The sequence below is a fragment of the Trematomus bernacchii genome, unplaced genomic scaffold (assembly GCF_902827165.1).
Source record: "Trematomus bernacchii unplaced genomic scaffold, fTreBer1.1, whole genome shotgun sequence".
In the NCBI taxonomy this organism is placed as follows: Eukaryota; Metazoa; Chordata; class Actinopteri; order Perciformes; family Nototheniidae; genus Trematomus; species Trematomus bernacchii.
The window spans coordinates 2,501-112,500 of NW_022987633.1; the positions used below are offsets into that span (position 1 = coordinate 2,501).

The 110,000-nt window shown below is 41.6% G+C and overlaps 6 protein-coding genes across 8 annotated transcripts in view; 1 reads left to right on the forward strand and 5 right to left on the reverse strand.

Moving 5' to 3' along the window:
* Positions 1-22, reverse strand: part of LOC117484662 (WD repeat-containing protein 34-like) — a gene marked incomplete at its 3' end in the record, with an annotated part of 1,982 nt that extends 1,960 nt beyond the window's left edge. Inside the window, 1 exon segment of the mRNA XM_034133060.1 lies at positions 1-22. This exon segment is cut by the window's left edge and continues 246 nt beyond it.
* A 1,862-nt stretch (positions 23-1,884) lies between these two features.
* Positions 1,885-7,745, reverse strand: LOC117484661 (protein SET-like). Its single transcript, XM_034133059.1, has 8 exons — positions 7,460-7,745; positions 5,758-5,815; positions 5,528-5,670; positions 5,249-5,352; positions 5,051-5,164; positions 4,622-4,792; positions 3,021-3,137; positions 1,885-2,908 (listed from the first exon to the last, which is right to left on the reverse strand). The coding sequence occupies exons 1-8, from the start codon at positions 7,527-7,529 to the stop codon at positions 2,894-2,896; spliced, it is 792 nt and encodes a 263-aa protein (XP_033988950.1). The 5' UTR covers positions 7,530-7,745; the 3' UTR covers positions 1,885-2,893.
* Positions 7,746-26,803: 19,058 nt separating this feature from the next.
* pkn3 (protein kinase N3) lies at positions 26,804-58,972 on the forward strand. Its single transcript, XM_034133055.1, has 22 exons — positions 26,804-27,082; positions 31,203-31,479; positions 33,178-33,347; positions 34,498-34,618; positions 34,855-35,006; positions 38,579-38,795; positions 40,316-40,498; positions 41,279-41,388; positions 42,590-42,733; positions 43,577-43,652; positions 43,893-44,052; positions 48,356-48,446; positions 48,615-48,676; positions 52,564-52,633; positions 52,872-52,963; positions 55,331-55,507; positions 55,584-55,646; positions 55,740-55,816; positions 56,041-56,183; positions 57,037-57,144; positions 57,233-57,313; positions 58,030-58,972. The coding sequence occupies exons 1-22, from the start codon at positions 27,062-27,064 to the stop codon at positions 58,228-58,230; spliced, it is 2,796 nt and encodes a 931-aa protein (XP_033988946.1). The 5' UTR covers positions 26,804-27,061; the 3' UTR covers positions 58,231-58,972.
* zdhhc12b (zinc finger DHHC-type palmitoyltransferase 12b) lies at positions 58,950-67,692 on the reverse strand. The gene is made up of 5 exons (XM_034133057.1): positions 66,960-67,692; positions 66,642-66,781; positions 66,173-66,265; positions 62,789-62,955; positions 58,950-60,876 (listed from the first exon to the last, which is right to left on the reverse strand). Exons 1-5 carry the CDS (start codon positions 67,054-67,056, stop codon positions 60,561-60,563), a joined length of 813 nt encoding a protein of 270 aa, XP_033988948.1. The 5' UTR covers positions 67,057-67,692; the 3' UTR covers positions 58,950-60,560.
* A 256-nt stretch (positions 67,693-67,948) lies between these two features.
* On the reverse strand, positions 67,949-87,182 carry uap1l1 (UDP-N-acetylglucosamine pyrophosphorylase 1, like 1). The gene is made up of 9 exons (XM_034133056.1): positions 86,685-87,182; positions 85,733-85,937; positions 83,953-84,128; positions 83,681-83,853; positions 82,637-82,830; positions 69,316-69,456; positions 68,999-69,181; positions 68,555-68,621; positions 67,949-68,337 (listed from the first exon to the last, which is right to left on the reverse strand). Exons 1-9 carry the CDS (start codon positions 86,962-86,964, stop codon positions 68,236-68,238), a joined length of 1,521 nt encoding a protein of 506 aa, XP_033988947.1. The 5' UTR covers positions 86,965-87,182; the 3' UTR covers positions 67,949-68,235.
* A 14,238-nt stretch (positions 87,183-101,420) lies between these two features.
* slc25a25b (solute carrier family 25 member 25b) overlaps positions 101,421-110,000 on the reverse strand; it is a 20,013-nt gene continuing 11,433 nt past the window's right edge. The window contains exons 1-9 of one of the 3 annotated variants that reach the window (XM_034133067.1): positions 107,630-107,665; positions 107,446-107,533; positions 106,689-106,800; positions 105,772-105,930; positions 105,519-105,671; positions 105,321-105,428; positions 104,736-104,903; positions 104,398-104,548; positions 101,421-103,164 (exon numbers count right to left, since the gene is read on the reverse strand). In XM_034133067.1, the coding sequence (XP_033988958.1) occupies positions 102,980-103,164; positions 104,398-104,548; positions 104,736-104,903; positions 105,321-105,428; positions 105,519-105,671; positions 105,772-105,930; positions 106,689-106,800; positions 107,446-107,510 (1,101 nt within the window). In that variant the 5' untranslated portion in view covers positions 107,511-107,533; positions 107,630-107,665 and the 3' untranslated portion in view covers positions 101,421-102,979. Of the gene's footprint in view, positions 103,165-104,397; positions 104,549-104,735; positions 104,904-105,320; positions 105,429-105,518; positions 105,672-105,771; positions 105,931-106,688; positions 106,801-107,445; positions 107,553-107,629; positions 107,666-110,000 lie in introns of those variants that run through there. The other 2 variants (XM_034133065.1, XM_034133066.1) reach the window with 2 other exon arrangements.

A 110,000-nucleotide genomic window follows, 5' to 3' on the forward strand; every position in this document is an offset into this window, starting at 1 on the left:
AAAACCCGGAAGTAAACTTCTTCCGGTTCCTTCGTCAAAAACCAATGGAATTTCTCCATAGGATTTTGGAAAATAGCTCGAGATAAGGTCTGTGATTGACACACATTTAAAGGTGGGGTGGGTAATTTTGGAGAAACCAGCTCGAGTGCGCTAGAATTTGAAAATACACAACCGGAAAAAATCTGCCACTTCCTTACAGAGCCCCTCCTCCTCCAACACACACGAACGCGCACATGACCAATGAGGGCACGAGATAAGTTTGTGCACAGATGGAAGGCTGACAGGCAGGTAGGCCATCCAGTGACTTTAGCCGGGCCGGCTAAAATGATTGGTCGTGCTTTTTACAGTACTACGGCTTCCACAGATTACATTTTTTTATGGATTTGTTGTCAAAGCACTTAAGATATTCATTGCTATCGGGATGTTAAGAGCATTCCATGGAATATAACAAAAAGTGTATCTCAAGCCGGTTTCTCAAACTTACCTACCCCACCTTTAAGAGACAGATCACGTTTAGTTCAGCCGGATAATATCCACGTCTACCCTACTTTTATAATTTTTGAATCATAAATCTATCGATTAGATTTATGATTAGAAAATTATAAAAGTAATGTAAATGCTAACTTACTTCCGGGTTTTAGGACGCGTCACTGTGGCACTCGAAGCGAAGTCCCGCCCATCTACTTCCGACCCATGGGACCTTATTTCGGAAAAATTATGAATTGAAGTCAATGGGGAGAGAAAGATTATCTTTCAATCCCGTTTGAATTGTGCCACGAATTACACAGATGTTTGTCAATTTTAACAAATAATTTCCATGTCAAAAAAGTCAGTTTGTCGTACAAATATAAGACTATGAAAAATACGCAACTAGAAAGACTACAAATCCCAGAATCCCGGTCCTGCATGCTGGCTCTTACGGAACCGACTACTCCCCTTTTGTGTACAGCTCTCAACATGCCCAGACTTGTAGTGATTTTCACCTCTTTTAATACTTTTCGCCTCATTCTGAAAGAAAGAGGTGAAATGTGCCAACGTGACGGCCGTCTTGGTGTGTGGTGCGAGACGGGAGATATAGTTCATTGAGCGGTTTCACACAAAAAAGTGTTACTTCAGTTTTACGACACATTTTTATTTTTTGACTCGCAAAATTATCTTTTAAATTGACAAACATCTATGTGTAATTCGTGGCACAATTCAAACGGGATCGAAAGATAATCTTTCTCTCTCCATTGACTTTAATACATATTTTTTCCGAAATAAGGTCCCATGGAGCTCCCCCGGAAAGGGAGGGACTTCGCCTCTCCGGTAAAGTCCCGCCTGATTAGACGTTCTTATTATATACATCCATGGATTAGACTGGTCTTCCTGAATATCAACTTGAACATGTGAACGCCGAGTTCAGTTACGGATCTGTGGAAGGCTGTCTTTCTAATTATCAAATATTACCAACCTAGTTTAAATAAAAGTACTACATTTGCATATTTACTGTCCGCAAAGTAAAACTTTAGTAAACTAAGTATAGTAACATAACATGTTCCCTGGCTTACACACTCATGTAAATGTGATGAGAATTATGACATGTTTTTCAAGAATATGATAAATATATAGGCTATAGTAATTATCTGATGAACATACAAGGTGATTTTAGGTAAATACTCATGAAAGTCTTATTGCTTTTTTTGATGCAACATAACGCCTGATGTCAATATAAATTAAGCAGTTAAATGGAATACCGAGATTATTTCAGAGCAACACTAAACATTTTCCATAAATGTTTAACGGTTATAGCACTGCCTTGTGCTGTTAATATGTCTCCTTTATTTAAATGTTTAGGCCAAACTACTGCCACATATTTAGAACAAAGGTCACAATACTTGCCAGAAGCATCCGTTCATTTTTATTCACAAAATCTTAATACAGTCAAAGATTATCATCATCTGCTGGACCCACTGCAGACTGCGGGGGCAAGAAACGGTTTAGTTTGCCAAAAGGTCATATACAACAAAAGATACAAAATAAAGACAAATCCAATCATGTATAATTATTTATTGTAACAAAGCAACTAAACTTAATCTAATGTGAACAAAAGAAACACTTTAGGCTCCCTAGAGGATTCCAGAGAACGCGCTCCCTCTCCCAACACAAAATGTCAGGTCAAGCTAAAACTCAGATATTTAGGTTGTTTCTATAAAAAAAGAAAAAAGTATATTTCAAACCATCTGCGGTTGTCTGAAACAAGATAATTGTATTTAACAGAAGTCCAGGTTTGTTGTCAAAACCTCGCTGCCGCCTCCCCCCACACACACACATCCCCATTAAACTGAACAATGAACAAGTGTCTTGCCAAGATACACAGATATCTCAGAACAGCTGTTAAGGAACGAGCTGGTGCTTTCAGTCAGTTCCATTAGAACAATAAGTCACAAATGAAATGCAACTTCCAATAAGCCTTGGTATCCCCACCACTGGATATACTGTAATATACATTGATATGTAGAAGTGGCAAAGGATGCTATCAAGTTATCACAGCTCCATGGCTTATTTTTATTGAACCCACAACAGAAACTGATTTTCATATTTTACATAGAAATTGCTATGGTACGTATTTGAAATCTACGTAGGATGACGTGCAGAATGTTACAAAAAAGTTTGAACCTTTCGCATGTCTTTGGGTGATGTAGAGAAACAATCAAAGGGGAGACTGGAGGAGTGAATGCCCCCCCCCCCCCACTGGTGTATGCATTATGGACAGACTGAGGCTGCAGAGGAAGAGAGGCTGACAACACGCAGGGAAAAACGATTTTTGTGTTGTATTTTTACAAACCCCCCCTATATTACTCCTGTGGGTTGTAGGATGATCACAGAGGGAGGAAAGAGTCCGCTGAACTGTTTAATCATCCTCATCCTGAAAGAAAAGAAAATTCAGATCTCCGTTTTTAACAGTCGGGGACAGGAAGTGTCAGCCATTACAGTAACAGATCACACTAAGATTTGTCTATAATCTATAGTATCCTTACCTCGCCATCTTCTCCATCCTCATCCTCATCCTCTTCACCTTCCTCTTCTTCCCCCTCGTCAATATCTTCTAGACCCTCCTCGTCGTCATCACCTTCCTCATCCTCCATGTCAGGGACCTTGGGAACAATGATCCATTAAACCTGGATTCCTCAGTATTAATGAGTGTAGTTTGGAGCCTGGCCCTCACTGACTCTGCAGACCAGTACAAACACCCTTAGGTGTCGAATTATCAGTCCAGATTTTCTTTTACACAACGCTCTAATTGTTACCTAACGTTTTACCAGCAGTATTTAAAATGTGAAGCAGGACATTTCACAGTCGGAACATGTCAGTGCTCTCTGGTGGAAAACTATGGAAATGGAGAATTTCATTGCAGTGATAGAAATATATCTGTGAGCCGGTAATATCATGTTAATCAGGCGCTCAAATAAATAAATAAAAAATAACCAACACTAGTATTTTAAGATACTCAACTTAAATGTACTGTAGATAGAACATGAGTTCTGATCTTTGAACAGGCTAATTTGAAGTCTCTTATTAAAACCACAATGCTAATATTGATCTCAAATGAAGCCAATCAAAGTACATCATACAGCACAGTTCAATATTGCACAGAACCAGTGGCGTAACTATCGACGGTGCAGCGCACCAGGGCCCCGAGCTGGCAAGGGGCCCATGCAAACATTTTTTTAAAAGGATATATTATATAATATATTTTTTTGGGGCCTCAATGGCATTGACCGGTTCACGCAGTCTTCAAAGTAACCAAGCAACCTAAATTAATTTGTAATTTGTCTGTCCAATGACCTTGCTCCCTTTCATGTCATGTGATACCTTGCGTGACGAGCGAACCGTTTAATCAACCTGTACTGTAGCTAGCAGCAGCAAGTTCGGCAGCATTATAAAAAATGTAATAGCTTGCATTTATAATGTACAGCAAACCAAAGCACAAGAGCAGCGCTCAAAAGAGAAAGGACAAGAGAGAACAAGGAGATGTAACAGCTAAACTGACAAAATTAGACCGTTTTTTTTGTCATACATCGTCCTCAAAATCGAGCGCTAACGTTAGCAATGTTGACGTGCAGCGGCAGCCGGAGGCTAACGATAGCTCACCACCATCATTGCCATCTAGCTCCACAAGTGAAGCTGTATCCGTGGCCGTGGCTGTGCAACCTTCTTCTCCAGCCAGCCAGGAGGAGAGGCTGGATTTGGCTGTGCCCGGCGGTGGTCCAACAGTTCCCCCAAGGGCCCCAACCGATAGGGGACTCTATGGTGCTATTGAGACCCCCGTCGCCAAGATCAAAAGCTATATTATAGCAACCGGAAACAATATTTGCACCGGGGCCAATCATAACCTTGTTACGACACTGCACAGAACCAATGGTATATATTCTGATAAATATTGCATTTCTACTTTTTATCTCATTCATAGCAAAAAGAGATAAAATAGTTTTGACCAACTCAGATTAAATAAACACTGTGCAGCCTTTTGGCGTCTGATGTGCGTTCACATTTATAGATCTGGACCCCGATCTTCTTCTACCACAGGGCTGTTTCCCGTCTACAGTTTCTCAGGAGCAGCAGCTGGGAGTGAGCCTACCAGGTAGTACTGCAGCGGGTTGGGCCAGATGTCGTCTTTGATCACCTCTCCCAGCTCGTCGGCGCCAGCGTCAGAGTGGTCTGTGAACCAGGTGAAGAAGCTCTCAGGCTCCTCGTGCTGCCGCTTCTTCCCCGCTTTGTTCGGCGTCTGCCCGCTTCGCTTCGTCAGGTCCTGAGGAGAAAGCGTGTTTGGACAAGAGGGTTACATGAAAGAAGAATAATAATAATAATAATAATAATAATAATTGCAGCCATTGTTACACGTGAAAGACCCAAAAACATTAAGCAAGCCCAATATTGGGAGGACTAGATAAAGGTGAATAGTAAAGTGTAGCACTAATTAACTAAAAGTTGCACCCTCTTGGTTAGTGATATTAGTGTTGTAATAGATGACATCACACATACAATCTCAAGAAAAATGCAAACCCACCTTTCCAGCTTTCCACTTGATTTCTGATGATTTGGAAACAGGATCCCCGCTCTCGTTGACATTAAACTCTTTGGAGAGGGCTTTGTTCTCAAAGTATGGGTTTTCATCAAAATACTGCAGGAAAGAAAACATTACCATCAGCATATGAGATGCATGACAATTAAAATGCACTAACAAGAAGTTGAAGTGAAAACTTACAAAATCTATTCTATATCCAGACTTGATATCCTCGAACTCAGTGACCTCCACCCTCGACAAGTAATGAAGCGCTTCCTCGTCCTCCTCCCCCAGAAGAGCTGAAACTACAGATCAGACACTGTGAGCTGCTGACCACAACACTTTGTGTGCTAATCACAAACACATTTAACAGCATAGAGCAATCGTGGCCACTTGATAAACTGATGATGAGCTCTTAAGGTTAGAGACACCATGTACATGCATACAGAATAATATGTACGACAAATAGAAATGGTTTACCTTGTGGATGGTTGACGAATGTTGTGACCCAGAAGTTGGGGATTTTGGCTATGAGTTCTGATCGCTTCTGAAAGAACGGCTGGCGTAATTTGTTGTACTTCTGCTCGACTTTTAAAATTTCTTCGCTTGCCTGTTCATTCAGTCTGAGGAGAAAAAGACAGAAAACTGTAAGAAATCCTTCTCCATGCAACAATATTTCTTTACTCTAAATAAACTAAAGTATAACTCACCTGTCAATTTCATTCTGTACTTCGTCAATGTGTTCAATTGCTTCCTGTTGCTCTTTTTCTGAAAAGAAAAGAAAAACTATTTGAAACTTCAAGTGTGAGGAATGTCTTCTAAAATTAGCACAATTTACCCACCAAATATACAGATGGCACAACTGCAAAAAGAAAAACCAATGGTAATAAAAGGCTGGTCGAATTAGAACTTGACTTTGATGGGCCAGTTTGACGAAAAAGTTCATTTTAAGCATCTGAGCACTGTGAAAAGCTATATATACATTTAGAATGTTATTATGAATTTGCACCTTGGTTAAGTAAATCATTAAGCGCATTGTGGTAGAACATTGTATAAAAGTAATGTTTTACATTTTAATATATCCTGCTCAGCAAATATCTTGGTCACAAACTTAGGTTAAGTTGAACATGGAACAATATCAGATTTTACAACCGTCAAATATCTCGGTCTGGATATGCGCTTTTCTGGCAAACAAAGGGACACAAAAATTGTCCCTATTTGGGATAAATAAAAAACTAGTCTGTTCAATAAAAATGGTTTAGATACTTCACAATCTTTCCCACAGAGCACAAATCATAAGCTATTTAATCTGGTCAATTGAAATCACGACTTTATAATAGCCTAATTTTACAGAAAATGTTGCCCAGAACTGACGACAATATTCAAATGTTTATTGTCATAACATATACACAACTACATCCAATTCCTGCTAAAAACCGTTACCTAAGCCATTGATCAGAATGTTGGAAATTATAGTTTCATTTTTCTCAACGTTAAGCTTAACTTGTTATTTCACCGGTGTCACGTAGAATACATCTGAATATCATTTCGAAGTATATTTCGTTCATTTTAGTAACGCAATGAGCCCGATTTACGCCAGGCGTGTTGTGTGTGTGTGTGTAGCTTCCTGTTGCTTCTAAAGGCGGCCCGGTTTGAATGAGCGGCTTAGCGACGTCTCGATGCAAAATGCTATCTTCATGTCTCCGATGTTATCATTCTGCAGTGTCCACTAAGCTTCTTTACTACAGTTCTCCACGTGTTAGCATGGGTCTCGACCACAGAGAGAGGTTTGAGCTTTGTGAAGGAAAACGTCTCACTTGTTTACATTTTGCACAGCTACTCGTGCACACAAAGCCAGACTCACAAGCATGGTCTGTTAACTGAACAGCTCATAACGCCGGCAGTGTCCGGCCTTTCTTGACCAGTGGAAACGTGATAACAGAACGGTATGGAGATTGTTGAAGTTGCTAATAGTGTGGGGAAACACTCGTGCATCACAACTTTAACGTTAAGAGGAGCCGCGCAGATGCACACGATTACATCAGTTACGTCATCTCCTTACAACAGACCTGCACAGTCTATATTAACAATTACTGCACATTACGCTTAAAGCTATGCAAATACGGACCATCTTCGTGTGAACAAGTAGCCCATGTAAGCTAATGGCTAGCTAACCTCTCATGCTGGCTAAATAGTTAGCGTGTGCTATCATGCTACATTACTGCACAGAGCTGCACGCCACTATTTAGCCCCCAAGGAGTAAGGTTAAATGCAACAGAATGTACGTTAAGCTCTTCCTCTGTAAACAAGCATTATTCGAAACAACATAACACATTACACAGAAAATAACAAAATGACGATAAACAAATGAAAATGGCGTTGAACAGGATAACCGCCATTCCTTAACGTTACCAGAGGTCTCCTCCGCTCCGTCGTGATTTGAATTCTCCTTTCTGTTGACTTTCGCCGTTGAGGCCGACATGGTTATCGTTTGCCTTGAGACTTTTAACCAGATATATATTCCGGGTTGTTTATAACTCTTCTCTGAAGGATAAAAGTTACTTCCACCTTACACACAGTGCGTGTCTTGACGCCTACGATAAGGAGGAATGAGCTCAGCTCCGCACGCTTGTTTCCCTCTGCGCTGCTCGGTCTGTGAACTCATGTGTGGTGCTCTACTGCTCCCGGCTGGCTGGAGTGCGACAATGCAACTTCTTCTTCTTTTTGTTTAATGGCGGGTGGCACCTAATGATTAAGGTGCATTACCGCCACCTATTATGCTGGAGTGTGGCCCACAAATCATGGGAAACCAGCGAGCTCCAAGGAAGAAGGGGGGGGGGGGGGGGGGGATTTTTGTATACATTAAATAAACAAAAAGCAATCAAAATTAAATAAAAATTATCTTCACCAATCCAGTATTTTTTAGGAACTCAAATAAAGCTTTAATGTGCCGCGGCGCCAGGATTTCAATTGTGGGTGGGCCAATATAATTTCGGCTGGGCCTGTTCAAATGTTTCTCGTTAACAAAAATAAAATTAAAATAAATGCCTGCATATCATTGTAGGCAACTGTGTAATGCATATTTCCTATAGTAAATACACTTTTTCTAAACCCTTCTCTCTTAAACATGTTCACGTATTAGAAGCTTAAATATTATTTAAATGATTAAGCGGCAGGCCGCAATGAGTGAAATTAAATGTTATACTACTGCATGTTATTTTGTTTTGGTTCACTATACATTGATACATTTAGAAACAAAAAGCATACAACGGCAGAATATGGAATAATGAGCAAGCACCTGATGTGTGTCTGTGTGGTTAGACCGCAGCCTGCTGTCCTTTTTAGCGGATCTAGCGAAGTGAGCGGCCGTGCGTAAATGGAACTGGTTCTCTGACGCAGCACTTTTCAGAGGCTGAAGATTTATCATTAGCTACTTCCTTCTGATACTGCAGAGATTTCATGAGCTGAAAGTACGTTTCATACTAAGGCTGCCTTTACACGGGAACGTTTGAGTTTATGCACAGTATGCGTTTTTTTTAAAGTCTTCCGTTCACACGCATTCGTTTAATTTAACGTGTCTGTTCACACGAGACCGCTGGAAACGCTGTAGTACATATGCCGGGACTGTAAGTGGCGCTGTACTTCCACACGAGACCGCTCGAAAGCGCTGGACACGCTGTAGTACATATGCCGGGCCTGTAACTGGCGCTGTAACTTCCGCCACAAAATACACCAAAAGCAGCGAAGAAGACCCCGGAGCATGGTTGCCATGGTTGCCATGGTTGCCCTTCTGTTTATGCCCCGCGGTGGATTTAGCAACATGTAGTTCATGTAATTCTCCATGTCCACTTGTTGCTGATGCTGTGGTAGAGGAGCTGTATATTTTGCACTAACATCTGTAGCATGGTCGAGCTGTAGATGTTGTACTAACATCTGTAGCATGGTCAGTAGCAGTAGCACTAGCAGCAGCTACTGACAGTAGCTACTAACCATGCTACAGCAGTGAGCAGCAGAGGTGGGGAGAGGCGGGGCTATGGCTTCATCTATCGGGAAATTATCGTATAGAGGCGATTACACAGAGCCGTTTGACCCCCCAGAGCGTTTCGTTTGCAAATGTATCCACCTTGGGACCCGTTATCGTTTGTGGGGTCCGTTTCTATCGTTTTGTTACGGCCTTGTGTAAATAAAAGGGCTATACGCAAGAGAAACTATGCGGATACAACCCGTTTAGTTCTCGTGTAAAGGGGGTCTAAGCAGCTGGGCAGCAGAAGATACTGTTGCTTCACACTCAGAAGCTTTGCTGATTTGGGCTGGAGAATGCCTGCCGCGTCAGGGTGCGCTCCGGTAGTTGCAAATGGCACGACATTTTAGCTCTACGTTTCTTAATCATTTTTCTAGATATTTAGTCTCAATATGAAATGTATTTGTGCAGCAGATCTAACATTAGAAAACTGCAGCCTGGTAAAACGAGGGAGAAAAAACAATCCTTTTCATCTTTCACCTGCGTGCTCATACATACAACATGGCCATTGGTAACTATAATATATTATAAAAACGTTGACGATTAAATAGGAGAACGTCTTTTCAGTTTTACGAAAACAAATGTTAAGGCCATCTTACCTCTAGCCCGTGGATACAGTGGGCTAGAGGTAAGATGCTGAAATCCATACTGCTCCGCAAACCGTCTGAATTCCTCACTGCTGTATTGTGGACCATTAGCCGCGTTCACACCAAGTACTTTCCTGTACTTAGTTCCGGCACTCAGAGCCCCGGCGCTTTTTACCCCAGGGCACTTAGTACAGATCGCGTTCACACCGGAGTACTTTTCCCTGAGGGAAGATTACGCAAATGAGCCGCTGACGTCACTTCTTCTTCTTCTGCTTTGGCTTTACTGGCAGGCCACAAACCACTTCACGGCGAGTACAGTAGGCGGCGGTATGCACCTTAAAGTTGTTTGCAATCCGCTACAAAACAAGAGAAGAAGAAGAAGAAAAACTTCCTGCGTATACTGCGACGCCCACCCACTCGCTATACATTAGGCGTCTGTTGTTTACCTTCCGACCTCAGACATGATGGAGATGGAGTCGACTGAAGTTGTGCTGTTTGTGCTCATGTTATACAGCTTTGTAAATGAGTTAATGCAGCCTGAGCAACTTGCGTACAATAACAAAACAAGCCGAGCACGAGTGGTGGTGGAGAACGCTTTTGGCAGACTGCGGGGCAGGTGGCGGTGCATGATGAAAATAAACGACTGCAAGATGGACAAGATCAAAATCCAGGTGGCAGCATGTTGCATATTACATAACCTTTGTGAAAGTAATGAGTACAGGGACGAATGGAATGCCTTACCGGCGACCCAGCTTGATGAGGCATCTGAACAGCGTGTAAATTGTACATTGTAAACATTTTGACAATAAAGCTGATCTTTTGTACAGTGCTTTTGTTTCTCTCTTTTATTTTCCAGTCAAGACAGGCAACATTACAATAGTGTACAGTGTGGCAATATAATAACAATAAACTGTGCCAGGTGTGTTGTATGCACAGTAAATAGGCTCAGCAGCAAACCCACCGTTATTATTTATCTTCCTGAGACCCACTGCATCCGTCTGCCATAAACACTATGGAAACCTACATGTTAGTTTTGGCCCATAGTGGACTCCATTTTGTGTTGTGTAAAATGGGGGGGGGAATTAAAAGTTTGCAAATCCCCATGTCCTCCTCAGAGGATAATCATAAAAACATTTAGTTTTAGGTCAAATAATATTTAAAATGATATAAATTATCATATTTGGGTTTTCTTTATTGCACTCTCAAGACATAACAGTAAATAGAAGTTCACATTTTTAATGTAATTAAAATAGAAGTTGTACATGTAAATTAACATTATCAATATAACATAAAGTGTCAGTTGTATCAAGACTATATAATAACAGTAATAACAATAATATAAAATGAACTGGTGAGCATCTTGTCCTCCGTTTCCTGGGCCTTGGTGAACAGCACCATCTGATCCCCGTGCATCGACTCTTTCACCACGGCACGCCGGTCCTCCAACGCCTGGACGGTGTCAAAGAAATTCGCATCCCGTGTCCGCTTTCCTAAGAGGGGAAAATAAGCAAGATACAAGATCTGTTTAGTCGCCATGTAGTTTTACAACATACTAGGAATGTGTTTATTAGTCAACATTGGACAGGGTGCAGGCCGGGACAAGACAGTGTACACAATGGAGGTGTATAGTAGAAGATAATATAGGAGCAAATAGCATAAAATATATATATATATATATATACACACACACACACTGAGTGTGTGTGTGTGTGTGTGTGTGTGTGTGTGTGTGTGTGTGTGTGTGTGTGTGTGTGTGTGTGTGTGTGTGTGTGTGTGTGTGTAGCTGCCGCTCAAAGTGCCCTTCTTTATTGTTTTGTATTTTTGAAGAGTGCTTCATGTATGCTTGAACTTTGTTTAATGTTGTTGAGGCAAGTTTTCTTACCGGAAGTCATGTGACCTCTAGCCCGGATGTTTACAATGTTTGTGAGAGAGTAAAAAGGCGCGAACATTTGTAAATGCCGGTCTAGGCGAATACGTTTTCACGCTGTTTCATAATTGTACCAAGAAGGAAATAAACATGATTGTGAACATCAGTTCGATGCGTAACGTTCTTTCAAGACAAAGTTACAGTGTGTGTACCTTTGCTTTTGGTTGCTGGTAAGGGGGACGACCAAGCACTGTGATCTAGAAGGCAAAGCTCGCTTGTTTCCAATCCCGAGAGTTGTCCATCCTCGCCTGAAACACACGATTAGTGCCATGAGTTAGTGAAGCAAATTACAGAAACACTGCACAGTTATTCACAAGTCAAAACGTTTTCATAGCGGCCGAGAATATCTAGCTAGCTAGATGTTATTAGCTAGCTCGGGGCCGGTGTTAGCCAGTTCAGCCTAGCATGGCTAGCTTGATCTACTGAGCAAATAAAAGTACATCTGAGACCATTATTGTGCAGATTAAAACCCCAGTGCATGTAGTTGATTTTACCTTCGTCGTGGTCGTCATCGTTGGCCACTGAATCCGCCGTTTGAGCGGCCTCCCACACCATCGGTCGATGCTGTCCGGGAGAAAAGGTCTGTGGCCTAGCAGAGCATCCAAGCGCTCGTACCATTTACTGGTCTTCCGGTCGTTACCACTCTTGTTATAATAGTCTTTAATTTGTTTGTAGTCCTGCCTGAGTTTCTTTATTTTTAGCCGGTATGCCGTGGCGCTGTGCACGATTCCCAGGTCGAGTGAAAGCTACTGAACTGGCTTCAGTAGCATTCCCTGGGTCGCGTCCTCGGCGTAGATCTCCAGAAGCGCCGACACCTCCTCATCACTCCACCGCTCTGATGATTTCTTGATGCTTGCCATAACTGCTTTCAAAAACAAACTACTCTCCGTCGGTGCGCTGGGTTTTTGTAGCGAGGAAAAACAATGGCGGCTCTACACAACATTTCACAGTTGTACGGGGCGTGGTTTGCAATTCGCCCAGCCAATCAGCACTGGGGCACTTTTTTCCCACAGGAAAGTATGATCTCTCAGCGGGCACTAAAAATGGGGGTAAAAGTTCCCGAGATTAAGTACTCTTTTTGGCGACATAAGGGGTACTAACGGAACTAAACGCGAAAAGTACGGTGAAAAGTACTCCGGTGTGAACGCGGCTATTGTCACTGACAACACATTGTGGGATGCCATGTCTGGCGAAGAAGCCCTTCATATGTGTGATGACAGAAAGTACTGATGTACTGGAGAGCTGTGCTACCTCAGGGTAGTTTGAATAATAGTCTATCAACAAAAGATAGTCCTTGCCATTCAGATGGAATAGATCAGTGCCCACCTTTTGCCATGGTGCAGCTGGTAGGTCTGCAGTCAGCATTGGCTCCTTTGTTTGTTTGTAGTGGTGTCTGAGACATGTGTCACATTTTCCTATCATGCTCTCAATGTCCATGTTGATGCCTGACCAATAAACTGCTTCTCTGGCCCTCCTTTTACATTTTTCCATGCCAAGATGTCCCTCGTGGATACGATGTAGCATGTCCTGACGCATGGATTGAGGGATGACAATCCTGTTCTGTCGCAGCACAAGGCCATTTGCCACACTCAGGTCTGCCGTACAGGATAGAACTGTGGACAACTTCCTTTTGTCCAACCATTGAAAGTATGGTAGGCCACTTTCTGTAGTGTAGGGTCTTTTTCTGTATCCTGCACAATTTTCAGCAATATCAATCAATCAATCAATCAATCAATCAATCAATCAATCAATCAATGTTTATTTATATAGCCCAATATCACAAATGTTACATTTGTCTCAGTGGACTTCACAGTTTGTACAGAATATCAGTATGACAATATGACACCCTCTGTCCTTAGACCCTCACATCGTACAAGGAAGAACTTCCAAAAAAAGGAAAAACCCACAGTTTAAAGGGGAAACTGGGAGAAACCTCAGGGAGAACAACAGAGGAGGAATCCCTCTCCCAGGACGGACAGACGTGTAATAGATGCCGTGTGTAGATCGAAAAGATAATACATTTACAGCGTAGGTAGACAAAATGTTTGGAAATGCATGTGTCTATAATTAGAAGATGAATCCACGAAGATGTAAACAATCCTGTGGGAGCCATCAGGGAAGTAGTATGATGAGAGTCAGGCAGGACCACAGTGACAGGTTCAGCCACGACTCGAAATCCAGGACTCAGATCAGGACTCAGGACTCAGGATCAGCCACGACTCAGGATCCCGGCGTAGATAGACACCAAAAAGAAATTTGGGGAAGCTGGGTTATTGGGAACATGAGAGTACACAGGTACAGACAAAGAGAAGGAAGAAGTAAGGTGTCCCCCGACAGTCTAAGCCTATAGCAGCAAAACTAGGGGCTGAATCTAATCAGCCCTAACTATAAGCTTTATCAAAAAGGAAGGTCTTAAGCGCACTCTTAAAAACGGATAGGGTGTCTGCCGCCCGAACACAAACACACTTTTGTGGAAGCTGATTCCACAAAAGTGGAGCTTGATAAGAAAAGGCTCTGGCTCCCATTGTACTTTTAGAGACTCTAGGAACAACCAACAACCCTGCATTCTTGGAACGCAATGCCCTAGTAGGACAGTAGGGTATAATGAGTTCTTTAAGGTAAGATGTCGCCTGCCCATTAAGGGCTTTGTATGCGAGAAGAAGAATTTTAAATTCTATCCTGTGTTCTATAGGGAGCCAGTGTAAGGCAGCCAGAACAGGAGTAATGTGGTCCATTTTCCTAACTCTGGTTAGTACACGAGCTGCAGCATTTTGAATCAGCTGAAGCGACTTAACTGACTTCTTGGTACACCCTGATAATAAAGAGTTACAATAATCCAGCCTTGAAGTAACAAATGCATGGACTAGTTTCTCTGCATCGTTTTGAGGCAAGATATGCCTGATTTTTGCTATGTTATGTAGATGAAAAAAGGCGGTCCTTGAGATTGATTTTATGTGGGCGTTAAAGGATATCCGCATAACAATGGAAATGTACAGAATGACTCCTTATAATATTGCCTAACGGAAGCATATATAATGTGAACAAAATAGGTCCAAGCACTGAGCCCTGTGGCACCACATGGCTCACTTTGGTCTGCATGGAAGATTCATCGTTGACACACTCAAACTGAGAGCGTTCAGATAGATAGGACCTAAACCAGCCTAAAGCAGTTCCTTGTATGCCAACTAAGAGCTCTAGTCTTTGCAATAGGAAAGTCCTTTGTCTGAGGCTATTAGAAGGTCATTTGTGACTTTAACCAGAGCTGTCTCTGTGCTATGATGTGTTCTAAAGCCAGACTGAAAATCTTCAAATAAATCATTGTTTTTTAAGTAATCACACAACTGTTTTGCGACTGCTTTCTCAAGAATCTTTGAGAGGAACGGAAGATTAGAAATAGGTCTATAGTTGGCTAAAACCTCTGGATCGAGGTTGTGCTTTTTAAGAAGCGGTTTTATCACTGCTACTTTGAATGATTGTGGAACATAGCCTGATAATAAAGACATATTCATAATATTTAATAAAGAAGTGCTAACTAATGGAAAAACTTCCTTTAACAGCTTAGTTGGAATCGGGTCTAAGATACACGTTGATGGTTTAGAAGAAAGAATCATTGAATTCAATTGTTCAAGGTTTATGGTTGAAAAGCATTCTAATTTACTATCTAATGTAATATTAGAACGTATGTTTCCGGGAGCTGTTGATAACACTATACTGGTCAAAGGCAAGAGGTCATTAATTTAGTTTATAAGAGTAACAATTTTATCGTTAAAAAAGCACATCAAATCATTACTACTGAGTGCTATGGGAATAGAAGGCTCAGTAGAGCTGTGGCTCTCTGTCAGCCTGGCTACAGTGCTGAAAAGAAATCTTGCATTATTCTTATTCTCATCTATTAATGAAGAGTAGTAAGCTGCTCTCGCTTTACGCAGTGCTTTCTTATATTCATTGAGAGTAATATGCCAAATGAAACGAGATTCTTCAAGTTTAGTGGAACGCCATATCCTTTCAAGTTGTCTCGACTTTTGCTTTATTTTGCGGGGTTTGGGCATTATGCCATGGAGCTAATCTATGTTGTTTTATTTTCTTCTTTTTCAAAGGAGCAACAGAGTCTACATTTGTTCGCAGCGCATCTGTAGCACTACCAACAACATGATCAATTTGGGGTGGTGTACATTTTGTATAAGTTTCCTCCCTTACATGCAGACATGCTATCGAGTTAAGTATTGATGGAATCTCTTCCTTAAATTTGGCTATAGCACTAACAGATAGGTTTCTGCTGCAGGAGCTTTTGACTAATGGTTTGTAATCTATTAACAGTACTTAAAAAGTTACTAAAAAATGGTCGGATAAAGCAGGATTATGCGGTTCGACTAATAGTTGCTCAATTTCAATACAAAGCAGAAAAAACATGCATTATTTTACTCTTGTACTACTAGCGTCAGTGCCGCTTCTCGGCGATTACCGTAAAGGCCCGATTAATTGCGCACTCAAAAATGAAGAGCTGCTGATTTGACCAAGCAAACGCGAGAGACGGCTGAGTTGACCGCAGTACCGGTGTTGTGTCAAATTATGCACCCCGTCGTAAATGCACCCCCTGGCCTGCCGTAAAAAGCACCCCCCCAAAAAAGATGCTTATATTAATCCCACCCTCAAGCACTTTGGAGGGTATAGTTGCAGGACTAGTATCAATAAATGGAGCAAGTTTCATGTATGTGACACGTTTATTGTCAGAGATAGCAAGGGGTGCATATCGTGGTAACCAGGCTGTTCATAAAAAGCACCCCCCAAAATAAAAATGTTTCTATTAATCCCACCCTCAAGCACTTGATGTAAAAATAAACAATACATTGTAAAGCACAAGTACAAGCACAAGTATACAGACAGGACATCACAATTAAATAAAAACATATATTAAATAAAAAATTAACTGAAAAATAAGTGACGAATGAATGCAAAATCCAGGATTCGACAACCCAACCATCAAAAAGGCAACATAGAATAGCGGACTATACGTTCAAATGCGCGTTCCCGTGTCAAGGGGTGCATTTCACGACGGGGGTGCATAATTTGACACAACACCGGAACGGACGACAGTATCTTAATATCTTCTGAAAACAAATGCCAGTGTCACACACACACACACACCCTGGTGACCAGACATCTCCTTCATAAATAGAATATAAGGCGTAATAATCGGGCAGTTCGATGTGTGTAGAGGTGTGTGTGTGTGTAGAGGTGTGTGTGTGTGTGTAGGTGTGTGTGTGTGTAGAGGTGTGTGTGGCTATAACGAAGCAGCCTGCAGTCGCTCTTTAGCTGTCTAAAGGCTGTGTGTAAAAGGCACAGCTCCATTTCCTACTTGGCGAACCTGTAACTTTCTCGTGCGCACGAGAACGTATATCATGATGAGCAAAACCATGTCACTTGGCCCAGGTGGTTTCCACAGAATGGACAAAACATGTTTAATGACCATAAACACACTCGTACCGTCCATAGGTACCGGTGGTCTATCCGACAAAACAAACTTAAGTTTGTGTCAATCACTTGCACGTCACTTCTGGTATGATGGGCATTCCCTTTCCGGTTTGATTCTCTAGTTTGTTAAAGTGTTTCGGCAAATGTTAAAGTGTTTCGGGAAATGTTAAAGTGTTTCGGGAAATGTTAAAGTGTTTTTTCTTTGGTAAAAGTGTTTTGCTAATGTAATTTTGTTTTAGAAAATGTAAATTTGTTTTAGAAAATGTACATTTGTTTTAGAAAATGTAAATTTGTCTCAAGCTTTGTTAAAGTGTTTCACACTTTGTAATTGCACCTCTCAGCCACCGTAAACTACAGAGCAAACAATTATTATAAGACTCTGTAGTTGTCTTTCCTCCCACTTTTCCCTGTATTTTATAAAACAGTCGTCCTTTTTTCTTCTTCATCCCACTGCTTCTGCCATTCCTCCATGATGTTTTTTTCATATTATTGCTTAAGCTTTATTTCTACTAAAATATATTTATATAATTCTCTCCTGCTGTATGGCTTAATTTGTGCTTTCCTAATTTCTGTCTCTAGGCTAATGATTGGATCCAGTGTTCCCCTCCCTTTTCTAAAACCACTCTGGTAGGGTGAAAACAATCCTCTTTTCCAACATGTGAAGTAAGGGCAATTGGCCTGTAACTTGTTGGACTAGTCGGATCCTTTCCTGGCTTGATTATGGGTATAATGACTGCCTCTTTCCAACTGGTAGGTCGTTTTATTTCTTCCCATATACTATTCCTAAAAGTTTGCTTTCTGTCTGCACTCCTAAATGTTTTAACGTTATATAACAAATGTGATCTTTACATGGAGATGTTTTGATTTTGCTATAGCTCTCCTAATTTCTTGTATTGTAAAGGGTAAATCCATTACACTATTGTACACTCTCGTCTCTGTAAATCCCTGGATTCTCTTCCCTCGTTTCCCATCCTCTGTTAGATTATCACAGCCATGGATTTGAGTGAATGTTTTAGCTATAGGTTCTGCTTTATCTACATTTGACTTTGCTATCCCCTCTCCATCTTTAAATACTGGGTACTGCCATTCCCTTCGGACTTACCTCATCTTTCGAATCATTCCCCATACCTCACCTATAGGAGTTGATACCTATTTTCTCACAGAACTCCTTCACACTAGTTTTCTTTGCCTTTCTTACAACCGTCCTTACCTTTGCCTGTATCCTTTAATAAGCAATTCAGTTTGGAGAATGATGGGTTCTCTTTTTCCTTTCTTTAATGGCTTTCCTGCATTCATCTGTCCACCATGGAACTGCTTTCGTATTCCTTTTCCCTTTGCTTCTTGATAGATTTGCAACTTTGATTATAACTTCTGTAAATGTGTTATCGACTATGTCTACGTCTTGTTTCAGGTCTAATTTCCCATCTCACATAAATACTCAAAATGATCCCATTCTGCTTTATTGGAAATCTACTTTGCTTTACGTTCCTCTACTCTTATAATGCTATGTCTATGTATTTTGATAAATATTGGGTACTGATCACTACCTGGATTCTTCCCATATTTCCCATTCACAAATCCCTGCCACTTCTCTTGACACCAGTCACATATCTATTGCTGAGCATTTGCCTGTATCTACATCTCTCCGTGTCCCTCTCCCATCATTAAGACATACCAAGTGATTTTCCTCCATTGGCTGTTCTATTACATCCCCATTGTGTCTGTCTTATTTACAGTTTGCTATATGAATTAAAATCCCCACACCAAACATTTGTTTTTTATGTTGTCCCTGAATCTGCTATCAATATCTATCTTTTTGCATGGGTTATAATAGTTTATGATTGTGAATTTGTTCATAATTGATCCATATTTCTACTGCTTATTTCTTCCTTCCCAATTCCTTTGCTAATACACCTGAATGGCAGGTACTCTCTCATAAATGTAGCGGATCCTCCACCTACCCCTTCCTCCCTGTCACATCTAACAACAGAATAATTGGAAATTATGAAATCCAAGTTTGGTTTTAGCCATGATTCTTGTACACAAACTACTTCCGGTGGGTAACCGATGTATGAATGTTTTAAGCTCCTGTCCGTTTGCCATTAAACTTCTTGCATTCCATTGTAGAAAATGAACCATATACTAACCTAACACTGAGCACTGAGATCATTTCTAACCTCCTCTCCTGCTAGTTAATTTATGTTCAGATGATTCGCTGCTGCTTTAATTATTATTTTTATTATTTCAGTCTTTGATTTTGTTTCCATTGTGGCATTTATCACTCCCGCTATGAAAGTGACTCATCTCTTCACGTCAATCAACACTTCACCTTCATTAGTTTTCCCTTGCTGTTTGTTGTTGCCTTTCATCTGTGTCTCCTGTATCTCTCTCTCTCTCCTCTGACTCACCATATTGGCAGCTTCTGCATATGTTATCATATTTTGCACTCTGACCTGTTGGACCTGCACCTCTCTTTTCATTATTTTGCATCCTCCATATGCCACACTGTGGTTTCCTCCACAATTACAACACTTAAGTTGGACCCCTTTCCCACATTGTTCATATTCATGATCCTCCCCACATCTAGCGCCCCTTTTTCCCTTTGCATGTCATAGTAGTATGACCACATCTTTGACATTTAGAGCAGCTTAATGGTTTTTGGACTACCACTGTAGGTAGGTCATGTAACCAAGTGTAACTTTATTTGGGAGGAGTTCTTCCTCAAATTCCAGTAGTACACTTTCACTGACTGTTTTCACACCCCCTGTGAAGGCATGTAATCTTCCTCTGGTTCCTTTAGCTTTCCTCCCTTAAAGTGGACCTATCATGCTATATTTGAATAATATAGTGTAGGACCATACCTATATAAGGCATATTTATACTTTTTTTTCCTTCAAAATACCAAACAGATCATGCATTTTAGCCATGCCTCATTTTGCTCAATTTGAAATGTTTTAGCTCTGTTTTTGCAAGGGCAGATTCAGTGAGAACAGCACCATCTAGAGGCCTGGCATATGTACTACAGCGTCTCCAGCGCTTTCGAACGGCAATGGCCGTGGCTGTCTCCTCCTGATTGGTGGAGTTGGCCCAATAGCCGTAGCGCCACTGTCCTGTAGGGCTGTGCATCTTCACTGGTCTCACGATTCGATTCGATTACAATTATCCTGTCAACGATTCGATTCAATTCGATATCCCGATGCATCCCGATGCATCCCGATGCATCACGATGCATCCCGATGCATCACGATTCATACCAATGCGTTGCATCCTCAATTTTCTATATTACTGCACATGGCTTCTTTTTCATCAATGCATACATGCAGTAAATACATATGAACTCTCTTTTTATTATTTAGAAAGTGCTTCAGAAATCAATAACATAAATGTCTTGACATTAATTTATAAACCAAAATAAATTAATTGTATAGGTCTAGCCTCCCTATATCTGTGTGTGAAGTTGTTCCATCCTCAAAAACAAAAAACTAATGCTTCTGCAGTCTAGCTGCAGCTTCTAGCAACGGTCTTCTGTTAAAAAAAGGACACTGAATGTCCTGAATGTGGCATCACACACAGGACTTGAGTCTGAACACAGCAGACAACAGGAGTATTTACAACAGCATATAAAAACAAAAATAGTGCATGTGGGTGCACACTTACATTCTCTGTCTTACTGTTACATAAATCCCATGAATGTATGAGATTAAGTTAGCTTCATTATATCTCAATCAGTGATTAAGTGAATAATAAAGTTTCTATCGGGTCACTATCAGCCTGTCACTCATTATTTTCAGGGAGGGGGCGGGGTTTGGAGGAACGGAGAGGAGACGGTGATCGCGGAAGCTTTTTTCCTCCTGCCTTCACAAACTTTACACACGTATATATCGTCTGAAAATTGCTAGAGGACATTCATACTCTGCAATCCAAGACTTAATTAAATCCACCAAAAACCTGACATGATTGTAACGCGATTATTTTTGAAAAACATAAATCCTTGTGTCTCTGAGCCGCAGCGACACGGAGTGATTCAGAGCGGGTCCTTCTGCTGTTGGTTCTGGACTGGTGTTCTTGTGTTGGTGGATAAAGCAGACTGCTCCGTGTTTGGTGTTGCTGTGCCGCTGTCACGTCTGTTCCCTGATCTCTGCGTCACCGACCGATTTGATATTAAATTGACAGAAAAAAAAAAGGTTTTAGTAAAGCCGCGGCCGGAAAATCAGGAAGCAACGTTACTATGCTATAATCGATTATCTTCCGTCACTGCATCGATACCGAATCGTCCACGTCCGCATCGCAATGCATCGTAGAAACGATTATTTTCAACACCCCTACTGTCCTGACGTCAGGACAGTGTTCAAATCTGGATCAGTTTTTATCAGATCCGTTGCAGCCCCTTTTTTAGAGATTTGGGTATGGAGGAAAATAGAGAGGGTTGTGTTTTCTGACACTTGGTGAGTTCCCTGGAACACCGGGGACACATATTCATGTAGAAAAGACGTACAAAAGTGCATTTTGCATGATAGGTCCCCTTTAAGGTTTGCCTTTATTTCCTCGATGGTAACTTCAACCGGTATACCCCAAATGACTCCCTTGTTGCATTTACTTCCCTTCTCCACACAGCTTGCTCTGATCACTTTATATATTTTCCGATTTCCTTTACCTTATTTTCCTTCTCTCTATGAACCACATTTTTTACAGATTATCATCAGATTTCTTTCTCTCGAGTCTTTCCCTGTCCTCCTGACTAACCTCCATACTATATTCGGTGTCATTGTCATCTGTATATCCCCACTGTAGTCCATCACAGCATAGTTGTGCCTGTTGGGTTTCTCCATGCCATCCAGATATTTCTTTTGCTTCAGATTTCCTGATGTCAACCAGGACCTTTCGGGCTCTTCAGCCGACTCTTTGCCTAATTTGACTTTCAAACTTTTTACCATATGCTAAACTTGCAATACAAAAAAACAGAAACCACAACTATTGTCTGAAGCACCAAATAAAAGGTAGCAAAACTAATTAGCGACAATGCAACTTGAATCTATAGAGCCACTTATTCTGCTCTCCGTCCAAGTCAACTTTTTTTATTGTAAAAACCATTAGCAATGTTCTATTGTATAGGTGCTAGTACAAAAAAAAAAAACCTTCAATTAGGTATGATATTTACAAAAAGGATGAAAATGTTTCGACTGGCTTAATTCACTTGATTAAACGCTTAATGTTGATGTATAGGACTTTGCTATATGCTCAATTCGTTTCAGAAAACTGTAAAAGCTGTATATACATAAACTGACCAACTACAATATCCATATACAGTGCAAGTCAAATGTACAATTTAAGCTCCAAATTAAAATGTACAACCTCTGGCCAAAGATAAGCAGATCAAATACACAGTGTTCACATGTCCTGACATGTCGCTGTTGTTTAAAGTGCCTGTAACGATTTCCAGGATGTGCATTCAAACATCCAGTATATAAATACAAACCCTCAATATTAATATAGCCAATATAGCCATTACTGTTGGTTAGTGCTCTATATGACAATAGTTAACATTCTGCTCTCTCACACAGAGATAGGTGCGGGCCTTTTGGCAAAAATAAATGATTTTGGCAAAATAAAAGATTTTCAAAATGTCACAACTTTTAATTATTATGCAATTGCTAAGAAATATAAAAACTGAACCAGCTTTCTTGTCATAATAACTACATTCTCTTATGCAGCTTCATATTCTGTTGATTTTAAAGGCATTTCATTTGAAGAGAAACTGATGTGAAGAGTGGAGACTGGTACAGCCTGTGTTAATCTTAATGCACAGCTGAATCTGTCCCCTTCCATTGCTGAGGGGCGAATAGTTCAATTCAATACCATTTCCAAAGCCATTCGAAGTCATGTTTACCTCAAGAGCAGACATGAATTCACTTCATGGAGCAAAAGACCAAAATGCCATACCTGTAGTTATCCAAAAACTAGACACAATTTCCAAAACCGCCCACTTCTGGCTGAGTGAGTAGCAGCAGGACACTGAACAAGTGTTCCTCAACAAGTTTCCCTTGATGACCCTCTGTGAGCATTATGCATGTTTTCCATGTCTCAGTTTGACACAGGCGACAGTAATGCGTTATGTAAATAAACTGTTTTAATGGCTTTCAGAGAGGTTTTATCCATTTATATATGTAAAGTTAATTGATGTAGCTTTAGTTGAAATCAGTTTAGTGGCTCCTTTAGTGAAAGAGTACAAATGGTATTTGTTCTTATGATTTATTGAAGCGACTCAGCTGTATAAACGGAAAAGAGATATGTTATCTATCAAAACCCAGCTAGATTAACATTCATTGGATTGCACACTTTGTTCGTTTGTGTGGATATGTAGCAAATTAACATTTTAAATAGTACTTAATGACTGACTGAATGGAAATGACAATAAATGAAAATGTAAAACGAAAAATGAAACATGAAAATGTTTCCAATAAATGAATAAAATGATTTTTGACCACTTTGTTGTTCAGATATATCACATATTTGTAACTAAATGATACATTAATTGAAACAAAACACTGTATAAACTGAGGAGTGAGTCCCGTGAGTTTCATGTGTTTTCTTCACTCCGCTGGGAAACTGCTCTCATGTCAAGAAGCATCAGATCAGTGCATGCGCTGCATCGTCCAATCAGTGAGCGATACACAGTAAGGGGGCGGAGCGAGTATCTGAGGATTTCACCGGAGGATGGTCTGGTAGTTCCTCGATTATCGCTCCTCCGTTATCGCTCCTCGCAGCGCAGAGTCTACACATGTGCAGCCTCGAAATTTCTCGCTACGATGTACGCCGGCCTCGGTAGAATTCCAAGTATGCTGGACATTGGAACAGTCTTCGGCGGCACTCGATGACGTAGTATGCTTGAAATAGTGGCTCTGGAGCAGCCTTCCTCGACATTGAGAAACACCCAGAAGGCTTCTCAATTCTCTAATTTCCCCTCCTCGACTCCTCGACTCCTCGGTCCTCCGGTAGTGACCCGGAAATGGATTTCAGCGCGCCATGTTGAAGGACATCTCATTTCTCTAAATGCACATCGAGGACCGAGCATCGAGCATCGAGGATACACTGATGGTTCCTCCACGGCTCCTCCGCGGATGTATTTCCGGCAGCAACAGTGATGTTTCAAAGAGTCGTGACGCACGGCCAGACTTATCTCAGCCAATGACAGCTCTGCATGCATCCCCTGGATATTATTTTATTAACTGCTTTCATCGCGATGCGATGTTTACAGTGAAAACAGCTGTGAGGTCCGTGCAGAAAGCAGAGCAGTGTGTATAATATATATCACTCACAGTGGCGAGCCGTGACGTTTATACCTAGGCCCTCTGACCCCCAACCCTTCCCTCGAAAAAAAAAAAAAAAAGAGTTATTACCAATGTAAATAACCCAATGTGTGTTCTTTGAAATTGAAAAGGATATTGCATTGTGTTTGTTACTTTCGTTGCAGTTGTATGTCTTAAGTGTAATTTGGCATGCTTTTATTTTGAAGGTGAGTTTATGCTGTTGACAGGAAGTTGTTATGGAAACAAGAAAAAACTTCACAGCGGGCGGAACTTGTCATAAAGTCCGCGATAATAAAACCCACCCATTTAGAGGGAAGATATGATTGGTCAATTGTACTGTAATTTGACATTACTCTCTCGTTCAGTTACTATGGCTGCGTCTCAGGTCGGTTATTTTCATTTCCTCGCTCCTCGGTCCTCGGTATCACCGGAAGTTGATTTGTCTGCGCCATCTTGAGTAGCGTCCCATGGCTCTTATTTCTGCCGGAGGATCGAGGATCGAGGATCGAGGATCGAGGATCGAGGAGCGATAATGGAGGAGCGATAACCGAAGAACCACCAGACCATCCTCTGCTGAAATCCTCAGCCACTCGCTCCGCCCCCTTACTTTGTATCGCTCACTGATTGGACGATGCAGCGCATGCACTGATCTGTTGCTTCTTGACATGAGAGCAGTTTCCCAGCGGAGTGAAGAAAACACATGAAACTCACGAGAGTCACTCCTCAGTTTATACTGTGTTTTGTTTAAATTAATGTATCATTTAGTTACAAATAATATGTGATATATCTGAACAACAAAGTGGTCAAAAATTATTTTATTCATTATGCTTTTTTAGTTTATACATTTTAAGAATAGCGTTTATCTTTTTTGAGAATGAGTTCTTATTGTATTTTATTTATTTGGGTCTACAACAGATGATACACATGTATATGTCAGTAAATGTGTACTAACAGAGGCGGGGGTGTTTGTGAAAACAACGGGGTCAGAGCTGGCTGCTGTCAGACGACCAGCTGTGCGGCGTCATCACAAACGGACATCGCTTTGTGTGACGCTCCGGAGGAAAGGACGTCCCATTGCTCTTAAAACTCATTTCCCTGCTTCTCGTGGTTTCCTTGCGTCTCTCCATGCTTCCCTGGTGGGAGGGACTAAACGCAGGGAAACGACGCAAGTGAGGGACGCAAGGATTCCATTTAACCGACCTGAGACGCAGCCTATAGCGGGCCCTCTGTGAATTTACAGCAGGACCACCAATCAGCTCCTGTCTTCACAATAACTCGCAGACGGCTAAAGGAGCTTCTTTCATTTAACCCTTCACATTCAAACAGAAACTGAATAGGCAGATTCGAAGGATTTATTTCTTTGGAAATGTTATTTTAAATACAATTAAATCAAGTTATTTTGGTAAAACTAATACAAATATATATAAAAAATATATATTAAACAATTTTTTTTTAATGTTTTTAAATATTATTTTGTAGAATATCTTAGGCCCTCAGAGAGGTCCTAGAAGGCCCTGACGGCTCGCCACTGATCACTCAGTATAACAGGCCTACATTACTCTCTTTATTTGTATGCTTTAGTTTAGTAGATATCTACAAACAAAGAGTCAATATTTTTCCAAAACCATTTAGTGCTTCACATAATAAAATACACAACAGCTGTATCCTGATATATATTAGGAGCTGTAGGTGCGTGTTGTACAGTGTGTAGGTGTGTGTTGTACAGTGTGTAGGTGTGTGTTGTACAGTGTGTAGGTGTGTGTTGTACAGTGTGTAGGTGCGGCAGACAGACAGGTCTAAGTTGGTTTGGTGTCCTATGCTTACTTTTAATAAGTTTGTAAATAAAACTTTTGGCCCGTAATTTCAATTCCCCATTTCAGAAACCAGAGAGGGGAGGGGGGGGGGGGATATGTCCAGTCTCTGATTGTGTTACGTTATTATGAGAGTGCTCTCATACTTGTTTGATTCTGAAATTGTATATATTTATATAAATATATGTGTGTGTATATGTCCGCATCTGTAGCCTGTTATTGTCTCATTATACCGCACTGTCAATGAATTACAAGTTAATATATAAGTCGTCATGAACACATGTCCATCAGACAGAGTGCTGTGCCTCCTGTCATCATTAACGGACGTCTCTTTAAAATGACCGCTCAGAGGAGAGGATTTCTCTAAACGCCTGCTGCTTCCCCTCCTCTCTCCTCGACTCCCCTCCTCGACTCCTCCGCTCGCATCTCCTGTGGGCGGGACTAAGACACGAGGATAGGAGTCGAGGAGGGGAGTCGAGGAGGGGAAATTAGAGAATTGAGAAGCCTTCCCAGTGTCTCCGTGAATGCATATGCTTACCTCGGCAGGTGCATTGAATAATCAAATGTGATTGGTTCTTGGAGCGTCTCTGTCGTTATCGACAGCCAACCAATCTAGCCGCCGTCTGCTGACGTCAGTGTTGCGTCGAACCCCATCTTAACTCAGTTCAAACTTTTCCTCAGATTTGTTTCCATAATGAACAGAAGTACACTGCCACGCAGCGCCTGTGACCAGCCTTAGCAGACGTTGAATTTCGCATGTCGCTGTTAGTGTAGCTCAGCAGCTCGTGTCGGTCCTTTCGGAGCTCTTTCACCGAGCGCCCGGCCCGAAGCAGCGGCAGCAGCCCGGCGGCAACAGCCCGGCGGCGGGCAGAGACACCTGACAGCCACCATGTCAGGTCTAACAGTACAGGTACATTGACACTGCTTGTTTAAATTGTCAAATTAAGTGGAGTTTTCATGGAGACATTCGGTGCCAACATTACACGAATTATTATTAACCAAGGACGGTTGACTGTTAAATTACCATAGCTAGTTTGGTAGATTTGCCGCTCTTGATTTTCCTGTTTGTCTGGTTTGCCTCTCCTCATAGTTCCTCTGTCTTTGTATGATGTTGATGATGGGATGTAGTTTGTCAGAAAACACTTCTAACTCCTGTTTAACTGTAGCTTACTATTTGAAAGTCTCAGTTTTATTAAAAGAAAACATGGTAAGCATTAGTAGCCCCTCGACATGTCTTCCCCTCCCTCCAGAGGTTTGATATCTGACACCTAACCTGCTTATCTCCAGGCTGGTACACTCTCTGCTTTACAAGCCTTTTCTGCTTTGTTTATGTTGAACAAATATGAATTGCTGAATAGAATTTTAACTTATAATTTGACACATTATTCAAATAAGTATTATCGGTGATTTTGTATTGGCCTATTTAAAAATAATAATACATAAAGTGTTATTTCCCATAGGGACAGTTACATACACATAAATACACTTTGAACCATCCATTGGTCACTGTGATGTAAAAATGGTTTATTGGCTTTTATTGGGATATTGACACCACTTCCTAGGACAGAAAAGGTGAAGTGACTTTGATTGACAGGAGGCGTGTCCTCAGAACATAATAGCTAAAGGCATGAACAGATGATACTAATACCAACAAAGAGCCAGCCTACCTCAACATCTGACTCTTAGCTTGACCAGTCAGTAACACATGAGTGTTATCTTATAGTTAGTGTTAGTTAATTGTTTGTAAAAGTAATTGGGCTTTGTATCAAGTGATATCAAACACTACTGAACTCACTGCACCATAGTTTCAGTTTCTCCCTCTGTTATAGAGGGAGAAACTGAAACTATTTGAACAATTTGCACAACAGCTACCTTGCACATCTGTAATTGATGTACTGTTCTGTGTATATATGTTTCTGCTCCAGTAGTATAAGTCTATATTTCTTATATATTTTAGATATATGTTTATATTTGCTGTTTATTGTTTTTGTTGTATTATGTTTAACCCTTTATTCCACCTTTTAACATATTTTAATCCTTCAACACTGCTGCTGTAAAAAAAGAAAATCCCAATTTGAGATCAATAAAGTGTCTGTCTAGCCCCTTTGATGTAACCTTATTCTGTTACTATGATGTTGCAAGTCTTATGAATTCGATTTGGACCAGTTAGATCATTTATTGTTCCTTTGATTATTTTCTTGAAAAGTTCATATGAAAACATAAACCACTAAAACAAAAGAGCGAAACCTGATTAATAAACAGCCTATTGTAAATATATCTTATTAAGGCGTTTGGGTTAAATGTGTTTTTTTACATAATCATGTTCTACTGTATAATTTATTTTAGAGGAACATACAGAGTCAGTGCTCATTTATTCTTATTTGAACTTTAGCCATCTAAATATGAGGTTCCAGAATCAATCAAAACTTGATCTGTGAATATTCTTCAGTCACTATCTATTTACACTAGCTCTATCTAGAGTGAAGATAAGTTCAAATAAGTTCAGTTTAAATATTGTTTGAGCAGCTGAAGACCCCATGTCCAATGCATATTGGGATATTTGGCAACTCCAAAATAATTTCAATACAAAAACAAGTAGTTCTCATTTAATATTTACAAAGCTGTGCAAATCGGCATTCTATGATTCTGATATTTAGGCTTGATCCACAACGCAATGCAGGTGGATGGACTTTTGTTTGTAGGGCTACATTATTGAAAGATTACATTTGAAGAAAGATGGCGTGTGTCACTCCAGGTCTCTTGTGTTTGACAGTAATTTAACACAAGATTAATGAAATCAAAGTCTGTATTCTGACTAAATATGAAAAAAAAAAACATTTGAAAATGCAATCTGCAACATTTGTTGTGATTAGTTAACCATTTTAGTTTCGGAATGAAGCTAAAATGACAAATATGCTCTGGTTTGAGCTTTTTAAATAAGAAGATGCATTACTTTGTGTGTTTTACATAATTTTACATGAAATCTCTTTGGGTTTGCATTGTTGGTCGAGCTAATCAAAACATTTGAATATGTTTCTTTGGACTCAGAGCTGGTGATATTTCATGTTAAGCTACATGACAATAGACTTCATGATTTATCAAAACCAGATTTTCAGGTTAATGAATTATGAGAATGATAAATAGTTTCAGCCCTAATCTTTTCTCAGCAGCTGATTTCACAATGCTAGCTTGTTGTTGTAAGTTACAAAGATATGTATCCACAAGGGGGGGGGGGGGGGCATTGTGCCATTTATTGTTGCTGATCCATTGACAGCACTACTTAGAGGACTTTCCGCTTCATGAATCGTCTCTCTAGTTTTTCTTGGTTGCATCACCCAGGGGACACAGCCTGTGTTTAGTTTACACTTTAAACACTTTCTTTATTAGAATCAATGTTCTGTTCACCTGAGACGTCTGTGATAGTTGTCCTTTGTACATTTTCATATTTAACATGTTTGACCAAAGCTATTAAATACATGTAGTGGTGTAAAAGTACACCATTTACCTCTTGTGGAGTAGAAGTCAAAGTAGCAAAAAAGGAAATACTCAAATTAAAGTACAATTATCTCCAAATTTTACTTGAGTAAATAATAATAATAAAGCTTTATTTTGATAGCAGTTTTCATACAGCACGTGCAGCTCAAAGTGCTTTACAAAATGGCACACATCACAATAAACAACAACATATAATATTTTAACAGGTTAAGAGACACAAGGAGGTCAAAGGTAAAACGATTCAAATATTAAAAGACCAACGTAAAAGGAAATGTTGCTATTAAAACAGTTAAATCAATAATATAAGATAAAACCCTTTAAGACCTATATAACAATATAAAAGTAGGTAAATAATAAAGACTAAAAGACCATTTAAAGGGGCGGGGGGGAAGTGCTAATAAAAAGCTAATCCAAAAAGATGTGTCTTTAGCTGGTGTTTAAAAATGTCCACTGAGTTGGCCTCTGATATTTCCTGGTAGGGTGTTCCACAGTTTGAGAGCGTAGTGGATAAAAGCGGCCTCACCCATTTTATTTTGGGGGACTTTAGGGATATTTAAAAAGCTGAAGAGGACCTCAGGGCTTGTCCAGGGAGACTCTGTGAGATACGTGGGAGCCAAACCATTAATTAAGAGCTTTAAAAACCAGTAAAATCATTTTAAAATCAATTCTAAGAGACACTGGCAGCCAATGTAGTTCAGATAAAACAGGAATCATTTGCTCTATTTTTCCGTTTTTTGTTAAAAGCCTGGCGGCGAAGTTTTGGATAAGTTGCAGCTTTTCTATTGATTTCTTTGGAAGTCCAGCGAAGAGTGCATTACAGTAGTCCAACCTACTTGATATGAATGCATGTATAAGCTTTTCAGCGTCTGGCAATATGTACTTAGTAACTACACACCCCTGTGAATTACACATCTGTAAGGTTTGTGACAGTATCTTGTAGGGCTGTGTAATTAATCGTATTTGAATCGCAATTACGATTTTGGCCTGCCACAATTACGAAAACAACATAATCGAAAAAAACATATTTGATCTAATTAATTTTGGTCTCATTTATTTTTATTTATCATATTTATATATGTTTAGTAGCTTGTTGAAGTGCGCTCCAAAATATTTGTTGATCTTGTTTATTGGTATTTATTATTTTGATATTATTTATTTAAATGTATCATTTATTTTATTTATTTTTGTATTGGTTTTTCAGTTGAATTATACGTTCAGGGTAATCAACAGTTAAAAAGATACTGTTCAAATTATTATTTGTATTTGTTTTAAAGTACAATAAATGGATGTTTTCAAAGTCAATGAATAATCGTATTTAATAATCGTGATATCAATTATTGACCAAAATAATCGTAATTATGATTTTTGCCATAATCGCACAGCCCTAGTATCTTGCACAGTTGTCAATGTATGTATCCATGTTGCTTATTATAAGCAAAGAGGATACATAATGATACACACAATAAAAACAATATAATGGCTGGTCAAATCCACAGCGGGCAGACATTGTGAAGCAGTTGTGCTGTGTGTTTCAGAGTGGCACCCTGCAGAGCCTGGAGGAGGCGGACATTCTGGACCCAGAGTTCCAGCAGCGCTTGGAAGACGCTCGTACCTTGCTCAGGCAGGAGATCCAGCGGGAGTTGAAGATCAAGGAGGCTGCTGAGAGACTGCGGCGGGCCGTCACCAACCGCAAGAGCGCCGCCGATGTGGAGGGCCAACTGAAGGGCTCCAACCGCAAGCTGGAGAGGCTACACCTGGAGCTGCAGGACCTCAACGCCAGGTCCATGGCCACAGAGAAGGACAGCCCCACAGGTAAGTAAACACATCATGGTGGAGAGTGTAGATGTCACATGATATCCCTGCTTATTTTAGTTATCTAAGTGTGGGGGGGGGGGGGTGGCATTGGGATATATATTTTTTAAATCCTCTGGAGCAGAGAGAGGAGCTGTGGATTATTGTTATTGATTAATGCATCAGTGTTTCTTAGGGTCAAAAACACTAAACTCACAACTTAAAATGAAAGCGTTTAGTTTATTTAATATAAAAGCACATGTTCAATGTGAAAAGTGACAGTAGATATAGATTAGTTGCAATTTGGTGCTATATATATATAAAAAATTATAATTCTTTTTTTAAACACCTTGAATTTCAGGGGAGGCGTGGGGCTCCGTTGGCGGGGCTCCGTTGGCGGGGCTCCGTTGGCGGGGCTCCGTTGGCGGGGCTCCGTTGGCGGGGCTCCGTTGGCGGGGCGCAGCGCCCCTCCAAGACAATGGTAGGGGAAACACTGCAATGTGTGTCTCACTCCCTAAGAATAGTGTGCATGTTCACAGCATTAGGACAGATAGATAGATAGAAGATAGAAATATACTTTATTGGGAAATTATTTTGTTACAGCAGCAATGTGTTATCAAAATTAAATATTTAAAAGCCTTTCACCTAAGTATTGAAATGTGTTGTACTTCTACTCCACTACCATTCAAAGTTAAATTGTGTACTTTTACTTCACTATATTTATTTAATACCTTTAGTTACTTTACAGATGTGGATGAATGATGTGAAATATAATCAAGTGTTAAATCAGACTTTAGTTCCACCTGGAGTAAATCCACAAGCTACCCTGCAGTATACAAAGTCATTCAAACTAGCTGCACCTTTACCAGCTTTGAGAACACTTTCATGATCAATCATTATAAAACATATCATATATATTATTCTGAAATGATAGGTTTACTGCTTTGGGGGGGGGTGCTGTCTGAGCGGGGAGGGTGGGGGGTGGCATTGGGATATATATTTTTTAAATCCTCTGGAGCAGAGAGAGGAGCTGTGGATTATTGTTATTGATTAGTGCATCAGTGTTTGTTAGGGTCAAAAACACTAAACTCACAACTTAAAATGAAAGTGTTTAGTTTATTTAATAAAAAAGCACATGTTCAATGTGAAAAGTGACAGTAGATATAGATTAGTTGCAATTTGGTGCTATATATATATATATATATATATATATATATATATATATATATATATATATATATATACAAAAAAAAAATACAAAAAAAATAACTATAATTCTTTTTTTTCTTTTTAAATACCTTGAATTCCAGGGGCTCCAAGAAAATGGTAGGGGAAACACTGATTATGCCAATAATTGTGTACTTTTACTTGAGTAGAATTTGCAATGCAGAACCTTTACTTGTAACAGAGTATTCCTACACTCTGGTACTTCTATTTACTTTTTCACCCCTGCCTATTTCTCACCTTGCACTGTATTTGATCCAGGATGGATACATGTGTAATTAAAGGTTTGGTTAGTTTAGGGCACTTTGAATTTTCTAAATGTTGGACTTGGCTAGGTCGATTAGCAGGTGGTAGCTGTGCTGACAGAAAAGCCCCGTGCCATGTCAGGAATGTGTGAGTGTACCATTACTGCACCCTCTGAGTAACTTAAAGATGGTACAATCACAAAAAGTCATTTAACCTTCGCGTAAGATTAGTATTATTATTTTCATGCAGGTTGTTTGGAGGAGGAATACAACCCATCAGCAGACTCCTGTCAGTGGGAGGACGTCAGCTCCCCTGCGGCCAGTCGAGTCAGAACCCTGAAGAAACAGCTCACCATGGAGACCAAAGTCAAACAGGGCGCTGAGAACATGATCCACACTTACACCAACAGCTCCGTCAAGGTAGAGGACAATATTTGTCCAATTTTTTTATGGTTTTATGGTGGGGCAGGTCCGACTCACTGTTGCTCTGAAGATGTCGGGCGGGGCTAAAGTCCTCCCAAAGTCTGCTGCGCCTAATCCAATCACCACCTCTCCTTCTACCATGTTAATGTGAATCTCTGTCATATGCCTTACAGTAAAAAGAAACAGACTGAAAGAGACATAAGGCAGGTTTATTTATATAGCGCCTTTTAACACAAGTCAATTCAAAGTGCTTCACAAAAATGAAAAACATTAAGAACATTAAGAAATAGTGCAGCGGAAACATATTATAAAATGGCATTTAAAAACAATAAATAATAATAAACATAAAACAAGCTAATATATAAAATACATGAATAAAAGTTACAGTGTAGTGAGCATAATAACTGAACTTCTCCAGGTTTAGTTCTGACTCTGGGGACAGAAAGCTGACCAGTCCCAGAAGACCTGAGAGTTCTGGATGGTTCATAATTTAGCAGTAGGTCAGAAATGTATTTTGGGCCTAAACCATTCAAAGCTTTATAAACCAGCAGCAGTATTTTGAAATCTATTCTTTGACACACAGGAAGCCAGTGTAAAGACTTCAGAACAGGAGTGATGTGATCCACTTTCTTAGTGTTAGTGAGGACTCGAGCAGCGGCGTTCTGAATCAGCTGCAGCTTTCTAATAGATCTTAGTGAGACCTGTAAAGACACCATTACAGTAGTCGAGTCTACTGAAGATAAAAGCATGGAAAAGTTTTTCCAAATCCTGCTGTGACATTAGTCTTTTAATCCTCAATATATTCTTTAGGTGATAGTAGGCTGATTTAGTAACTGTTTTAATGTGACTGTCAGAGTCCATGACTACACCTAGATTTCTGGCGAGGACTAACACTAAATATAGCCAAGTTCATGGAGCTACCAGCCACTGCATCCCATGCCATCTCCGTCATGTATTGGCCTTCAAGCATGGCTGCTACTATACTTCAAGTACTTTGCTAATTTGTTACAATGTGTGACCACTGCAAAAAATGGCTAATCCACAATTCAAACATTTTAGAAAATGGTCCCACCTCCTCTGGTCTCTCTCACTGTGTCACGATGTCTCTGTGTTGGACAACATGCATTAAGCTGCTGTTATTCTCCAGGACAGGAAGATGGTGAGTACAGCGCAGCAGATGTTACAGGACAGCCGCACTAAGATCGAGCTGCTGCGCATGCAGATTGTCAAAGTCAGCCAAGCCAGAGACGGGGTGGACGGCGCCCTCGGTAAATCTGACCACACACACTACACTTCCTGTTTTGGCCTCTACCAGCACTCAAGGAAAAATACCCGATACTAAAGTTAACAAAAAATACTCATCATTGGTTGTACATTGAATGTACTGAATGATGCCACTGTATTACCCTAATACTGACGGATTGAGTCACCATCAGTATGTTTTAACTGGTATAACAAGACAGATTTGAACTATATGTTATGTTGATGCTCCGCCCTGCCCCAGGTCAGCCTGAGGAGATGGTTGGTGCTCTGGAGCTGCGGCTGGCTGAACTCCTGCACCACATGAAGATTGAATCGGCCGTAGCAGAAGGAGCCAAGAACGTGGTGAAGCAGCTGAGCCGGCGCAAGGTCCAGGACCGCCGCGTGCTGGCAGAGGTCCGTGACAGCTGGATCCTTCATGTTCTGCTTGTTGCTTAAACCTTTTTTTTTACACACTATAATACAAAGGATAATAATGAAAATGTTACTAGAGTATGTGGTGTTTTAATACTGCTACCTTTTGATTTCAGGGCCAAGTTTAGCAGCAAGATTAAGATTTAGATTAAACGTTATTGTCATTGCACAGAGTACAAGTACTAAGACAACAACATCCAACCAGAAGTGCAAAACAGTAGTAAAGTTGTAGTAGCAACTTAAAGTCAGCTCCTGTCTAGAGAAAATGATGAGTTAGGCAAATGTGCAAAGAAACACAATATCGATATAAAGTCTTTTAAGATCTTTGTTTAAGGCTTGCAAGCATGACGACTCCTTCTGAGTGCGTCCTGTTCTGTGTGTGACAGACTCTCTTATAGGGAAACATCAAAGATCATTTACATGAAAACACAACAACATTTGGGCCCAGGTGGTCGCCCTATCACAAGAAGCAAAACTCAAACCCTACAAAGAACAATTGGGTGTCACAGATTTTTGGCCTAGGACAAATGTCTTCCTTTCCCCCTGTCTTTCCTGTATTGTCATAAAACCCTTCATCTTACTCTCGTGAACACAGACCAAATGTTCTTCTAAAACATAAGGATTTAAAACACTTGAAAGGATACCACTTTGTTAAAAGTTACATTTCATTAGGATTACATTTTATTAAGCTTTAATACCATAATTGCCATGACAAAGTGCATAGTGATCTTAAGTATAGTATAAATATTTATATCTGACAATTTTTTACATGACTTACAGCAGGGGTACTCAAACTTTTTTATTAAAGGTCCAGTTGTGAACTTTATACAAGGTCACTGGTCCGGATCAATGCCAGTAAAGTCCGTCCCCCCCCCCCCCCTAGCGGAGAAACGAAACTGAAATTAAGAAGCAGTTTCTTGGCGCTATGCAAGGGTGTTTCATGTTATCGTTGCTGTGGACCTTCTTAATCTACCTTCTTTGGGGGACCCCTTCTGGTCCAAGCACTTGCCTGCCTTGCCTGTCGGCAAACGGCGCCCCTGTAATATACACACACACATTCAATACATACATACAGTATGGTGGCTTGAACTAGTGGGAGAAATGGCACTGTTTGTCTGTAGTCAATGCTTTGAACCTCTGCAAAAAAGGCATTAGAAGCATTAGAAAGTCAAGGTAAACTTGTGGTTAACTTGCGGTCTGCTATGCGTGTCACGCTCGCACACACAAGTAAATATATATGCACGTTCATTCTCACAACGCGTCAGACACAAGACGCGCGTACATGATGATGTACATTAATTTATCAGAATCAGAATTTTTTTTTTTTTTTTTTTTTTTTTTTAATAATTTTTTTTTATTTTTTATAATGGGACACAGGGTTCGGTCCGGATTGATTTGCAGTTCGGTCCGGATCCGGACCTTGGTCCGGAGTTTGAGAAGCCCTGACTTACAGTATAAGTCAAATCAAATCAAGTTTTATTTATAAAGCACATTTAAAAGCGATTTTTGGTCGAGCCAAAGTGCTGTACATGTAATAAAAACACATTACTACAATCACAATAAAAGACAATAAATTACAACAGATATATATAAAAAACACAGGGAAAAGTCAGGAGTCGTGCTCCGCTCTAACTAGAAGGCCAGAGAGAAGAAGTATGTTTTAAGTGTAGATTTAAAAACCCCTAGGGTCTGGGCCGACCTCACATGGAGGGGCAAAGTGTTCCAGAGCCTAGGGCCAGCTGCTGCGAAGGCTCGGTGCCCTCGGGTTTTGAGCCTGGTCTTGGGCACTACCAGCAGCAGCTGGTCAGCAGACCTTAAAGCTCTGGCTGGGGTGTAGCGCTGGAGGAGTTCAGCTATATAGGCCGGAGCCAGCCCATTTAGTGCTTTAAAAACAAATAAAAGGATTTTAAAATCAATTCTGAACCGAACTGGAAGCCAGTGCAGTGAGGCCAGAATTGGGGTGATTGACTTTTTGTGGCCAGTCAGCAAACGTGCAGCTGCGTTTTGGACTAGCTGCAGGCGTCTAATTGAGGCCTGGTCCATACCCACATACAGAGCGTTGCAGTAATCCAGTCTTGAGGTAACAAAGGCGTTAATAACACTTTCTAAGTCATTAAAAGATAAAAACGACTTGGTTTTGGCCAATAGTCTTATTTAAAAAAAGCAGGATTTGACTACGGTGCTGACCTGCTTGTCGAATTTAAAAGTGCTAGTGAAGGTCACTCCAAGGTTCATGACAGAGGGGAGGATGTTTTTATTAAGAGAGCCCAGAATATCAACCGGAGAGGCTGGAGGTTGGGGTCCAAAAAAGATGACCTCAGTCTTGTTGAGGTTGAGAACGTTTTTGCTCAGCCAGGATTTTATCTCTGTTAAGCAGTCCATCAACTGCTGTAGTGAGTGTTTGACATTTGCTTTGAGAGGCAGATATATCTGTACATCGTCGGCGTAGCAGTGGAAGGGAATATTGTGTTTTGTGAGAATTGAACCTAGGGGCAGTATGTACAGTAAAAAGAGGATGGGGCCCAGAATAGAGCCTTGGGGAACCCCACAGGTAAGAGGGGCTTCAGCAGAGGAGAAGGCACCTAGCTGTACTGAGAAGCTACGGTCAGTCAGGTAGGACCTGGACCATGCAAGGGCAGAGCCTGTAATGCCAGCGGACTGTTCAAGCCGTGACAACAGGCAGTATAAACATTACAAACAGCAGTTTAGAAAATGAATCCACTATTTCTTCTGAGTTCAGCCAGGTGATAGCTGAGGAGAAGAAGCTCTGAGTTCAGCCAGGTGATAGCTGAGGGGAAGAAGCTCTGAGTTCAGCCAGGTGATAGCTGAGGGGAAGAAGCTCTGAGTTCAGCCAGGTGATAGCTGAGGGGAAGAAGCTCTGAGTTCAGCCAGGTGATAGCTGAGGAGAAGAAGCTCTGAGTTCAGCCAGGTGATAGCTGAGGGGAAGAAGCTCTGAGTTCAGCCAGGTGATAGCTGAGGGGAAGAAGCTCTGAGTTCAGCCAGGTGATAGCTGAGGGGAAGAAGCTCTGAGTTCAGCCAGGTGATAGCTGAGGGGAAGAAGCTCTGAGTTCAGCCAGGTTCCTGAACCTGGTTGCTGTAGCGCCTCCCAGAGGGCAGCAGAGCACACTAAACTTAAAAAGATCAAAGGCAGAGAAAATAACTGAGTAAAATGGCATTCTGAGGGGGGTTTCATCAAGGTTTATTTTTGAAAAGTGTTAAATGAGCCTAACATTGAAACACATACTGCATCATGTACGAAATTGAAAAGACAAAACTGTGATGTTGGTGACTAAAGAGCAGCACATAATAAATATATGGCACTGCTGGAAACAAAGCAAAAGAAAGATTTGGCAGCATGTAGTGAAGCAGCACTGTGCTCAGGGTTTGACACGGTATTATGAGGGATGCTGCTGAACTCTCTATTGCGCAGTTTGTAATCAAATGATCATCTGTTTGCTCATTGTGAGTCATTTAAATTCTCTTTATATCATGACTGCAGAAAATGTATGCACAAGATGCTACATGGCAATAAGAAACTGTTGTGTGTCCCTCAGGCCTCGGCACGGATGCAGGAGTCCTCTCAGAAGGTGGATCTGTTGACTCTGTCTCTGGAGAGGCGTCTGAGTGAGCTTCCTGAGGATCATCCCAGGCGCACAGCCATCAGAGAGGAGCTGGAGTCCAGAACCTCGCCTTCCTACGAAACACAGAAGAAACTCTCCAAAGCTCCGTCCTCCTCCTCTTCATCCTTCTTCAAACCAGCCAGTCTTACAGGTGGCTACTAATATATTCCAATGTATATTAGTAATATTGTACATTTACTCCACTTCATTTATTTAAGAAGTTATGTTTCACATAGATTTGACATAAAAACATAATAAGCTTATGAAATACAATCCATTGTTTATGATTAAAGCAGTAGTCCCTATCAGTTTGGCCTGAGGTCCCGAACACAAAGGCAGGGGCTGGGTTCGGCCCCAGCATCACAGAGACTAAACTAAAATCATTTAAATTCAATAATTGTTTGAAGCCAAAAAGGGTGAAATTAGCCAGAATTTTACCCCAAAAATCGGTGAGGAGACAACTGTTGGTGCCATTATTCAGAAATGGAAGAAAGACAAAATGAGCATCAGTCGCCCTCGGTCTGGGGCTCCACACAAGCTCTGGCCCCGTGGGGTATTGATGATCATGAGAAAGGTGAGGGATCAGCCCAGAACTACACAGGAGGATCAAATCCTGCAGCGCCTGAAGGTCCTCTGCTCAAGAGAAACATGAAAGGCCGTCTGAAGTTTGACAACGAACCTCTGAATGATTCAGAGAAGGCTTGGGAGAAGAGGATGTGGTCAGATTGGCATCAACTGGACACGCCGTGTTTGGAGGAAGAGAGATGCTGACTATAACCCCAGAACACCATCCCCCCCCCCGTCAGGCATGGAGGTGGAAACATTCTGCTTTGGGGGTGTTTCTCTGCTAAGGGGACAGGACCACTTCCCTGCATCGAGGAGAGGGTGTACGGGGACATGTACCGTAACATCTTGGCCGATAGCCTCCTTCCCTCAGCCAGGACACTGAACATGGGTCATGGAGGGGTCTTCCAGCAGGACAATGACCCTGAACATACGGCCAAGGCAACACAGGAGTGGCTAAAGAAGAAGCACATTCAGGTGATGGAGGGGCCTAGCCAGTCTCCAGACCTTAATCCCATAGAACATCTGTGGAGGGAGCTGAAGCTTCCAGAGGCCAAGCATCAGCCTCAAAACCTGAAGGATTTGGAGAGGGTCTTCAGAGAGGAGTGGACCAACATCCTTCCTGAGATGTGCACAAACCTGGAGACCAGCTACAAGAAGCGTCTGACCTCTGTGTGTCCAACTAGGGTTTCTCCACCAAGAACTAACACATGTTCTGCAAGGGGATCAAATACTTATTTCCCTCAGTTAAATGCATATCCATTTTTTATCTTTTATATCATGTCAATTTCTGGATTTTCTTTTTGATATTCTTACTCTCACTGTTCAAATAAACCTACCATTACAATTATAGACTGTTCATTTATTTTTAAGTGGGCAAACTTACAAAATCTGCAAGGGATGAAATAATTATTTCCTTCACTATATATAGTATATAGTATATGTGTATTTGTTTTTCTTCTTTCCCAGCCATCATCTTACTTATTTCAACCAACACAGCAACACCTATGCATTGATGGATAATGGTACTTTTACTTTGTTCCACCACTGAAGAAATTCCCAGCAATTATTTTTAAATGATTTGATAATTGTGTCTCTTTCCCACAGGGCGTTTGGAGGTGTGTTTGATGGGCTGCCAGGACCTGTTGGAGTGTGTTCCGGGCCGGGACCGCGGGACCAGCACCTCCTCCTCCTCTGGGAGTCTCTCGGAGGGGAAGTCTGTGAAGGTGAAGGCTGGCCTGTCCGGACGAAGCGCCAACGGCAAGACAACCAAGACTGAGGAGCTGTCCTGTAAGTCAAACTGCAACCAACACTTTTAAGGTCATTTGACCTCCCTTTATGAAAGTCAAGCAGCTATGTTTACATTTCTTTTGGTCTCCTAGTATTTATGGTTTGTATGAGTTCCTGTAGGTGGAATCTGGATCTGTGTGGGTCCACACACACACACTCACTCACTCACTCACTCACTCACTCACTCACTCACACTCACTCACTCTCACACTATACATATATATGTGTATAACAAATATGTATAAAAGAAACGGTACTTGCATACATTCATAATAACCTAGCAAATCCATTATAATAATAATACATTTGATTTATGAAGCACTTTATCAGGTGCTCAAAGACGCTTTACAGAGGTAAAAATTAAGATAAAAAGTCAAATGAATATCGATCAATAAAACCACATTTGTCCCAATGACACGGCATCAATCACACATTAAAAGCTTGTCTGAAAAGGTGAGTTTTGGTCATTTCATTCAAATTAAACTATCCATTTCATTCAAATGAAATGGATCTTAGTGCCTTACGAATTAGTGTCTTACGAATATTTTGACATGTGGCCTAAACTAGTCAATGCAGTAAAACTGAAATGATATAAATGTAACTGATAGAGATATACCTAACTACAAACGACAGATATAGATATTGAGGGTCGGGGGCTTTAAAAGCAAAAAATGATGCTGCTCACCAAGCTTAATTATGGAAGAATATGGCTGTCACCATGACAACAAACAATGCTGCTCCCTTTCTTATCATACAATATATTTATTCTGTGTCTGTCAGCGGAGATCAGTGCTGTGCTGAAGGTGGACAACAGGATCGTGGGGCGTTCCCAGTGGAGGCCTCTGGGTAAAGAGGCGTGGGGCCAGAGCTTCAACATCGAACTGGAGCGGGTCAGTGGCTGCACTGCAACAGACCCACAAACTAACTCATACATTACATTACATGTCACTTGTTAGACGCTTTTATCCAAAGCGACTTACATACATTCAATACAGGAACAATTTGGGGTGAAGTGTCTTGTCCAAGGACACAGCGGAATGTTGACTGCAGCAGGATTTGAACCAGTGCCCCCGTGATCCGAAGATCAGCGCACTAACCACTGAGCCACAACCTCCAACATACATACCTCATACACAACTGCTCTTATCTAATGCTTACTCCACAATCCTGCTTGAAACCTGAGAACTAACTAAGTTGCCTTGACTGTAATACTGCAGTTTTACAAAAAATATATTTATAGTAAAACTGCTGTCTTAGAAAGAGCAGTATTTGAATGTAAAGAAAGTGTGGTTCACATGTTACAGATAGAGGGTAATGATGGTGTTGTCTAGGAAGTACTAAATAACTAAAGGTTCATTTAATAATGTGCTGCTCACTCAATATATTGTTTAGAATTGCATCTGTGTACAGCCCTGCTCCTCCGATCAGCTTATGATCCGCCTCCCATGCTTTAAAGAGAAACATACAAATGATAATCATAAAACACATATGAGGCATCAAGTAACATTTTCTGTGAGAAAACGATTACAGTTCTCCAAAAAGAGAAGTCACCTGTACACATGTTTATAAGGCAGCAGAATGCTTCACTATCCATGCTGACTATAAAGGAACCAGCAGATTCTAATCATCTGCATTATTGTGCCTAATGTAACCTACAACAGTTAACCATGATCAGCCCGCTGTCAAATAGTTCCAGAGACTCTCTTCTTGCCGTCTCCTCTTCATGATAGCTGCTGCAGTTTGTGTTAAACTAACAGTGTCGCTTGCACTCGTTTATTGCAAGATGTCATCTGAATGTTCCTTAATGGTGAACATCTGTCAACAGCAGAACAATAACACAGAGCTGTCAGTGAGTCTCTGCTAATCCTCGGACATTTGATCTAATCTGGCTTTACCCTTACACACCCCCCATCCCTAAGACTCATGTTTAGATATTGCATTGAACATTCCAGCTCTCATTCTCTGTCTATCACTCAGCCTTCACATTTAAAAGGACAAGTCATGGGGAGTACAAAACGATAATGCTGCTTCACCAAATGTATTAATTCAGTATTTGGCAGGCAAACATGTGATGAAATCCCGTGTGTGTAGTCCAGGGAGCTGGAGATCGCTGTCCACAGGAGGGACTGGCGGGCGCTGAGCGGGGTGAAGTTCCTGCGGCTGGAGGACTTCCTGGATAATCAGAGGCATGGCATGTGTCTGCAGCTGGAGCCCCAGGGCCTGCTCTTTATTGAGGTTCATATTCTCATATGTCACCTTTATCTCCTCCTGCATCTCTCTATATTCAAACTACACTTACGCACTCATCACTGGACACTGTGCTTCTCACATATGAATGCTACATTTCTCATTCCAGATAAAAGTTTGGCTTCTAATAATATAAATGACACATTTCACTGTACAGTATTTCATTTTACATTTAATTCTTGTTTATCTTCTTCTATTTATGTATCTAGACTCCTGCATTTACTTGGTCACTAAAATCCTTCTCTGCATCATTTTGCTTATTGTATTATTTTAGTTTTTTACATGTATATAGTTTAATTCATCTTCATTACTTGCACATTGGTCTTGCAACATAATATTGCACCATTTTATTCTACTCTATTTTACTGTTTCTTTTTGCACTATTTTTATTGTTTTTTTTTGTGTTATTGTTTTATGTCTTATATACATTTATGTTGCATTTTTGGAGGGGCTTTCAACTAAAGATTTGTATTGCCTGTACACTGTACTGTAGCTACTGTGCATGTGACGATAAAACGCCTTTGAATCTTGAATATTTAAAAATGAAAAGTTTTACTCATGTCCATTTCATTTCATTTTTCATTTCAAACCTTTATTTAACCAGATTGGTCCCATTGAGATCATAGATCTCTTTTTCAAGGGAGACCTGCAGCATATAGGTTCCACATGAAACATAAAAATATCCATGTCCATATATGTATATTATCATTTGTTTTCTATTATTGATCAGCTGGGGATTAATAGGTGCGATTAAAATAAATATGACACAGCCACACAAATATCCATGTTACATCCATCCCAAATAAAAATCACAATTCTGCTCATTTCCAGGTGACGTTTATCAATCCTGTCATTGAGCGGCGCTCCAAACTCCAGAGGCAGAGGAGAATCTTCCCAAAAGAGAGAGGTAGCAACATGTTCTCATATTGCATCATGTCTTCAAATATTCATGTATTACTTTAGCTTGTTGAAGTCGTGTTTCAGGCTCTCTTTAGTTATAGTTTACTGTTAACAAAATGATAAGACATAAAAAGAAATCTGACATCATTTTGTTAAATATTTGTTATGATTTATTTTAGATTTCCACTGCTTGCATTTTAAAGCCTTTGAGTATACAGTTCTGATCCATCTCTTTTTTTGTCTTCAGGGAAGGACTTCCTGCGTGCGGCCCAGATGAACATGAACTTTGCTACGTGGGGCCGTTTGATGATGAGCATCCTGCCCCCCTGCAGCTCCCTGGAGCCCATGAGCCCTCCCTTAGCTGGCCATCTCACTGGCCCCCCATCAGCAAACACTTCCCCGCCACGGTAAGACTCTGTGGGCCAGAAACATCTCTCTGACACAGCTGTGACAACGCTGTCACAAAAGTGGCCAATTATTGTCTTTGCTCAGCTTTCCACTGGGGAGGGCTGAGAGTAACTCGCTGACCTGCATTTAGAGTTAGGAGAGCAAGACACGCTGGTTTGTCACAAAAAGTGTAGTCGAGCGACATACACAGACTGATTTTGAGGCAAGTGATGACGATTTTTATGAGAAAAGGTTTGTATCCACCAAGCCAGAAACCCAGGGGACTGACTCATGTCCAAAAGAGACACAGGAGGCTTGAACTGAGACAGATGACACTAACACTCAGACAGGAAAGGGAGCAGAAGGTCAAAATAGACGCTGTCCCCAAAGAGAAAGGAAGAGACCTCAGTATTTAGAGGACTACGAATGTAAAGTACAGTGTGACGACCATAAGTATGTATTAGGGCTGTCAAGTTAACGCGTTAATAACGCGTTAACGCAAAAAAAAATTAACGCCACTAATTATTTTAACGCGATTAACGCATGTGTATTTTTTGTCCTCGGCCGCCGTAGTTTCAGAGCGCATCGAGTTTAAAATACCATCTACAAGCTGATGCTGACAGCCCCGCTCCTGCTGCCCGCTTGTGGCAGACCACACTTCCACGCTCACCGGCAGGCCCGGACTGGCCATCGGGAGGACCGGGAGGGTGTGTGTATGTGTGGCGCGAGCGAAGCACACCTTACGTGTTGTTGTTAGCATCTGGTGCTAGCTAGCTGAGCTAACGGATATAAGGAGCTGTTTCAATGAAAACAGAGGAGCGACATTTCGCCGACAACTGCGCCGAGCACTTGACTTTATGCAGGTAGCCAGACAGCACACTCAGCACGGATAGTGCCGCAACACAGCTCATACACACAGGCATATATGCCTTGAGCTGCACATAGCTCCAACGATCCTCCACATTCACTCACACACACACACACACACACACACACACACACACACACACAGGATTGTATGAGAGAGCTTCCAGGTTGAATTGAGGCGAATATTTGTAATGTTCAGAGGTTGTTGTGTTTAATATTCATGAGAATATTTGTCATTGTTCAAATGATAATAAACAAACATATAAAGCATAGTTGTACACTCATATGTTGATAAGAGTATTAAAAACTTGAAAAATATCCCTCTAAGGTACATTTAGAACAGATAAAAAATGTGCGATTAATTTGCGATTAATCGCAATTAACTATGGACAATCATGCGATTAATCGCGATTAAATATTTTAATCGACTGACAGCCCTAGTATGTATATATTGACTACTGCTACAGAGTAATGTGTAATGTACCAAACACCTTTAAAGAGGCCATGCGTCAAAACTCTGGACTGATGCTATGCAGGAGGAAATGAATTCTCTTAAGGCCCGGACACACCAGCCCGATTTTGGGAGTCAGAGGCCGTCAGAGGCCGTCAGAGGCAGTCGCGGCGCCCTACTCAGGTTTGTGTGTCCCGCACCGTCGTCTCTTTACGGCACCTTTTCACACCTCCCGACGCCTCCCGCGGCCGATTCAACATGTTGAATCGGCCGCGGGAGGTCAGAGAAAGTCGGGACAAGCAATCACTCTGATTGGCTGTTCACACTACCGCTGCCTGCTGGTAAGGACAGTTATTGCCACTCGTCGACTGAAGTATTTGCGGTGTGTTCGTAGGCGGGCGGCGTAGGCAGGCGACGCAGGCGACGTAGCTGACGTAAAAGTCGGGACGCCTTCGGTACGCGTTCTTTGGTCTCAGGTGGGTGTGTAGCGGCCTTTAAGGAAAATGACACATTCACATTGACCACACTACCAGAGGGCAAAAATGCAGTGGGGGGTAGCTGGGTCTATACAATCAAAGAAAACACAGAAAAGATTGAGATATATAAAGCCAGATGAACGGTTTTGCACAAAACCCAGCTGATCACTGTGTCTACAGTAAAGGAATAGAAAATGAGAGGATCATTCTGATTATTTGGGTGGATGACTTAGTTATCGCAGCTAATGATATTCACGCAATTAATACTGTGAAAGAAATGTTGAGCACAAAATTCAAAATGAAGGATCTTGGGAAACTTAAACATTTCCTAGGCATTGACTTTACTCAGGAAAAAGGAGAAATAAGGATGAGTCAAAAGAAATTCATAACAAAAATAGTGGAAAAGTTTGGTATGAATGACTGTAAGCCAAGGTCCACCCCGTGTGAACAGAAACAAAACTTTGATGATGATGGTGAAACTGTTGATGCAACACAATATCGTGAAGTGGTAGGCAGCTTAATATATTTAATGACATCTACACGGACTGATCTAAGTTGGATAGTCAGTAAACTGTCACAGTATTTTTCAGAGCCAAAAGAACAACACTGGTTAACTGCTAAACATGTATTGAGGTACTTAAAGGGCACAATTAATCAGGAGCTATGTTTTAAACAAGAAGAAAAACTGAAACTTGTTGCATACTGTGATGCGGATTGGGCAACAGACCAAAATGACAGACGGAGTATAACAGGGTACTGTTTTAGTCTAACTAGCAATGGGCCTGTTATTTCTTGGAGATCAAAGAAACAGCAAACAGTAGCTTTGTCGACATGTGAGGCAGAGTACATGGCACTGGCTGCCACCGCACAAGAGAGTTTGTATCTTGTGCAGCTAATAGAGAGCATGGATAGTGAGGGTCAATATACTCCTGTGAACATCTTTGAAGATAACCAGGGTGCGCTCTATCCAAGAACCCAGTATGTTGTCAACGATGTAAACATGTGGATATCAAGTATCATTTTGTTCGAACTGTACTGAGTGATAACATGATAACCATTGACTATTGCCCTACAGCGGATATGGTTGCTGATATTTTCACTAAGCCAGCAACAAAGGTCAAAAGTGAGACATTTGTAAAGTATTTGTTTGGAATGTAAATAACCCCAGAAGTTTCAAACACTGTGTTATTGTGCAAGTGTACAAGGTGTTTAGATTTGAATTAATGTTGAGAATTTGTGCAGTATAGAGTAAGTGGGGGTGTTGAATTATGAATTGTAATATATGAATTTGTTTATTTAATACTCTTATACTAATCACTTCCTGTATTCCCGTGATAAAAGGGACATGCGCAATAAAACGTGTCACTTCCGGTTGAAGCAAAGCTGACAGTGTATGTGTGTATTTATTCCTCTGTCACGTTAAACTATGTTCACGGTATTCCTGCCCTAAAATCATGGCATCGTCAACAATAACAATATGTCAACTTTATTCATAATTTCTAACCATACAATATTCTGTATACTTCATTTCTTTGTTTACTTTGTATTATCATTTTTCACAGTGCAAACCAAACATATGTACAAACAAAAAGTATTTATAACCAACCTAAGTACACAAAATGAAGAAAAAAAAATAAAGATAAATAATGACAATAAAGAAAAGAATACATAAAGAAAGGAGTAGGAAAAGGAAAGACAAAAGGAGGATGTTAGATAGGATATTGTGATATTTGATCAGCTCAAGTTGTTCTGATGTTGTGGGGAGGACCCAGCTCTGGATGTAGTGCAGGAGAGGACAGCAGGTTTGATTGAAGTGGTTTAGATTGTCATACTTTATTTAGACTCAATCCAATGATGATCAATCCGTTGCTAAAACAATGTCCCCTACAAAAGCACCATTCCTGTTGTTTGAGTGATCATTGCTTACAAATGACTCTTGTTTCTTTCACTGCACTTTATCTGACCCACTCCATTCACCGTCACCCAAAATAGACTTTAAACTGTTTTTTTCCCTCCTTTTTTGAACATTAAATCTACATCTAAAATCTTTTTAAAAACAAGTGCATAACTTTTGCCATGAATTTTTATACATAACAAATATACATCTGTATATCTATGAAAAAAGATAAGAGGACATGATTAATGAGTAAAAAGAAGTAAAGAACATGACATTATTTTCAAACTGTAGATCCAAAGTGACATATCAGTGGGCACTGTTAGGAGTTAGTCCCTCATGAGAACAGGAGGTTCTTATATCTTGTGCTTTGAGACTGTAACTTTAGTGTAAGTGCAGACAGACTCTGTTCTCAGTGTTGGTTACTTTCACTTGATACATGTGTTTTCTTTGTGTGGACGTTTGACAGGCTGACCTGCCACATACTGGACTGTAAAAAGATTTGGTTGTTAATTTGTTAACATCACTAATGCTTAAAGAAATGAATCTAAGTAAATAAAGATGCATCACTGAAGATAACTAAACTAAGAGCAGCCATAAGGCAGCACTTAAGTAACCTCTTCCTCTTGTTTCAGAGATGCTGCTGTGCTGGGGCTACATTTCCCTGAAGAGCAGAGCAGCCCATCTCCACATCGCTCAAGAAAGCACACTAAAGAATCTCCAGGGGTGAACACTTCTACATTATTATGTTATAATTGCCAGTAAAATAAGGGATTAATAGCAGATAATATTTACTTTGTTTAAATATAGTGGTGTGTCCTGTTTCTCTCTTAAAATCAATGTCTTTGTTTTTATTTTGTTTTCATGCGTTTCTTTAATTCTATTCCCTGACAGTGTCCTAGTGAGAACAAGAGCCCGAAGCCCAGGAGAAATCCCTCAATTCATCCCCCCCCACAGTAAGTCCTACTGAGAGGGTATATCCGCTGTAAAGGTCCCCTATTATACTCTTTTTCATCAATATATTCCAGGTCTCAGATATATACAGAACATGTCTCTGATTGGCTGAAACACCAAACAGATCATTGCAGCATCCCATAATCCCCTCTGTTTCAGCCCTGTTTCAAAAGTGCTGATTCTGTGTCTTTAGCTTTAAATGCTAATGAGCTGCTGCTGGCCACGCCCCTCTGTGAAGTGATTGGTTAAAAACATTGTGACATCACAGAGTGGCCAACATCTGATCAGCTCATTTTCAGACAGGTTTTTATATAAATGGATTGTGGTGGAAATGAATGTATTTCCTGGTGAGAAATGAAAAGCATTCAGACTTCTCTCAAATTTTTAACATTTATTACAAAAGGAACAAGAACAATGATTGAACACAAACAGAGCAGTGGTATACTGCTCAGCTGTACAGGGACAGAGTTCCTCTGCCGCGTAGGCCTGGGGAAGTCTGACCCCATCTCCTTCTGTCCAGCAGGCTTTTATGCACCCAAGCTCCATAGGCAGGCACTGCTGTTGAAGGACACATATAGGCGCGTCACTTCTTCTTCTTCTGCTTTGGGTTTACTGGCAGGCCGCAAACAACTTCACGGCGAGTACAGTAGGTGGCGGTATGCACCTTAAAGTTGCAATCCGCCAGAAAACCGAGAGAAGAAGAAGAACCTCCCGCGTATACTGCCACGCCCACCTGCTGTATATGAGGCGTCTGGTTACCTTCCGACCTCAGACATGAGCTTCGTCTGAGTTATTTAAGCAAACACAAATACAGATCGTCGACCAGTCAAATGCAATAGCAATGCTGATACGGAAGCGAAGGCGGTTAAGAAGGATTGACAAAAGGATTGGACGACGACATGCACACGCTATGGATTGCGTAACCTGTGTGAAATGAATAAACTGTTCCAGGTGTGTCGTATGCACAGTAAATAGGCTCAGCAGTTAACACACCTTTTATTATATATCCTCCTGAGAGCAACTGCATCCGTCTGCCATGAACCCTACAGAAACCTACGTGTTAGTTGTGGCCCATAGTGGCCTCCATTTGTGTCGTGTAAAATGGGGGAAATAAAAAGTTAGCAAATCCCCATGTCCTCCTCAGAGGACATTCATAAAAACATTTAGTTTTAGGTCAAATCATTATTACACTGCTCTGAAACTCACTACACTAACTCCTAAGATGTTCCCTTACTATAATTAATTACAAATATTGAACTCACAACACTGGTAATTACAAACTTAACCATTTCTCTTTCTATAAATAGTGCTTGTGTTGATGGACGCCATTTTGAAATACAATGAAATTATCTTTTTGAAAGCCGCAATAAATAAAGCTTCGCCAGTTTATAACCGATGAAACATGATGGTATCAGAATAATCACTTACATGTGATGTATAGGATGCTACACAGGTCACTGTAAAGATAAAGTGTCAGGGGAGAAATAAGCAAGATACATTATCTGTTTAATCGCCATGTAGGTTCTCTTTTATTGCACACTCAAGACAATATCAATAACGGCATCACGCTGTCCCAGGTGTGTCGTATGCATGTAAATACAAGTTAAAAGTTTTAATGTAAATAGAAGTTAACATTTTCAATATAAAAGAAAGTGTCAGTAGTATCAAAACAATATAATAAGAGTGGCAATATATATATAATAACAATATACAATAGCTCAGCAGCAGACACACCTTAGTGCAAAGTGAAGTGTCAGTATTAATAACAGTGGCATATATATAATCACAATAATACAAAATTAACTGTCCCAGGTGTAGGCAATTTGGGGTGAAGTGTCTTGCCCAGGGACACAACGACATGCTGACTGCAGTGGGGTTTGAACCTGTGCCACACGCCTCCTTTTTTTTTTTATTGAAGGCCTGTTGGATTTAATCAGCTCGCTTAGCACTGCCAGAAGCCCAGCCTGAAAGGTATTTTGTTGCTCCACCTGGCGCGCCGACACCTCCACCTGGCACGCCGCCTTGTCAGCATGGCGCGGCATCACCATGAGCAGCTGGTCGTCCGATTCCTGGGCCTTGTGTGCATGCAGCAGCTGTTCGTCGTGCATCTCCTTGGCACGCAGGTCCTCATTCTCCTTGCTGACCGTGGGACGGCGGTCCATCGCCATGATGGTGTCAAGGAAGCTGTCATCGCGTGCCCGCTTTCCTCAGGAGAAATAAGCAAGATACAAGATCAGTTTAATCGCCTAGTAGGTTGTCAACAGAGACAACATTGGACATGGTGCAGGCAGGGACAGTGTACAAAATACAGGTGTAAAGTAGAAGATAAGATAGGATCAAATAATATCAAATAAAAAATAAATATCAAAGTGCCCTTATTTATTGTTTTGTGCTTAATGTATGCTTGAACTTGTTTTATAGGGATTAGTGGACATCAGTTAGATGCGTAACCTTCTTTCAAGGCCAGAGTAGTTACAGTGTAAGTGGATTGACATCTAACATAACATGGCTGAGTACAATTATAACAATCAATAAAAAAAAAGGAAAAATAAATTGAATTTCAATTACATTTTTACTTAAATGTGCAAAATATTAGAACATCAGTCTTTGTGGCATGCAGGTAATCAACTGTTTAAGCTTTAAGTTAGTGAAGCAAATTACAGAACATTGCACACTTATTCACAAGTCAAAACGTTTTCATAGCGGCTGAGAATAGCTAGCTAGCTAGATGTTGTTCGCCAGCTTGGAGTCAGCCTGCTAACAGTGTTAGCCAGCATGGCTAGCTCGATCTACTGAGCAAATAAAAGTACATCTGAGACCAGTATTGTGCAGATTAAAACAGTGCAGTGCATGTATTTTATTTTACCATCGTCGTCGTCCCGGCATGACTTTGCGCTGTGGACGGTTCCCAGGCCGGCTAACTTTGCTGAACAACGGAAACTGCCTTCAGTAGAAGCTTCTGGATCACGTCCTCCGAGTAGATCGCCAGAAGCACCGACACATCCTCATCACTCCACCGCTCCGATGATTTATTTAGTGTTGCCATAATAACTGCTTTCACAAAAGTAATCTCTTCGTTGGTGCGCTGCGCTGAGTTTAATGCGAACAAAACAATGGCGGCGAGCAAAACCTTTTCAGAGATTTACGGGGCGTGGTTTGCATTCCGCCCAGCCAATCAGACATATGAACCTTTTTCTCCCACGAAAGTCCCTGCTCTCTAGCAGGGACTGAAAAGCGGGTAAAAATGGTTCTGATGAACTAATTTAGTTCCTGGGGCTTTTTGGTGTGAACGCAAATATATCGTAGTTCTGATGAACTATTGTGGGAAAAGTACTCCGGTGTGAACGCGCCATAGCCATAAGCTGGACCCCTATCCTTGGAGTCCCACGTTAGAACAGCTTTACCCCCACCCTTAAGTCTCACATTAGAACAAACAAACCAAAGGTCGCTGTCCATCTGTACATTACTGGAACACTACACTTACATAATCATGAGTGGTCACATGCATAGACCTAAAGAAAATGAAGATGAAGGCTCACCAAATGAATTTCCCTTTACATGGATCAGAACAAAAAGAGGGGTTTTGGTTCCTGAGACTTTCTGAGACTATTAACACAGAGGAGACACATATTTATGTATGAAAGACATGACAAAGGGACTTTTGCATAACAGGTGACCTTTAATATATTTTTTGTATATTAAGTTTAAACTGTAAAATGATACATAATACATTTACCACCCTAACTTTGGCCTTTCTTCTTTGTTATGCATGATGCCATTAAAGACCCTTTTTATTTATGATATGATCGTGGAGGACACAGAACTATTAGAAAATGATCAAAATGGGTGAGGAGTTCTTCAATCTGTGCTCTTTTGCACTTTCTTGCAGCATGGACCAAGGACTTCACATGCGAGACTTCAACTGCATTTCAGTCCTGGGGAGAGGTCACTTTGGTAAGGTACGCATCTACTCTCCTTGTTCTACCTGTAGAAGTGTCCAGAGCAGAACCAAAGATCTGAGTCAGGGAGAAATTAAGGTAAAAGGTGTCAATCTCATCTTCCCCAGTCCAAGTCCCTCCAGAAACCTCCCTCCCTCCCTCCCTCAGCCCCTGTCTGTACTCTGTAATGTTAGAAATGTTTAAGATATGAAGGTTGAGTTGCATTCATATTGCCTCTGTATCTTGTAACTGATGAAAGGTGCTGCTGGCAGAGTATAAGAAGTCCAGCAAGCTGTGCGCCATCAAAGCCCTGAAGAAAGGAGACATCATGACACGTGACGAAGTGGACAGGTGAGCATTTCTTCAACATGAAACGTTAAATATAATTCTAGTGTCAATGCCGCTGGTAACCTTAGTGTTTCTAAAGAACCGTGAGAAGCTGCTTGTGAACTGGCTCTGTTCACTATGCTGTGAGCTGTTCATGGGACAGAGACGGGATTGAAATGAGAAGTACTTCATATGATATTAAAGCAACCATCAAAGGATTGTTTATATATAGATGTATTTTCTAGTATTTCCAACATTCTCATTATTAGATGTTTTAAACTTTTTGAAATTTAAAAAGTTTAAACGCAATGTTATACTGTTATAATATGCAATACTATTACAAAAGCAAGCCTGTTGAGGTCTATCTGAAGTGTTGCATTTACAATAATGTGAGCTAATTAACTGTGTGTGTGTGTGTGTGTGTGTGTGTGTGTGTGTGTGTGTGTGTGTGTGTGTGTGTGTGTGTGTGTGTGTGTGTGTGTGTGTGTGTGTGTGTGTGTGTGTGTGTGTGTGTGTGTGTGTGTGTGTGTGTGTGTGTGTGTGTGTGTGTTGAAAGCCATAGAAGGGTCCTGTAGGAATGTATTTTTCCAGTGGGTTGATGGTCAGTGGTGTTAATGTTTACATGTTGCCATGGTGATCTACCCCAATAAGAAAGGCTTTGGCTTGGTGAAAACCGAGATTAGCCCAAGGATAACTGGATAACCCAATATTGTCACCTCGCTGCAGAGCGTTGTCTGAGAACGTAACTTAAACAATCATTCATGATCCTTTCTTGCATTAAATACGTTGTTCTTTAACCTGCATCTTTATCAATAGTAGAATAAAGACAATAAGTCTGCTTTAAAGCATGCATATCGCCTTAAAAGCTGTGAAAAGGGGAAAATATGTGAGGTTACCTTCTCGACTATAACTGGGTATTGATATTGGTAACTGAGGTCAACGTTAAAAACACCTGGGGAAAGATTTGACACACACCTCACCAACATGAACTATATCAAAGCGACTCAGCATGTATTACATCTTCAGTGTGTTCACCAGCTTGAACCACTGGCTACTGCATAACCACACCATGATAAAGCTGTTTTTAAATGTTCACTGTCATCATTACAAGCATGTTCTCTCTGCAATTTTACATCATAACATAAAACTGAACTGCAAAAAATGGCTGTTTTATACTCAAGAGTCCTCTCCTGCTGATGTTCAGGTGTATATCAGTATGTAGTGTCTCTACTTTAAAGAGTCCTCTCCTGCTGATGTTCAGGTGTATATCAGTATGTAGTGTCTCTACTTTAAAGAGTCCTCTCCTGCTGATGTTCAGGTGTATATCAGTATGTAGTGTCTCTACTTTAAAGAGTCCTCTCCTGCTGATGTTCAGGTGTATATCAGTATGTAGTGTCTCTACTTTAAAGAGTCCTCTCCTGCTGATGTTCAGGTGTATATCAGTATGTAGTGTCTCTACTTTAAAGAGTCCTCTCCTGCTGATGTTCAGGTGTATATCAGTATGTAGTGTCTCTACTTTAAAGAGTCCTCTCCTGCTGATGTTCAGGTGTATATCAGTATGTAGTGTCTCTACTTTAAAGAGTCCTCTCCTGCTGATGTTCAGGTGTATATCAGTATGTAGTGTATCTACTTTAAAGAGTCCTCTCCTGCTGATGTTCAGGTGTATATCAGTATGTAGTGTCTCTACTTTAAAGAGTCCTCTCCTGCTGATGATCAGGTGTATATCAGTATGTAGTGTCTCTACTTTAAAGAGTCCTCTCCTGCTGATGATCAGGTGTATATCAGTATGTAGTGTCTCTACTGGGACATGTCTCCATGCTTTAATGTTCAAAAAGCTCTTTATTGTTCTCATACTGCCTGTGCTGCAGCACCTCTTTTCACCCTCTGTCTGAAATCAGAGCCCAGTCTGCTCTGATTGGTTAGCTGGCCGGCCGGCTCTGTTGTGATTGGTCAATCGCTTCCAGATGTCCCGCCCCTTAGACTATCACGTACAATGTGTTGGAGCGCTAGCTAATGGAAGTGCAAGTGTTTCATAGTGATGTCACTATGTTACGGAAATAAACAACGGAGTCCATAGATGAGAGCAGCGCTACGTCATTTCCTAAAAAGCTGTGTATGAGAGAAACTCCCTCTGGAGGGAACACAGGGATTTTAGCCTTTGCAGACCATTTACATGCACAGAAACCTATAGAACACACTACAGGAGAGGGAACACTCCAAAACTCATAAAAAGGCCCCTTTTGAAATGATAATAAATAACTGAGTGATACAAAGACCCAGCATTTTCATTAATAACCAGCTCTTAATAAGTGAAGGTGTATAGTCATAATGAAAGTCAAGTGTATAATACAGCATTCAGGAATGTTTGACCCTCCACTTGTGTGTGTTCAGCCTGATGTGTGAGAAGAGGATCTTCGAGGTGATCAACACCTCGCAGCATCCGTTCCTGGTGAACCTGTTCGGCTGCTTCCAGACTGCAGAGCACGTGTGCTTCGTCATGGCCTACTGCCCCGGAGGAGACCTGATGACACACATCCACGCCAGCATCTTCACAGAGAAGCAGGCGCGGTGAGCACACACACTCCTATCAGGGACCAAGGCCCAAATACAGGACGGAGCGTCTATTAATAACTGTCTCTTTTAGGTTTTATTCTTCCTGTGTGCTGCTCGGCCTGGAGTTTCTACACCAAAACAAAATAGTTTACAGGTAAGTCCTTCTCTGGCTGCTTCAGGAAACGTCTACGTTGTTCCTAGCTGCACTTCAGAAGCGTGTGTGTGTGTGTGTGTGTGTGTCCTTCAGGGATCTTAAGCTGGACAACCTGCTGATGGATGCAGATGGTTTTGTCAGGATAGCAGACTATGGCTTGTGCAAAGAAGGTGAGAACATTATTATGCTCCAGTAAAAGTCAAACTCATTCTCTTATGTCATGTAAACGTTTTTCCTACAGCACAAGGCAATAAGTCCGCAGTGTATCCGTATCATAGTTGGAACAGAAGTGTAGAGGACAGGATTGTGTGTGCAGGGCTGCAGGCTTGAAGTGTGAACACATTGTTTTGTTTCAGTCTCCTTCTTTAATAACTGGTGTGTGTGTGCTGTGCAGATATGGGCCACGGGGATCGCACCACAACATTCTGCGGCACACCAGAGTTTCTTGCCCCAGAGGTGCTGACAGACAACAACTACACCCGCAGTGTGGACTGGTGGGGGCTGGGGGTCCTCATCTATGAGATGCTGGTGGGGGAGGTTAGTACAGACCTCCAATAATCAGCAAACTGAAGGATGCGATGCAAAGCAGGAAAGTGTTCAGGGAGCACCAGGCTCTCGGTGGAAATGTGATAACTAGGAATAATACAGTGACATATGACGTCCTTTACGGAGATATGCTGAGCAAACAGCTGCACATTCACACATCCAACAGATACAGGTCCCTGCCTTATGGTCTAGTTAGTACACGTTTTCATCTTTTTATAAATATTATGCAACCTAGTCATCAAATCATTTCAACTAAGTTTGAGAAGATATCTCAATCCGGCCCAGATTGCAGACGCATCACAAATGAACACAGAGAACAAGAAATCCTCTTCAGGTCAGACCTCTTTGCCCACATGCAGCTTAACAACACATCTAACAATTCAAGGGACACGAGAAGGTGAAATGGGTATGATAATAATAATAAAATAAATAATGATCCCTCTCGGTAAAATAAAGGAAGACATAGGACAAAATGAATAAATATAATCAAATAATAAAGCTTATTTAAAAAAGGCAAGCTGCAGGTAGAACCACAACTACATATTGAAAATGGATTCAGAAATCACGAGTTCTGAAGTGTGGACACTGGAATGAAGGAAGGAGGGATCTCTTTGCTGACAGAACAAGAACAGCGATCATGAACTATTTCAATGTGTTTATGCACATGTGATTATTGTTTTAAGACGGACTGGTCAAATGTGACCCTCTCCTTTAATATACAGGAAGTGCAGCAAAGTTTGCCAAGACCTGTAGACTGCTTTTGAATGTGTGTCCTGTGTTTAGCTCCAGTAGACTCACAGTAACTCAGGTGATCCACCACTTCATCTGCTCTCTGTTCCCTCAGTCTCCTTTCCCCGGTGACGATGAGGAGGAGGTGTTCGACAGCATCGTCAACGATGACGTGTGCTTCCCCCGCTTCCTCTCCCCTGACGCTGTGTCCCTCATGCAGAAGGTTGGCTTCCTATCACATATTCCCTCCAGTTTTCTCCTGATGTGAGCGCTGTGTGTACTGACGGCTCTCTCTGCTCTCTGACTTCCAGCTGCTGCAGAAAGCTCCTGAGATGAGACTTGGAGGGGGAGAGGGAGACGCCTCGGAGATCAAAAGACACAAGTTCTTTCAGGTGAGGATCCAGGAGCTGCTGACCTCCTCACTCTGAAACTCCTTCTCCTCTTCCTTTACAAAACATGTCTCTGGGCAGCTGCTCTTTAGCGCTCCAACTCCAGACCAACAGCTGTCTCCAGTTCCAAGCAGGAAGAGTTGATTCACTTGGGGGGGGGAAACTTAGGACCTTTTTATGAGAAAGATATTGGACTTGTGGACAAAGAGTTGGTTAGTTTGTCATCAGATCACATGGGTTATGTTTCCATTAGCAAGAAACCTGATGCATGGAACCCTACAGCACTCCTGATAGAACTAAAACCTCTGAGGGAAGTGATTTTCAAATGAAAGAAATCCATTAGGATGACTTCACATGCATTAACATGAGGATGTCAGCTAAAGCGAGCAGTAGAAGTGAAAACAGAGGAATTCTCAGTTAAAAAAAAGCAAACAAGTAAAAGCAGTGGACAGTCAGTGGATGTGTGAGTGCCAGAAGAACTGAAACTATCATTTGAAGAGATGGAGATCCTCATCAGCTTTGAAGTGCCGTCCTGAGTGTAGACCTATCGTGAAAAAACGATTCACTGCAGATAAACTAAGTTAAAGAATGACATATGGTAGATAGAATCACTTATAGATGAATCTCAGTCCAAAGATAACTTGAATGTGCCGTTACAGAGATGACAGGAATGTAGATGTTGAATGGTTGCTGTCAGCTGACTGTGTGTTCTTGGACAGGGGATGGACTGGAGCGCTCTGCTGGCCAAGAAGCTGAAGCCCCCCTTCCTGCCGGTCATCAGAGCGCTGAAGGACGTCAGTAACTTTGACGAGGAGTTCACCCGTCTCAAGCCCGTCCTCACCCCCCCACACACCCCCTGCATCCTCACCGCCGAGCAGCAGGACATCTTTGCTGACTTTGACTTCTCTTCCATGAGTTGACCGAAGACACTGTGCTGCCACATGTTTACAACAACTTTTATTGGCCATAAAGTGCTTCTGATTCATTGGAAGCTGAGAAACTACATTTGTGCCGATTTCCTGTCCGCAGTTCCAGGTGCCATCACTCTGGCTGTCAGTGGCTTGATCCTGCACACACGCTGCAGAACTCACTCCTTTTCACGCCTGCTCAGTTGGATTTCATGATACAGAAATGATTTTTTAACATGTTTTGTCTCTGCCAAATTCATTTTGAACTGATCATGCCGACTATTTCTATCATGAAGCGGTAGGATCAGAAGGCTGAGCGTTAACAGTTCACACTGCATGGAATCAGTGCACTTTTTACAAATGAACATTTCTCCAGCCCTCTCAATCCAAAGCACTTAAGTGTTCATGTTTGTGATCTTAATGAAGAGACTTGTCCCTAAAGGCCAAAGCATTACATTCTATTACACAGCAGTTGACCTTTTGCTGTGTAATAGAAGCATTATACGTCCATCTGTTGTTAGCCTCTAATGTGTTGGGATGTCACATAATGAAAATAGCGCATTTGTCAACTGAAGTTCTTTTGCAGATTTCTCCGTCAATACAACTGTCTTTGTTATTTTTAAAGAATACAATCATAATGAAAATGTTTATATAGAATAAACCAGCCTATGTGTAAAGTGTGAACAACTAGAAGGAAATATAAATGAATAAATGTAAGTCTGCTGGAAAACTCTTCATTAAACATTTATTTATCCATGTGTAGAGTCATTTCAAAGCTATAAAAACATTGCATTACAGTATTGCATATCATTCAGAAGTACACAACATGGATTAAATGTTCATTAATATAAACCAGAGCTGTCAGTCCATATGGAGGTAATGCATTTATCCAACACTACTGCTGTACATTGAACTCGGCATCACAAGTATTGCTGTCTTACAGGTTCCTATTGCACGAGACATACCATCATGTACTGCTGCTCCACAGTACTCATTCAGTTACTCCATTCAATAGCCATATCAAAATGTCAATACATTTTCTCATTCAAAATAGTTTAAAATGATGTACAATATAAAATATCTTGAAATGCTGTCCATTGAAAGTCATTCTGTACATCATGGATTCAATGCTAGGAACAATTCAGCACAGTTGAACTAGCTTCACTTCAAACTGCTTTGAAAATAGATAGAAAGATCAGGTTTGTCTTTTGAAGCAACTGGACCCTGTCAAACCTGTGCAGAATACAGATGACTCAGCAATTTATCACAGAAAAACAAAATCAAAAAGAAGATATCCACAATAAAAACAACAAACGTACAAAATGTATTCTCCAACGTGTTGATCAGGATGAGTGCACAGATACGAATCTGGATTGTCTACACATGCACCTAAAACAAGTATATATTAATCATGTTTATGCAATATTGGACATGTATTCAAAGTAAACTTAAAAAATGATTAACAGTCCATTAGTCATGTTTACAATGTTTCACAGTAAGAACACAAGTACTCCAGGAGATTTTCACATAAATGTTTCAGAGGAGTATGCAGGAGTGAGGGGGGGGGGGGGGGGGGGGGGGTGAATGTGGGAAATAAACAGCAAGCATGAGTCAGCAGAATCACATAGTTAGGTACCTGTCTCTGTGGACATGGTACTGTATACTTGAATGGTTGTAAACAATTGTTAAATAAAGGCTGTAGTGCTGGTAACCGGTTGTCCACGCGAGACATCTATCTGTTGACAGCCACTTGGGGGAATGAGGGGGAAACAGGAAATGTGCAACACCGCAGCGATTATCACTGAGAGGAAACGACAACAGGGAATATAAAAGGTAAACTGCACACATAGAATAGCTGCCAGCACTGTGAACCTAGAAATGTTGAGTACCCAAAAGTCTTATGTTAGAAAATGTATAGTAGCGGTCCCCAGCACATGTCAGATGCTAACTTGCATATGTTGGGCAATTTGCACAATTAGCATTAGCTAAAACTTAACAAATCGACTCACAGAGAGTACAAATATGGCCACTTTCTGGTTAAGATTGCCATGGTTGATCGTGAAAATGTCAGAAATGGACTCAGCATCCTCAATCAGCCCCAGAACCACTCCAAAATGGCCCAACATATGTAAGTTAGCATCTGGCAGTTTCTATGTGCTGGGGACCCGTACTATACATTTCTAACATAAAACTTGGTGTACTCAACATTTCCGGGTCCATTATAGGACTCGAAGGGCTGGCAGACAGAGAAACAGGAAGAGTTCATTCCACAAAGTTGTGGTCACTGTTGGATCCCCAAACCCAAAAGTTGTTCTGTCAGTGTTCATGCTCGCCATGTGTTCCTACACCTGGTCGCTGCCCTCCCTGAAGTACACCTGCTCCCACACCACGGTCCCCCACACGCAATAGAAACCCCACAGATTGTGGAAGGTTCCGCGGTCGAAGGGGTTCTCGTCGGCGCCGCAGTGCTTCAGGTAGGAGATGCGGTGGCGCGACATGAACTCCCAGGTGGTGGTGTTGAGAGACACCAGGTAGAGGTGGGAGCCGAGCAGCAGCAGCACCACGAGAGAGAGCAGAGCCAGCAGCACGGCCACCACCAGCAGAACCCCGTCAGACCGCAGCCACTGCTGCCAGCTGGGGGCCGCGCTGAAGCCCGTCCTGAGGACACAACAGAGCTGTGTGATTCATCAGACTACACAACAAAAGGATACATTAGGAACGCCTTTTTCAGCCTTTTTTGCCCTGCAGTAAATCCAAACAAAAGATAACTTTTGCTGTATGGCCTCGAGCTCAATGTTTTTTTCTTTCTTTTGACCACAACCTATCTAGGCCTACTAGGCTCTTCATCTTGGTTAAAAGTTGGTTCCAGGACCCGGTTCAGTCTGCATTTTTCCTTTTCAAATATTCATTCATCGCTGTTACATTACATTACATGTCATTTAGCTGACGCTTTTATCCAAGACGTTCAATAAGTGCAAAAACCATAAAGACTCAAACTCCGAACAACAAGGAAAGTGCAGATATATTCACAGTTTTTTAGCTAGCTAAGTGTGTTAGGTCTAACTCTTAGTGTATTTTGCTCCTCTCAACGGTCCGTCACAGCGGGGGAGCTGTGATCCGGAAGAGCTGCGTGTTCTCCGTCAGCAGCAGCTGATCTGATCTCTGATCTCTCTCTCTCGTGTCCGGTTATACTTCACTCGCGTTTATGTCCAAATCTATCAGATCTAGCTAGTTCTAGTTAATTATATGACTGCCTGCTTATCAAAGGACCTAAACAATAAGCGTTGCTTGGCAACGGCTTGTGGCTGCAAAGTATAGTGCAGCATTATGCATATGTTTATATGAGGGGTCAAAATCCCATGCTCATAAAATGCTCATATCTTTTTTTTCTCTTCATTCCCCACGCCGCTACATACATAAATAAATAAATATACCAATTTTAGGAAAAGTAACAAAGTTTGAGCAGTGTGGGTTTTATATGAACAGAGTTACACATATTTCAAAACACGAAGTGTAATAACTGCAGGTGCCTCCCTGTCAGAATGACAAAGATCCTCAGTGAAGCACAAGCCCATGTTTCTCACTACATTGTAAGTATAACTTATTAAAAAGATCAGTTCAATGCAACTAATGTCGTCTTAGTGTTATTGCATGATGTTCAAATTGGTTTGCCATGAATTTAGTGATGGATTGTAAACATTTGAAATGTAGCATTTAAGTGTTTCTCAGTTACAATGTTGTTTTAATAAATCAGACACTGATGGTGCAGCGCTGTACTGTACCTCTTTATATAGGCTTTTTCCCCCTAACAAATAGTTGTTGCGCTGATCAGGGGGTACTTGACACTACGTTGCAGGCACTGACGCTCAACAATGGCAAATTATCTTCAGCAACTAAATAATATTAGGTGAAATTGGACAATTTCCCACGGCACACTTGACGATCTCTCAGGGCACACTGGTTGAAAATCACTGTATTAGGAGGGGTGGGAAAAAGAGACCAATATTGTGTTATCAGTGGATACATTGGACAGATTATTCAGCACAAAGGAAAACAACTTCCTCCTTAGCTTGGAGAACGTGGATAAAATCACTATGTTTATGGGAACATAAACCCTAACATTGGACACATTATACTTGGGGACAATGAACATGGGAAATTGTATGTAATGTAAAAGACGAGTACATGTTCAGGATATTGTTCACTGCATGTAAAAAAGGATCGTAATAGAAAGATACATTAGTACAAAAGCTTTAGGGCAGGCTTGATGTTATACAACATTTATCTCCCCAATAAGATCAGACTTTAGATGGAGGGCACCAACAGAGAGTCCCTGGTTCTCGGCTGCAGACACTGTAATGCATTGTTTGCTTTTCAGTCGAATGATATTCAAAGTTTGAGAAATAACGCTGTTAAAAATGCTGTTTTTCTTTTAATCAATGAATGTCAATGGGTATTGTTTTGAAAAAAATCATGATCTCAATAATGACTAGAATATTTGTTTTAAGGATTTGTGTCCTAATGCAGCAGAATGCTCAGTGTGGAGGGTGGTGTGAGGGTGTGTGCTCACCAGGCGATGTGCACCCCCCACAGCAGCACCAGCAGCTGCACAGCCAGGTAGAGCACGAACCAGCGGTGGTTCCTCTCCCCCACACAGTTCTCGATCCAGGGGCAGTGGTGGTCGTAGCGCCGCACACAGTGCTGACACGTCTGGCAGTGCTTCGACCGCATCGGCTGCTGCTTGGGAGTAATTTAGAGGAAACATCATTATTTGAATAAAATGAACATTCATGGCACTTTGAGTGCAGGCGTTAAGTTTAGCTGTTCTTCTGTCGTTTTTCGATGCCACTGTTGTGATGAGTCCGGGCTGAAGACAGTTAACATGATGTCTCTGTTTCACAGTCCTGCCATAGAAAGCTTCTCTAACAGAGATCTGTTCCCAGCGTTCAAGGCTCCACACCCTCAGAAAACAAACGTCAGGAATAAAGCAGGATTATCTCAGTGTGAGGACAGGAAACACTGCATACGGCAACAAAAACACAGACATATATCTGGATTATTCTTAGTTGGAATATTTAAAACAGATATAGACCTGGAATAAGGCTCAACATTTTCCTGCCCTTGTATCTGAGGTGTATTTGTTTGTATCCCCGTGGTTCTTCAACATCCATCCATGATGCAAGCTTGGGACTACCTGGAGCAGGATACACAGGATACAGTAGACCTGTTGTTGATCCCATAGAGCCATAGGATTTGTATTCATTATATTTTAAACAGATTGTCTGCTGTTAAAGCGTCTAAAAACTCAGTTAGTGCATTTTTCTTATATAGGTTAGTTTGGAATAATGAGCTCTACATAGGAAGGCATTTCTCTAACGCTTATCATTTAAAAATACATCTCAGTCAGATGAGTTTGTTGTTTGTGTGTGTTGGTATTTAAAGACCTGTCAATCATTTGAGAATAATATCAGGTTCAAATCTTTCAACTTCAGTTTGGATGATGGGTTGTGTTTTAAGTAGCTTGGATGTTACAGGTTAGAGACTTCGTACAGACATTTCTGACTATTTTATTCTTATAAAAATGTTTGTCTTGTTATTGTACTGTTGAGGAACATGTGACCTACGTTTTTAATTCATTGCATAACTACACCGTAGTTGTGTCTAAGACATGACAATAAACCTTTGAATCTTGAATCTCAAAGTCATAGTGAATACCTGTGGCGCTGTGTCATGTGACGCTCTGAGTTCAGGAGGAAGTACAGCTGTGTAACTGTGCTGCCTAGCAACACCTCTGTCATTCTATACCACTCATGTTAAAGTACTGTAGAACCTCAGGTGTCACCCGAAGAGCTCCACTGGATGCACAACACATGACAAATAACTGCCACGTACAGGCCATCAGTCCCACAGGCTCAGAAACAGCTTTTAGATTCAAATTCCTCTACTTCACAAGATGCTCTTTTGTCTTCTGTTTGCCCTTGCTTCACTTCACACACATCATCCAGGTCCATACATTAACAACGGAGCAATGATAGCTAACGTCTGTGAGATGTGGTTGAAAGCCCCAGAAAAGGTTAGTAAGTGGCCCTTCAGTTGAATGTTTTAGTTGTCAAACCACTTTTCCAGACCTCGCCTTCACACTCAAATTGAGGATTCAAATATATATATTAGAAGTATATTATATTATATTTCTTTTGAAAGTTGCAGTTCAAATAAGAATACTTAACCCACAAAATGATCAATTGTGAATCAATGACTCACTCCATGTTACTTAGAATGTTCCACGCATGACTCCAAAGTGAACAAAGGATCAAAAACAGTGAACATTCTTGATCATTTGAAGTAAAGGGGGACTCGTTCAAGGGGGACTTGTTCAAGGGGGACTCGTTCAAGGGGGACTCGTTCAAGGGGGACTCGTTCAAGGGGGACTCGTTCAAGGGGGACTCGTTCAAGGGGGACTCGTTCAAGGGGGACTCGTTCAAGGGGGACTTGTTCAAGGGGGACTTGTTCAAGGGGACTTGTTCAAGGGGACTTGTTCAAGGGGGACTTGTTCAAGGGGGACTTGTTCAAGGGGGACTCGTTCAAGGGGGACTCGTTCAAGGGGGACTCGTTCAAGGGGGACTCGTTCAAGGGGGACTCGTTCAAGGGGACTCGTTCAAGGGGACTTGTTCAAGGGGGACTTGTTCAAGGGGGACTTGTTCAAGGGGGACTTGTTCAAGGGGACTTGTTCAAGGGGGACTTGTTCAAGGGCGACTTGTTCAAGGGGACTTGTTCAAGGGGACTTGTTCAAGGGGGACTTGTTCAAGGGCGACTTGTTCAAGGGGGACTTGTTCAAGGGGGACTTGTTCAAGGGCGACTTGTTCAAGGGGACTTGTTCAAGGGGACTTGTTCAAGGGGACTTGTTCAAGGGGGACTTGTTCAAGGGGGACTTGTTCAAGGGCGACTTGTTCAAGGGGACTTGTTCAAGGGGACTTGTTCAAGGGGGACTTGTTCAAGGGGGACTTGTTCAAGGGGGACTTGTTCAAGGGGGACTTGTTCAAGGGGACTTGTTCAAGGGGGACTTGTTCAAGGGGGACTTGTTCAAGGGGACTTGTTCAAGGGGGACTTGTTCAAGGGGACTTGTTCAAGGGGGACTTGTTCAAGGGGGACTTGTTCAAGGCAGCCTCAGGGTGTTTCTCAATCGCAAGTACGCTTGCTTGGTAGCACAGCCGAGCCGAGCATCTTGCTTCAGAAGCGAGTCAAGAATACTTCCTGACATTTGGAAAACAAAGAGTGGAACAGGCGAGCAAGTGTGCAGGTGTGCGTCATATGAGAGGCCCCGCCTTACATCTTCCGCCACAGATTTGGGGAAATTGGTCCGTGCGCAAAGCACTGTGGGGATTTTAAGACCGCGGAGTCTACTCATGTGCAGCCTCGATATTTCTCCAAACGGAGTACGCCGGGCTCGGTAGATTTCCAAGTATGCTGGAGATTGGAACAGTACTTCGGCGGCACTCGATGACGTAGTATGCTTGAAATAGTGGCTCTGAAGCAGCTTTACTCGACATTGAGAAACACCCTGAGTGTATGAATGCTGACTTTTGTAGCGACTTGAGTATTTGCAAAGACATTTGTGCATAAACAGTCCTATTATTGGCCAATCTGAAGTGCCGACATTCAACTGGATACATGAGACATCGATTATTCTTTATCACTTGTGTTGAGTGTGCAAACAAATGTTTGATATAGTTTCGTTTTTGTTAAAGATGCCCACAGTTTATTTCAATTCAGACTCTTTTACGTGTCTTGATTCTTTATGTACCTTAGAGACGTGCAAAAAACGGTTTTTCTCTAAGAATTCATGCGAACAGGAGGTGAGTAATTTATATACAAATTGTTTATTTCTGATCAAAACCTGTGTGAATGCATATAGAAGTGTTCTGATTCTGATCAGCCTCATGTCAGCGAGGCGTACCTGCAGCAGGCAGTGTCCACAGCGCCGCTGTCTCAGGGACTTGGTGGTGGGGGGGATCATGTCCTGCTGCTCCTCAGTCACTCCCAGCGTGAACTGAAACAACACGAGAAAACATTTCAGTTCAAGCATGACCTATCAGAAAAAGCACCCCTTAATATAATTCAGACTCATAGGTGATGAAATCCTTCATTCAGATATTTTCAAATATTTTGCCTTCACCAAATATTATGCTTACTGCTGGACTAGTCCATATTACAATTCTGTTAATATTTTTGTTTAAATGTTCAGCCTTGGTTGCAAATTATGATTAAGATAATTTACAATTACAACCCCTAAACATGTGTCCCTATCAAACCTTATTTTAACCAGCAACATTTACTGGCTGCCTTTCCCAGTCAAAGCAGCTGCTTCTTTCACTGCTGATACTGAGACTGTGTGGGTGGAGATACATGTGAGGGTCATAAAGCACCTGCAGGTCTCTGTCCTCAGACAGGATGAAGCCGGGGTCCATGAGGGAAACAGCGAAGTAGAGCAGCACCGAGCCCAGAACCAGCAGCACGAACAGAACCGGCTGGACCAGCTGCCCCGTCTCCTCCTGCTGCCTCAGCTCTACACACATACACACCATAATAAGACACACTGAAGTCCTGCTGACAGATACCAGGCTCATACTCAGGCAGGTTTATTGTATAAAGCATGGTTTATAAGTTAATCACTTAACATTAACATGCAATGGACAGTAGCTTTCCTCCTCAGAGTAACGTTATAGTGTTATAGACAGGCTTACCTGTATCATGCAGGAAGAGTATGAGGGTGATGACCCATGTCAGAATCACATGAGCTGTCCTCACCAGGAACCCTGAGCCGAACACATTCTTGAACATGGTGCTAGCATGTTAGAGCCTCCATATCTCTGCAGAGGACCTGAGAGTTCGGCAGAGCCGTCAGTGTGTAGCGTCATTAGCCATGGCGTTAACATCAACAACTAGCTAACGGTGTTAACGTTCCTGAAACATCGAAGCGTCCTGTCAAAAAGCTAGCGTTAATGTCGCTAACAGCTAACGGCTGTACTGCGACCGCCGGGGGCGCTAACCCGTTTTGTTTCGTGTGACTGAGCCAAACACTGCATTAAATAAATAAGTCGAAAAACACTATTTTAGAATTCTCGCTCTGATGCATTTGTGTTTTGTTGTTATCCCTGTGCAGTCACAGCTGTGATTGGCCAGAGACGGTCACGAGACAGTCCAGGATAGGGTGGCCGGGAGGGACAAAAAGCCAGGACTGCGCATGATAGGATCCTGACCGTTCTGTGATTTCAAGCATGAAGCACACTGGTAACTGCGAGTAGTGGGATTTAGTGGTTAATGGATAAAACACACATCAACAGATACAACTATTATTATCTGTCAGAATATTGGATGTATTGTTAGAATGCCAGAAGCTAAAGCTGCATTTAAACGTATTATCCTTCACTATCCTCTAAGGAGGCGACATATCTTTACACACTTCAAAGCTGATATGGTGCACTATTTTGCATTACTTTCCTTTTATTTCAAAATGAAATAGTGGATTGTTTTGCTATTGTGACTCAGTATAACTGTTCTGAAGGAAATATTCTCCAACAACTCCATCATTACACAGTAACACTTCTCTCAAACATATCACAAACATATCATAAACATTTTTCATTCTTATCCTGAAACAGTTTGAAAATTAACTTTTGGCCTTTGAAGTCAAAATGGTATTTGGACAAATGAATGCACTGAAAAGACAGGGAAAGGATATAGGTTGTATTCTTTTGTATATATTTTTAGAAACATGTACAAAAAAAAACTCATTGCTCGTCCCTTATTTTTGTTCTATTGGTTTTAAATCCCATGATATGTAGATGTTCCTCAACAAAGAGAGAATGACATGACATGTATGACAGTTTGATTTGATTATCTTCAAATACAGTTCAAAAATGTATTTAAACAATTGTGCATTCTTAGGCTGAATCCATCCCAGTTATCTTCTCCATCCTTCGCTCCAGCTCACTGAATCTCTGCTCCTCTCACACTACTTTATTTTTCACAGAGGTGTTGCTGAGCCCGCAGCTCTTTGGCCTTTTCTTCATCCAGAATGAGCGGAGTTTGCAGCGTCCTCCCTTTCAGCATCTCCAGGCCCTGCAGGAGGAGATGGAGGGTGAACTACACCACTGTATTCAGACTTCACAATGGGGGTGACAGCACTATGTTCAAGCTACCACTTATTTCAAATTTAAAACAATTAAAAAAAGAAATCAACTCTTGTAACTGCAGTTACCAGAGTTGAAAACCAGTTGAAATCTCTTCAACATGTTTCATGTTTTACATGGATCTGTGGGCAGGTTCATGTCCTTACCTCTCCAAAGTAGGAAACCAGCGGTGAAATCTCCCACTGCGCTGGAGCAGTGTCCCCTGCTGATGCACTATGGGAAAAATAACATGTTTAGATTTCATGGATGGATACAGATTTTCCCAGTCTATCTAATACTACATTCTCAAGCACATATGCTGTCGCTGTGAGCATTTCTCCTCTCAAAAGCACTAAAAAGCTGAACATTTATTTAGTTTAGTTGAGGATTTAGTCCTTTATTTCTTACAGGACGTGATCTCTTTAAAGCCAGATACAGCCTCCAATAACAGATCCTTTTCTGTCAAACCAAACAGCACACTGCATACATTCAGTTTTTATTTTAAACTATCTGAAGATTTGGGAATCCAACTAAATCCTTCACTTATGAAATTGTATCTCCACTATATAAGGTTAGAGTGAAAGTCCTGACACAATGGATGTTTTATGAACCTTGGAGCAGGGAGGGTGTTCCCGTGTTCATCACACAGAGCGGCTCCTGCAGCGGCCGCCCAGCGGAGGTGCTGAGTCAGCAGAGAGGCCCGGGCCGTGGTGGGGGTGTCTGTAGCAGCTCCGCCTGCGTTCTTCAGGGGGGAGAACTCATCCTCCCTCACAACCTCAAATGCAACAAAGTTCCTTTCAAAAGATAGATGGAACATATTAAAAATGAACTGTACAGATACTCTTTTATGATTTAATGCTACTTCATGTAGAGTAAAACAACAGATGATAATAGCTAAAGACCAAATATAATAGATTAAAACATGTACCTTGAGAATGGAAAGACATCAAACACAAATTTCTCCATCTTTATGCCATTAGGTTTGATGGGTTTGACTTGATTGCCACATGAGTCCACAAAGGGCACTTTCTTTAATGCAACATGCTGTTTCAGTTGGCCTTCAAACTTCCTGTAAGATGAAAAAAATCGTAGTAAATCAAGAGCATTTACTTTATAGCAGTGGTTGCCAAAGTGGGGGGATGACAGGGAGAGACCAGGAGGAAAAATGGTTATTAAAAAAAAAAAAAAAAAAAGATAAAAAAAAAAGAAAATCATAATTTGAAAAATTATTGATTCGAAAATAATATGATACAGTACAGTACTATTACGTCTGGGTCTCTGTGTTTCATTAAAGCTTGGCTCTGTGTGTGTGTGGAACGAGCCATTTTGTGTGTGTGTGCGCGAGCAAAAGAGAGAGAGCGCACCGGTACCGGAGATCGTTGTTGTTAGCTTCTGGTGCTAGCGAGCTACGCTAACGGATATAAGGAGTTTTTTCAACAACAAAGTGGAGGAGAGTCCTCTCCTGTCAGACTGAGAGACTCAGTGAACTAAAGGACTCTCTCAGTGTTATCTCAGTGGGTCTCAAACGTTTTGGTCACCATTAATGTAAACAATTATTTCCGAGGCACACGTTTATATGATCATTATAGTTATAAAAAGATAAGAGAATAAATGAAAAACAGGTATGAAATACTATGACAGTAAAAAAAGAATAAAGTTTAAAAGGGTGATTTGTAAAATATCCATAAAGAAAAAGTAAATCTGTTTACAGTTCTGTTTCATATAGGTGTTGAGAGATGTATCCATAGATCTCTTCATTTTGCTCTCAAAGTGCACCAGATTGATGCATTTAACTTCAATATTTTAAAATAAATCTTCCCGGGGGAGCTTGCCCCCGGACCCCCCTATGTGAGGTCCACACACCACCTATAAAAACTGCACTTTACCTCTGCTTACACCTATATGCCGTGAGCTGATTATCGAGCCTTCATTGTAACGGGCCGTCTCCACAGCAGCGTTAAAAAAATCTTGGAGGTGGGCGTATCTGAAGCTTGAGGATTTTTTGCGAGCAACCAATCACATCAATCTCCCGCCCGGGACATACGAAGCAAAAAAGCCCGAAGTAAACTGGATATAAACTCCCCAAAACAGGCGAAAACCTACCACTGTCTCTGCCACCTCCCTCCATGCCTGGCTCCTCCGGTTTGTATCCCGGTAGGTCTGGTCATAAAGCACCGGGTGATTGATTCGCTACCGCTAATTTCTCCTCCATTTTTTGGAATATGAGGAAATGACCTGCGGTATGACTCTCCCAGCATACACGCCGTTTGATTGGCTAGAGCTTGAACTGTCAGATTTGCGTACACGGGATTTGATTGGCTGACGCTTCCACCTCAGCTTCAAAAGTTGAACATTGTTCAACTTTGAATCCTCAAAATCCTGAAAATCTCCGCTCGCCTGCCCACAAAGCATTTCGGCGAAGAGTGAGGGAAAGTGACGTCACCCCATTCAAAGTGAATGGGCAGAAGCGTTTCAAGATTTTTTAACGCTGCTGTGGAGACGGCCCGTAACAGTCGCGGGTACATTGTGTATATGTGTGGGGAGTGTTGCAGTAGAAAGTTCCTCTGTAGCGCCCGGTACATTCATGGGAAACCCTAAATGTTTGAGCATGAAACGTCAAGCTACCCCACAGCACCCCCAAAATAAATCTCTGGCGCCGCCACTGAGCCTGACTTGTGTTGGGGGGGCCCCGACTTCTTTTTTTCTCCAAAGGGGGGGCCTGAAAGAAAAAGTTTGAGAACCACTGCTTTATAGGATGTCACAACAGGGTTTATCCTCTGAGGTCAGGAATTCACAAAGTTGTGTCATAAATCTAGTTACATTTTTTGTTGTTTTTTTGTAATTTATAAATAGGGTACAAAAGTGTTAATGAAGTGCAAACTTTGTCCTGGCAGGGTCAGAGATTCACTAAAACCTTCAGGAGTAGTCTGCTGGGGAAAATGAATAATCCACAAAATATGTTTTAGAGTGGCCAGTTGTTAAAGCGTAATTCCAAAGTTGAGTTGTGAAAATATTTGACTTCAGAAGAATCATTTGGACGGACAGACAGACTCTAATTTATTACAAACCTGTGTATAAAAAGGCCAAGTCACACCTCACGACACTGTGTTTAATCCTCCTTGTTAGAGACATTTTGTATGGAAGTAAAAAAACAACAAAATAAAAGTGAGAATTTTGGGTAATATACACAGCTGGTTGTGAGAGAAGCAAACGGTGTTTGACTCTCATCCTCAGTTACAACCCTTAGGGTGTGATGATTAATGAGAGGGAGGAAATAAAATGACATCACTGTTATTCCCCAGGTCCTTTAGTGGTCATAACATGGGTTAGGGTTAGTTATGTCAGCTCATGGAGTCAGAAACGGGGGGTTACGTATTGTAACCCTAGTTATATAAGCACAGGCGGAGCCCTCTACTGGACTCTATGAGTACTACATCTTAACCATACTATGCGAGCATTCACCTACTGAGATATCTATAAACGTAGCCGGCCCCTCGGGGCGGGCCTACCTGAGTGCGTGCACAAGCCCACCGTATATAAGGCGGCCACACCTCCTGACTGTCATCCTACACCCTCTTCAGCGAGCGGCATAGGACAGACAGGGCCCCAAGTAGGAGGGCTCCGCCTGTGCTTATATAACTAGGGTTACAATACGTAACCCCCCGTTATATCTTACACAGGCTCTGCCCTCTACTGGACTCTATGGGTACATTGGGTGGAGCCCTGATGCATAAACGCCCTGTCGTCCAACAACATCGACCCATCACACTGCCCCTGACCGGCTTTTGGAAAACAGCCACTGCACCGCAACTTCTTCTCCTCCGGCTGTGACCGTGGAGAAGTCGGGGGCGCAGTTTACTTGGCTGGGTAGAGCACACTCACACACGCTTACCTCGTGAAGAGTGTGCATGGAAAATAGTGAGGAAGGCTCTCCCCGCCTGTCCTCCAGCCCTGCATGGGGCTTACCGTGCACCATGTTTCCCGGGTCCCTAAGGAGCATGGGGAGAACGTAAGTGCACCATGTCCCCCACACTCACACATGTCCCCCACACTCACACACGCCTCATGGACGGCTTACTGCGCATTACGTCCAGGGGGGGGGGGGTCAGATACCTACTGACCCACATCCCCCCCCCTCACCAGTCCTGTGTTGCCCCAGCAAGCACAGACGATGAAAAGGAGCCAGACATGTCCAAAAAATAAAACCTTATGAAGGGGCCTGGCATAGACCAAGACGCCGCCGTGCATATGCCCTCCACACTCACGCCGTTGAACAAGGCTGTTGATACAGCCATACCACGTGTAGAGTGTGCATGGACCCCAGTGGGGAAGGCTCTCCCCGCCTGTCCATAGACATGTGAAATGCACTCGCAGAGCCATCCTGTCAGGCGTTTCTTGGACAGAGCTTTACCGGCCACACCATCCCAAAAGCACACAAACAGCTGTTCAGTGCGCCTAATGGAAGTTGTGAGCCCTACATAACATGCCAGCGCACACACTGGGCAGAGGAGGTGCAATCTAGCCTCCCTGTCCCCAATATGGGGTGGAAGATTAAAGCCATTTAACTGTATAGCCCTCGACCTGAACGAACTCCTTAGGTTCTTGGGAACATAGGAGGGGTTTGGTCTGAGTGTCGCTCCGCTACGGTCACCCCGGATCAAAAGGCAACTCGGGTGCACCGACAGAGCGGCCAGCTCGGACACTCTCCTGACCGAAGTCAGGGCAAGCAGCAAAGCTGTTTTCAATGACAGTGCTTTCAGGGAGCTCCTGAGGCTCAAATGGTTCTGTGACCAGAGCCTTGAGCACCAACGGCAGATCCCATTGCGGGTGGAGGCCCGCACCACTGGGCGATGTCTCCTGACCCCCTGCAAAAACCGCGTCATAAGCGGTTGACTGAAAGCGGACCTGCCGTCAAATCTCTCATGGCAGGACGAAATGGCTGCTGCATACACCTTAACTGTGGAATGAGCAAGCCCCATGTCCACCAGTATCTGTAAGTAGGACAGAATAGAGCCCAGCGTACAAGATAGGGGCTCTAGACTCCTTTCTTCACACCATCGCTGGAATCCCAACCACTTCGTCCTGTAACAGGCTGTGATCCTGCTCTTGCTGCCTGGATAGTCTGAATAACTTTGTCAGACAGTCCCCCCTGTCTCAGCCTGTCCCTCTCAGGAGCCAAGCCTGGAGAGGTTGGCCCAGAGTGGGTAACGCCCCTATTGCACCAGCTTCCTGAGACATCGCCCCCCAGACCTGAGGAACCGTCCAGGGCTGGCCCACCATCATCTGTGTCACCTCTGCGTACCATGGCGCCAAGCGGCGACCTGGGGCCACTAGGATGACTGACAGACGTTCTCGTCTCACCCTCTCCAGGAGGGGGAGAATGAGACGCAGCGGTGGAAAGGCGTAGAGCAGCTATCTTGGCCATGGCTCGTGTGCAAACGTGTCCACCCCCAAAGTGGATTGTCCTGCCGAGCCAGGGAGAACCACCATTCGTCTGGCAGGGGCCCGCTTCTTGACATGAGGCCGGCCGCCCTGTTCTCCAGTCCCGGAATGTGGGGGGCCTTCAGAGATAAAAACATTCTCTGAGGCCGCTGTGCTAAACAAGGCGGCGGAGCTGACTCCGTCCTGCCTGTTGATGTAAGCCACTGTGGTGCGGTTGTCGCTCCTCACCAGCACATGTTTGCCCTGTAGTAAGCGTTTGCAGTGCTGTAGGAGCAGTACTACTGCCCGTAGCTCTAGAAGGTTGATGTGCCGAGTTTCTGTCAGAGGCCAGCCACCACCTATAGCTCTCTCTAGGCAGGTCCCCCCCCATCCTGTCACGGATGCATCTTGAACACCGTGACGTAGGAGGTCACCCGCCCCAGCGGAGTTCCCCTCCGCAGATGCTTTGGGGACCCCCAGTATCGGAGGTTGCCCTCCACTGAGGGGGGGGGGGGGTATGGTCCCCAGACGTCATTTGTGCCTCTTGGGATCTAACGAAGGCCGGAAAACCACCTCTGCAGGCGAGTAAGTAACCCCAGCGGTACCACGAGGTGAGCAGCCGCCATGAGACCCAGAGTCTGCATGATGGTCAAAGCTGTCACCGTTGCCCCCTGTCGCAGTCTGCAAACTGCCTGAAGCAGGGATGCCTGTCTGCTCTCTGACAGGGTGGCACGTAGTCTGCCTGCATCGAGCAAAAATCCCCAGATACCCCACCTGCTGGTGAGGTATGGGACTACTCTTCTTCCAATTGACCGCAAGCCACTTGGATCAATTGGGCTGTGTTTGCCTCTTCCCTGGACCTGGACATGACTATGAGGTCGTATTATAAAACCCTCATGCCATGGTCGCGAAGCGGCTGAAATGCTGTGGCCACACATTTGCTGAACGTGCGTGGGGATAAGGAGTAGCCAAACGGTAGTCTGTTGTACTCGTAGGCTACCCCCTGGAAGGCAAAATGCAAATACTTTCTGTGCTTTGAAGCAATTTTCGACATGAAAGTAAGCGTCCTTCAGGTCGATGGTTGTGAACCAATCGCCCTGCTGCCCTAGTTTCAGTAATTGGTTTACATAACTTTTTTCAGGCAATGTGCTGATTCAGGCTGCTAATCCTTAGAACCGTTACAAGGTGTGTTTTTTTGTTGCATTTTGTATCTTGTAAATTGTGTAACTTGCTGCAGTTAAATAACATCATACTATGTGCAATATGTGCTATATGTGCAATATATACATTACATTATATACATAAGCCATTAATAACTGTGTAATATATACCTGGCTGCTAAACCCTAAGAACTGTTACAGGATTTGTATTTTGGAAAGTATTTTTTTCTTTTACTTTTATTTTCTATATTATATTTTTTCTATTATATCATAACTTAGTACTTTTTTCTTAACATAGGTAACATTAAGCTGTCTGTGGCTCTTTCCTGCTGTAACGATGCAAATGTCCCCTCTGTGGGACTAATAAAGGTATTCTGATTCTGATTCTGATTCTGATTCTGAAGATCCAGAATGGGTCTGAATTCTCCTGTCTTCTTGGGAACCAGGAAGTACATGGAGTAAAGCCCCTTTTCTCTCTCCTGAAAGTGCACAACAGACAGAGGGTGTTTCTCAATCTCGAGTACGCTTGCTTGGTAGCACATGTCTTCCGAGTCACTTGCTTCAGAAGCGAGGCAAGAATACTTCCTGGCATTCGGAAAACTAAGAGTGGAACAGGCGAGCAAGTGTGCGTCATATGAGAGTCTTACATTTTCTGCCACAGATTTGGGGAAATTGGTCCGTGCGCAAAGTATTGTGGGGATTTTAAGACCGCGATGTCTACGCATGTGCAGCCTCGAAATTTCTCGCTAAGAAGTACGCCGGGCTCGGTAGATTTCCAAGTATGCTGGACATTGGAACAGTCCTTCGGCAGCACTCAATGACATAGTATGCTTGAAATAGTGGCTCTGGAGCAGCTTTACTCGACATTGAGAAACACCCACAGCCTGTTTTTGCAACAGGGCCTGAATCTCTGTTGAAAGGAAACCTATCTCCTCCTGGGATGATAGATGTGCCTCTCTTAAGCCCCTGAATGGAGGAGGGATGCTGCAAAACTACCCCAGTTTCAGTGTCCTGTCCATCCACTCTGTCAGTACACAGCGAAGCTTCCATTCCCCATAAGACTGTGTTAGGGGACATGCAAGCAGCTGTGGAGTCGCAGCTAAGCTGTAGCACTCTCTGGCGGCCCACTCCGCCGCCAAACCTTCCATAAAAGGAAGATTGGCTCATGGGGGGCTGACACAGAAAGGGCCGATTTTCTACAGAGGTCCTTGAACGCACCCCGTCATAACGCCGTCTTCACACAGACGGTGAAATGCATCAATCGGAGCTATTACACTAGGCGAGGTGTGTTTTCTGCAACACGCCGGCCATAATGTCCCTGCACCCGCACAGCGCTTTGACAGCACTTCCTGCGATTAATCACACTCACATGCGCACGCCCACTGGCTGCCTACTTTACTGGAGTTACAGCTGGGGTGGCGAGAGGGGAATTGTGTCTCATAATGGGTGCCCAATTAACATCGTATGAAACGGATCTTGCCGATTTCAACGAGACATTATGGGGAAATTTTGAATTGTGGAGAGAGATGACTTTACTCTGGGATGAATGCAATCGTTTTTATTGAATGCATTTTTCACACACACATCACTCTAGAACTAGGGTTACAATACGTAACCCACCGTTCTTGCAACAGGGCCTGAATTTCTGTTGAAAGGAAACCTATCTCCTCCTAGGAGGATAGATGTGCCTCTCTCATGTCCCTGAATGGAGGAGGGACGCTGCAAAACTGGAGTGAGTAACCCAGTCTCAGTGTCCTGTCCATCCACTCTGTCAGACTCAGTACACAGCTGAGCTTCCATTCCCCATAAAACTGTGTTTAGGGGACATGCAAGCAGCTGTGGAGCCGCAGCTAAGAAGCTGTAGTAATCTCTGGTGGCCTACTCCGCTGCCAAACCTTCCATAAAAGGAAGTTTGGCCCATGGGGGGCTGACACAGAAAGGGCCCATTTTCTACTGAGGTCCTTGAACGCACCGCGGCACGCTCTCGTGGGGCCGCGGCTCTGTCATAACGCCGTCTCTTTGAAACGGACATTATGGGGGAATGTGGAATTGTGGAGAGAGATGACTCTTACTCTGGGATAAATGCAATCGTTTTTACTGAATCCATTTTTCACACACACACACACACCAGGGTTCCTGCAGGTTTCGCCAACTCAAATTTAAGACTTTTTAAGACCACTTCGAATAGAATTTAAGACCTATTTCACGGCAAGAAAGTATGAAGGAAAATTGCTATGAAAGAAGAAATACGTCCCATAATTACTTACAAATCAAATGTATTCATGTTCAACATAAGAACAATGACTGAACATAACAGCATAACAGTACAGAACTGTGTTAGCCAAAAAGTGTGTATGTGTCTCTGTGTGTGCTTGTGTGTGTGTGTTAGGGCTGTGCAATTAATCGTATTTTAATCGCAATTACGATTTTGGCCTGCCACAATTACAAAAACATAATCGAAAAAACCTATTATTTAGCTTTGCTAGGTTGTGACAGTGCACTACAACATATTTGATCTAATTAATTTTAGTCTAATTTATTTTTATTTATCATATTTATATATGTTTAGTAGCTTGTGGAAGTGCGCTCCAAAATATTTGTTGATCTTGTTTATTGGTATTTATTATTTTGATATTATTTATTTAAATATATCATTTATTTAATTTATTTTTGTATTGGTTTTTCAGTTGAATTATACGTTCAGGGTAATCAACAGTTAAAAAGATACTGTTCAAATTATTATTTGTTTTAAAGTTCAATAAATGGATGTTTTCAAAGTCAATGAATAATCTTATTTAATAATCGTGATATCAATTATTGACCTAAATAATCGTGATTATGATTTTTGCCATAATCGAGCAGCCCTAGTGTGTGTGTGTGTGTGTGTGTGTGTGTGTGTGTGTGTGTGTGTGTGTGTGTGTGTGTGAGAGAGAGAGAGAGAGAGAGTAACAAGAGCTATATTCAGAGCTCTGCTGCCTTGGCTACAATCTTTCATCGTTGCTGTTGTATGATTGGTGTTTAACTACGGTATTTAGCGTATACACTACAGCACCTCCGCTTTTAGGGTTGACGTAGACCCAAACGTCGCCCGGAGGTCCAACGGTGTTGTTGCGGGAGCTGCTGCACTAGCTAACGCTGCACTAGCTAACGCTACATTAGCCAAACAAACGCTAATTTATTTTGCAAAAGGTGCAGCGGGCTTCAAACACGTTCCCCTCCACTGGTTTCAACCAAGCACTAAATTCGATGTTTTCCAACCAAATACGGTTGAACTTACACTTCCCCATATTTATTTGTAAGTAGATTCGAAGAGACATGAGTTTCTGACTGCCGCTTGCTGAAGCTTGGTTGCTAGGTTACTAGCTGGGTGTTCTCCGTTAAGGGGCCGGGGGAAACAGAGTTAGTGATTACTGGTTCCATGTTGATTTATTTCAATACAAATTGTTGGGGGGAACTGAAAGGCTATTACCGTTACTTTGCAGCCCGGACATTTCCCCCAAAACACATTTTAGACGCGATCGCAACACAGAAGTACCTTTCAAATCCCATCATTTTTAAGACCTTCTAAATCATATTTAAGACCTTTCTTATTTTTTTGGTCATATTTAAGACCTTTTTAAGGCCTTAAATTCAGATTATCAAATTTAAGACTTTTTAAGACTTTTTAAAACCCCGCGGGAACCCTGACACACACACACCACTCTAGAACTAGGGTTACAATACGTAACCCACCGTTCTACTGCGGAGGTCCCTGAACGCACCACGGCCACTCTCACGGGGGCCGCGCGCCTTCGTATTAACGCTGTGTTTCACATTCAACGGTGAAACGCATTAATCGGAGCTATTGTACCAGACAAGGTGTGTTTTCTGACAACAGCACGCCGGCAATAGCGTCTCTTGAACCCGCACAGTGCTTTGACATCACTTTCTGCGGTTTATTCCACTCACGTGCGCGCGCCCACCTGCTGGCTCCTTTCCTTTACAAGGGGCGGCGAGTGTGGGACAGTGTTCTGTCCTCTGAGGATGAGCAAGAAGCAGCATACGTCAAGCTGTGACTACTCCTCATCCACGTGACCAAGGAAATCGATCCAAAGAGCCCTTCCGTAAACACGGGGGCTCCCAGGAGATCATCACGGTCTTTTTGGAAAGTGCCATGCGGCGTGATCCCCCCAACACACCCATGTTTATTTGCAGCCGCCCTGTCACGCGGCAGCGGGGCAGAGGCTCTCTGCCCAGCCTGCTGCCTGCTGGGAGCAGATGGCCACGCTCCGCCGCCATGGTCATCACCTAGGGGGAAGTACCGACCTGGGCAGTGGACTTCCATGGACGCCGGACCCGGAAGTGCCCGACAACGAGAAGTCCTCGTCATCCTCCTCGGTTATGGCTAGAAAGGATCCGTCTTGTGTAAATATGACATCACGTTCTCGTTGTAACTCTCGTTGTAATCGGAGCGGCTCGGAAACACATCTACAGCAGTAACATGCAACATACACATTAATGCAGCAGCAATATTAATAGAGAAACATCAGACATAATAGTAAAACACTGAAAGGGAACATTTTATTGCACCAGGAGCTATCTTGGGACTTTTACTGCGACAACGTTGACTTGCCTGTGAATTAAAAATAAACCATAGTGTTGGTGATCTACAGTGTTGTCATTCTTCTTTGAACAGCAAGACCGCTAACACCCTATTTCAACAATCACACTCCCTGTAATTGACATAATTAATAGATAGTTTAGCTTCTCACCATCATTTGCTGTGGCCCACTGATGTTAACGATCGTAACTGAAAGGCTGCCTGCCAAACGTAAACATTCAGCCACGTGACTTGCAAACTCTCGCCAGAGTTTTACACAAGACGGATCCTTTCTAGCCATAACCATCCTCCTCCCCGGCAAACGGAGCCATCCGCCCCGCTGGAATTGAGAACGTGAATGGCACCGCCTCGGCCTCGGGGATTGGCGCCCGCTATTAAGCCAGGGCACGAAGGACAGGCCTGGGTCTCTAGAAGTGGCGACTCCATGAAGGTATGATAACTCTTTCTTCTTCTTTCAAACGTTTTACTTTCTCTGCTTCAGTTGTTGCTCGCTCGCTGAAGAGAAAAGGATGACAGTCAGGAGGCGTGGCCGCCTTATATACGGTGGGCTTGCGCACGCATTCAGGTAGGCCCGCCCAGAGGGGCCGGCTACGTTTATAGATATCTCAGTAGGTGAATGCTCGCATGGTATGGTTGAGAGGTAGTACCCATAGAGTCCAGTAGAGGGCGGAGCCTGGGTAAGATATAACCTTTTTACTGCCCACACTGAAACAATCGGTTTAACTAAAACAAAACTGTGAACTGAAGCTTTGCTACTTTACTAATTATTTTTAAACCTAAATATGTTAAGTAATTCACTTTCATAAACATCTCTCATTAAGATGTATAAGTTCAGTCACATTTGAGCATCACCACATCAATCAGGACACATCATGAGGTACAGACCAAGTGTTCTGCCTCTGGACAGAAACAGTCTGTGGCAGAGGAAGCTGGTGTGGTGAGGACATGGGACCTGAGGACATTACATTTAGATTCATAATGGCAGGCAGTGATCGCTGATGTAAACACAATATTTATTTTGGAAATAACCGCTGACATGGGCACTACACATATTTACAGCCCAGTTTATTTTTTTCCTTTACTTAGCTTGTTATTTTGTATTATTCGCTAAGGTGAACCTCAAAGTGTATTTAGTGAGTATTTGTGGCAGCAGGGATTGAGTCTCAATAACTTCAGTGTGTGGTAATGAAGGAAAGTGTCAGCCAGTGCAGTGAGGCTCATTTATCTTCCAACAGCAGTGGAGCTCTGTGAGGACTTCCGTATTTCCGCTCCAGATAGAGCTGCAGATGCATTCACTGCTGGTTTGGGATGGCCATGGGCTTTGTTGAAAATATTATGAAAATACAGAATATCCCAAATGTTTGTTAAGTCAGCATGGCAGACAAATGTTCAGATTTGAATGATCTAAAGCACTCTTCAGTGGTGGAATGTAACCAAGTACATTTACTCAAGTACTGTACCTAAGTTCAACTTTGATGTACTGGTACTGTTTTATGTACATACAGTGGCGACTGGTCATTAGGGGCAGGTCCACCTAGTGTCAGCAGAAAGTATTCAAATAATAATTACAAAAAAATGCAAAGAAAATACATCTGATTCGTCTGTACATTGCTGTTTTAGTCTGTGTTCTTCTAATTAGTGTCTACAGTGTGTGCCTATTGAGACGTTTTGAGCGACGTGGGTCAAGCCCCGATCTAGCCCCTCTCTCTCACTGCCTAAGTGAATGGGTACTGTAAAAACTACACTGCGCATGCAGAGTATTTTTCTATTCAATGTGTGCGGCAAAAAAATAATCACCATAGGGGCACTGTGCTGACATACCCACCATACGTCATCTCACATCATTCAGAGCTGATTGGCTGTAAGTACGTGTGCCGCGAAAAGTGTAGTGTGTGAAGAGGAGACGAGAGAGGTGCAGTGACGCATCCTAAAACCCGGAAGTAAGCTGCGCATGGCTTCCCTCGACAAAAAAGCAATGAGGTTTCTCCATACTGTAGGATTTTAGAAAATAGCTCTAAATAAGATCTGTGGGAAACGTACCTGTTAGATAAATGCACGTTTTGTTCAGCCGGATAATATCCACATGTCTACCTACTTTTATCATTTTCGAATCATAAATCTATCGATTAGATTTATGATTCGACTTTTGAAACTACAGGAAGATAAGGAGGACTTTTACGAAAAAGTAATAGAAATGTTTGTCCAGAAGGATAGGCAAATGGACTTCATCTTCAAGTCAAGGTAAGACCGCCATTTTATTGAAAATGGGATCTTACTAAGAGAGAACAATACAATATTTAAATGATGAAATTACATTTTTTGGGTATCCTTTTGTTGAACTGTCTGTTTAAAATTAATCGAAGCATCAGACTAAAAAAGCTTTTGAAAATAATAGAATATTTTAATTTAGGTCAAAATATAATATTTGTAAACCTGAAGAGTCAGTGCCAGTGCCTCACCAGCCATGAACCTCACTGCACGTCACTGCAGAAGCTTATATATAAACATCTACGTTTTTTGTGCCCCACCACTTTTGTACATATAAAAACGCCACTGTGTACATATTATGTATTATTATACGTTAAGTTACCCAGCAGTATAGCAAGTAATTTAAATAATCCCCACCTTTACCAAGTGAACATTGATATTAATGCATTAATAATAATTATAATTCACAAATGTAATATTTTTTAATCTGATATGGGCCATACTGGAAAAGGAGTAATTTTACTTTTTGTACTTAAAGTATATTTTGATACCAATATGTTTGCATTTGAACTTAAATACAATTTGCTGAATGCACGACTTTTACTTGTAACAGAGTTGGTTTAGTATTGCTACTTTTACTGAACAGATCTGAGTACTTCTTGGACCTCTGGCACTCTTTAGTAGAACTCGTCCGCCAAAAGTGGCCATAAGTTTACCTTTGAATATATGTATTGAGGTATTCATCTGAACTTTGTATTTCTATGTGTCGTTGTTTTACATTTAAGTCAGTGGGATTTCTCTCACTGTGCCCCCCCCCCCCCACACACTGTGTTCCTCTCCACATGTGACAGTAAACTTACTCTGCCACGTCCTGCAGGAAGGCCCTGGTGAAGAAGTGGTTGCAGATGTTTCCAGCACTGTACACCAGCCCTCCCCCAGGTCCTCGCAGCTCCGCTGTCTCCGGCTGGATCTCGCTGTACTCCACCACCTGGGAGACCCCCCGCACCCTGCAGACCACCCCCACCGGCTCTGCAGGGCACGCCTTCTCCACCACCTGACAGCAGAGAGGGACAGACTGGGATTGACATGTGTCTTTTTTTATCTGACTGCTGGTGAGTAGCTCTTATTACAAGTGTGAGTGGTGCAGGAATGAGTCCTTTAACTAGAAATTAGTTAGCATTTTACCCCTTCGTATCTGAAAGTGGGCCTGAAATAAGGTCTTCATTAACACAAGCTGAAGAGTTTTTAATGTTTTGTTTGAAATCATATAATACCTCAGTAATTACCCCACTGGAGAATGTCTGAAGCTTATACGCATGTGTCTAAAAGGCTTATTTAGTCACCCTAAAAAGTGTCTCAATGAGACTACTAAACATCATCATGGTAAACATTTGCTACTTTAGCTAAGAAGTGGTGAAGTCATGTGACTGTTATGTCGTCCGCTTACAGCCTAGCATTAGATGTTTTACTTCTAGTGATTGCATTTATGCTTAGAAATCCTAAACCCTCATGTATTTAACATCTCGTTGTTCAAACAAGAAAGTGGCTATATTTTCTAAATGTTCATGTTTTCTTCAACATAACATTACTTATTTTATAAACGTATATTCCTTTGCAAAATAAATTGATATCATGCTCATGTCTGTGTGTTAAGAACAGTGCTGGAGTCAGGACATGGTTAGCTTAGCTTAGTTTAGCAGCAAACGGCGTCAAAAATAAATCTACCACAATCCATTAAAGCTATGTTTTAGTTTTGAACAAATTGTGTTTGATCTTTACAGAGAGAAAAAAGAACGCCTCCCTGCTTCAGTTTTATCTAAAAAGCACAGACATGACATAGGGAAAGCAGATAAGCATATTTCCTTAGATTGGACTGTTATATCTAATGTTTGATCCGACTCTACCTTGGCTCCGCAGTCGGCCCCTTTGCTCACACAGAACCCAATGAACACAGGGTCGGCCATTTTGACCAGGATGTTGTCCACACAGTAGACGTGCAGGTACTCCACTCCCCTCGTCTTCATGTCCTCCAGCACCTTGTTGTCCACCAGCGCCTGGTACAGTCCTCCATTCCCATCTGACACAGAAACATGGCGCATTGCCTCAAACTGTGCTGAACACATGATGAGTGAAGCCAAAGTGATTCCCTGATGTTAGAGTCTGGATCTTCTCCTACCTGGGGCCATGGCTAGCTTTCCTTTCCCCTGCAAGATGACCTTTCCATCGAAGGTCACTGCTGGGATCATCCTCTGCTCAAACATAACAATGTTTGAGGGCTCCATACCAAAGTAATGGTTCTCCTTGAAGAACTTCTCAGTGGGAGCCAGAGTGAACTCACTGGTCATTATGTACCTGAAGAATTGCAACAGTATAGACAAGAGGTTTACCATTTTCAGTTTTATTCTTGGTCGCCTTCCCTGCCATATACATTTTTGAAAAAGTCTGTCTAATTTCTCAAATGTAGACTTAGGGATATCAACAGGTAACATTTGAAATGGATATAGGGGCCTCTGCCACACAGTCATAGGTAAAGTCTCAATGCGGCTCACATAGTGTTGCCCATCGGTCCAGATCCTTACTGAGGTTTTGGATTATGCTCTTGTAGTTTGTGTCGTATAACTTTTTTTAACGATGAGGGAATTTGTATACCAAGATATTTGCTGCCAATTTTAGGCCATTTAAACCGACTCTGAAGTTTGACCATTTGTGAAATCCCTCCCCCTAAATCCATAGCCACTGTTTTATCTACATTTACTTTAAAGCCCGAGAAATATCCAAAAGTTAAGATGAGGTCCTTTAAGTATGGGATTGTTGTTGCCGGCTAAGATATAAGAGCATGTCGACCGCATATAAGGAAAGCTTATGTTCTTCTTCATTTATTGTCAGTCCCTTTATGTTAAAATCATCTCTGATTAACTGTGCCAATGGTTCAATGCTGGTATTAAATAACAGAGATGATAAAGAGCAGCCTTGTAGAACGTTCTAGAGGATCGCTCAGATACTGTACATACCCGTTCACTTTAACAGAAGCCTGTGGGTTAGAGGATTACCACTTTAATATATATATTTAGTCTACTCTGCAAAATGTTGGTGACTTTTCTTATCTTAAAACGTCTTTAAGTTAATCAATCATGAAGCTAAAAACAGTCCTGTCTTTATCAGTGAACATTATGTGAAGCTTCTATAATCGATATTTCTGTATCAACAACAGATCACATGACTACTTGTTTGTGAAAGCTGTCGCTTGCAGCAGCAAACACACAAGTAATAATCACACAGTCTTAAACATTAGCTTCTTGTTTGAGTTGTAAATATTCTGATCTGGTTCAGGATCACTCTTTGGTACCAGCAGCAGCTGTCTCTAGCATGACTTCCTGCCCAGCACCAAACAGCAGGAAGCAGAGGTGGAAGAAGTACTCAGATCGTATACTTAAGTAAAAGTAGAAATACCACAGTGTAGGAATACTCTGTTATAGTAAAGGTACTGCATTCAAAATGTTACTCAAGTAAAAGTAGAAAATAATTATCATTAAAAATATAGTTAAAGTATCAAAAGTAAAAGTAGTCATTGTGCAGATTGGTCCATTTCAGAATAATATATATGATATGTTTTATAATGATTGATCATGAAAGTGTTCTCAAAGCTGGTAAAGGTGCAGCTAGTTTGAATGACTTTGTATACTGCAGGGTAGCTTGTGGATTTACTCCAGGTGGAACTAAAGTCTGATTTAAGACTTGGTTATATTTCACATCATTCATCCACATCTGGAAAGTAACTCAAGGTATTGAATACATGTAGTGGAGTAGAAGTACAAAGTAGCCAAGGTAGAAATACTCAAGTAAAGTACTAGTATCTCGAAATTGTACTTAAGTACAGCGCTTGAGTACATGTACTTACACTACTGGCAGTAAGGCACTTAGCACAAAGCTAACATACAGTAGAGCTAACATCTTACCAGGGCACGGTGGATTTGGAGCCATACTTCCTGTCAGCCAGCTGCTGGATCTTGTGAATGCGCTCTGCCTGGATCTGATACAAGGTTTTGCTGCTTGGTAGCCCAACGTTATACATCCCTTTGGGGTACTGAACACCCAGACGGGTCCCCTGACCCCCGGCCAGCAGCAGGACTCCAACTCGATTCTGTGAGATTTGCAACAGCCCTGTGGAAATAAAGTGTCACATGAGCAGGCCTTTATACTTTACAACTGCACCCATAGCACACTTCTGTCATATGGTATCATAAAGAGGATGACAATCCATCAGAGTGAACATTATGTCTGCGATCATTTCAACTTAAAACATCAATTATAAGAATATGCTGGACTAAACTGCTGCTTATTGAGAGCACAATGTTCAGAACAAAAGTGCAGATATAATGCAAAAGTTAAAATACAGAAGTTTAGCTAAATGTAAAAGTACTTGAAAAGTATATTATTGTTTATCACATCAGATTAATAATACTGAAGCAACAATGTGTAAGCACATCGGTGGAAAGCTACTAAGTACATTTACTCAATTATTGTACTTAAGTACTTTTTGACATATGTACTTTACTTGAGTATTTCCTTTTAATGCTACTTTATACTTTTACTCCACTACATTTCAAAGGCGAATATCATACTTTTCAATAAACTACATGCTATTTGAACTTCTGTATGAACCATAGACTGTATAATGAACAGGTACTTTAGTCAGGTCCAGTTCCTGCTGGATCCAGTGACTGATGACAGGTCATTATTAATAACCTGCTTTATGGGGATACTGCGGCTGGATGTGAATTAGTGATCAGAACATCTCTGACATTAACACAGACAAACACAGTAACCTGACACCGTCTTCCTCTTCTTACTTCCCTCACTTTACAAAGTATTTGCCAACAGTCTCTGACATTAACAGGTTTCAGTCACCTTCATGTTCCCACTCGGTCAGAGCCTTTGAGCCGCTCCTCCTCACGCTGCCGATGCTCTCCGGGGGGACAGGCTCTATGTGCCGGTCCAGGCTGCCGGGCGGGGCGGCTGCAGCCCGGGCGGCCCCCTCACAGTGCTCCCGGAGCCGCTGCAGGTCCAACTGGGACAGATCCTGGAGGAAAGCGTCCCTCTCCAGACCACTCAGCTCTGGCCAGAACTGCAGGACGTGAGCCTGCCCCGCTCTCTCCAAACTCTGCTTCACTTGCTCCAGAGAAAGCATCGTGTCTCTCGGTACCGAAGCAAACTGTGGAGTATGAAATAAAAAAATACTCGGATCAACTTCCCTGTCAGCAGGATGCAGTTTGTAGGAAGTGACCGGACTCCCGAACAGCTCGTGACTGCTAACCTGAAGGCTCTTTGTGCGGTAGGTTACCGCGGTGAAGTTAGTTTTAGGTTGGATATTCGACAGACATTCGCGGACCAGCCAGCAGCGTCAGTTTCCCCTGCTGCTGGCTGGATTACGACGGGGAGATCTTCTCCGCGAAACGAGGCTTTCATTTAGGGACCATCAACAAATGACTTTTCAATTACACAAGAACAATGTTCTTTTTAATAAATCGACAGCTTCCCGATCGTGTGAATGTGAAGCAAATCCACTCTAGAGCATAATGACCTAATCACTCAAAATTAGCGCTGGGTTAAATAACTACACTTGCTGCATAGGACACACCTCTTTTTATTGCATTTTAATACTTTACATATTTTATATTAATATTTGTATGGGGAAATTAGCATATTGCTTCAATACCTTCCAGGTAATGTGACCTAATCACTCAAAATCAGTGCTGGGTCAAATAACTACACTGGCTGCATAGGACACACCTCTTTGTATTGCATTGTAATACTCTAAATATTTTTATATTAATATTGTATGGGGAAATTAGCATATTGCATCAATAACTTCCAGATCATGTGACCGAATCACCCAAAATAAGCTATGCATCAAATAACTACACTGGCTGCATAGGACACACCAGTGGCGGCCGGCCCATAGGGGCGCTAGGGGCCGGCCGCGCCCCAGACGAGAGTGCAGCAAGTGCAGCAGAAGCCAACTGTTGCTATCTTTAAACTATGCCGCCGAAACATAATTTCAGCCAATCAGCGTTGTCAAATCTGATGGTCACAGGGCTCCTACGTCAGCGCCCGGTGCAGTCTGTGAGTTGTTTGGACTCGTATCCAAGGAGACAAAACAGGAAGCTGTCATACACTCTGGAAGCTACCATTAGCAGCTAATGAAAACTCAGTTTTTGACATAAAAATTGAATTATGGATCATCAATAATTTTTTCAAAGTGACAGACACATTGGATTAACCTATGGATTAACCTTCAGCTGCGTTTTTCTCGTTTTTGATCAGAATTGTTATTCTGCAAAAGGTGAGCATATCTCCGTGTTTTGCTACCTAAAGCTACGTTGTGTGATGTCTGTATTTGCTTCCCCTGTCGCGAGTTCTGATCGCTCAGTGATGATACTTATATTTCTAGAATCTGTGGAATCTCAGCTTGTTAGCATAAGCTTGTTTGTGCATATCCGATAAGTATATCGATTGATTTATACCTAGAGTGCGTTAGCATTTTTTCGCTCAGGGCTCATTTAGACGCTTCTTGTGAGACTTGTGTTTTGTTTCGGTAAACATGGTTCATATCATCAGTTAGCTGCGTTTCCTCTGAGTAGGACACATGAATAGTTTATTACATTTTAAGAAGCCCTGAGACACAGTTTCGTGAGAAAAAAAACAGGGGAAAAAAGCCCCTTAACAGGTTAAATGGGAATTAAATCATTTTAAGTAATTTTGAGTGTTCCCAAAGCCCCGGTGTTCTGCAGTTTGTGTGGGCCTACTGTACTGTTGCACAGTTTATGCTGTAGAAACTATGTCCAGGACAAGGTGTTTGGAAGTTTTGGAAGATTCATAGCTAACCACACTGAAGTTATGGAGGTATCAGTCTTCTCATATTTTTAAGCCTCAAATTGTCCTTCCCCCCCCCCCCTCTAACATCACCAGAAGTCATCATTTAGGGGGTCTATTCTCAAAAGTTTTTACCGGGGGAGCATCCCCCCGGACCCCCCTAGTATTGTTTGATCACCATTTCCACAGCCCCACCTAAAATATTTTCCACCAGCCGCCACTGGGACACACCTCTTTTTATTGCATTTTCACTCTCTAAATATTTTTAATTAATATTTTGATGGAACAATTAGCATATTTATTCAATAACTTCCAGGTCATGTGACCTAATCACTCAAAATCAATGCTGGACCAAATAACTACACTTGCTGCATAGGACACACCTCTTTTTGTTGCAATTTAATACTTTACATATTTTATATTAATATTTGTATGGGGAAATTAGCATATTGCTTCAATAATTTCCAGGTCATGTGACCTAATTACTCAAAATCACTTTCTGAATTGAATACTAGTCTTTACACAATAGAGTGGTACATTGACAAGTCCTAAAACCCAGAAGTGAGTTAGCATTTTACCACTACCGGTTCCCTCGTCTCAGAGTCAATGGGATTTCTCCATAGGATTTTGGAAAATAGCTTGAAATAAGGTCTGTGGTTGACACAAATTTAAGAGACGGATCACGTTTTGTTCTACGACATTAAATACATCAGCAGTGACCCCTCTGGTGATTGTTGAAGAGTTTACGTGTCTTAAAAAACGATGGTTGTTAAAAAGTGGCTGAATAGGACTACAGAAGTTGTCGAGGACGTTGTACGTCATTACGCCGAACACGTAAACACTCCTCTCAGTTTGTTTGCCCCTGTTCTGCTTGAAAGTACCTGCGCTCTTGCAAACTGTTAAAACAAACACTTGAACTTGTACAATTTTGAATCTGTATGTTTGAATATGGATCTTAAGTTGGCGTGACGTTGAAGTCGTGCGACCCTGCTGTACTCGGCTGTAGTTCCATAGCATAACGTTAGCATTTTGCTTCTGGCCATTAGATTTATTATTAAAAAATTAGGGTAGACATGTGGATATTATCTGGCTGAACAAAACGTGCATTTATCAAACAGCTTCGTTTTCCACAGACCTTATTTCGAGCTATTTTCCAAAATCCTATGGAGAAATCCCTTTGCTTTTTTGTCGAGGGAACCCATGCTCAGTTTATTTCCTGGTCGGCCTACAAAAATACGTCATCCCTGCACCACTCTATTGACACACCTCTTTATATTGGATTATAGTACTTCCTCTATTTAATATTAATATTTTATGGAATATTCAGTTTCTTTTTTCAATGGCTTCTCTGTCATGTGACCGAATGTCTTCAAATCACTTTCTGAATTGAATACTAGTCTGTACACAATAGACACAGCTCTTTAGATTGGATTCTAGTACTTCCTCTATTCAACCCTTATGTGGTGTTCATATTTTTGTTATTCAGCCAGTGTTCGTGGGTCTGGTGGACCCGCTGCCTTTTTGGGTTTCAATTCAACACAATCAATCTATTTTATGTTAAAATACTCAACAGATGTTGACTTCATCCCAATTACAAGCAATATGCAAATGTTCCCATACAAATATTAATATAAAAATATTTAGAGTATTAAAATGCAACAAAAAGAGGTGTGTCCATGCAGCAAGTGTAGTTATTTGACCCATAGCTGATTTTGAGTGAAGGTCACATGACCTGGAAGGTATTGAAGCAATATGCTCATTTTCCCATAAAAATATTAATATAAAATATTTAGAGTATTCAAATGAAATAAAAAGAGGTGTGTCCTATGCAGCAAGTGTAGTTATTTGATCCAGCACTGATTTGGAGTCATTAGGTCACATGACCTAGAAGTTATTGAAGAAATAAGCTAATTTTCCCATCAAAATATTAATATGGATAAGGAGACATGTCATGCTTTTCCGGTTATTACCCGTCCCCTTGTGTGTTATGAAGGTTTTTATGCATGTAAACGGTGTGCAGAGTCAAAACCCTCAAAGTACACCCTGTAGCGAGTAAAACTCTAACACAGAAAATACCTCCCCAAAACGCCTCGTTGGAGATACGTCATAGATAAGCCCCCGCTGATTGGTCCAAATTGACCAATCCACGGACTTCCTCACACACACACACAGTGCAGGCAGCTCTGCTGATTTCTCCTCCCTGGCTGCAGGCTGATAACAGACAGTTGGGATCGCGGTGATATTCTCTCTGCAGACCCATTCTCACAGCGTTTATCAACCTTTTTCTTACTCAATATCAAGCCACACTTATTGTTTTTACTTCGGCTGTGAGTTTGTGTGTGCTCAGGATGAGTTTGGCTGTGTTTCGCTGTGTATCGCTAAACAAGGAAACAACACCTCCACGGAGCTCAGCGCGATTCACAACGTCCCGACCAATCAGAGCACACTGTGCTCACAGGGAGGGTGGGAGCTGGAGCTATTGGAGCTACAATGAGCCGTTAAAGGCAGAGAGTGAAATTCAGTGAATACACGTAGTTTACAGAGATGCTGTATGAGAAACCAATGTGAGTTTGGAAAATTGCACAATATAAATCTATTCTAGTAGACCTCAACAATGGAATTATGATCAGTGGAAATGGCCATGACATGTCTCCTTTAACCTCTTCAGTCCTAAGGCCACGGGGGGGGCCCCCAACGTTTTTTTTTCGAGACTGTGTCTCAGGGCTTCTTAACATTTATGAAACTATTAATGTGTAGCACCAGATTAATGGGAAGAATCTCAGCTAACTGAAGATACGAACCATTTTTACCAAAACAAAACACAAGTCTCATAAGAAGCGTCTAAATGACCCCTGAGTGAAAAGATTCTAACGCACTGCGGCACAGAGCTCAAGATAAAAATACCCTTATTACTTATCGTAGCTGCACATACAATATATCCGATTAAAGCTGAGACTCCACAGATTATATAGGTATAGTATCATCACTGAGCGATGCGAACTTGCGACAGGGGAAGCAAACATAGACATCACAACACGTACCTTTACGGAGCTTTTACGGCAGATCGTCTCACCGTAGCTGTCAATTAGATCAAAAGACGTGTTCAATGGCATTAAAACGAGAAAAAAACGAGGCTGTATAGGTTGATCCATGGGTTGATAATGTGACTGTCGGTTTGAAAAAATTATTTATAATCCATAATTTCAATTTGTATGTAAAATTCGGAGCAAATAAATTAGCTGCTAATGGTAGCCACCATGCAGCTTTCGGTTTTGGCCACGCGTCACTCTCACTCCTTATTTGGTAACGTGTTTGTGTGTGTAGAACTTTCCCTCGATCCCATTGGCTCTAGCGGTTATACAGAGATTTCATTCATCAAAATCGACCAAGGGGGGCCAGAGATATGGAAAATCCACCCAAATGACCCCAGAAGTGGGGTTTTTTGGCTAAATCTCTCTATAAAGGTCAAATTTCACTTGTTTTGCATCAATCTTGATACAGGGTACTTATTATATGTTGTACTTTGGATTCCTAAAGCTTTTAGTCTACTAACCCATCATCCAAGGGTAGTTTTCACTATAAGTAAAAAAGAATCTTTGGACGGACACTATAATTTACAGTTTTTTACTATGTTCAATCTGAATTTTCTTTAAAATAAAAAACATCTATATTGATTCTGACTTTTCTACATCCAACTCACAGGTTTATCATTACTTTGAGAACAAAGATTATTAATTTAACCCTTTTAGAAGGGAAGATACTGTATGGTCATTTGTTCTGGGAATGTCATTTTCGAGCCTGAGACCTGAAAAACAGGCTCAGGTCTTAACAGGTTAACATGCAATAAAAAGAGGTGTGTCCTATGCAGCAAGTGTAGTTATTTGACCCATATCTGAGTGTGAGTGATTAGGTCACATGATCTAGAAGTTATTGAAGAAATATGCTCATTTTTCCATCAGAATATTAATAAAAAATATTTAGAGTGAAAATGCAATAAAAAGAGGTGTGTCCTATTCAGCCAGTGTAGTTATTTGACCCAGCATTGATTTTGAGGGATTAGGTCACATGACCTGGAAGTTATTGAAGCAATATGCTCATTTCCCCATACACATATTAATATACAAATATTTAGAGTATTCAAATGCAACAAAAAGAGGTGTGTCCTATGCAGCAAGTGTAGTTATTTGATCCAGCACTGATTTTGAGTCATTAGGTCACATGACCTATAAGTTATTGAAGAAATATGCTAATATTTCCATCAAAAATATTCATATAAAAATGTTTAAAGTATTAAAATGCAATATAAATAGGTGTGTCCTATGCAGCCAGTGTAGTTATTTGATGCATAGCTTATTTTGAGTGATTCGGTCCCATGACCTGGAAGTTATTGAATCAATATGCAAATGTCCCCATACAAATATTAATATAAAAATATCTAAAGTATTAAAATGCAATAGAAAGAGGTGTGTCCTATGCAGCCAGTGTACTAATTTGACCCAGCAGTGCTTTTGAGTGATTAGGTCACATGACCTGGAAGTTATTGAAGAAATAAGCTAATTTTTCCATCAAAATATTAATATAATTTTTTTTTGAGTATTACAATGCTATACAAAGAGGTGTGTCCTATGCAGCAAGTGTAGTTATTTGATCCAGCACTGATTTTGAGTCATTAGGTCACACAGGCCCGGACTGGCCATCGGGAGGACCGGGAGGTTTCCCGATGGCCTGGCCTGTTAAGTGGCCTGCTGGCCTGAGGAATTTTTTGTTTTATGTATGTATCGTGAACGCAACGCTGCGCAAATGTGGGTCTGACTCTGCCTCACAGAGGGTGACTGTCTGTCTGGGGTTGGCAACCTTTTTGATATGAAGTGCCATTAGAAAAACATTTTTTTATCAGCGTGCCAACGATCGAGAATTATCAACCGGGGGGGGGGGGGGGGTTTGAGGAGCTTGACGCTCGTGAACTATTAACAGGAGGGCGGGGGGAGCCTCGCTGCGGGGAAGCAGTGTGTGGACCTGTCAGCGCAACTTACATGATGCCGAATTTAACAGACACATTTAAATAATTGGTTTAAACGGCATAATAATAAGGACGATCGTCCGTTCTGTGATTCTCCAGAACACACATGTTATGATATTAGGGTCATGCAGAGTGAGATGAGATTGCTGTCCCTTTAAGAGAGAGAGAGAGGGGTGTGGCTTGTGCATGTGTGTGTGTGGATGGTAGAGCGACAGTGAGGGAGCGTGTGTATGTTTCTGGAAGTGAAACGAGGCAGCAGAAAAACAGAGCTCTGTGATGTATTTTGTGAAACAGAAGAACAGCTAAATAAATGCAACGGCCTCCAAAGAAGAGCTCGCCTTTCTCCAGTCATTTAAGCTAAAGTGGGTTATTGAACCTGAAGCTTGTTGCTTCTGCCCTCCTCAATACGGTCTGGGAGCCGACAGGAAAGTTCAACACACAGATGGCCAGTCCGCCCCTTTGTAGCATATTATTTCAATGAGAGATGAGCAGATCGCCACTGGGCTTTCAACTAAAGACACAGCCACGCAAAAACTGCGGCATTTGTACAGCAATTTGTGAAGTGCTTTCCTCTGTGGTGAAACGATCAGCACTGCACCACGAAGGAAAGTGGCAGAAAGTCGCCTGGAGTTAAAGAGAGCGGGGCTGCGTTGCATGCATGTCTTCCTTCTGCAGGTAACGGGGAGACGCGCTCTGGCGGCGGTCTCGTTCAGGATCCGAAAATACAATTTAAATATTTTTGCACACTTATTCCACACTTATATATAAGATAAACTTTAAAAACTTGTTGAGAGCTAAAACTAGTATTTGCTGCTGCCTCAAAGAGGAGCAGGGGGGAGAGGAGGGAGACAGGTGAGGCTGATTCAGGAGCCCAGACACACTCACAACTATAAATGAACCAAAAACAAATAAATAAACAAGTTTCAATGTTTTTTCATATTGGATATGGTATGTTATTGGTTATGGCCATGTTCTTATGATTTTATGATTATTTAAATGTATACAGTTCTGTTTCATATGGGTGTTTCCATAGATCTAGTCTCTTTATTTTCCCCTCAAAATGCACCAGATTGATGCATTTAACTCCAAAATTAAAAAGATAATCTTACCGGGTGAGCATGCCCCCGGACCCCCCTAGAGGATTTGAAGTCCACCCCCACTTAAAATATGTTCACATGAATAGGTTCCTAAATAGATTTGCACATTTTTTAAATAGTAACCCCTGTCCATATGTTTATTTTGGGGTAGTAGATTTAAACTATAGGGCTATCACTATGGGCAGCAACGCTGTAAATATTCACAAATAAATCCAGCAAAATGGCACAAAACTGGTAGTGGCCTGGCTGGGTGTATAATTCCCGGCCTGATTTATTGTCCCAGTCCGGCCCTGAGGTCACATGACCTAGCAGTTATTGAAGAAATATGCTAATTTGTCCATCAAAATATTAATAAAACGTATTTAAAGTATTAAAATGCAATAAAAAGAGGTGTCTTCAACAAATGTATGCTCTAGAGTGGATTTGCTTCACATTCACACGATCGGGAAGCTGTCGATTTATTAACCTGTTAAGCCCGAGAGACCCCGGTACCGGGGCCCTCCCGTAACATCTTGCAGGAAACAGTGTCTGAGGGCATGTTCATTTAATAAACTATGAATATTTTATATCCATGTAACGGGAAGAAACTCATCTAACTGATCATTTTTATTTTTATTTTTCAAAAAAAAAACACAATGCTAACGCTGAGCCTCTGAATTAGCAACGAGCGAAAAATGCTAACAGATTTACTGCACCGAAACTCACTCATAAAACCTTATTATTTATCCTTTCTGCACATCCAACCCATCGATCTGATCGTGAGATGACACAGAATCGATACATTATCACTCTATGATACGAACTCGCGACTTTATAAACAAAAACAGACATCAAAACATGTGGCGCTAGGTAACTAAAAACGCTAACATGGCTTACCTGTGTCGTCGTCTGGTCAAAAGTGGTCTTCAATGGCATTAAAACGATAAAAAACGCTGCTGAAGTTAATCCATAGGTTAATCCAATGTGTCTGTGTCCTTTTGAAATGATTTCTGATAATCCATAAGCAATAAAACTGCTTTTCCGTTTCCAGATGTCATAGCGAGAGATAGGTTTGCTCTGATGCAAAACTGCGTTGGCTCTAACGGTCAGAAAGAGATGTCAATCACCAAAATCGACCAATGGGTTCCAGAGAAACGGTAAAACCCCCATTTCCACCCAAATCACCTCAGAGGTGGAGGTTTCTTTGCTAAACCTCTCTAAAAAGGTCAAATGTCACTTGGTTTGCATCAATCTTGATACAGGGTACTTATTATATGTTGTACTTTGGATTCCTAAAGCTTTTAGTCTACCATCCAAGGGTAGTTTTCACTATAAGTAAAAAAGATTATTAATTTAACCCTTTTAGAAGGGAAGATATGGTCATTTGTTCTGTTTTTTTTTTATTTTTATTTTTTTTATGAATGTCATTTTCGAGCCTGATACCTGAAAAACAGGCTCAGGGCTTAACAGGTTAAAAAGAACATTGTTCTTGTGTAATTGAAAAGTAATTTGTTGATGGTCCCTAAATGAAAGCCTCGTTTCGCGGATTAGATCTCCCTGTCGTAATACAGCCAGCAGCAGGGGAAACTGACGCTGCTGGCGGGTCCGCGAATGTCTGTCGAATATCCAACCTAAAACTAACTTCACCGCGGTCTGCAAGTTTAGGAGGAAACAGCTCCCTTCGAACCGAGCTGTGGACACGCCCTCTCCGTCAGCAGAGAGACACGGGACCGGGGAAGCTGTGCTGACTCAGCGTCTGCCCGGCTCTCTGTACCGACTGCTGCTCCCCGTTTACCATCAGCCTAACCACATTCCTCCGTATGTACTGCAGAGTCAATGAGCCAAGCTGCCCAGGGACCGTCTGCAAATTGCACACTCTTATGTGTTTAATGTGATCAGCTGGAAATGCATCATCACAAAACTGAAAGCAAGGCTGCTGAGAACTCAAGACTGTATAGCAGGGGTGCAAAGCAACTCAGTACATTTACATAAGTAGTCTACTGTACTTAAGTACACATTTGAATCACTTGTACTTTACCCAAGTATTTTAATGTTATACTACTTTATACTTCTACTCCACTACATTTTATTTACAGATAGTTTATAAATTCATATGTTGATACACAACACTTTAAACTAGAAATGTAGTATGTTCACAGTGCGGTAGTAGTACTTTTACTCAAGCAAAGAATACGAACACTTTTTCCACCACTGCTGCGTATAGATACGTGGTTCTGACAGGACAGCAACCAAGCTACAATCATGATTTTATATGATGTATCTCCGCAGTGTATATGAGTATACAGCAGTAAAATGCAACAAACACATTAATGCAATAGTAGACTACAAACATATGCATACAGTCCCCTCCAAAACTATTGGAACAGCGAGGCCAACTGCTTTATTTTTGCTGTACACTGAAAACAATTAGGTTTGACATCAAAAGATGAATATGACACTAAAGGTCAGTATTTCAGCTTTTAACTCCAGGTATTTACATCTAGATCTGTTAAACAACTGAGAAGAAAGCATCTTTTATTTAAACCCACCCATTTTTTAAGTGAGCAAAAGTATTGGAACATGTGACTGACAGGTGTTTTTTGTTGCCCAGGTGTGTCCTGCAACATTGATTATTCAAACAATAAATAGCACTGCATGTCTACTCTCAGTTTGAGCTTTGGGGTTTGCCTGTGCAGACTGCATTTTCAGTTAAAACGGTGTAACCAACATGAAGACTAGAGAGCTGCCTATAGGAGAAAAGCAAGCAATTTTGAAACTGAGAGAAGATGGAAAATCCATCAGAGACGTTGCACAAACATTGGCCATAGCCAGTACAACCATTTAGAATGTCCTGAAGAAGAAAGAAAGCACTGGTGTACTGAGCATCAGACTTCAAACTGGTCGACCGAGGAAAACATCAGCAGTTGATGACAGAAACATTGTGAGAACTGTAAAGAAACATCACCAACAACCTCCAGAGGGCAGGAGCGAAGGTATCACAATTGTGGAGTCTATTTTTATATAACATTACAAGACTGATTCTTATTATTACATTATTTGCTTATTGTGCTCATGAGATTGCTATGACTATAAAATAAATAGACCCAATCACTAATCCCAGGTCACACACAGTCATATGAGAGTTTAAGCTTGCAATACTAATGTAGCAGAAGCCAGGTGCAAGGCACAATGAGTTATTGAGGCTATGGCCTTGGCCGCCTGGGTTAGCTCCACGCCCACGCATAGCTGGGAATCAGTATAACCAGGATTCCACTTTTCTGTAGAAGCTTCAGCAAAACAAATTATTGGGATAGCGACAGAGTAGGGAGGGACTTCCACAGGCCGGCCGATTGCTGATTGGAAGGTTGTGTTGCCAAGAGACTGCCACTGCTAAGTCTGTGCACCAACCAGAGAGGCCAAAGTCTAAACCACGGCCCTCCCCTTCTAGTCTTGACCAATCATAAATGTATGGGCAACGCCCTGTGTAATAAAAATGTATGCACGCACAAGGTTCGGGGCTCTTGTCCGGAAGAATAGTGGTTACAGATTACAGCTTTGCTGCCTGTAATTTCTATGACGTGACGGAGTCCTTGGCCAAGTGATATATATCTTTTGCTCTCTCATAATAAATCGTTAAACTTAGAAGTCGTCTGTCTTTCCTGGAATTTTGAACACAACACAATCCACCATTAGCAGAAGACTTTGGGAACAAAAGTACAGAGGCTACACCAGAAGATGCAAACCACTCATTAACAATAATAATATTAAAACTGCGGTCGCAGAAGTGCGCGCAGTGATGAGCGGGCCCTCGCGGGAGGGCAGCCGGTCGTCCCCCCCAGTCCTCCGAAATGAGCCGTTTGTCATTTCTATAATTTTCGAGTCCCAGACTCCCAGGTCCTCCGTCAGCGACCCGGAAACGGATTCTGGCGCGACGTGTCGAAGGAAAACAAATTTCTCTAAAGGTGTGTGTGTGTGTGTGTGGTGTGTGTGTGTGTGTGTGTGTGTGTGTGTGTGTGTGTGTGTGTGTGTGTGTGTGTGTGTGTGTGTGTGTGTGTGTGTGTGTGTGTGTGTGTGTGTGTGTGTGTGTGTGTGCCGGGCAGACAGGCGGGTCTCAGTAGCTTAAGGTAGTATCTGACATATAAATGGTCAAAAATGGTACATTCTCCGTTAGCTTACGAGCTCCACGTTCAAGCGATCAACTATTCCTTCGCAATGTAGCATAACATTGAATATGCGCTTAAGGTGCCCTAGATTGGAATTTTTCCGATCATTTCCCTATGACGAATTAGCAAAAATGTGCTTAAAATGCATGAAAAACGCACATCTTTCAAAATGGCCGACTTTCTGGGGGGCGGGGCTAATGAAAAGCAATTTGAAATATGTGTGCAATCATAATAGCAATGTGGATGCAGCGTTTCGTGAATATCGGAAAAACTATATCCGAGTAGTTTGGAGTAATTTGCGACATGTAAATCGTCAAAAATTGTGTATTCGCTGTTAGCTTACGACCTCCACGAGTGATTTTTCAAAAATGTGCTCCGCAATTAAGTATCATATTGGATAGGGGCTGAACTTGTCCTGGATTGGAATTTTTCCGATCATTCCCCTAGGAGGAGTTCGCAAGAATGTGCCTAAAAACGCACATTTTTGAAAATGGCCGACTTCCTGGGGGGCGGGGCTAATGGAAGCTATTTACAAATATGTCCACAATTCCATGAGGAATGTCTGTGCCAAAATTCGTGAAGTTCTGAGAAACTATATGTGACTACCACACAATAGGGGGCGCTAGTGAGCAGTTTTTTTGAAAAATTACCTTCATTCTCGAAAAGGTCGTGGGCTCTGACGTGTGTCCCAAGTTTTGCGTCCGAAGCTCATTTTATGCTATCGCAAGTTTAAAAAAAAATGTATAGGCCACGCCCACATTCTGAATTTGTTGCCACAGTTTAAATCTGAGTTCGTAGTCACCCCCAGAGTATGTGTAAAAAAAAAAAAAAAAATGTGTCCATCCGTTCTTGAGTTATAAATTAGTGGTGGTTTTGGCGTCCCCTATAGTCCAAAATGAAAATGCTTTGGTGTGCCTATTCCCCAAGACAGACTGAACCTATCCACCAAAATCTGTGATATATGGATACATTGTTGCTGAGTTATGAGCATTTCTTTCTAAGCCCCGCCTTTTTGCGAGTACGTTTTGATTCATGGCGGCAATATTTATCGTCTTAACATGCTCATTTTCTACGGTAATGTGTCTGATCCTCCACCGATGCTGTATACAAAGTTTGTTGTTGAAAAACTGAAAATTGAAATTCAAGTGAATATTTAACTCTTTTGAACATTATGCTAATTTACATTTAAAAAAATGTAGGCGGAGCTTAGGGTTCCAAGAGGATTATTTGTAGAGCAGGTCCACCCGGATATGTGTGCAAAATATCAGGTCATTGGGAGTTACGGTGCGACTTTGTAAATGTATTCCGAAATGGGATTTTGATAGGTGGCGCTAGTGAGCAGGTTGGAATATTTAACCCATTGACTCCAGAATATTGTAGTTGTCACCAGTCCTGGCGTCCGTGCAAAATTATACAACTTTGTAAGCGTCCTAAAGGCCTCAAAAACACAAAACGCCAGCAGAAAAATAAGAATTCCTCCAATAACAATAGGTTCCTCGCACGCTCCGTGCTCGGGCCCTAATGAAGGCCAGATTTGAATTAGCTAAGAAGTACAGAGACGAGGCTCAAAAGTTCTGGGACAACGTTTTATGGACTGATGAGACAAAGATGAACCTTTACCAAAGTGATGGAAAGGCCAACGTGTGGAGAAAAAAAGGATCTGCTCATGATCCCAAACACACAAGCTCATCTGTGAAACATGGTGGAGGTGATGTCATGGCTTGGGCTTGCATGGCTTCTTCTGGACGGGCTCATTGATCTTCATTGATGATGTAGCACATGATGGCAGCAGCCAAATGAACTCAGAAGTCTACAGAGACATTTTGTCTGCCAATTTAAAGAGAGATGCAACCAAACTGATCTGGAGATCCTTCATCATGCAGCAAGACAACGACCCAAACACACTGCCAAAACACACCAAGGAGTTTATCAGGGAAAAGAAGGTCTGGCCAAGTCAATCTCCAGACTACAACCCTGTTGAGCGTGCATGTTACCTGCTGAAGAGGAGACTGAAGGGAGAAACCCCCCCGAAACAAACAACAACTGAAAGAGGCTGCGGTGAAAGCCTGGAAGAGCATCACAAAGAAGAATGCAAATGTTTGGTGATGTCAATGGGTTGCAGGCTTGATGCAGTTATTGCAAGCAACGGATTTGCAACTAAATACTAAGTATTATTCACTTTAAAGTCTCTGTTCCAATACTTTTGCTCACATGAAAAATGGGTGGGTTTAAACAAAAGGTGCTTTCTTCTCAGTCGTTTAACAGATCTAGATGTAAATACCTGGAATGAAAAGCTGAAATACTGACCTTTTGTCTCATATTCATCTTCTGATGTCAAACCTAATTGTTTTCAGTGTACAGCAAAAATAAAGCAGTTGGCCTCGCTGTTCCAATAGTTTTGGAGGGGACTGTATATGGAGAGGGACATATAGGTAGATATAAATATGTGTGTTGATACTGTGGTTGCAACTGCATTTACACATGACAACATATCAATGATGACAAAAACACATTTCCCAATAATTAGTTGAGTTTTAATCATTTTCCAACTATTACACAAAAATATTGGTTTGATTTAAATATTCTACTCCACTTATTCACATTATTGTTTCCTTTTTTTCTGTTTAACTTTGTATTGAACATTCTATTTCTTTGAAACCATGTCAGATTACTTCCAGTTCTCAGATTTTCACCAAGGCCACAGATTACTCTGAAATCAAAGAGACCTGTATATTATTTATTCAGCATAACCAATATATCACAAATGCAGTCATGAATCCTTTTTTGTAAAAATAAATACATAAATACATTAATAATAATAAAATCAGGAGTTAAAGCGGAGTACCTTAAAGTGCATTCAATGTTCCACAGACTTCCCCTCTAATAGTGTTCAAGTGCATTTAAGTAAGAGGCACACAAGGCACTCGTGGATCTGCAGCTTCAGTCAGAGAGCTGCAGCAGGTCAAATGAAGGACTTGTATTCACTTCATACAAGAAAAAATGGAAATGTCTTCAGCCGACAACCCAGTGAAATATTCAAATGTCACTAGCTAAGACATTTTTTCCTGATGACTCATTTTAAACCTGTATAGAGGGGGCCTGCTTTTAAAGAAAACATATGATAACTGATATTTTGTACAGGAATAAGGAAGAATGGAAGTGTGTCCCATGAGTACACACCCATAGGAGTGACACTAAACTCAACATTTTATACTGCTATTTCTTAAAAATACAGAATGTGCAGTGTCTCACAATGTTTCCCTTAACAGTACAAATGCTGCATGTCCTCCCCTTCCTGTCTCTCCTGTTCTGGACTGAATAATAAGGTCAAAAAGCACAAAATATAACCCTAAAAACATGCTGTCCAGTGTATCATTGTTAAACAAATGAAGTCACATCATGATGAGACATGTTGCTGCTTTCCTGCTTGGTCACATCTCGCTCCCTAAAACAACTGACTGAATGGATCTGAATGGATTTAAAGCAACTAAAGGAGCAGTGGACCTTGGAAAACAAAAAGGAAATGTTCCATAAACAACATTATGGTCCTGATTCAATCTTGTGTGCGTATGAATTACTAAAGCTACAGCTACTGTACGTTCTCCTTGTGGCTGCAGCAAGCGGCCAACTGAGAGAGCCTGAGAGCACACGTGATATGAAAGAAAAACATGAATGATGTTTGTGATGTGCTATAGCAGAGCCCTTTAAGACAAAGAGTCTTCCTTCACACTGAGCAGGAGCTCCTGACATATCATTGGCAAGTTGCTGGTACCCCAGTAAACTACTGCCATGAATTTAATGTAAACATTTGTCCCCTGAATTGCGCAAGACATGTTCATATAAGAGCAACTATAATGAGTTGCTTCAATGGAGTCTTCATCAACCTCTCTGCCTTCAGGTTCTCATTCCTCTTCATTCATATCACCTCACATTTATCTTTCAAACCCTGATATTTCATAATGGGATTTGAATATGTTGAGTGTCAGCTGCATGTTTCTTGGAGGCCAACGCAGCAAATCTTCAGCTCAAAACAAACGCATAAAGCCGCCAGCCTCCAGCCTCTGCCCCTCCTCACTTTGACTGGACCCCCAGTTGGACCTTGAGGTACTCGTAGACCACATAGCTGATGCTGACTGATGGAATGACCTTCATGAAGTTGGGAGTCAGGCCCCGGTAGAGTCCCAAGGGCCCCTCGGTCTTAATGATGTGTCTGAACAGGGTGCTCATGGTCATTTGAGGGCCCCCTTCCTGGGTAGCTGAGGAAAACAGAGGGAGACAGGCTGATCTAACACATGTTGACTCCTGAAACACCACGTACACCACAGATGCTCCAACCTGGACCTTTAAGTACAACTCCCCAAAATTGTAACTGAAGTAAAGTTCTGGAGTAAAACTACTTAGTTACCTTCTACCTGTGAATATTTTCAACTATATAAACTTTACATTTAGAACTGTATTCTTATTTTAGTTCTAGCTCTTATATCTTTCATTACCATTAGCATATGTTGGAATCTACTTGCACCTGCAAAATGTTTTGTGCTCGTACATGCACTAGCTACTGTTATTGCTTCGTGTTATATACTTTGTATATCTTAGTGTGTTCATTACACACTCTTTTTTACTGCAACGTTATAAATCGAGCTTCGCCTATATTTATCAGTGCTAAAAAACAGATTCCCTCCCCTGAATATAAGTGAAGTCAGCGTAGTAACAGCTGCTGTCTGTCCAGAGGAGTTCAGTAAATCCTCATACTGTGGGTAAGAAAAAGGATTCATAAAGTCCTACTTTCCATGTATTAGCATTTTTAAGACTTTTGGAAAATTGATATAAGAAACGACTTCTGTCCAGCTCTAGTAAGAGAGATTTAAGAAATTAAAATGTTGTAGCAATAGGTACAGTCCTTACAAAAAAGTACTGACTAATAAGAATAATGGATGGGGCTGTTCCTGAACCTGATCATATCTTTATACATTTTGAACAGACAGCAGCTGTCAGTGTTGTAAGAATAACCCATATCCTTTACTTAAGGAAAAGTACAAAATTAGTATTATCAACTAAATGCATTATATCAACAGTAAAAGTACTTTTTATGCAGAATAGATCTTAGTACTTTGTTATAATAATAGTAATTATATTATAATGTTTTTATACTTTCAAGAGCATAAGTATTGTAGTTTGTCGTTGTGGACCAAATGTTGACACGTGAAATACTGCGTAGATTAGTAGTACCGTATTGCATTATGCCATATTAGCATATTTGCATATGTACAAAGTAACTAGTAAATGTTTATGTGAAATAAATATAGTAAAACGTGCAATATTTTTCCTCTGATATGTAGCATAGTAAAAGTATAAAGTGGCATTAAAATGAAATACTCAAGTACAGTACAAATGTGTACAAAAAAGTACTTAAGTACAATACTTGGGTAAATATACTTGGTTACCTTCCACCACTGTGTACAGTACAGGAGAGTTCTGCAGGGACTGACCTTGTGCCTGCATCCGAGTGCGGACCAGGGCCAGGGGGTAGCTGGACAGCTGGCCACAGGTGCAGGAGGTGGTGCCGCAGGCCAGCAGCACGAACACCCCCGGGTCAGCGCTGTCTGTGGCGAAGCGCTGGAGCCAGTAATTCTTCAGAGTCTACAGAGGGGAGGACAGCTGTCACTTTCAACCACACAACAAAGAGAAGGTATCATCACCATCACCCCAGCAACAAACTGTTCTGCCTGCTCCCGTTGGCAGGCAGTACCGCAGCATCCGGACAAAATACACCAGACTCAGGGACAGTTGTACCCCACAGGCCATCAGAATGACAACCACCACACACCTCATAGACTGCCAGGTCGATGCCAGCGTAGGGGATGATGCCCAGCATGTTGGGGACGTAGCCCTTGTAGAAAGCAGCCGCCCCCTCCTTCTGAAAGATATGTTTGGCACATTGCACGATGCCCGAGTACTGGCCCGTCTTCCTCAGAGCTAAGCGTGTCTTCAGGACCTGAGCGAGTGGACAGAGAGGGTCGTCAGGCCTTCTGACAGGCGAAGGAAAACACCACTTTGTCCAACAAACATAGACTATTATATATATGCCGTGCATTATCTGTCACATTTAAATAGCTTGAGTGTTATGAACCTCATTTACATAAATGACTTGCTCACACTTTGTGCATAACTGGAGGTCTGTGAGTCTGCGTGTGAAGATCTGATTCCTCCAGAAAGGAGGTCACAGTACAGTTTCACATGATGGTTTCAAGGCTAAAAGTTCAAATGGGCAGTCAGTCACAATACAAAAATAATCCACTTTCTGCATACAAAAAAAACAACATAAGTTGCTACAAAACAGTGACAAAATGAATAGAATTCTTTTGTTAGCGAGGTCTCTCTGGTAAAGGCATTAGTGATCCTGGTCTCTAACCTCCATGGGGTAGATGCTGCTCTGAGCGATGGCTCCAGCCAGAGAGCCGGCCACCAGCCGCTCCGCAATGCCCAGCGTCTCCTGGTTACTTCCCATCAATCGTTTAATCTGACGGACAGGAATGTTTATGTCATGCAACAGCACAAAATGTGAGGGAAATAAAACTCTTATTGGGGTCATTGCTGTATTGGTGCAAACCTGTTCGTAGGCCATGAACTTAATAGCAGACTCTGGGGCTATTTTAAGGACGTTGATGCCGTTGCCTCGCCACAGTGACCTCACACCTCCCTCTCGGATCATCTGCATGAAGCCTCCAGAGATATGCATGCTGTTGCTCTTGGAGGAGTGAACCTGGAGCCCAGTACAGGAAACACAGTCCGCTTGTTTTCACACTGTGACCACTCAATATCTTCCTTTTGTTTAGTAAAGTCATCAGTGTGTTATGCTTTACCTGCATGAGTACTTTGAGCCTGTCCAGTGGTGCAGTACAGGTTCGAGACACAGCGCCTGCTCCACCTCCAGCCACTAGATGTCGCCACAACATTCCTGTTTTCTTCTCTTCTGCTGTGAACTCATCAGGGACCAACACACTCTCACCAACATCAAAGATCTGAGGGGGGAGCAGAGTATAAATGGTGTATACCATACTCATACCATCAAACACAGATGCTGCTATTTCTGTCAAACTGATATTGAGATACAATATTAGTTTGATGTAGTGCACGGCACGCATCAGCAGAGGTAAGTCTCTACTGGGGGGACATGCAACTGAGCTGCATGTCTGGGGGTCCCCTCACAGGACTAGTCAAAGAGAAACATGCCTCTGGGTTAAGTGCTGATGATAAAGGGGAGACAGCCAACGTGAGCAAAGCTTTGTGGTCACATGATTTTATTTACCAGTCTGGCACCACCCCCTACACATCCTCTGTGATCAGCACACTGATGTGCCGGTGCGGTGTGATACAGTTAAAACTGCTGTATGGGGTCTATGTTATCCTCCATTGGGCTTAACAAAGGATTCAGTGTTATCATTATTATAATTCATTATAAAATTCCAGAAGGTGAAACAAGGTTGATTATCTGCTCCGTTCAAAGCTAAATATTGTTCATGGGGTTAATTATTACTCTTTTTGTGGGTGGTAGGTTGAGGAGGACATATCTCAGGGTAAGCAAGCTAATACAATTAGCATCTATTAGTGCCCGTTTATTTATGTTTCTATAGTATTTTCATAATTTCTAACGTGACATCCTGGAGACATATTTACTTCTTGGTCTTCTCATGCATTGCTCACACTTATTTATTCAGTATATTTCAGTAGGAGAGATGAGATTTGACTCATAATGTTGGTTTTGAAGCAGAGTGTGTACCGTGGAGTGTTTCCAGTAGAGGATGATCTCAGGTATGTTGTCTGCTGGATGGAGGAGGTGATAATCCCGCCACTCATTCCAGTCAATAGTCATTGTGCCATTTTTGTCCATACTGGGGAGGAAAATAAAACAGTTTTATGAATCTGACAGTTTTAGAGAGTAGAAAGAACAAAGATGGCAGTCTGCTCACATGCACTGTTACTTCTCCAAAGTTGTGATACTGTGATCATGGCTCCATCTATGAGTTCAAGTGCATTCTGTTGTTGCAGGATGCTTTGCTTGCACTCTGTGCCTGATTCACTGTATTAACACAGCATTTCTTAGTTTTTCCATTGTGTTAATTGGTCATTCTGAAATAGCTAAATAAATTGCAGTAACTGAATTAGACTGACTGATTAGCACTGAAGATTAACACTATAGGAGCTACTTACTACAAGATAGGGGCCCAGATATGACCCCTCCATATTCTGAGAGCACCCAAAGAGAAGAACAGACAGACAAGGGGACAGACAGGAGGACAGACAGGAGGTGGTTAGAGGGGGATCACACTGAGACATAACATGAGACAGTTGCTGCTAATGGATAGAACATTAGAAGTTTACATGAGTAGAAAAGAACAGCAGCCGAGTTAAAACGTAATGATATTACGGAAGAGTAGTTAAAGAGAGACATAAAAAAGAAACACACACACACACTGAATGAACAGAAGTGTGAATCCAAGATGTGTATTAGAGGTGGATCACAGCGTTTCTCTCACCTTCTGAGGATCTGCTCAGACTGTTCCTCAGAGATGTTCACCCCCAGGTCACGCAGAGACTGCATGATTTCTTGCGAGTCAATCCGGCCTACATCACAAAAATAAGTCTAGAGGTTAGACTTGAAGCTCTGCTCCTCTTGTGCAATACTTCATTATGCAATACTTAACTCAGTGTTTCCCCTACCATTGTCTTGGCGGGGTGCTGCGCCATGCCAACGGAGCCCCGCGCCCCGCCTGAAATTCAAGGTGTTTTTGTTTTTTTCTTCTTTTTTTTTTAATTAAAAAAAAAATATATATGTATGGCACCAAATTGCAACTGAAGTAATCTATCTACGGTCACTTTTCACATTGAACATGTGCTATGGGCATAGATATGTCTCATAATTATTTGTGTGAACATAAAAATTATTTGTGTGTAAATATGTGATTTGGAAATGTAAAACACAATCCACAAATGCATTTAAAAGATTTGGAAACTCACAAATAAATTTGCAAATGTAAAACGGATCTGCAAATACGCTAAATATGTTCACAAATAAAAAAAAGACCTGTGAATATCTCTTTAACATTTACAACTTTCGATCAGGCATTTGTGAATCCATTTTGTATTTGTCGACCAAAAATGCGCTTGTGGATCTCAACTCTCTGCTCGTGGATCTCAAATGTTTGCTTGTGGATCGTCTTTTTACACACACGGAATTTTGAGACAAACTTTCCTCTGGTCTCAGCTAAAATCTACTCGTGTAACTCGGTTATTTTCGGAAACCACGTGATGGCCTGCTGATGACGACATTTCCGCATGATTTCAAAGTAAGAGCATGATGGCTTGTTTAATGCTCTGTTTTTTTATTATAATGAACAGCGAAACGTTAGATGCATTCTTTATCACCATCATCATCATCATGTTATGGTGATACAGTTAGTTTGTGTTAGTTTATTGGTTCAATACAGCATATATCGAGCACTTTCGTCGGCATTGATGTTGAAGTACAGGCTACGCCACTTCGGGTCCCGGGGGAGCAGCTGGCAGCGAAGCAGCCCAGAGGAAACTCTTTCTTCATTGTTTTTTGTGTATTCAGTCAAAGTTACAAAGCACTTCACATTTTATTAATCGGCCTAATTTTACCTTACCAGTGCAGTAATAAAGTAATCTGTAGAAAAGCACCGTATTTAGGTCAGCCTTCATAGTAAGGCTACATTAAATGTTATAATATTCATCGTGTCCTTATACTGTATATGCATATATTCCTGTCTATTGCTTTCATTTGTATTTCATGTTATTATGTTTATACTTGTTTCCACACATTTCACAATTTGGGATGAATGAAGTATCTATCTATGATATCTATCTATCTATCTGTCTGTGTGTCTGTCTGATCATATCTATCTATTTGTCTATCTATCTATCTATGATATCCATCTGTCTATCTATCTATGATATCCATCTATGATATCCATCTATTTATCTGTCTGTCTGTCTGTCTGTCTGCCTGTCTGTCTATATCTATCTATCTGTCTATCTATCTATCTATCTATCCATCTATGATATCCATCTATCTATCTGTCTATCTATCTATGATATCCATCTATGATATCCATCTATTTATCTGTCTGTCTGTCTGTCTGTCTGTCTGTCTATATCTATCCATCTGTCTGTCTGTCTGTCTATATCTATCCATCTGTCTGTCTGTCTGTCTATATCTATCCATCTGTCTGTCTGTCTGTCTGTCTACCTACCTACCTACCTACCTATCTGCCTGCCTACCTACTTACCTACCTACCTACTAGTTGTTTTGTTTGGAAAGGTTGTCATTGTATTGCTCTTTACCAGCACCTGCAGAGTACAGGACTTTACATTGTAAATATTATATCAATCCTATAATATTGGTTTCTACCATATATCATTTGCAAGTGTTTAAAACAAATGTGGGATACTGATTTCATAAAAAGAAAGACATTCATGATTGTCATATTTTATTATGTAGGATACAGGACTGGACTGTAGTCAAGTAAACTTACTTTAGTTATTAGTATTTCCATTTTATGGATTAAGAGGGAATTATTCTCACTTCATTTATGCAACAACTTTATTTAATTTTATGATTAGATTGTTTTGCTTGTATCATCCTTTGCAAATACATAGTCACAATGCTGGAAACAGGGCTGTTCTAAGCCCTGAGGGTACTACCGCCATCTACTGGCTGCAGTGTTTTTGTGTTATGCATTATTGCATGAGTAAAACTAGAACACTCAGTAGCTATAACCTATCAGCATTTGGTTAAATCAGATGAAAGAATATAATTACTTATATTTATATTGACTGTGCGTGGGCCTGGCAGTGGCAGATTCATTTCAGGCAAAAGTGTGCACAATCAACGGTAGGGCATGTATTTTAATTGTTTGAATAATTTATATGGTTATAAAATATAACATCGAAACACTGACGCAAAGAACACGTATTTAGAATGTGTAAGTAAGTTTACTTGACTACAGTCCAGTTCTGTATCCTACATAATAAAATATGACAATCGTGAATTTCTTTGTCAATTACTTTT

Bases quoted from the DNA above. Each gene is read 5' to 3' on its own strand.
- zdhhc12b (XM_034133057.1), bottom strand. From the start codon at position 67,056: ATGTTCAAGAATGTGTTCGGCTCAGGGTTCCTGGTGAGGACAGCTCAT. The intron at 66,782-66,959 runs GTAAGCCTGTCT...GTATGTGTGTAG, and splicing joins ACTCTTCCTGCATGATACAG to AGCTGAGGCAGCAGGAGGAG. The intron at 66,266-66,641 runs GTGCTTTATGAC...GTGTTGTTTCAG, and splicing joins CTGAGGACAGAGACCTGCAG to TTCACGCTGGGAGTGACTGA.
- LOC117484661 (XM_034133059.1), bottom strand. From the start codon at position 7,529: ATGTCGGCCTCAACGGCGAAAGTCAACAGAAAGGAGAATTCAAATCAC. The intron at 4,793-5,050 runs GTGGGTTTGCAT...CTTTCTCCTCAG, and splicing joins TCAAGTGGAAAGCTGGAAAG to GACCTGACGAAGCGAAGCGG. The intron at 3,138-4,621 runs GTAGGCTCACTC...ATTGTTCCCAAG, and splicing joins ACCCGCTGCAGTACTACCTG to GTCCCTGACATGGAGGATGA.
- pkn3 (XM_034133055.1), top strand. From the start codon at position 27,062: ATGTCAGGTCTAACAGTACAG. The intron at 48,677-52,563 runs GTAAGTCCTACT...ACTTTCTTGCAG, and splicing joins TCAATTCATCCCCCCCCACA to CATGGACCAAGGACTTCACA. The intron at 57,314-58,029 runs GTGAGGATCCAG...GTTCTTGGACAG, and splicing joins AAAGACACAAGTTCTTTCAG to GGGATGGACTGGAGCGCTCT.
- uap1l1 (XM_034133056.1), bottom strand. From the start codon at position 86,964: ATGCTTTCTCTGGAGCAAGTGAAGCAGAGTTTGGAGAGAGCGGGGCAG. The intron at 69,457-82,636 runs GTAAGTTTACTG...TTCATCTTACAG, and splicing joins TTCCTGCAGGACGTGGCAGA to GAAGTTTGAAGGCCAACTGA. The intron at 68,338-68,554 runs GTAAGGACATGA...CTCCTCCTGCAG, and splicing joins TGGTTTCCTACTTTGGAGAG to GGCCTGGAGATGCTGAAAGG.